The following is a 116513-nucleotide window of genomic DNA, read 5'->3' as shown; positions in this document are numbered from 1 at the left end:
CTGCTCTTAAAATTGCCAACCGCACGTCATCTCTCATTACTGTAACCCGTTCGAAATGGTTCCCCGTGTTATTTGCAGTCGCCACGTACAGCTGGATCCTTAGCTTTTTATACACATTTGTTTGACCACTATAACCCCATTCGACAGTCTACGCGGTCCTATATTCGTAACCACAAATCAAGAGCATCTTTTTTAAATGTCAGCAAGATTGTTCAAGGACGCCAATAATTCAGGAAAAGTACAGTGGTAATAAGATAGAATGAGGGCTTGACTGTAATTGCAAAAACTCGGGTTTTATCTCATGTTAATTAATTTCTGCGAGATAACTAATTTTAGAAAATGAAAACGTTTCGCGAAGTGTAACGCAGCTCTGTACTGATGAAGTAGTATCACCTCGATCTCACCGCCGTCAGCGTTTCCCGCCTCTTTGTACATTGACTGGACTTTCCTCAAAAATTCTGCCGTCTACGTGCCATAAAAAAGGGAACTAATCGTGTTCAACCAAAAGCAATAAGTATTATAAACAATAATTATAATAAGTATTATAAATAAAATATTACATAAAGTTTACACACACACACACACACACACACACACACACATTTTCAGAACCGCTTGTCCCTTACGGGGTCACGGGGAACCGGAGCCTACCCGGCAACACAGGGCGTAAGGCCGGAGGGGGAAGGGGACACACCCAGGACGGGACGCCAGTCCGCCGCAAGGCACCCCAAGCGGGACTTGAACCCCAGACCCACCGAAGAGCAGGACTGCGGTCCAACCCACTGCGCCACCGCACCATAAAGTTTACATTTATGTCAATATATTGCTTACATCTCTATGAAAATATATATGTGTTTTAAACAACTTCAATCATTTATAGTTTCTTTCTAAAATAATTTTGATTTCTTGGTGGAAATTTTATGTGGAATAATATATAAAATTATATGCTCTTTTAGACCTGTCAGTGAAGATTCTTTCTGACAGTTTCAACAGCCTTGTGTTTTTACTGTAGTATTAGTACGTCCTGTCTTCGATGCAACGACTAATCATTGCTGAAAGATTTAGAGAAAGTTATTTTTAACATTATAAAATTTTCTAAAGAAGAACCAAGCTGACATTTAGCCAGTTTTGTCAGCGATTACTGTGAGTTTATAGATCCAGGCAGCATTGTCTTTGTCATGGTGGCTTGTAGGCAGACGGCGTGGACACAAGTGCAGAGCTCAGGTTCTGGTTTTTAATGTTTCCGGGAGCAGGTGAAGGAGTAGTCAAGGAACAGGCAAAGGTCACGTGATGGGCGAACGTCGTACGAAGGAGAACACAATACCCGTTGTTGGGGAACAGGCACAGGTCAGGATAGCCAGGAACACACAGAGGCTAGGGAAAAACGCACTCAACGGAAGGCAGCTGTTGCTCTTTGCAGAGGTTCTGTGAGGGGAGAACTTCTGGGGCAGCCTTTTATCGGCAGTCTCCCCAAGTGGCACCAGGTGTCGCTGATAGGCCAGCCAATGGGGGCGCAACAGTATGGCAGCCTGGTGGCAGAGTGTGGCGTGGCATTGTGTGCGTATTCCACCCAGGGTAGGAACCTGGCCCACTGGTGTTGTCTCTGAGCACAGTACGTTTGCAGGTACTGGGCAATGTCCTGCTGGAGATGCTCCACCTGGCCGTTAGCTTGGTGATGGTATCTGGATGTCAGGCTCACCCGGACTCCCAACCGGTCCCAGAAGACCTTTCATAACCTCAAGGTAAACCAAAGGCCTCGATCCGAGATGATATCCTCCGGCAATCTGAACATCTTAAATACCTGGTGGAATACGACCTCAGCCGTCTCCAATGCAGATGGGAGCTTGGGAAGAGGGATTAGACGACAAGCTTTAGAGAATCTATGACGGTCAGAATCACGGTCTTACCCTCGGAGACGGGGAGGTCCACCAGGAAGTCTATCGCAAGGTGGTTCCATGGATGGGAAGGTGCGGGCAGGGGTTCCAGGAGCCCCGAGGGTTTCAGAGTAGGGGTCCAGGCTTGGGAACAGAGAGTACAGGCCTCCACGTAATCCCGGACATCATCTGCTAACGATGGCCACCAGAACTGCCCCTGCAGAAGTGATAGGGTTCTCTGGATGCCAGGATGTCTGGATTCAGGAGAGTCATGGGCCTGCTGCAACAGTGCGGACTGTAGGTTGGGAGGCACATACTCTTTTCCTTTGGGTTTGCCGGGAAGAGTTGGTTCCGCTGCTTGAGCTGCCTATGATTCTTGAAAAAACTGCCAGTGAACTGGAGCCACTACGCACCCATCAGGTAAAATACCCTCAGGGAGGTACTGGGAGGATCAGGGTCTTGAATCTGGGACAAGGCATCTGCCTTGATGTCCTTTGACCCCGGTCTGTAGGATACGGTAAAACGAAACTGGGTAAAAAACAGACCCCATCGAGCCTGACGGCAATTCATCCGATGAGCCTTCTCTATGTACTCCAAGTTGTGATCATCGGTAAGCACCAAAAACGGGTGCACTGCACCCTTGAGCTAATGCTGCCATTCTTCGAGTACAAGTTTGACGGCCAGAAGCTTGCGGTTCCCGATGTCGTAGTTACATTCAGCCGGGGACAATTTGCGTGAGAAGTAGGCGCAGGGGAATAGTTTAGGTGGGGTCCCATGTCTTTGGGATAGCACTGCTCCTACTCCTACCTGGAAAGCATCCACCTTGACCACAAATGGTAAAGTCGGGTCGGTGTGTTTGAGCACTGGGGCTGACATGAAGTGGTCCTACAGGTCCCTGAAGGCTTTCTCTGCGGCATCATTCCAGGGCAATCAGGGACCTTTGGAGGCAGTCGGAGCTGTGAATGGAGCGGCAATGGTGCTGAAACATCTAATGAAACGTCACTTAAAATTGGAAAAACCTAGGAAACATTGGAGTGCCTTCACCGTGATGGGTCTGGGCCAATTAGTAACTGCACTAACCTTCTGGGGGTCCATAATCACCCTGTCCGGGCTCAGAATATATCCCAAAAAGGATATGTGAGTTTTGTGGAATTGTCATTTCTCACCTTTCACATACAACCGGTGGCTGAGAAGGCGACGCAGTACAGCTCGTACTTGTCCGATGTGTTCCTCTCAGGTGCGGGAGAAGACCAAGATGTCATCCAGGTACACCAGAACAAAGCGGTTGATGAAGTCTCCTAGGATGTGGTTTACAAATGCCTGGAACACTGAGGGAGCATTCAGTAAGCCGAAAGGCATTACCAGGTATTCATAGTGTCCCAGGGAGGTGCTAAATGCCGTCTTCCACTTGTCCCCCTCGCGTATGCGGATGAGATTATAAGCACTCCAGAGATCTAACTTTGTATAGATCATGACTCCATGGACCCTTTCCAGGGTGGCTGTGATCAGGGGTAAGGGGTGAGGATAACGGACGGTTCTGGCGTTCAAACCCCTATAATCTATGCAGGGACAGAGACCTCCATCTTTCTTCTCAACAAGGAAAAACCTGGCAGAAGCAAGTGAGGTGGAAGGCCTAATGATGCCCGCATCCAGGGTCTCCTGGAGGTATGCCTGCATGACTTGTTGCTCAGGTAAGGACAGGGGATATACACGGCCTCTAGGAGAGGTTGTACCTGGCAATAAGTCAATAGCACAGTCCCATAGTCTATGAGGTGGAAGCTTGGCTGCTTGAGTCTTACTGAAGACCTCCTGGAGATCCTTGTATTCCCATGGGATCGCTACAGGAGGAAGCCCTGCGATCCCTTCTACCGATGTAGCCTGGCATGGAAGTTGCAGGCATGACCGTCGACAGCCGTCACTCCAGGACACCAGCTCTCCTGTACTCCATTGGAATGATGGGTCATGTCAGACCAGCCAGGAGAAACCTAGAATTATGGGGGTGTCTGGGCCTCAGATCAGATAAAAAACCAGGTCTTCATAGTGACACGCCCCAACTGTGGCCCGCAGCGGCATTGTGCAGGTATTGACCACACCGGACCCTAGTAGTTGACCATCCAGGGCATGGATCTGTAGCCTAAAATCACAGTCCCAACCTGGGATGTGGTTTGACTGCGCGAAGCCTATGTCCTTAAAGCAGCCAGCAGCTCCTGAATCCGCTAATGCACGAATGATACTTGGCCTCCCTCCCAGGTTATGTGAATCAGTAATGTCAGTTGACCAGGCCAGCCCAACTGGCTTACCTGTGGTCCTGGATGGGTTCCTCTTTGGGGGCATACTGGGCAGGCTGAGCGGACGTGACTGGATACGCCACAGTAGAGGCACAGGTTGTTCCAGAGCCGACGTGTCCTCTCTTCAGGGTCCAACCTGCCCTGTCCTAGCTGCATTGGCTTTGGTTCAGTGCCCTGGGGAGCCTGGGGTGGGAAAACGGTCCAGCAGCGTGGAGTTAGCTTCTGGCCGAGGTTATTGATCGCAATTGCTGTTTCAATGAAGCAGTCTAGGGTCCAATTCTCCCCGCAGTATGCCTGGATCCGGGGTTGGAGGTCATTTCTGTAGCAGGCCAGAAGAGCTGAGGGGTTCTAGTCACTCTGTTCGGCCAGGGTCCAAAAGTCTAAGCCATAGACATTGATTTCCGTTTTATATGGAGAAGTCGGTTGCTGGAGGCACAGTGGGCGAGCAGGGGATCGAGCACCGCCTCAAACTTCTTGCAAAAGGCGGCATAGGTGGTACTCTGCTGTGTGCATCACCCCACCGTAGCCCATGTATGTGCCGGGCTGGTGAGTGGTGACACCAGAAACCCTATCTTGGCTTTGTCAGACTGGTACAGGTGGGGCGAACTTTCAAACACCACTTCGCACTACATTAGGAAGCCTTGGCATTGTTCTGGTGTCCCATCATAACTTTCTGGCATGGCGATGTGGGGTCCCAGAGGCGGGGTACTCGGAGGTGTGGAAATGGTGTTTTCTTCTGGGGAGGCGATTGACTCGCTCACCTTTGTCATCTGGAGGACTCCCCCCGTTGCAGAGTGCGTGGATCAACCCATCAAGTGTGTCCTCTTGAGGGTTTGGTCATGTGCTCTGAGTCGAGCGTCCTGCGATGTGAATGCGCTGTGGATCTGGGTGCGCTCTGCTGTGTCCATCTATAAGGCGGAACCTTCTGTCATGGTGGCTTACAGGCAGATGGAGCGGACACAGTTGCAGAGCTCAGGTTCTGGTTTTTAATGTTTCCGGAAGCAGGCGAAGGAGTAGTCAGGGAACAGGTGAAGGTCAGGCGATGGCCAAACGTCGTACAAAGGAGAATACAATACTCATTGTTGGGAAACAGGCACAGGTCAGGAAATCCAGGAAAACACAGAGGCTAGGGAAAAATGCACTTGATGGAAGGCAGTGGTTGCTCTTTGCAGAGGTTCCTCAAGGGGAGAGCTTCCAGGGCAGCCTTTTATCGGCAGTCTCCCTAAGTGGCACCAGGTGTTGCTGATGGGCCAGCCAATGGGGGCACGACAGTCTTGTGTGCTTTTCATAGTAACAATTGTAAAATCAGAAAAGACTGGCAGTTGCTGTAACCACTACACAACCTGCTGTGCATTTTCGATTCTGCAGTTAGTTCTACAGCTAAGTAAAAATGTCTGCGGAAAAAAAAGCAGCACACATGGGGTGATGAGAGCTCGTGTAGTGTAATGTGGGTGAAAACTTTTTTTTTTTAAAAATTAAAAACAACACTTTCTAGTAGAGGTGCTATTCCAGTTATGACAATTTTTGGTCTTTGATTAAATGGCTTGTCAAGAAAAAAAATTAAACATGAAATGTATTTAATCATTTGAGAAACTTACTTTAGAAAATATCAGTTAAAATAAACAGCAATATGGTTAACTTTTGCAAGTCACTATTAATTTGGTCAAAATTAATTATGAGTCACATAAACGTTTAACCAAGAGGTCATGCAAGTGTGGCAAAAGCCCATTTACAAACCCACAAACAACAAAAAGACAAAGTTGAGTCAAATTCACCATAAGTATTTCTTTAGCAGAACGAAAATAATACGTAAAAAAGATATGTTAGAATGTTATGTTTACCTTAATTTTTGTTCAGAATTTAAAAGCTTTAGCTAGCTAGTAATAGAGGTCTGCGATAACAAAGGCAACGTGATATAGAAGAGGTATTGTCGTACCTATGAGCCAAAAAAAAAATATGATTTATTTGGTAAATTACAATTCATTTGTGTTAGTTGTATAAAGATATTGATTTTTGTAATAGCGTCGTTACCAAAATTAAAAATTGCTGTACAAAACAAGATTATAATAATCCAGAATACTTGGGTTTATTAGGTATTCACCATGGCATTCATAGTTTGAGTTCATATTTTGTTAATTTTCCTAAGTCAGACAAAATATGAACTTTCATAACTTTGTGCAATTTGCAAAGTGACTGATTGAAGGATACTATGTGTCTTCTTTAGTCAGTAATAAAACCAACGACAATAAGTTTTCTACGATATAAGTGCCTGAAAGACACTTTTTGGAGCAAATTTTATTTTTTAAACAATTTATTTTCTTATAATAATTTTAAATAACTAAATCATAGTAAACTGTTAATTAAACATTTTATATCAGATGTTTCACATATCCAGATTCTAACAATTTTCCCAGTTAAACTATCCAGACTCCACAGTTTACATCTCATAGTGTGGGATGGCAGTTGAAATAGTCATGATATTTAGTCATTTTTTTGGGGTTATATTTTTTTCCTGGAGTCCTGTTTGCATGTTCTCCCCATTACCTTAATCCAAAAAGAGTCTTAGGAGATAATGGTAGACCACATGAGTGGTTGCCATGAGACAAATTTGACTTGATGACACTCGCCGTACACCTATCCAACACACACACACACACACACACACACACACACACACACACACACACAAACACACACACTGTCTGAAGCTGCTTGTTCAAAGCAGTGTCACGGCAAATTGGAGCCTAGCCCAGCAACACGGGGTGCAGGGCTGGAAGGGTAGGGGACGCACCCAGGACAAAACACCAGTCTATCACAAGGCATTCCAAGCAGGACTCAAGCCCCAGACCCGCTAGAGAGCAGGCCCTGGCCAAACCTGCTGTGCCACCACACTCCCCCACCTACCCAACATAGTCCAGAAAATTTGCTATTTTCAAAATAAAAGTATATATACAGATTTATACATTTAGCCTTCACGTGACTTATAATTAATTTTGACCAAAGTCATACTGAGTTACAAAATAATTCAGATGTACAGATGACATCAGTATTGTTTTTATTCTATCCCTTGCTGAGGAAGGCACTGAAATGTGCATTGTTGTGAAAAAGTAATTGCCATAAATGTAAATTAACCTAATTAAAGAGATAATTACATTAAATACATTAAAGTAATTATCTCTTTAATTACATTAAATTACATTTAATTCTTCAAATGCATTAAATACAAATGCATCAATAGAACTGCTCCTAGCTATTTACAAGACTTGATCAAATGCTACACCCCAACCAGACCGCTTCACTCGTCTACTTCTGCTCTCTTGGTGGTCCTGCACATAAAAGGTAAAGAGTGGAAGTTCTCAGTTCTGGCTCCATTGTGGTGGAATGACCTCCCCCTCTCACTCAGAACTGCTGAAACTTTGTGTACATTCAAGAAGGGTCTGAAAACTCACCTTTTCTGAACTAGGAAAGTTTGGAGTAGTGGTGAATCCACCTAGCAGTGGCAGTCCTGCCAAAATCTCTGCACAAACAAGGTGTGAAATCATTACTGGGTTTAACAAGAAAACCAGAACCACATCCAAGCAACAGCAAGCTTCTTTTGCATCAGCTCAAGACAATTGTTAATGGCTGTGTCCATGACTCCACAATAAGAAAGGCACTGTGCAAAAATGAGGTACATGGGAGAATGGAAAAACAGAAACCACTGCTCACTAAAAAAACACATGGAAGCCTATCTCCAGTTTCCCGGAAAGCACCTGAATATCTCTTAAGACTTCTCGGAAGAATGTTTTGTGGATTGATGATTGAAAAATACAATTTTTTACAAGATATAGGCTGGTGAAAACCTAATGAGACATTTCCAAGTAAGAACCTTCTACCAACTGTAAAGCATGGTGGTGACAGTGTAATGCACTGGGGTGTTTTGGTGTCATAGAACCTTGGTGCCTTGCTATTAATGAAGAACCCTACTTCGTATTTGAAAATTATAAAAGAGAATGTCAGCCTATAAGTTTGAGCTGAAGCTGAAGTTCAGCTGAGTTATGCAAGATGGCAATGAGTTCAAACATAAAAGGAAGAAACATCAGACCGGCTGGAAAAAAACAAAATTAAAGTCATGGAATTGCTTAATCAACATTCTGATATGAATCTGAATGAAATGGTGTTGCAAGACCTGAAAAAAAGCTGTTAATGTTTGAAAACTTTCAAATTTTCTTGAGATAAAGCAGTCCCGCTTGGAAAATTCCTTTAGTGCAGCATAGAAAGAATTATTTTGTTGCAGACATTGCAGCTAAAGAAGTGGTGCAATAGATTGACTGTGAAAGGAGAATAATTTTCCCACACCTGTATCTGAACAATTCACTATTTTCCACATCATGGAAATTCCATGAAAATGGTACTTGTTACTTTTTTCTCTCCGGCTCCATTCATATACTGTTAAAACATGCAAAAAGATTTGATAAAATTTGTCAAAAATAGAGAAAATTGGAAATAGTCTTTCACAGCACTGCATGTGTGGCAAATTGCTGGTCCTCTGGAACAGGAGAAGACGCAGGTTGTAGGTAAGTCCATTCATATGCACTTAGTTATTAGCACTTTGGTAAGTTCTGCAAAGTTGGCCTCCTCCCAACACCACAAATGGGGGAAAAAAAACCATGATTTGTTAGTGCTGTATTTGCGCTGTTTGTGCTGTAAAAATTAGAATTTACGCCATACAGTAGTCCCCCCTTATCTGAGGGAGATATGTTCCAAGACCCCCAGCAGATGCCTGAAACCGCATATAGTACCAAACCCTATATATACTGTTTTTTCCGATACAGAAGAAGAAAGAAAGAGAACTAAGGACCAATGCTCAGGTCCTCATAAGTATTGATTTTTTTTTTTTAAAAAAAAAAGGGTTACTTGAACACAAGCACTGCAATACCATGACAGCCGATCTAATGACCAAGATGGCTACTAAGTGACTAACGAGCAGGTAGCGTATACAGCATGGATATGCTGGACAAAGGCATGAGTCATGTCCTGAGTGGGACGACACTAGATTTCATCATGCTATCCTGAACGGCGCAGTATTTAAAACTACTGTATTGAATTGCTTATTTCTAGAATTTTTCATTTAATATTTTCGGCCTGGAGTTAACTGCGGAAAGTGAACCCGTGACTAAGGGGGACCACTGTAGTTGTTTTTAAGATATTAGAAATTATTTTTTTCTAGACTGTGATGTCAGCCAACCCTCCTTGCAATGGTGTAAACACCCAAATTCGGGTTTATTCTTTAGAGCTATATTTGTGCTGTTCAAATCACGGTTCTGTTCTCTTTACTTTTAGAAATATTAATAATTGTTTACATGGTATATGATGTCACCCAACCCTCCCTACAACAGCATAGAAACCCAAATTTAGGCTTATTTTTGACTGCTATGTTTATGCCGTTCAAACCATGGTTCTCACTCTTTAATTTTTCAAGATTATATGATGTCCCTCTGGTCACCCTACACACACACACACACATTTACTGAACCACTTGTCCCATACGGGGTCACGGAGCCTAACCCGGCAACTCAGGGCGTAAGGCTGGAGGGGGAGGGGACACACCCAGGACGGGACACCAGTCCGTCGCAAGGCACCCCAAGCGGGACTCGAACCCCAGACCCACCGGAGAGCAGGACCCGGTCCAACTCACTGCGCCACCGCGCCCCCTACTCTACAAACAGCACGCACAAAAAAAATCCGCATTTCGTCAGTGCTTCAGTTGTGCCATTTAAATTGTTGTTCTGTCATTTTTATTTTTGAAGATATTAATAATTGTTTACATGGAATGTGATGTCACTCAGCCTCCCTTCAATGGCTAGACACCAGCATTCACGCTTATCTTTTAGTGTTACATTAGTGTCAGGTTATGCCATTTCAAGAACCAGTCAGTATCGTTTACTGTTTGAGGGCCTAATTTCTATAGTTATTTCCAAACTGTTCTCTTCTACCTGTGGACCTGTCAAGTGGTGGGTTAAAAAGTCTTGATGTTTTTGTGTTGAGATGAGCATCACAGACTAGGTGGGGACATCTGGGTAACCTCATTTAATGCCATTGATATTCTCATGTGTCTTGTAAATTTTAAGTGGTGACTAAGACACCAGTCCACTCTCATTGGCATGGTGTCATGTTTGAGGACAGTGTGTATCAGATTTTTGAATAGAGGCAGTCCCTGGATTATAAACATCTGATTTACGTACAAGCCGTAGTTACAAACCACCCCTCCGAAAAGATTCAAGAGTCAAGATTCAAGAGTTTATTGTCATATGTACAGTAAACAGTTCATTACACCATACAATGAAATTATTACTCTGTGAATCCTCTCAGCAGCCTATGACATAAATTATAAGGACATAAGGAAAGAAAACACAAGGCGTAAATCACAAATTTACAACATTACTATTAGTGCAAAATCCAAGAAACAAAGTTATGTGCATATATACAGTGTACAGCGCACAATGTAAACATGGAAGACGAACATGTGAAAAGCTCTGCAGAGGTAGATTAGGTCTATTTGCAGTTGAAGGGGGTGTGTGTTTGTGTGCGCAAGGTATGTAGAGGTAGTCTATAGTCTGATGTTATTTGCATTGTAGATGTGTATGTGTGTGTGTAGCAAGGATGGGGTAGTTGACACCTCTCAGGCTCAGAGGGTAATCTGTGTCTGCCATAATGGGGGGAGAGGCAGTGGATGGGTATCATTCACAAGCCTGATGGCCTGTGGGTAAAAACTGTTTTTCAACCTTGAAGTTCAGGCTTTAACACTCCTGTAGCGTCTGCCTGATGGTAAGGGTGTGAAAAGGCTGTGCTGGGGATGATTAATGTCCTTGATGATGTTAATGGCTCTCCTGATGGTTCTGGCCTGGTAGAGGCTCTCCAGTGTTGGTAAGGACGTTCCAAAGATGGTTTGAGCAGCTTTCACCACCCCTGTAGAACCTTACGATTCTGTACTGTGCAGCTTCCAAACCAGACTGTGATAGAGCTGGTGAGGACGCTCTCAATTGCACACCAATAGAAGCTTCTGAGGATTTGACTTGGCATGCCAAATTTCCTCAGCCTTCTCAAGAAGTGCAGACACTGATGTGATTTCTTGACCAGCTGTGTAGTGTTGTGAGACCAGGTGAGATCCTCAGAAATGTTAACACCCAGGAATCTGAAGCTGCTCAGTCTGTCCACTTCTTTCTCACCAATATACAGTGATGAGTGTTGCTCCCTCCTTCTTTTGTGGATCGACTAACAACTCCTTTATTTTGTTGACATTCAGGGAGAGATTGTTGTTATGGCACCACTTTGCTAGGTCAGCCACTTCCCTCCTGTATGCCGACTCATCACCTCCCGTTATCAGTCCAATGACTGTCATGTCATCAGCAAATTTGATGATGCTGGTGTTGTTCTGGGAACCGTAAATATTAAAAATTTGAGTTACACACAATGATTCGTAATAACGGATTGACGGTCGAATAACGGTCATCATTGCAGATGATTGCAGGCACCCCTCAAACAAAGTCTTCACCCTCCTGCTGTCTGGCAAAAGGTACCAAAGCATTCGGGCCGGCCAGACTGTGTAACAGTTTTTTCCCCCAAGCCATCAGACTCCTTAATACCCAGGGACTAGACTGACATCAACCAACACACACACGCACGCACACACACACCCACACCCCTATTCAACTGAACACCATTCCACTCCCTTGGCAATTTTTTTGCACTCTTCTTTCTTAAATTGCTACTAAAACACCTAACTACTATGTTTACATTTACAGCATTTATTGTATATTTATTATCATGTTTATATATAGAGAAGTTTGTATTTATTATTTATTGTATAGGTAGCTCTGAGTTGTTTCTGTGTAGAGCCATGGTCCTGGAGGAATGTTGCTTCGTTTCACTGTATACTGTACCAGCTGTATATGGTTGACATGACAATAAAGCCACTTTGACTTGACTTTGACTAACAAACAGGCCCTACTTCATGACGCGCACCAAAACATTGTGTGTCTACAGCAGTTCATCGGCTCGTGGGCACCTTAATGTCATGTTTGACACCAGCAGGCAACAGACAGGTAGGTAGTGGCCCCACTTGCGGGTTGGTTTTAATCTTTCAGTGAGGTTCGTAGGATTGGATGTAAACGAAGTCAGGGACAGGCGAAGGTCTTGCAAGGCACGAACAACACAATACAGGCAATCCGAAGGTTAGTAGTCAGGGAGAATGGGCGAGAGTCAGAAACCAGAAACACAGGAACAACCAAGGCAAAGATGCTGATACTGCAAAACCACAAAGGTGTTTGAGAGAATCCGCGTTATGGTGTGGACTCAGAGCTCCTTATATCCCAGTGGTTCAATTAAATGCAGGTGCTTCACTCCTTCCCGGGGGCATGACAGTACCTTCCACCCTATGGGCGGCTTCTGCCGCCCGCCGAAGCGGACGCCCTCGGGGCCGGGGCACCGGGCGATCCAGGCGGTCTCGATGAAATGACATGACCAGGTCTGGATCCAGAATGTCCTGTGCGGGCACCCAGCTGCGTTCCTCTGGACCATACCCCTCCCAGTCGACAAGATACTGTAACTGGCCATAACTTTGCAGAGAGTCCAGGAGTTCGTTGACTCGATACGCAGGAGCTCCATCCACTTGCACTGGCAGAGGCGGCTCGGGCGCTCGCGGGGCCTGGAGGTGTGACACCTTGTAGGGCTTAAGAAGGGAGACATGGAAAGTAGGATAGATCCAGAGAGACTGAGGCAGACGCAGACGGTAAGTCACTGGGGTTACCTGGCGGGCAACCTGATATGGGCCTATATATCAAGGGCTGAGCTTTCAGGACGGGAGGCGTACTTTTAGATTTCTGGTAGACAACCATACCCACTGGCCAGGACGAAAGGTGACTGGATGGTGGTGGCGGTCAGCCTGGTGTTTGTATTGGTGAACGCTGTAGCGTAACCTGGCCATCACTGCTCTCCAGGTCTCCTCGCTGTGCTGATACCACTCATCGACTGCGGGGATCTCCGTCCGCTCTGGATGTAGGGGGAATAGAGAAGGCTGATTCCCTAGAACACATTGGAAAGGTATAAGTGCATTTGAGGAATGGGTCTGGGAGTTGTGGGCATACTCCACTTGTAGGGTCCAGGGTGAAGGCGGATTCTTCTATCATGTTTGACACAAGCAGGCTAGAGACAGGTAGGTAGTGGACCCAACTGCGGGTTGTTTTCAATCTTTCAGCAAGGTTCGTAGGACTGGACGTAAATGAAGTCAGGGACATGCAAAGGTCTTGCAAGGCACAAACGTCACTATACAGGCAATCCGAAGGTCAGTAGTCAGGAAGAACGGGCGAGAATCAGAAACCAGGAACACGGGAACAAGCAAGGCAAAGACGCTGATACTGCAAAACCACAAAGGTGTTTGAGAGAATCCGTGTTATGGTGTGGACTCAGAGCTCCTTATATCCCAGTGGTTCAATTAACCGCAGGTGCTTTGCTCCTTCCCGGGGGTGTGATGCCTAAGCTCAAGGTAGGACAAAGACTTCCTTCTATTCAGTCAGACCACGTTGCTGTTAACAGTTTCTCGCGTGTGTTATTGTATTTGGCTTTTTTTTTTTGTATTTACCCTCCTAACCATGGCACTGAAGCATAAATGTAATGCAAGGGATGGTGATGCATCAAAGAAAAGGAAAACGATCACGATTGAAACTAAAGAGGAAAAAATAATACAGCAATCGGAAAAAGGTGAAATGGCAACAAGCATTGAAAACGAACATTAAAGTTTCTTTAATGTTTTTTACACACACGTACGCACACACGCACGCGCACTCTTTCTCTCTCTCTATTTCAAATAGTGTTTATGAATACACAAGGCTCCGGTTCCCCGCGACCCCGTATGGGACAAGCGGTTCTGAAGATGTGTGTGTGTGAATACACAACCACGCCTGCACGTTGAGCAGAAGCACCTGGCTCCGATTAAACACCTTGCTTCAATCGGAGCACTCCGTTATAAAAGACACTTCTCAACTTCTTCCCGGTTGCAGAATCTCACTTGAGGCAATTGGCCCCTCAGCATTCTCAAACCCTCCGTGCTTTGCTCTTTCAAGTCACGTTCCAAGTCTCTTTGATAACAACTGCCTGCCTTATCCCTCGACCACGATTTTGGATGCTTGCCTCTGTTTGTTTGTCATGGTTTCCAGAGATGACACACCAGACTCTTCGGGTAGTTTGTAAATTCAAGTGTAGCCCACCCACTCAATTCTGATGTTTTTTTTTAATATTACTAGCATGGGAGGTGAATCGGTGGTGTCTACAACACAACTTTGGGATGCGTGTACTGTTGCTCCACCAATTACGGGGTATGGCTCTCGCTAGGGTGAGGAGAGGCCCAGTTAGCGTCGTGCAGCTATACTGTTATACTACTGTGAGTACAAACCTCCATATGTCACACACAGCAACCTCAGCCCCTTTTCCTTTCCCCAAAAAAAACATTCACACCCGCACAGGGACTGTCACAACATTCAGGTGAAATAAACCCGACAAACATTTAATATAAAACGTCCACACAAATAAACATTGTTCACACCACCAAAGAAAACAAACACGTTTTTTCCTTTTATATGACTCAGTCTCTGGTATCGTCGTCTCGTTGGCGCGCTTTTTAGTCTGGAGCTCCTTGTCCACCACCGAGGGAAATTCCTGCCGTTACTCACGGTTTTCGTGCAGTGCAGGAAACCGACAGCGACCTGTCCTCACATCCACCCTCTCTCAGCGAGGATGGAGCGATGATGGCGAGTCCTGGCGACACTCTCTCTGGGTCCAGTTGCGCTGGCCAAACTCTAACCTTCCACTCCCCAACTCCGAAAAAAAACTCGGTGCAACGCGGTGTCTCCCACACGTGCTCCGTTCCCCCTCTTTCCCTTAAACTACTCCAAGCCTAACTGACTGCCCGCCGGCTGGTTGTCTTGCTCGCGCCATTTTTTTTCCCCAAAACACCCGATTGCTCCTCGCCTGGTCTCAAAAAAAAATCTCCCCACGCCGTGTTCCAACTCTCTTCCTCCTCCGTCTTCTTCCCCTCCTCTCCCGGAACATCCCGCCTCACAAGGTCGCAAGCACTTTCCCTACCAGCACTGATTGGGCAGTTCCTAAACGACATCTCTTCCACCAACAAACACCAAAGAAAACGCACAATACAGGAACAACAAAAAAACGTCACGTTACAAAACCATAACCCCCTGCATATTTATATAAGCATTTTTCACCCCAAACATCCAACCACACATGGGAACAAACTGTGTGGGGGCTACACAAGTAATTTTATTACAGAGTAACAAAGCCAAGTTCGTCTACAGAGTAACTGCCAGACAACTCACAAACAGTACCTTTATACAATTTTGGATTAACTGGACACTCCTTTTTTACGTGGTCCAGATGCCTCTTGGATCTGGCCACTATTTTCACAGCTGTTTTGGTTAATGGTCCTTCAGTCACAGTGGCACCTACTATAGTCTGCCTGATTCTTATCTTGATATGGATCGCAACTTTGGGGTTTTACTTCCTCATGTGCTGTTCTCACTACTCCACTATTGTGTTTTACAGGCACAACTGCCTTCAAGGGATCCTCTTGATTGAATTTAGGAAAAGTACCTTATTCAAAGTACTACAGCCAGAGATTGGGATTGAACCTGCAACCTTTGGATCTGTTGAAGACATAACGGACACACGGACAATCAGAGTTTCGTAGAAAATCCTCCTCTAATCACACATGTTGATGCGGGAGAGTCTCTGTGTAGAGAGTCTCTCCGAGCAAATGTAAACAGCAGTTAATTATACACAGCTGCGCTGGACAGTCACGCCCTCCAGTAATCTTCTTCTTGCTCAAGTCTTCTCTTCTTCAAGGCACAGACAGTTTTCTGCAGACACATCCTGCCTGCAGTTTGGTGTAGGTACTTTCGGTTCCTTTATTCCCACGAGACAGCCAGTGGAACAAGTTTCTCACACACAATGCTATTCTAGTTAGTCCCTGTTCTTACAACAACTTGTAGCATAATCACCAGTTATTTTCCGTTAGCCCCTTATCCAGAAATAACGTATAGCTGTACATAATTGTCACACCCACACCCATCGGCTCAGCGATAGCACCTGTTGCCGATTAACGTGGCACAGTAAAAAAGCAGTGTCAACATGGCAACAGGTGCAGAATCTACAACGCCCTTCCTGAAACTTGTGCATTCAGTGTCTTGCTTTCCCAAGTACCCTGTTCCCTGTTTACAGTTCCTGCTTTTCCTGGCTTTTTGACCTCGGATTGTTTACTGGTTTCTTGAGTTTTGCTTTCCCCGACCTCAGTCTTTGATTGCTCCCGTGTTTCGGCACAGCAGCACCCGCACTTGGGTCCAAACCCTACCTCCCGTCTCCTGTCTGCGCCTATTACAAAAATGCTTGATTATTAAAATTTTCTTTTTCTCTCAGACTCCCTCCTTTAACACAGTTCACACCACTGTGTCACCTTCAGAACCAGAGCATTCAGGTTCAACATCATGATCACCAAACAGTGACCTGATGTCATCCAATGTATCACTCACAGAAAGCAACTTGGTTAACTGACCAGTGAACATTTTCATGAGCATAGATCATAACATAGAGAAACAGCAACAAAGTAAACACAGAGCTATACAGAGCTATTAGAAACAGCACACTGTTAGTCCACACCAGTCAGGCCGTCAAAACGGATGCCAACGGTGAATGCTCGAATGCATTGTCAGGTTTTGTTCTGCACAAGTAGGTCAGGGCACCATCAGCAGTGGGAAAGATGAGTCCAGGAGTCAATACCCTCAACCTTCACAGTGTGTGGTGTAGTCAGCAGCACTTGATAGGGTTCGCACCACCGGGGTTGGTTCCAGTGTTTTACTTCCCAGGTCACGGAGCAGGACCCAGTCACCTGGACGGAGCTGTACCTTTTTATCTGGACCATTGGTCTGTCAACACGCTCACACTTGGTGATGAACTTCCATCAGCACTGCTTTCAGACCTGTAAGATAGGAGAGCAGACCACCATCCACAATTTCAAACGTTACCCTTCCACCTGGCACTGGGACTGGCATTGGTCTTCCGGTCAGAACTTCAAAAGGGGATACACCCAACTGTCTGTGTGTCTTTCCTTTCATCGCTGTTAGCACAATGGATAACGCATCCAGTCAACTAAGGCCAGTGTCTTCGCATACCTTAGCTAATTTGATTTTTACTGTTTGGTTAGCCCTTTCCACCAGACCTTCACTCTGAAGGTGATACGCACAATAGTGTCTGAGGTCAGTCTACATCCATTCAGAGAGCTAATGTATGACCGTGTTCACGAAATGGGTGCCATTGTCGCTTGTGAGGCGGGAAGGGACTCCCCACCTGGGTAGAGGCGCTTGACAGCTGTCTGAGTGGTAGCTTTTCGGGCGGGAAATGCCTCAACCCATCATGAGAAAACATCGACAATGACTAGAGAATACTTGTATCCATTCGAGGGAGTCGACTCAATGAAGTCCATCTGCAGATTTTTGAAAGGTCCCTCGGGCTGTGGTGTATGGGAGCCTGGCAAAGGCATCCCTTTCCCTATGTTTTGTTTGAAACAAAGAAAACATTTCTGACAAAAAGCCAATGCATAGGTGGAAAACCCGGGGGCCTCCCAGAACTGAGAGACCGTCGCAATCATTGTGTCCCACAAAATATGATTGAGCCCATGAGCCAGCTTTGTGATACCTGGAAAAGCACTGCGGGGAAGAAGAAGGCTTTTTAGTTGTTGTGGAGTGGAACACCCCTGTGTTATTTTGTTTTATTCCTTGGCAAACCCAGGATTGGCTTTCCTTCTCGGTCGCACGTGCTCGTAGGAGCAATAGGTCGTTAGTCAGACGACAAATGGTGTCTGGGGACCATAGTTAAGAACACTTAGGGTTGGCTGTCATCAGGGCGTATTCTACAGTCCAGGTCCGTCTTTCCATAAGGACTAAGTCTCTTCTTTGCGCCATGTTTTACAGGGGTGGGGGTCGCTGCACGGAATTTTGGATCCAGGGACGACAACAGCCAGTCATGCCCAGTAGTGCGTCAGTTGCCCTTTGATTACTGACTTTGGTGATTTGAATATGATTTCTAGTTGTTTAGCTCCTAGGGAGCAACCGAAGGGGAGAGGACGTCCTGATTATTGTATCTGCTACAGTTTTGGTTTTTTGGGCCCGTAGGCCTTAACGGCCCGAAATATTACTAGAGCTCTCAAGTCAGTCTTAATACCCTTCGTTTTCCATGAACAGGGTTACAGGCCTTTCTAGGTGTAACAAACATCTCGAGATTCTTTCTGACTTTTCAAGCGTCAGTGCTCGGGAATTCGGCAAGACTTGTCAGTGCCACTGCCCATGTTTACCTTTTACCCTCAAGCACTTAGATAAGTCAGTACTGCGTATCCAGGTGCACCGGAATAGAGAAAAATGTGTCAGCAAAATTCGACTACTGAAAAACCACTTAGCTTCTGGGGTCTGGACGTCAGGATGGTAGCAGGATTCGGCACGATCGGAGCATGGGGATGTTCTGTTATGTTCACCTCCCTTAGATAGTGTACAAAACGCCAGGACCCGTCTGTCTTTTTAACTGGTAAGATTGGTGAATTTACTAGTGAGTAATTTATTTGCACTACAGCGTCTCTTGCTACTAGATCCTCAGGTACTGCACTGATCCCTTCCCTCACCGTTGTGTTCTCTACCTCTACTTCCTGCCTTCTCACTCCCACTTGTCTTCTTCTTCCCATACTCAGTCAATTCTAGCCTCACACTCAAAAACCCATGGACCTAAGTCTTTCCGTGCTATACTGCTCACCTTACCCAGCGACAGATGTGGAACCGATTCTCCTTTGTACCATTCATCCCAGCTGTCAGAGAGAAGGACAGAGACAGCTGTCAACTGATTAGTGCAATACAGATATTGAAAGAACAGTCTTTCATCGGGGAATCCTGCCGCCACAGAATCTCTTTTCCATCCTTCGTCATTCTCTTGTTGTTCTGCAAAGTAACATGCTGTACAATGCAAACATTCTGGGTACTCTTGAGAGTAGGGAGCCATGTCCCTCAGTAAAGTGTTGTCCTCCAGTGCCCATGCACAGTAAGATGCCTTTTCAACAGTGACGGTAAACAGTCCCAGGGTTGGAGCAGGTAGCGTGGTTCCTGCTCCGGAGACCTTGATTGCTGCCCCCAGTTCGGACAGTAGATCTCTCCCCAATAGGTTGACAGGGCAATGACCACTTAGCAGGAACTTGTGATGTATCCTTTCAGTGTGACCCAGGATACTTGCAGTGAGTCGTTGAGTTTCAGCCAAGAGCTGGAACAAACCCGTTGCTCCAACGACCTTCATGAACTGTCCATTTGTGGGGGTCCCTGGTACCTCTTGTGTTCTCAAGGTGGAGCAAGTGGCACCCGTGTCTACCAGGAAAGACACTTGACGATGGTTTTCATAGAGTGTTACCATGGAGTTAGTTTCAGGACACCAGGTTAGGGCGATGTACTGACCCTTTTCCTTGCTGTTGTCCACCCCCTTGTTTCCCTAGGCTGAGTTGTGGGTGGTGACGTCCTCTGAGGGGCCTGCTGGCCAACCCCCTTTATGCCCCCACGGGGTGGGTCAGGGCAGTCCCACAGTTAAAACAGGCATTGTTCCCTGTGCCTCCCTCTTGGCGAGTCTATTGCGGCTCTCCGGCCCCTCTTCCATCTGGCATCTGGATGAGGCGAAACATACCTGCGACCGCTACCCTCTCTGCTGACCCGTTCAACTCTGGGGGTGACGCTGTGGGAAGTGTACTTTGGAGAGTTGTTTTTGTGGGAGGTGGGAGGCGGGATGCTCACATGTAGGTGGACCAGAGGCACTTCCTCTCTCTTCTTTCAGCGAGGTGCTTCTGCGGGGAGTACCTGAGCAGACACTGTCAGTACCACCACTTGGGCTTTATTTTGAGCTCTTGGCAGTGAGGTCAGTTACATGTTTCTGTGCTGTTTCTAATACTTTCTCCCCCTTTCAACAGCTTCCCATTTTCTAAGCGTACTTAAATGCATATCATTACCACAGCATCTGCTACCTTGTTTTTCCCGTAAAATGTCTTTTGTCTTCTGGATCACCATGGGGTCCAAAGAGCCCTGTACTGGCTAATAACCTTCTGTCTTTTTATACCACTTCCTGTACTTTCTTGAACAATGTTCCCGTCTCTCTCTCTCTCTCTCTCTCTCTCTCTCTCTCTCTCTCTCTCTCTCTCTCTCTCTCTCTCTCTCTCTCTCTCTCTCTCTCTACTTTCTCTACAACTTTTCTTTTGTCCACTTAAGCATAAAGGTCGGTCATGACCACGTTTCCGTGAGGATGGTGATAAACTTGATAAACAAATGAATCAGTTGTACCGAGCCTGGTTTGTGATGTTGCGAGATCCAAGACAGCCAAGCGCTTGAATACTCCACGTTCTGTAATTGAGTAGTCCAACAGGTGTAGTGGCAACCCAGACTTAGAACCGCAGCCAAGCCCAGCTCAACGGGGGGGCCATGGTGGGCCTGGACCACCCAATCAGAAGCTTGGCCCACCCTGGCCCCACACCCCACAACCAATCACAAAATTGGTGCGATATTCAGTTCAGCTCCAGATATTTTCTTTTGATTTTTTTTTTTTTTTTTTTTGGCTGTGGAGACAAATAGCGTTAGCCTCATTCACTTCGCTACCTTTGAAGTTAATGGACGTGCTGATATGAAGCAACGATAGAAACAGCCAGTGAACTGTATTAGAATTATTAGTGAACTTTATTACTACTACACACTTTAGTAGCCTAAGACAACACAACATGTATATATTTCTTGTTCCAAAAGGACAAAAGAAAACCACTTTAGTTCACCAGGACACAGCTACCACCTCATCCATGTGCGGCAATGAGGTCGGAGAAATAGACAAGTCAAGTTCATCAGCAGCTTCCGATGGTGTCAAAAACACAATTACACCCACTCAAAAATACAGCAATTCTGTCCCAAATAATTTAAACAGGGTATATCCTCAACCGCCAGTTCTGAAATCATATCCCTGAATTCTTTTTGGAGGGAGGGAGAGATGCTTTTCGGCCGCTTGGTATCAGTCATGACTCTAGCTTGAATATTCTATAGAGCGCGATGCATGCTTTTGTTTTCCGTGTGGAGTGTTTGATGCTGCTTTCTACGAAAAAGACACTTTCATTTTGACAGGTTTTATAGACTAGAAAGCAGCATTAGAACGTGACCGCGGTCTTCAAAAACGTGCTTGTAGCCAGGCTCATTTACAAGCCTTAACCGTATGGAGAGAGTTTTGCCACTGACAGGTGTCAGGGGGACCGTAGCATGTTTGCTTGGCCCCCAACAGATAGAAAAGAATCACTATTACATAAAAAGCGTGGCGGGGTTTGTGAAATTTTTAGCAGTCAATGACCTTCCGCTACGTGGGGATTGGGAAACATTTAACAATGAGGAGGATTGCATAGCTGTGGGGCTTTTTGCCAAGTTGTTTAAATACACGTTGGAAAAAGATAAATACCTTGCTGACATTACATCAGATATCCTACAAAATGCAAAGTACATTTCCAAAACCATCCAGAATGAAGTGATTGAAATTTTGGCATCCATGCTTCTGCTGCACTGCTGATTCAGCTGCATTCTGTTTAAAGAGTTTTGGCACAAGGGCTCAGTGCAACATTGAAAATTTGTCTGTTGTGATCCACTTTGTGTGCAATGGTATGCCAGAGGAACATCTCGTTGGCTTGTTAGAACTCCAGCAGCTTGGTGCAGATTACATCACCACTGAAATATTACAACACTTGTCTGAAACAGGATTCAGTGCTGACAATATACTGAGCCAGTGTTATGATGGAGCATCAGTGATGAGTGGGGTGTGAAGTGGTGCTCAGGCTTTATTGCAAAAAAGGTTAGGCAAGCATATCCCCTACATCCACTGCTATAACCACCAGCTTCACCTCTCAATCATACATGCAATTCAAAGTGAATCTTGTGCCAAAAGATTTTTTGACTTGTCAGGCTCTCTGTACTCTTTTTTCAGGCATCATTTTGTCTGTCAGAGATACAGTTGCCCGTATCTCAAGAGATTGTTAGAAATCCACTGGACAAGTCATCAAGTGTGTTGTGGAGAATGAGGAATTCATTCTTGACATTCTTTCCACGGTTTCCAGTGATGACAATGCCTCAGTTGACCTTGCAAAAGAAGCCTCTGGGCTTTTCTTTCAGCTGAAACAATATCTTTTTTTGAAATTGGCAAATTTCTGATAGATTTTCTGCCATTTTGACACCAGCAAATGCCATCCTACAGTCTCAGCATGTTGATTTGTGCAGTGCAGCTGAAGTACTGCAGGGATCTCTTGGTGCACTGAGAAATATCAGAGAAAATGACAGTGAATTGCAGCAGTGAGTGAGTTTGTGCTTGTTGTTCTCTCCCTGCTGAAAATGGCTGCAGGAATTTTAGATTACGAAGATGATGTGCAAGTGAAAGAAATCGATTTGATAGTAAAAAACAAATTCTGATGGAATAGGTTAGATCAAGTAGTAACAATCAAAACTGGAGATGATGACAGAAACATGGACTGCATGCTGGGCGAGTACATTGCAAGATTGATATGCCGAGGAAAGTTCTTTGTAACTTTTGGAAAGACACAATCAGTTACGCCTCTCATAGCATGAAATCTTTAGACAGTCATGTGGCCAGCAGTAAACACTGCAAGATCATCAAAAACAGAATGTCGAAGTACACTTTGCCTGGTGCAACAGCGAGTCAGTCTCCTATGGACTCTAGCAAAGTACTTACCCTTAAAACAGTGGGCACCTACTTAGAAAGTTAACTGAGACTGAATGTTGATTTGTTACTCAAAGGTTTCATCAAGTGTGACACAGAGTGAGCTGCGGCTTGTCATTCGTTCTGTAATTCTATTTTCTTCTATTTCTGTATGTAGCTATTGGTGTAACGTGTCCCAACAAAAGCAGTGGTATTGGACTAAGTTCATTCTGAGTTGTTTTGGAGAAAAGCATTTGCTAAATGAATAAATGCAGATGTAAATGTCTGCAACATGATAGTCTTGCATTACAGATGAGAACAGAGCAGCAGACCCTCTCTTTCTCCCACTGAGCAGCTCATAGATACCAGGTTAACCAACAGCATTTTATATGTGCCTGCACTCTTTGAGTCCCCTGGCTGGGTATGTGTGACCTGCAAATAAGGTTTTGAAAACCTTAAGGCAGTGATTACTATTCATGATTGCTATCTGTGAGCACATCAAGTGAAGCTTTGGCATACATACAGAATTGTGTGCTAATTTTATTTATAATACATAAAAAACACTTCTCAAAGCTTGTAACAACGAAAAGTTTGTCACTTGAAAGTTCATAGATAGGGGACCGAGTGTAGCTTCATTAAAGGTTAGTATAATGGTGCAGTAGGTAATGCTGGTGCCTTAGCACCTGTGAGGTTCGGTTATCAGTTTGTATGCATCTCTGCCTCTGTGGAGTGTGTAAATTCTATTTGTGTCTTCTTGGGTTTTCTCCAGGAGCCTTGGTTTCCTCTCACAGTTTGCTAACATGCCTTTGTGGTGAACTGGGGAATCTGAATTTCGCGTAGTGTGTGACTTTGCATGTGTGAGTCACTACCCTGCAATGGACTGGCCTTCTGGGGTGTACCGTAATTAGCCTTGTATTTTATCTTTCCAAGATGGGCTCTGGATTGCCACGACCGTGACTTGGACAAGTGGTTAATGAAAGAAAGTGAGCACCATTAAAAATTATCCAGCTAAATAAATGAAGGGTTTGTCACACCCTATGGAAGTGTAGTGGTGTAGTATGTTGATGACCTGCTGGGCTGACACACCACAAATAATGAACCTTTTCTTCCTCAAAGCACTTATCTGGAAATGGCTAAGGCAGCCCATGGCCATGGTAACAACAGCATGCTGTCACTGGGAAGCCCCAGGATTCACCACTTATGCATTGGTGGGCTGTCAGAATTGTGTAGTATTCATGGAATATAACATTGGCAAGTCAACCTCACTACCCGTGTCAACCACTCCTCTGCCTGATGGACCTTTCACACTAATTGAGCTCGATTTCATTGAATTAACTCCAAGCAGAGGATACAAGTATTGTTATGGTAGTAATTGCTTCCTCTCAGTAGGTTGAGGCGTTTCCTTGCAAATGGCAGAATGTGCGCACTATGGCCACACAGTTAATAAAAGACATCACTCAGAGGTGAGGTGCTCCGGTGCACCTTACTAGTAACAACAGGATTCATTGGTTTACTGTTTATCTGAGTTGCTAAAATGAGATCTGTGCCACTATTGTTCTTATCACCCCCAGTAATCAAATTGTCAAAATTTAGTTGGGCAAAGTGCATAGACACTGGGCTGCCCTAGCTCGATGCACTGCCTATAGTTTTAACAGCGCAACACAGGAGGACTCACTGACAATTAGAAGTATCACCTTTTCAGGTTCTGACAGGTCATCCAGTGCTGGCGCCCATGCCAGGTGGTCATGTAACGTTACAAACTGTGAGTCCGAATGCAGTCCACCGACAGGTTCGAGATTGCTGGAGAATGCATGTGCTGACTCGCTGACTGTGCTGACACCCGGTGACTGGGTCATGATTTGGGACATGCGGAGAACTCACTGGAACCAACCCTGCCGGAGAAGCCCCTACCAACTGTTGCTGACTATCCCACATACCGTTAAGGTTGAAGGCATCGACTCTTGAACTCATCCGTCACATTGTAGGAAAATGACCACTCCACCGTTGCCATGACTCTGGTGGTTCTCATTTGGGCCTGTCTGAGCCTGACCACAGTGGGAGTTGACGCTGACCACCATTTATATGAAGAAAGACTTCATGCCATTAACACCTTCCCAGCACTGAGCAATGGAAATGCAGCAGTGGTTAACAATACTGGCTGTCGGGGATGTGCCCACAGATCCCACATGCTGCAAGAACCAGTCTACATTTGTTCCCCCTACCTTTGGGCGTTATTGGAAGTGTGTTCCTTTTATTGTTATGTTGCATTAAATGGATGAAAGGTATGACTACAAGAATTGCCTCCTCCGCCATGCCTGTGAACACCATGGTAGTGTAGTACCAGAATAATCTCCTGTTACACGATGACAACGAGGGGGACTATATGTAAGCATTTCATGGGGAGGAGTGGTGTGAAAAATTGTTTGTTCAAGTGTGGTGTGAAAATATGTTCAAGTAGTTAATATTTTCAAGTAATTAATATGTTCTAATGTGATTTAAGAGTTAAGATGTTCAGAAAATGTATGCTGTCTGTTTAACAGAATGGAGAAATGTTGATAGGGAAAACGAAACACAAAGGAAATTTAACTCTTAGGATGTGTCCCGACACACTTCTGAAACGGGAACAAATTGTTTGGAGTAAAAATCACTTTTGCGTCGGATGCAAGGGAAGTTTCGAAAGTGTTGCCATGCCTTACGATGATGTATGTATAAGCTTGCAAATAAAAAGAGGTAATGCAAACTGATCGGGGAGAGACAGCCAGCTGTTTGGGGCTTTCCTATCGACCAATGTTGTCATGAAAAGTCTCTATGTGTCTGAGTGTTTTGTGCGGATCTCCTGTGGCTGATCGGTTCCAGAAAAGGAAATAGAATTTCTTTCACATAGCTTAATACTGTAAACAACTGTGGGAAAAAGTATCAGCTAAATAAATTATGCAAACAGTGAGGCAGTATGCAAACAGTGAGGCAGATTTTTGGGAAAACTTCAGTCAAGTCAGTTTCCTTCTGCTTGTCCTGGTTAGGGTTGCGGTGATGGTAGTTGCACAGGCAGGCCTGAGCCTTCATTTTCTCAGAAAGCCTCCGTCTTCTCCAGTGGGACCCGTAGGTGTTCCCATGCCAATTGAAAGATATAATTCTTCCCCTTTGTCTGAGGTCTGCCTCCTCCCAGTGGAACATGTTCGGTATTACTCTAGTGGGAGCTGATCAGGCAGCATATGTATAACATGCCTGAACCATCTTAACTGACTCTTCTGGATTCAGAGGAACACAAAGTCTACTCCTGGATTGCTGAACTCCTTGCCCTGTTACAGAGAGTGACCCAGCAATCCTTCAATGAAACCTCATTTGGGGTGCTTGCATTTGTAATTTTTTTTTGGTCATTATCCAAAGCAAATCATCAAAGGAGAAGATGATGATGTAGACTGAATGGTCAGCTAAGAGGCTTTGTTGAAGACTTGGCTCCTGCTACATCCTTACTGATTAATACAGTGTTTGCAGAACTGCAGACACTAATACCAGTCTGCCTTTCATTTTGCAGTTCCCTTTTTCCTTTGCTCTTGAACAAGACAAAATGTTCCATTTAGTCATAAATGAGATACTTGCTTTCTTCAACTAGGAGAAATTCCCTTCCCTCAAAGAGAAAGCGAAACACTCTATTAGCGAAGAGGAAGTGTGAGGTTAGATGAAATACCAGCCAAGTACAGGCATGAGTGGCATTGGCATCGACAGACTCTATCCTAACAGTGAAAATTGATTCTGGCAAACTGACACCAACTCAGGTTTGCTGGTAAATTCCTGAACAATCTTCTAAAATCACCTTTCAAATGGAGGACATATGTAGTCATAGACATGAAGAGTTAAAGGTCAAATTTAATAAAGCATACACCATGTGGAAAACAAAGAATCTGTTCATAAAGCAAAAGATAGTCCTTTTGTAAAAATATTCTTCATACATTGTACAGACGTTCTGTCCTCAGACAGCATGTACTGGGTGAAGAAATGAAGATTGTTTTTAGCAGAGTAGCCCTGTTTAGTTTGCTGTGTCGTGCACATGTCATGCTGTACACGTGGTCTAGGAAGTGACAGGTATAAGGCAGGTATGGGTGTGATAGCAATTTTTAACTGACTTCTTTCCCATTTTAAATAAAATTCATAAACACAACCACCAAAAAAGAACTATATAGAAAAAAATAGCTAAGCACTACACACACACACACACACACACACACACACACACACACACACACACACACACACACACACACACACACACAGGCTGAAGCTGCTTATCCCAAGCGGGGTCACAGCAAGCTGGAGCCTAGCCCGACAGCACAGGGTATGAGTCTGGGGGGAGGGAATACACCCCGGGTGGGACGTCAGTCGCAGAACAACCCTAGCAGGACATCAAACCCCAGACCCACCAGAGAGCAGGACCCAGCCAATCCTGCTGCACTGCACCCCTCTCGTGATTAAAATAACAGGTTCAAATAAAACTGAAAAGAGAAACACAATAACAAACATTCAAAAATTCAGAAACACTGCCTTTCTAAAAATGAACATTTCCAAATGAAAACTGAAAGTGAAGTCTTTGTTTTCCATTCATTTTCATTTTAATTGTCGTTTGTGCTAGATGTGCTTAGTGCTTTTGTCTTCTAAACTCACCTTCAACATGTGTGGGCTTCAGTGTAAGGGTGAATGGTCAGTTGATGGGCAAACTGGGTTGAAGTGAGGATCCGAAAATGTGGTCTTATCCAGGGAGATGTGGAGTAGGGCAAGGGGCGAGGAGGAGAGGGGTTTGGAATGGGAACAGAAATGCAGGACTAGAGAGCACAGAGGGGACGGTTGTTTCAAGTCAGATTTCTCAAGTGGAAGGTGGTGGTTTTGTGCTTTATGTTTGCTTGTCCTGTTAGTCTCAGGTGTCCTTGTTAGTGGTGAGCTGGAAAACATGACAGTACCCCCTCCCTCACGGGCAGCTCTTGCCTCCCTGCAGCCTCTGGAAGAAGGATGCCCCCTGGGCTGTTGTACTGGCCGATCCGGGTGATCCCTGTTGAAGTCAGAGATGTGAGGGGGTCTAGGATGTCACATGCCAGCACCCTACTATGTTCCTCTGGCTCATAACCCTCAAAGTCAACTAGGTAATAAAAACTCCCATGGCGGCGCTGGGAGTCTAAGAGAGAACGAACAGAGTACGCTGGTGCCCCATCCAGGGGGCAGGGGGCATTGGGTCTCCCCGGATTGCCTAGAACAGTGAGGTCCTGTACAGCTTGATCAGTGAGATGTGGAAAGTCAGACAGATACGTAAGTGTGGGGGAAACTGCAACCGATAGGTGATGGTGGTGATGTGTCTGATGATTTTGTAAGGTCCAAAGTAGCGGGAGCTGAATTTTTTGGAAGGGAGTTTGAGTTGCCACACTTGTCCTGGTTGGAAGGTCAGGGTGCAGCAACGTTTGTTGGCCTGTTGTTTGTAGCAGTGGGCGCTGTGATGCAGGTGCGCTTGAACTGAATGCCAGACCTCCTCGATGTTCTAGAAGCAAGAGTCAACAGCAGTGATGTCCAAGGGGCCAGGGTCCATGGAAGCAGAGGAGGCTGGTATCTGAGAAGGCACTGAAATGGGAAAAGACCTGTGGAGGAGTCCGAGAAAGTTATGGGCATACTCGGCCCACGGCAGGAACCATGTCCACTGGTCCTGATTCTGGCTACAGTAAGATTCAGCCGCTCAGCCTGCTGTCCTGGGGGTGATAACCGGACGTGAGGATGACCAATAGATCCAGTTTCTGCCAGAAGGCTTTCCATACCTTGGGCACAAAACTCTGGCCCTCTGTCGGAAACAATGTCTTCTGGCAACCCAAAGAAGGGAAACGTGCTGAAACAATTGTTTGGCCATACCTAGGGCGGTTGGGAGGTGAGGCAATGGGATCAGGTGACAGGCCTTGAACAGCTGGTCTATGACCACCAGGATCATGGTGTTGCCAGCGGAGGCAGGTAAGTTTGTTAGGAAGTCTACTGCTACGCGGGACCAGGGAAGGGACAGGAAGCAGTTCCTGCAACCCAGTGGGTTTTAGTTAGGGGTTTTTGCCTGGGAACATACCGTGCATGCCCCCACAAATTCTTGTATGTCCTCATGGATAGAGGTCCACTAGTATGTCTGTTGCATCAGGAAAGGGACCATTGGCTGTCTGGGTGGCCGGCTGCTGGGGTGTCATGCACCCGGCGGTGCAGGTAGAATCTCATCCTGGCTGTGACACACTCCTTTCCATCAGGGATGTCCACGGGTCCCGGGTCCTCCTCCTGCGCCCTCTGTAAATCCTGTGAGAACTGCCAACTCATGGGTACCACAAAGTACGACTTTGGCAGGACGGTCTCAGGTGAGGTCGTCACCTGGTCCTTCTCATAGAGTTGAGACAGGGCGTCGGCCTTGGTGTTCTTGGACAGCTCGTTTAATTGGTGGGCTGTCTGTATGTTTTCAAGGTTTGGATAGTCTGTAGAAACCAGAAACGGGTGAGCGGCCCCCTCCTGCCAATGTCTCCATTCTTCTAGTGCCAACTTGAAGACCAGTAGCTCCTTATTCCCAATGTCATATTTCCATTTGGTGGACAACAGCTTACGGGATTAAAATGCACAAGGGTGGAGCTTTTGCAAAGTCCCCTGTCGCTGGGAGTGAACTGCCCCTATTCCCACGACTGAAGCGTCCGCCTGAATCATAAACAGCAATGAGGGATCCGGATGCCAGAGCACTGGGGTGGTTGTAAACAACCTCTCTCCTGGAAGGCCTCCAGAAACACTAGATGCCAAGCGAGTCGGGACCCATTTCCCTTGAGCAAGGAAGTGGGGAGCGTGGCGATAGTGCTGAACCGGCAGTAAAAATTTGCAAACCCCAAGAACCTCTGTACTGCCTTTGCTGAGGTCAGACAGGGCCAGTCTAGTACTGCCTGTACTTTGATGGGATCCATTGCCACCCTGTTCGGGCAGAGGATGAAGCCCAGGAATGCCATGCACTCTTAGTGGAAGCGGCACTTTTTCCCCCTTAACAAGGAGGCTGTTATCCAGCAGGTGGCGCAAGACCTGGCACATGTGGACCACATGTTCTGCCATCAAGCGCAAAAATACCAATACATAATCCAGAAAAACCAGGACACATTTGTTCACCAAGTCTTCTAATATCTGGTTTACAAAAGCCTGGAACACAAAGGAGGTGTTTGCCAGCTCAAACGGCATCATCAGATATTCATAGTGACCAAAAGCGGTGCTAAAAACCACCTTCCACTCATCCCTCTCTCTAATGTGGATCAGGTTGTAAGTGCTGCACAGGTCTAACTTCGTGAACACCTGCGCTCCATGGACTTCTTCGAACACTGCAGTGATCAGAAGCAAGGGATGTGGGTATTTAACTGTTATTTCATTAAGACTTCGGTAGTCAATGCAAGGGCACAGCCCCCTATCCTTTTCTCACAAAAAAAAAATCCCACTGAAGCTGGCAAGGTAGATGGTCTAATTATGCCTGAAGCCAGTGGCAAGGTCACATACTCCTCCATGCTCCTTTGTTCAGATAGCAATAATGGATACACACATCCCCTTGGAGGAAGGGTCACCAGTAAGAGGTCTATGGCACAGTCTCACAGCTGATATGAGGGCTGGGAAGACACTCTCGCCCTGCTGAAGTCCTCCTTGAGGTCTTTATATTCTTCCGGCATGCCCAGAGGCTGTGAAGGCTCAGGGTTTTCTATAGAGGTAGCTCTACAGCGCAGTGCCAGACAGCTGGCAGCACACTATGTTCCCCAGGAGACAAGCTCCCCAGTGCTCCAGGAAAATACTGGGTTGTGTTGAGCCAGCCAGGTGTACCCCAGGATAACTGAGTGGTCACGGGACTTAATGAGAAAAAAGGTGAGATTTTCTTGGTGACACGCCCCTACCTGAAGTCTCAGGGAATTGGTGTGGGACTCCACTATGCCTGCTCCCAGCAGTTGCCCATTGATTATACTCACCTCTAACGTGACATCACATTCACGAGTGGGTGTACCACATGAGATGGCAAAAGCTGTTTCCATAAAAAAACTGGCCGTCTTGGAATCCACAAATGCTTGAGAGGTTACCTGGTTGACTCCCCCATGATAGTACAATCAGTACTGTGAGTTGCAAGGCTGGATGGAAGGGATCACTCACCCATTGTTGTGCTGGGGGGGCTCCTGTGTAGGGTTGCTCATGCTTCCCGGAAGTGGCCGGGACAGCCACAGTAGATGCAACGGCCCTCCTGCAGCTGCAGTTGTCTTCCGGTGGGGCTAAAACATCCTCAGCCAATCTGCATTAACTCTGGGGGGTCGAATTTAGGTCCAGTGTCTGTCGGGACACGCCAGGGGTGTCACAGGCATTCTTGGGCTAGGTTTTCCAGGGTAATGACATTCTCGATGAACTAGTTCAAGGTCCAACTGTCACCTTGGTAGGCCAGCTCAGCCTCAGTTAAGGCTTCAGAGCTTGTTTGAAACACGCCAGCTGTGCTGGCATGTGTTGTTTCCATACTGTCGTAGTCCAGTCTGGAGCAGGTCTAGTCAGCAGCGACATATGGTAGGTTACACGGCTAGAATCTGTGTTATAAACATGCGATAGACTGGTAAAGACCAGCTCACATTGTAACAGGAAGCCCTGGCACTAGATATGCTTGATGATGACGTGGATGTTAGTGTGGGAGCGGCAGTAGTCACCCCTCTGGTTTCCAAGTATTGCTCTTGACGGAGCAAACTCAGGACCTCCTGCACTGAGTCCGAGAAGCTGTATTGCAGGTTTTTGATCTCTGCTGGGTCCACGTTGATGGCGGAATCTTCTGTCAGGTCAGAAAAATGACACGGAGGACACTGGATCCAAGTGCAGGGTTTTTGATTAAACTCAGAAGGGCTAGGTAGGTTCTTGTGGTTGCGGATGGGTGAACTGGGTTGAAGCAAGGATCCAAAGACGTGGTCGAGGGGCAAAGCAAGTGATCTTATCCGGGAAGATGTGGAATATGGCAAGGGGTGGCGAGGTGACAGGTTTTCAATGGGAACAGGAAGGCAGGACTAAAGAGCACAGAGGGGATGATTGTTTCAAACAAAATTCTGCTACTGGAAGGTGGTGGTTCGGTGCCAACAAGAGAGAAGTCATGTTCTCTTGTTTTGTTTAGCCTCAGGTGTCCTCGTTAGGGGTACGGCAGAGGGCATGACATGTATGATTTGAAAGAATGTTTAAGGGACATGAGTACAGCTTGAAAAAGTTTCATGGTTGAGACTGAATGATAAATGAAATACTGTAATTATTTGTTCACTGTAATTTAACATGGTTTAACATGTTACACAACTTTTTTCTCAAGCATTATTTTTGGTGATTTTTGACTGAAGTTGAGGTAGGGTTGGGACAAGTTTATGTAAAGCTAGACTGAAGTAGTACAAGTATATGATAAAAGCAGTGCAATACAGTAAGTACATAAATAGATAAACATAGTATTACTATGTGTAACAGTGATAACACCAACACTCTATAATACACACACACACACACATTTTCAGAACCGCTTGTCCCATACGGGGTCGCGGGGAACCGGAGCCTACCTGGTAACACAGGGCGTAAGGCCGGAGGGGGAGGGGACACACCCAGGACGGGACGCCAGTCTGCCGCAAAGCACCCCAAGCGGGACTCGAACCCCAGACCCACCGGAGAGCAGGACTGTGGTCCAACCCACTGCGCCACCGCACCCCTAGCCTCTATAATACATTTATCAAAAATTGATAGCTTGTCTTTAAACATTTAAGTTTTCATTTTTTCATTCATTACTCAACCACTTGTCCAATACATTGTTTCTACTGCTGCTGTAGTACCCTTGATCAAGGTACTTGTCTTGAATAACTTGTAAAAACTAAAATTATCAAAAGGCATGCTCATCTCAGTGTCAGAATCTAATAATGAGATTGGGAGCTTGAATCCCAGCAATATTCAATATTTGCACTGTAGACCTATGTGTAATACTGATTCCAGGTTTGAAGTTCATGCCAGGGAACTCTTTATCACCTAGTGTTTGCATAAAGCCTGGATTGCCAACAGAGCCTGCTTTGACTAAACAATTCTCTCCTGTTCCCATCACTGCCGAACACATGCAGCCCCATGGTGACATTCAGGGCTGTGGAGTTGGCATACAAAACCTTTGACTCCGACTCCAGTAACCCAATAATTACTTCCAACTCCATGACGCCGACTTCACAGCACTGCACAAAAGTTGCACATTATTTTGGGGGTCGACTTATATGCCGGCATATACGGTACATTTAGTTCGAGTCTATATATTTTTACCGACTCCAGTAACCCAATAATTGCTTCTGACTCCAACTCCACAGCACTAGTGACATTTTCAGTTATTTTACACTACACTGTAATATTGCTTTAGGATGATAAAAAATAATAAACTGGTGTCCGGCCTGTGTTGATGAAAATATGTTTAATAAAGTCTTGGAGTGAATTTTTCATACATTTTTAACAGAATGTGAGAGAAAATGAGAAGGATTAAGCTGTATTAGTAAGATTTTATTAATTGTGACATAGTGAGTGGACTTACAAACCATTCCAAGGAATGCACTTTTGTATATTCCGAAGTGAATGTGTTTTTGGAGAAAAAGCATCTGCTGTGAGCAAAGAGCAAGATATAAAGTGAGCAAAAATCATACAGCTAAAAACACGGCTGACACTCAGTACTATCACTGTTGTCCCACAAGAGATGATGGAATGGAAGAGAAGCAGCTGCAATGAGGATTTGAGTGTTGGTATAACAACCAGCCTTAATAATTTTTCTTTAAATACATGTAAGATGTGCTACAGGTAAATTTGTGATTATTAATTGCCAGCAGGGGGTGCGGTGGCGCAGTGGGTTGCACTGGGTCCTGCTCTCCGATGGGTCTGGGGTTTGCGTCCCGCTTGGGGTGCCTTGCAATGGAGTGGCATCCTGTCCTGGGTGTGTCCCCTCCCCCTCCAGCCTTACACCCTGTGTTGCCGGGTTAGGCTCCGGCTCCCTTTAACCCCAAATGGGACAAGCAGTTCAGACAATGTGTGTGTGTGTGTGTGTGTGTGTGTGTGTAATTGCCAACAGTGTGTAAATATGTGTGTGTGCTCTGTGATGGATTGGTGCGCTGTGCAAGGTGAACCCCTTGCTTACATTTCCTGGGACAAGCTTTGGGCCCCTGCATTTCTAAATTGATCAGCAGTTGCTAGAAATGCATGACTTCAACTGAGCCTTTGAGCTGAAAGGGAAAGAAACAAATGGCAGGGCATATGCCCTCTTGTGGCAGTAGGTTTTATACGCACGATATTTATAATGTAATGCATTTTTTATTCGGAATATTTATTAACATTACAGTAGTTGTCATCACGGGATTAAATTGAGTAGATAGAATTTATATTTTTAGTGGAAATTTTTTGCATCCCTCTGTCTATTAAAAACAATGTTGTATGGACAGGTCTACTTGGCAGAGTAATGGAGGAAATACGCTGTTTTCCTAAAACTTAGCTTGACATGTTAGCCATGATATCTTGCTGCTTTTGGTAATGAGACCATATGAAATTTGGAATTAGTTTAAAATAGACAGCGTAATGAGAAGTTGAAATCAACAGGAAGATGGTTTGCAAGTAAAGGCCTTAGCGATACGTATGTCAGAGGAAAACTTACCTTTGGAGATCTAGCTGCCTGCAGTCAGTTGCAATTCATCATTTCCACAGGCTAAGACTAGCTGTCTAATGTTTGCGTAGCTTTGTGTTTTGCACATTATACATGAATACAGCTCCTGCTGCACAACAGTTGGGCAGCGGGTAGTGTAGTGGTTAGAGCTGATGCTTTTCAACCCTGATGTCACAGGTTTGAATTCCACTTCTAGCTGTAGAACTGCTGAGCAAGATACTTACTCTAAATTTCTCCACTAAAATTACCTAGCTGTGTAAATAATTGTAAGTAGCTTAACACTGTACATTCCTTTGGAGAGGAGTTGGCTAAATTAATAAATGTAATAATTGCTAAGTGTGAAATTTAGACTTTAAGCAGGTGGAAAAAAATCCTCAATCCTTCTGAAGGTGCTCTTCCTTCCTATCAAGACATTTACATTTATTCACTTAGCAGATGCTTTTCTCCAAAGCAGCTTACAATAGATACTATGTAGTGTTTCCAGCCCACACACCTTATTCACCCAGATGACTTACACTACTAGATACATGACTTACAATGGGTCACTCATCCATACATCAGTGAAACACACTCTCTCTGTGTCACTCACACACTATGGGGAAACCTGAACAGCATGTCTTTGGACTGTGGAAGGAAACCAGAGCACCCAGAGGAAACCCACAAAGACACGGGGAGAACATGCAAACTCCACGCAGACTGAGCAAAGATGAACCCATGTTCTCTCACACCACAGCAGCACTACTTGCTGTGCCACTGTACCACCCAGTAACAGTTCTCAGCGGGTAACGTAGTGGTTTTGTAATCTGAACTGGGATTGTAACTCGAAGAAGGTAATGCCAGGAGGGGCCTGCTGCCATATCCTTGAGCTAGAATGACCTGAAAGGCTCCAGCAAAATGCTGAACTGTACACACAAAAAAAAGGCAGCTTTACAGGAATTTTTTTCATAGAAATCTTTAAAATAATACATGTATAAAATAATGCAAATGTTTATATGGATATACATATTTACACATATTCAAAAAAAATTACTAGGAAGGAATCATCAGTATTCAGATAAAGTTTTATACAGCTACTCATGTGATGTACATTGATTCAAATGGTGGAAAGAAACAAACTACTTAAGAATCACACATCTTCATCTAAGTCTCTTTCTGCTAATGTAATGCACACATTGTATTTTCTATGAGCTGTACGTCACTTTGACGAAAAGCATCTGCTAAATGAATAAATATACATGTAAATGTATTTACAGTTTGCCCCTATCGTTTTTATTGTAAAAACAGGCTACATGTTTAATTTAATTTGAGAATTGTGATATGACTAGAAGGAAATTCTGTACATGGCGGAGCCTTCTACTGATTTAAACTTCAGTGCTTATATTGGTAAAATGAAGAAAAAAAAAATGCGTTGTTGAAATTACATGACAAAAACTAAATCGGTTGGACACAAAATATGCTGTTTAAGCAAACTAGCCATATTAGCCAACCAGCAAAATACATGTGGTTGATGCTTTGTGTACTTATGCTCATTTGAAAAAAACGTACACTTTTTGATGAATTTAGTTAACAAGCTAGCTGAGTCTCATACTTTATTCTATTCTGGTTGTGTAGAGAGCAGCAAAAAAGCCTAAACTGGCATTACAGCAACTCAGAAATTTCCAGTGTCTCAAATTTCCTTTGTAGCTTCAGAAGTCACCAGTCCTTTATTTAACTGGTGTGTTGTAAAAAGAGATCTGTCAGAAATTTGTATGCAGGAGCTCTGTGTACTGAACTAAAATAATTTCTTTGCAGGGTGGGGCCCCTGGTTTTCACCCAAATGAATATAAAGTCAGTCTGATGGTCCCTCAGAAACAATGATTGCAATGGTCCCTTTACTTGCTTTAAGAATCAATCTGGATGTTAACAAGCTGGCAGTAAACGTTTAAGTAACGTAACATACTGTGGTCTGACTTGCAATTAGCAAATCCCAGAATGACTTGGACTTTGAAAAAGTTTATGTCCATACCAGTGAAATTGGTTGGAACATACAGTATGTTTGGTTTGACAGATCGCTCTTAATACCTTCTGCCCTTTCGGCATGTTGCAGAAGCGTAGGTAAAAAGACTTGTTGGGTTTATAAATCTGCATTTGAATGCAGAACCTCCTGTCTGATATTATATAAAACCCCTAATTTTTCCACAATGGAAAAACGTGTTTCTTTTTTGATATGATGTCTGTTTGCCTTCCGTCATATTGCTTCACTTAAGTTCATGCAAAGAATTCTTATCTGCTGTTCAGTGCACTGTGATTAAGGACATTAATCAAGAAGCATACTTTGCAAAGTACACTCAAACATGTATACTACTTGTTTGAAAAGTGAGATTACATTTATACATGAATTGGTGTATTCCTTATCTGTGACCCAAGGATTCAGTTAAAAGCAATGTATTAGTATTGTAATGCATTTCACCCCTTATTGCTGGGACAGTTTTATCTAAGAAATTTGACATGTTATGCTGGGAATTTTTGTTAGCATTCAGTAACTGTGATTTTAATTATGGAAATTTTAAATATGTATTTTATTTTCTCTCAAAAGGTACAATTGCCCTTCAATTTCATACTAATGTTCATCAAGTAAGTTAGTAGTAAATTATGCTACCCCATTCCCCTCTCCCAAAAAGCCAAAGAATGAACTCAGTGACACTGAATAAAGCAATGGACACGGCAGGTTTTCCTCTTGTTTTTCTAGTTCATCACAATGACGATATCTGCTACAGTTAATTCACACACACACTCACATGTACTTGGACACACCCGCACCCTGACTGCATTCATGCCTGCACACACGCACACGGTCCCACCAACAGTTTTCTTGCCTTTCTGCTCTCACTTCTTCCATTCACTCATGCCGCTGCCGCATGCTTCACCTCCTCCCCCACTTTCTGGTCCATGGGCTGTTGTGGCTCAGTCTGACTGTGTTTTTTCTGACTGTAAAACATCTTCCTCCCGCCCATTTCCTTGTTCTGGTCGTTGTGGCCCTTTGTGCTGCGGCTGTAGGCAGCTCCCTCCCCCCACTGTCCCCTCCCCCTTCCTAAGCTGGGGGGGAGTGGGAGGAGCCAGCGAAGGAGTGAGACCGTTGTGTGCTCCCTGTCTCGTGTTCCCCTGCCTCGAGCACACGTGAATAACTGCAGAATGCAGCCTGGCCTAACAACCATTAACCCCCTTCACTCTCTTGCTAGCTGTTGTCCTGCTTTGCAGCATTTTGTGGGGGAGGGAGGGGGCAAAAGGGCTAAACAGTGAATAGGTACTGGGTGAAGAAAACCTCATTTCGGTATTTTAGATAATGAATGAAGATTGTCTGTTTGAATAAGATATAAAGGTTGGTCTGCATATACCTGAAATTTGTTACAATATAAAGTCGTATTCATATAGTCATTTTTTTTCTTATTTACTGACTTATGTGTGAGTATTTTGTGTGCTTTCAAATGGGATTATAATGTTTCGTTAATGAGAATTATCAGAATAATCACACGTGCCTTGATGACTTCATGTCCAGCTACATGCGAATGTGGTTAACCGACATTTCATAAACCAGACAGAGCAGCGAAAAGGAGCAACGAGAAGATAACGTTTCTTTTTGTCTACTTTGAAAGACCTCTGCTGGCTGACACTGGAATGTCAGTGGAAGTAGCAGACATGTTAGATGCTCTGAGAGTGAATTTGCAGGGAGAGTCGGTTACAAAATGGCTGACTGGGGAGTATTCACATGTGGAGAGGAGGGGCTATTGCTAGGCCTTTTTCTGTTTTTCCCTCCATTTTTTGTTTGTGATTTAAATACTTCTTTATATTCTGATAAACATTTTTTGAAGCGTGTCTCTTTAAACAAGCTCTTGCTATAATTTAAATTTACCTATATTTTACATTTATATAGTTCCATGTTTACTGTTTTACTGAGTTTTTTTGTATATGTGCTCCTTTGCAGACGCTGACCATTTGTTTATAGCAAGAGGAGAGGAGAGAAGTTATCGAAGGTCAGGTTGGAAATTTAAATCACGATTCTGAGAGAATTGCTATTATGCTCACTTGTTCATACAGTGTGGGAAATAGGAACCATTTACAGTGGAAGAGAGGACACTTCCCATCATAATGATAAAGTAAGAAGATATGCTAAATAGGAAATAAAATACTTTGGGAGGAGTCTAATTTGGAATCTTACAATTTTTTTGAGAGACTGGATGTTGAAATAAATTGGTTTTCGGCAGAACAATAGCACAATTTCAATTGTTTCAGGGTGGTTAAAAAGTAGTGTATATGGGTTTTTATCTGTATTTTCTTCTTAACTAACTGGGGTACAGTTTTGTCCTACACTGTAGTTATCTATTACACAGTGGCGGAATGGGTAATGCTGAGGCCTCACAGTTGGTGGGAGTGCTGCTTGGTATCAGTGGGGTTTGAATCCAGCTCGGGGTGTGTGAGTTTGCATGGTTGCACCCTGGAAATATGCATGGGAGAAAGCAATGGCAAGTGACTTCCATGTGGTTACTTGTCATGGAAACCACACAAGTGGTTGTTATGAGTCAGCTTCAACTCGATTGCACATCCCTCATCATAGCTGACTGTTACTATCCAAACTTTAAAAAAAAAAATTGACCCATTTATGTGCTGGGTGTTTTATTAAAGAAATTTAGGGCAAATGCCATTCTCAAGCTCACTTTATTGGTTACAGCGGATGGGATTTGATCCAGCAACCTTAAGGTTACAAATACACATAACCCATCATTACATGGTTTTAATTTAATTGTAATTTACGTTGGCCCAAAATACATATAAAACAGAATTGGTTTGTCAAAGTATTTTATTTAGTTTCTCATGCGTTAGGTTTTTGAACATTGTTCTCGTGATACTCTTCATGACTCCTCCCATTTTTCCACAGGCTCTGGCGCCCCCATCCCCCTTTCGTCTTGCAGCTCTGTGCACTCCTCCCCCTCTCTTGCTAGCAGTCCTCCATGCAGCACCCTCCCATCGCTCGCATTTCCTCTGTATGTGTGTGCTCTGTTCCATGTTAATTTGTCAAATTGATTCTCTCGCTGCTGTCTGGCCTACAGCTTTGGTGGGACAGTAATTTTTGAGCCAGATGGAAATAATTCTGCGCTCCTCTTAATTGTGTTCCGTATTCTTTTTCCTGAGGAGCCACAGTGTACAGAGTTTTAGTTTTGTTTTGATTTGTGAAGGCACTTTATTTGCCTTACATTTCAATGTGTTTCTGCATCTGCACATTTTACGTCGGAATTGAGATCACTTAAAGGATGAGCTATCGTATGATAAACTGGACTGTCGAGTGTTACTGTTAGTATATACACGTGACAAGAACTGTCCATATCACCTGACTGTATGGATCAGTGCCTTTTTATGTGTCACAGTTCTATAGAAATCATGATGTGCATGCACCGAAGGGAACTTTTGTGTAATACTAAGTAACTAAAGTGCTTTCTTTTATTTAGCCTCCATGCAAAAGAAGGAGTGGGATAACAGGGGAACAAAGTAAGGTAGATGGGTTTGAGTTTCAGTACATTTTTGCTGGAAATAAAATTGGTTACACTTAAAAACGTAGGACTGGATTGTGGATTGTGTACAGCACCTGGTAAAATAAATAATCAGATTCAACCCATTTAAATCTGTTTTCATTAATTTTTCATTTGAAATGTGTGGTTTTTAATTTTAGCTATTGTTATTTGTTAAAATTAGTATTTTTCAGCAGTTTTTGTAATTTTTTTTACCTTCGGGTCCCCAGTAACAGTTTTCCCTGGAGGGAAGGGGGGGGGGGTTGCAAAAACATAAGAAAGGGGTTTAATGCTTTTTCTTTAAAATCCTTTATCAAAATGTAATGTCCTTGCTCTTACAGTAATACTTTAACTATATCAAAGTAACAAAATCTCAACAGATTTCTAAAAAAATCATTCAGGCTTATGGAAAACTGCTTGTTTTTAAAAGCACCAGTAGTGTAACTCAAAACTGCAGTGCAAGGCTACATTGTTTTGTGTGCACATTCTCTGTGAAGCCATTTTTGCAACAAGAACACTCAGTTAATTTTCGTATGTACGACTGTAGCGGGTTTGTAATACCAAGCATCTGGTGGGAGGTGCTTATTGCTTTTTTTTCTTGCCTTCATACTCTCTCTCTCCCGCTCTCTCTCTCGAAGCCCTGCCCCCATTTGCCTTCCTGCTTTGTGCGCGAGAGGGAAGAAGAGGAGGAGAGTTAGTCTGACTGTTGGTTGCCCACAGCAGTGGTGTGTTGACGGAAAGAGGCCTTGTTTTGTTGTAGTCCTCTGCAGCGTGTGACTGTTCCTCCGCATCTGACTTTGACAGTCTTGCGTCGATGGTAACTACAGTCAGACGCTCACCGACTCAGTGATTTCAGCTACACAAAAGGCTGCAGTAGGCTTATTAAATAACTGAAAACAGATAGATCACACTTGTTTAGGCGGTAAGGTAAGTTGCACATTTTTATCGCTTTTCTGTTTTTCAGAAGGAGACTTTTTCATAAATTTTTTTGCTATGGAAACTTGTAATTTTGCTCTGTTTGACTGATTTTTCATTTATGAACTGAATTAGTGTTTTCTAAACTGGATTGATTATTCATTTAATAGATTTATGCTGATCTGAACTTTGAAATGTTGTTCTGCCAGAAGGGTGAAGTATGTGTTTGTATGTAGGTGTTGGGTTAGGTGTGTTTGCTTTATGAAGGGTTTCAGTGGTAGTGTTTTACGCATGTATTTCAACCTTTTGAGGTCAAGTGAATGTTTTATACTGTTTTCTGCTGATTAATTATTGATTTGTCATTTTATGCATTACCTTTATGTCTAATGTAAATTTGAGTTTTTATCAAGGATTTCCAAAAGATGTTTTATTTTTTATTGTTTTGTTGAACTTCTGGTAGACGTGGGAATTCGAAAGGTAAAACATTTGTTATACGGAATATTTGAGTGTAGCAGTTTCTTTGCACTTATGGACTATTTGAAAAGATAGAAACTGTTTTAGTTACCTGTTCAGTTACCAAGTCTACGTATGTTTTGTCTAACTTTAGGAAGGTATTATTATACCAACTATGCAAATGATGTCATAGATGTTCTGCTGGATTTTCCTATTGGCATGTACCAACACTTTTAGAAAGGGGTAGGCTAGTTCGAGCAAGCTAAATCTCCTCACTATTATACATGTCTTTTTTACATTTAAAAAGAAGACCATTTGTAAATGCAATGAAGATGTTGCCTCAAAACACACACATTTGCTGAAACTGCTTGTCCCAAGCGGGGGTCGCAGCAAGCCGGAGCCTAACCCAGCAACACAGGGTGAAGGGCTGGAAGGGAGGGGAACACACCCAGGATGGGATGCCAGTCTGTCACAAGGCACCCCAAGCAGGACTCAAACCCCAGACCCAACAGAGAGCAGGACCACGCCAAACCTGTTGCGCCACCACCCCCCCATAACACACACACACACACACACACTGTCTGAAACCACTTATCCCAAGTGGAGTTGCGACGAACCAGAGCCTAACCCGGCAACACAAGGCACAAGGCTGGAGGGGGAGGGGACACACCCAGGACAGGACGCCAGTCCATTGCAAGGCACCCCAAGCAGGATTCGAACCCCAGACCTGCCAGAGAGCAGGAGCCGGCCAAACCCACCACTCCACTGCACCCCCCGGGCTCAAAACAGTGTGGAACTATAGTGTGGTGCCCTCATCATGTGTTCAATCCCCATGCGAGCACATTTTGGAAGTGTTGCTCTTGACACCCTTCTGCAGTTGTCTCACATACACACACACACACACATACACACACACACACATTGACTGAAACCGCTTGTCCCGAGCAGAGTCGCGGTGAGCCAGAGCCTAATCTGGAAACACAGGGCACAAGGCTGGAGGGGGAGGGGACACACCCAGGATGGGACGCCAGTCCGTTGCAAGGCATCCCAAGCAGGACTCAAACCCCAGACCCACCAGAGAGTAGGACCCGGTCAAACCCGCAGCGCCACCTCATCCCCCACATCGAAAACACACACACACACACACATTTTCAGAACCGCTTGTCCCTTACGGGGTCACGGGGAACCGGAGCCAACCCGGCAACACAGGGCGTAAGGCCGGAGGGGGAAGGGAACACACCCAGGACGGGACGCCAGTCCGCCGCAAGGCACCCCAAGCGGGACCTGAACCCCAGACCCACCGGAGAGCAGGACTGCGGTCCAACCCACTGCGCCACCGCACCCCCCGACATCGAAAACATATTTTATCAATTTGTTTCTTGTTTAAATTCCAGCTTTTGACGTCATTACTATGGCTTTAGACTTCAACGGTGACATATAACAACTGTTTTCATGTGTGCAAATATCATTTTCCTAAATTCATTCATTAATAATAATCTGGTAACAGGGGAGTTCAGCAGAAACGATTCTATTCACAATTTTTGCTCATGCTTCTTGACTTTCCGGCATGCTTTTGAATTTATCGTTCACCTTTTGGATATCGTCTTTCAAGCGACTGCTCTTTTAGCAATTGCAGCTAGTATTTAGATTTTATCTGCAGTTCCAATAAGAATACATTTAACTGATTTTTAGATCTTACTGGAATCACAGAATTACAACTGTATGTGGATATGAACAAAGAGCCATTCCATTATCCATTCTTTTTTTTTGTCAGTTGAAAGGTCATTTCTCTTCCACCATCCAAGCAGGGTTTTGTTTCTCGGAATTCCACCACATCATCTTGGATTTCCCATAACAACATGTATCAACAGCGATTTATCCTATTTTCCAAGTTTCTGTGACACCCTTATATCTTTTTAAATGTCATAAGTTAAGGTAAGGGTGAGTGCTACCGAGTCAAAACTGACTTCTGGCAACCACTTATGTAGGAGTTTTCACGGTAGGTGAGGCTACGGAAGTAGTTTACCACTGCCTTCTTTTGCATGCACCTTTGGACTATGGATGGAAACCCACATAAACTTTGTGAGATCAAACTCCATACAGCGTTGGTTTCAAACCCATGTCCAAACCTTCACCTCAGAAGCTGTGTAGCACCACTTCTACCCTCTGGGCAACTGTGCCACCATTAAGGCAATTGTAGTCAATAGACAGCCTCTTTGGATTTGTTATTTTTACTTCATGTTTCGGGTGAGCATAAAATTGGAATAAAATACCAGATGCCCTGCATTTATGTGTTCAGTGTTGAGTTTTTGGAAGAAAGTCTTTACCACAGGTATGCAGACCATACATAGACTCTCTCAGATGTATTCCCTTTGCTAGCTACCAGTTTCCACAACATGGGAAGAGAGGCAATGTTCTTGATTAAAACAGCTTCTTAAACCAGGCTGTGGAATCCATTGAACATTGCAAGCAAACTACAGATCCAGTGCTGTTTTTTGGGGTAGCATTTTTCCTCATTCCACTCATTATAAGAGTTGTGGTCATCACCTGCAGTCTCACTATGAGGTCTTTTCTAGTCCAGTGCTTTGAAATATCTGGGGCTAATACATTTATTTGGAATACAACTGAAATACAGTACTACAGCACAATTCAGCTTGAAGAGTTTAGTGATGCAGGACTATTCATTCTGTCTCCCTTAGGGTATCACACTATTTTTTCTTGTGAGAAACCTGTGAGACAGTGCAGTGCAAGATTATTTTTATTTGCTAAGCAGGCAACCTGGTCACAAGACATAGTCCTTAACTATACTTAACCATTGTTAAATATTTTAATGCTCAGATGAATTTTGATGCAGGCACTAAATGTTGTGGCTCTCTCAATGATTCATTTATGTAACTTGTTTTTAAAATGTCTCCATTTTAAGTGAATTTGATAACTGAATTTCTAATACTGAATCACTTAGCTATTTAAATTAAAGACATTTTAAAACACACACACACATTTTCAGAACTGCTCGTCCCATACGGGGTCACGGGGAACCGGAGCCTACCCGGTAACACAGGGCATAAGGCCGGAGGGGGAGGGGACACACCCAGGACGGGACGCCAGTCCGTCGCAAGGCACCCCAAGCGGGACTCAAACCCCAGACCCACCGGAGAGCAGGACTGTGGTCCAACCCACTGCACCACCGCACCCCTGCATTTTAAAACACTGCTTTGTAATCCTAAAATGACTTGTAAGTTTAGCAGCTGGCAGATTAGTGCCATACATGTTCTTCTATTGGGATAAAGTTATTTTTTCATTGCAAGTTAGAACTAAAGAACGGTATTTTAATTTGCCTGAGGTCATTTATTAATTTTTTAGCACAATTGCTAAAATATACATATAGGATACTGATTTAAGCTATGCCTGAGAAAATTATTTTACTGTTTGGTTTTGGGCATTTCCAAACTAAATCTTGAGCATGAAATATGTAGTTTTCAGTTTTTGTGATTTTATATGCTAAACACATGAAATGTTTTTCTATTTTTTTCATAAAACATTAATTTTCTTTTTGAAAAATGACATATGCCTTAGATTGAGAAGCTTTTTGAGGTTCTATTACAGAGGAAAATATCTATTTTGTTCCTGTAACAAAATGGGGAAATGTTTTGGATTAACGTTAAAATGGCTAATACTGCTGCAGACTATTGCGAAATAGCCGAAAGGAAGGTTGACTTGGCTACTTGGAGAAAATTATGCATTAATGGATAGTGGTTTTTCATTCTGGTTAGAGGGGAATGAGAGGTTACAGGTTAATGAGTGAAGTTGGTGAGAAGCTCCATTGTTCCAGATATAGATCCCTGGTCTTCAGTCTGCTTGTGTGAACTGATCACACAGGGTTAGTAGGTAACAGTGTTCAAACCCATTGCCTTGCAAACAAAACCCAGGTTCAGATCCCTTCCTGCTTTACTAACCTTGAGCTTACCCTGAATTGCTCCCATTAAAATTTTCTGGCTGTGTAAATTCATTGCTTTACGGAAAAGTGTCAGCTAAAAATATAATAACGTCAAAGTGGCTTTATTGTCATTTCAGCCAAAAAACAGCTGGTACAGTATACAGTGAAACGAAACAACGTTCCTCCAGGACGTTGTGTAGTAATATAGTACAACTCTGCCAGACAAAGGTGTCAGAAAAATAAGAGATAATAATATTAATTGAAAACCTGTTGTATTGAAAGTTAATTGACAGATTAGTTTCTTTCTTGTGAACAGAGCACATGGCTAAATAAGTAAGGTACTTGATTTGAATAATCATAGTTTTGGAAGTTGTACTGAAAAGGATTGTAGGGAATGACCCTAGAGGTATAAAAAAATAGTGATGTGTATATAAACACACACATACACACACACACACACACACACATACACACACACAAATATATATAAATGGAATAATAGAGGACAGCAGGTTGCATAAGTAGAGCTGCCACCCCCCATTCCAAGGACCCAGGTTGCAATCTCACCTCTTACTGTATTACCCTTGAGAAAAGTACTTAACCTGAACCACGTTAGTTATCTAGCTGTGTAAATGGGTAAATCATTGTAAGGAGCTTAACATTACAAGTCACTTTAGAGAAAAGTATCAGCTAAATAAATAAATTAATGTCATCATTTAGCCCATAACGTACTCGATAAAACAAGTAGACTCACAAATAGTGCCTTAATGTTTTGGAGAAACATCCATGAATCTACGAACAAGACATTGATTACGAGACCTCTGGACCAATTAATATCACATGATATCCATAGATACCTTAATATAAGAAAAATTGCGCACCTGAGATATCTTTGAGTATGCTACAATAAATAATATGGAAAGCAAACAAACTCGATAGTTAGGAGAGAGGAGAAAACAGAATAAAATCAGAGCTCTGGTATAGCAGTAAAGGGAGAGGTGCACTTGATAATGGCCCTGCTTCAGTTAGGGTGCACGCAGTGCGCAGCTGCCAGGGATCAAGGCTGCCTGCCTTCAGCAGCGCTGGCGGCCATTTTGAGTCGCTGCAGGGATAGAGTCCAGGCACTTTCTGCAAGCAAGCCGGGGTGGGGGATGGGCGCCTAACCATGCACGAGTGCTAGAATGTTGTTGCAAAAGGTCTTTTTCTTAAGCTATGTTAATATTTTTAACATGTCATCTGGTTATACAAGACAGTAGATAGAGGAAAGGTTCTGAATCATTTAGCCTTAAACAGCCAACTAGCGACATACAGTATCCTGCCCCGTGCTCGAGCATTACGACATCATAGCTAAAAAAAATTTCCTCTGGTCCTTTAGCACTTCCAACCTTTTTTAAAACTTTGCTGTTATCCAGGTCTGTTCTAAAGGTAATTAATATTTTTAATTAACTGTGGAACAGACCTGGGTAACAGCAAAGTACAGAAACAGTACATTACAACACAAGGGTTAAAGGTTACAGTACTTAACGGGGAGGGCACATAATACGATCAAAGAAGTTGCAAAAGGGTGCCCAAATTTTCCAGTGTTCTTTCGAATTATTATGCAGTTGAAATGTTACCTTTTCTAGAGAAAGAAAATTACACACTTTAGTTTAACCGTTATTCAACCGTCACAGTCCAGCGTTGAACAAGGAGCTGATGAAAATGGAAAAAAGGAATGTTGTTTTTACTAGTATTAGTTGATTTTTGCTGTACCTGTGAATGGAGGGAATTAAAATGATCTGTTCTCTGAAGCTCTCTCATCACATTTTTTTATTTGCTCTCTAGTGTCTCATTACAGTACGACAAATAGTTAGGAATGCAACTGTGCATGCTTTACGCTGCTATCAATGTGTGGGTTTATTATCAGCCAAGGGCTGAATAAAAGTTTATTAGTATAAAGGCAAATCAAAGTTTGTTCCTCATGTAAATCTAAATATTATTAATGTTATTTGTTGCATTATATTGTAATGTAACGAGTGTTGGCAAGGCTGACAGGAAGTGGGGGAGGGGAGGGAAGGCTGACAAGTCTAATTATATCAATGGAAAGTGCAGCAGCTGCAGTTTGTCCTGGCAGTAGTGCAGTAGGGTGCAGCTGCGGGAGCAATCTCTAAACCTGTGCAAAACACACAACCTGCGCTTTTTATTTCCAATAGAAAGCAGACAGAACACCACATACATCACTGTTATTGAAGGCTAAGCATGACATTTAAGCCACTTATATATATGGTTTTGTTTGCTGAATGCCAGGATGTACCCTGACTTTATATTAAACCATGAATGCATTTTGCTGTAGTGTGCTGATCCATGGGGGTCTATTTTCATTTCTGCTTATAGTTTATTTAGAAATAGAAATCTGAACTTTTTAAGTTAAATCACTTAACACTATACTAGGAATGTAGTCAGTGTAATATGAATGTAGCTATTGAGGAATAGAACCATGAAGTATGCCAGCAATTTGGTTTTAGCTAGTCATTGCAATAAAAGCATGTTCTCACAAATCGCTGCTGGTTTTCCTTATTATGATATTCAGCTAGATGCCACAGAAATGTTTTTCTTCTTGTTTTCATATGTCAAAGGGATTATAAACATGTTAGAATTTTGCCTGGATTTGATTGAAGTATTGTATCTCAACACCTGTGTGTTTCAGTGTGTGAATATATCAATACAATAACATATTTTATATCTGTACATTTCCTTTATTTTTTCTTGTGCATTACTATCTAGGCTTCAAAGAAATTTTCTTGTATTGTATTTTACCACAAAATATGTACTTCTTTCAAAAATAAGTACAGAACCTACTAATGTATTGGATTGCGATTGTTATTCTTAGGCCTACACTGATTTTGTTTATGGTATTTCTATGTCTGCATGTGTATATACCTGCCAAAGCTTTTAAGTTTTGCATAGCTACCGAACATTCCAGCTGTTACTAAGGTTTGTTTCTGTATTAAGTGATCAGACCTTTCTTGCATAGTACAGTGTTGTCATAGACAAGGCTCAGACATAATGATATGTCTTTCAGTTATGCAGTTGCAATATTTATAATCTTACCATTATGCACTGTACCTTTTTAGGGAAATGTGGGTTGCTATGTATTTGTATTTGTTTATTTAGATGACTCTTTTTGCCAAAGCAACTTCAAATATTTTACCTATCTGTACAGCTGGGTAACTTTTACTAGAGCAATTCAGGATAAGTACTTTGCTCAAAGCAGGAGTAGGGATTCGAACCTTGCTCTTTTGCAATGTAATTTTGAGTACATTTTACTAGCTGTTGTAATAGATGAAGACAGAATTAAACAAGATTGTTTTTGTCCCCATTTGCCAACATAAAATGTCACACCCCAGCAGGTTTAGACAGGAATGAGCAGGATTAAACTGGTTTATGATGGCCTGGTTCCTGATTGGCCAGCAGCTCAAACAATCTGGTTGGTTGTTGTTAGTGTTGAGAGGAGGTGTTGGCACAATACTATCAGGAATATTCCTCTGTGTGTGTGTGACTGAGAGAGTGAGAGAGTGAAAGAGACCAAGGAAGAGTGCATGCTGTAGCCACATTCTAAGATCGCTTAACCTTTGCTCTCTCTGTAAATGAAGAAAAGATCAAAAAGGCTCCTTCACAGGGAGGGAGATATAGCTAGAGATTTCAGAACACCGTGATATTAATCAAGCATATTAATTCCACTTGCTACAGTTTCGTTTTGGGTCTTGCAGTTAGCTGGTAAACTCTCAAGTAATTCCAGAAGAATGTAATTGGCACCAAACCCTTAAGAATACCCTTTGCTCTGATAAAGATTCTGTATAGAATTATGGTGAGAAGTACAATTTATCTGTATATGTGTGTAATGTCTACGTGTTTGTAAGAAATTCATATCAATGCATTTTAATGAATACATACTAAAAGTCTGGAAAACAGTAACTGGTCTAATTTGTCATTAAATAACCTACAGCAGCAGTCAGATGATGTATGCATCCTTCCTAAAGATTATGTAATATCACAACATTTTTGTGATGTCTAAGATATAGTTCCTGTTTACATCTGCTTCTCCTAATAAGGGTCATTGTGAAATAATGGACATAAATACTAAAAACTGATTATGCTTTACATGTGTTATGGATGACTTTGTTTAAACAGATGAGTTTTTAAAGGTTGTATTTTGTTTGCACTAACACCACTTTTAATGTCACTCAGGCCTGACATTATAATAGTTTAGTACACACACACACACACATTTCCAGAACCGCTTGTCCCATACGGGGTCACGGGGAACCGGAGCCTAACCCGGCAACTCAGAGCGTAAGGCTGGAGGGGGAGGGGACACACCCAGGACGGGACGCCAGTCCGTCGCAAGGCACCCCAAGCGGGACTTGAACCCCAGACCCACCGAAGAGCAGGACTGTGGTCCAACCCACTGCGCCACCGCACCCCCTAGTTTAGTACAATTAATACAAATTGATAACAGTTTAGTACCTTTTCTATCTCCCCTGCAATGGCTATAGTATTTGACCTATTTTTACAATAAAAATTAATGGAACAGTTGAGGTAGAATAACTTCCTTGATGGCACTTCAGTTTCAGCAGGGACTGGGCTTAAACAGGCAGCCTTCAGAATACAAGGCTTTGCCCTTAGCCACTGTGCTTCCTGCTGCCCCTCAGGTTGTTGTAGAAGAACAGCTCAACAAAACTCTGGCAGATCAAAAGTTTAATCAATTGATTTAATTCAACCGAGCGGTATTATTACATACAATAAGGGTGTTCGGAAAACTTGAATATGGGTAAGCTTATATGCCATAGCGGAAGTCATAGATAATGTATGACTGACCAACAACTTCTGCTGATCCCAGAGAGAGAAAACTGAAAAGAAGAGTGAAAATGAGAGAAAGCCCCATCTCATTCCAGTTCTCTTTTGTCCCAAAACAATCTATCATTGTGTGTTAGAGGATTACTTTCTGGTTTATGGTATATAAATTTATCATGTAGTGACAGTGGGTTTATCTGTTTCTACATTCATTGGTTTTTTCATGTAGTGTCAGTTTCAGCAGGTTCTAGCATGTTCAGTCAACATTTTACAGTAAGCGGTTGAGTCTCATGCAGTAAATCTAATTGAATTTAAATGATTTAACGATTTACAATTATATCCAAGTCCATACTAATGGACAGATTTCCACTTGTATATAAGATCTCTTGGGAATACACAACATTGCTCATCCCTGTTTTGGTCCTTGCTACTTTGGGTAGAAACTCTTGACATTATCCATTTTAATCAGTCAGCTTTACCAGTTAAATTTGTTACCATTTTTTCTGTATCTGCGTGTGTGCGTTTGCCTTGTAATGACCTGGCATCCCATCCAGGGTGTATCCTACTTCACACTATATTCTTCCTGGATAGGCTCTGGACCACTGTAACTCCGTATTGGAGAATAATAATTTCATTGAACGGATAATGTTCTGTAGAAGTACATCTGTTCTTGAATTTATTACTAATATTTCATATAGCTTTTGTGTTTCATTTTAGTACTGCAGCAAAGGAACACGTACGTTATGCATTGAGTATGTTTTATCTGTACCCTTAAACTTAATGACAGTTTACGTGTGTGTTCTAAAGACTTGATTTACATTGTTTATACACAAGGAAATATAGTCCATTAATCCTGAGTTAAATCATTAATCAGACTTTCCTGTTCAATGAAAAGTTAATTTAGTCCTAGGATTAGGTATTCAAGTCGTTATATCATTTTTTATTTGCTCTCCTGCATTTTCTGTAGAATGATATGTGCTTATTTGCTGCTTGTCACCTAGGTCTTACTCATATTTTCCCCTAAAGAGCAATCTAGCATTGTCAAGCAAAAAAGGGGAGTGAGATTGTTAGATTTTGGCTCTTATGGCAGACTTAATCATTTGGCCTCTTGTGGAGCTTGGTTTCTGCAGGTTCTCTTCTGTTATTTCTATAAGCAGCTAAGAAAAGTGAAATCTTTGAAAGACTTTCAAAATGGAAGCAATGCCCTTTGGAACCTCTTGTGCCTTCTTCAGACTGAAGGCCCCTGCTTCAAAGAGGGGTGAACAGTCTATTCAAAGAAAGCAAAGTGTAGTCTTTTATTTTATTGGTTGCATTGACAGTGAAACACTGGGTTGACAAAAAAACACAGGTAAAAAAATTCTTCCATTGGTGGAAAATATGAAAACATCATGTGCTGCTGAATAAAAAAATGTCAGAGAAACCATACTGAACTAATAATTTTATAAACTTATTTATAGATGACAATACTACAAAACAGTTTTGTACTTAATTCAGACTAGCTCTTATGGCTTCTTACGTTTGGTCTCTTCATGACCATTGAAATTTATTTCTTGGAGGAAGAAGCTAACATTAGCTTATTTGTTTCCCAAACATATAACTATGGCATTAAATGGATAGTTTTTTGCCCTTTATAGATTATAACCTGTGATGTCAATGATTTGGAGGGAAAAAGTGTATTGATATATCTAGCGTCATATTATGAAACACTTGTGCATATAATGTTATTAGTGAAACGTTTCCCTGTCTAAATAGCCAAACTGAAAATAAGCACAGTTGTCAGGCCACAGGAAGAAAAAACTGATTTTTTGAAAAATAAATATTCATGAATTTACTCCATCTAAGGATTAATGCAGAAGTTGTGCCCTGTTGCCTTGGAGCCATTTTGTTATCTGCTCAAAGTAACCGATAATATACCAAAGGTTGTCATGCTTCCTGGCATTTTCTTAAGTATATTTTGAGTAACACAGAAACAGCCCCTTCTGATATATGCGACACACAAGTACTTATTTTTGCTGAACTCCATTGCTTTGCTAATAACGTAATGGGCTGGGATGTCAGTGTAGCTACAGTTGATGTAGGATGGTAGAATCCCCTTCAGCTGCCCTTATCTACAAATGGTACAGTCCGTTCTGAGCTGTAATTTTCCACTTGCTCTTTGTCGGCTACTGTCTGACTGTTCCAGTGAGGGGGAGGGGTGTGCACAAGCACATTTCGTGTGACTGGAGAAAAAAATCAATGACGAGTTCAGAAGCTTTTTGTTCATGTGGAATCGGCTCTGATAAAGTTGCAGTGGGCTTGTGTTTATCAAATAAAAGTTGCAGTGGGCTTGTGTTTATAAAATACCTTTGAGCGAGTGCATGTATGTGTTCACATTGCATTGGATTTGTTGATGGTGGGTGAAATTGTTCTTGCCTACGTACATGTGTAGAAATATACAACATTATCATTCAGTCACATGTGGGGTATGCAGTCTGTATCTAGTGTGTTTATTTCAAATGCATTTTGAACAATCTTGTCAAGAGCCTCAAAAACACTCTCACCCACTACACTGGTACAGTCTGGTCTAGCTTTTCTTGTCCATCAACCCCACCCCCACTCACTCCAGCCGTTTCACGTTTCTCCATGGTTCTTCATTTGCTGCAGCACTACACACCCTGACAACGAAAAGAAATGAAGAAGGTGGTGCATTTAGACTGGTCAAAGGTCCACATAGCCCTTTTGGTTTTAAGAAGATTACTGAATTTTGACTAAATACATGATTTAGCTTTTAACTTATATTTCATTGTGAAATTTTGCATGTAATCCCACTTACTGTTTTATTTTTAAAAGGCTATATCATTGGTTCTAGACAATTATAGTCATTATTTAATTTTAAAATATAAATTTTCAGTACTACATTGAAAATATTGTTTTAATTTGACATATAACCCCAGTTGTTGTTTTCTTGATATTTTTGGTTTATTATTATTTTAGGCTTAAGGTTATGTGTTCCAGTTCTGAATCTGAAAAGAATGATCCGATACGAACATTCTGTTTTACTTAAAGTAAGTCAGTCGGTTTCTGTCCACTTATCCTGGTGAAGGTCATAGTTATTCTACTGCAGCTATAAAGCGTAAATAAATCAAAATGATTTACATAAGACTCTTTATGTACACACAGCTGAGCACATTTAATTTTGGATTGTCAAGCAATGCTCATTGCAAGTGCTACTCTAGGAGAATGTGAGAGCAATACAGACAGTACAGAAATTGCTGGAGCTGTTTATTTGGATGCTGTGGAAGCTGTTTTTGTCTTTTATGACTGCTAGCTTATTGAATCCCTGACCTGTTCTGGATGGACAATGCATTGCCTCAAATATATCCTGTCCTGTAATTCACAAAAATACCGTTATATTGGCAGCTGTACAAAGAATTTGTGATCCATTTTTTGGACTTCTTTTGGAAACAAGGTAACAAATGGCAGATTTGCACCCAGCTGATCTACTGAAACTTTTGGCCATGCCACGCCCACACCATCCACACGACACAGAACACCTGGGGGGCGCAGCAAAGGGAGAGGCATAAAAGGCTACAGAAGAGCAGTAGCAACTGTGGAACCTCGTTCAGCTAATCTACTCACTACTGTGCTCTATTGCTTACCTTCCCTGTTCTCCTGTCCTCGTCCCTGTTCCTTCGCCTCACTCCTGACCTCCCCCTCTTTGCTTAGTGTGTTTTGACCATTGCCTGTACTTTGACGATGACTTTGGATTATCCTGATAACCACATTCGCACATCGACGACCTTGCCTGTCTTGAGACCACGATTCTTGGATTCCCCTCAATAAAATCCGGTGCTCTGCAATTGTGTCCGACCCTCTACTTCTGGCTGGGAACATGGCAGGCCAAATGCTTATGCCATTGATTATCAACAATGGCTCAAAAAGGTAAAAAGGAATGGGGAATAAAAAGTACGCTGGCTTCCTGGAATAAGCTACTTTACAACATTCACTTTAATTAGAAAAGTCCACTTTAATATTTTATGGATTTTAATGAGATCAGTGAGTATCATAGCAGTTAGAGCCATTGCCTTGAGTTCAAAACCCTGCTCCTGGCTCGGTACTGCTGTGCCAGGTTCTTACCTTTAATTTTTTTAAATATTAACCAGCTATATAAAGGATCAGCATCCAAGTAACATTGGCACATAACAGTTTCTTACACTCCAGCAAAATTGCTGTGTTCCTCTACCTCTGTAGGCCCTTGGTTCATGCTCCACTGTGATGGAATGAGCGCCATCTCTCCCTCAGAACTGCTGAATCCCTCCTAGCGATCAAGAAGATTCTCAAGTTTATCTTTTTTAGTCTCTTGTCTCTCTTGATCAATCACTTGAGTAATGTGTGCAAGCAAAAAACTGTGGAATCACAGATACTGGGCTTTGATAGTCACGTTTTTTTCTAAAGCTCTTTGTTGTGGAATACACGGTGAGCTGTATGTCACTTTAAAAGAAAGCATTTGCTAAACTAATAATAATAATTTTCAGGATCTCTGAGTACACATCCAACATTAGGCCACCTTGGACAAAGGCATCAGTGAAATAATAGATTAAAATACATTTGAAGAAAGCCATCTGCTAAAAGAATAGATGTAATAAAGTAAATATGATTCTGTTTAGCATGCTAATTTGGAGCATAGCGTTGAATACAATGTAATGCGTAGCACGAAATTATTTGGGCAACAGCTAAATAGTGGTTAATAAATGAAGACTACTATTGTTTCTCATTTAATTAAAATGCATTCTCATACATGTTAAGGTGGAAGACTAGATTTAGTTTAAGAGACTGAACTTAATTTTTTCTGTATTTGTCAGAAAGTCCAATTCTGCTTGAATCCTATATGATTTTGCTCTGGAAAATCTATAATAGTTATTTCAACAAAAATTTGGTAGCATAATTATGTTTTTCCATTTTCTAACTGGTCGCTTAATGTCAGTATTGACTCAATGACACAACAACTATAACAATTTTCTAATACTAAACAGTCATGACATTATCTTTTCTGTTTTTCTTTGTGTTGTTTAATTGCATGATTGAGGTCATGAACTTTAGGTGAAAGTGTGAGAGGTACAAAATAACGTTATGTTACTAACTTGTCCACAGTGGTTGTGCCACTTCCTAAAGGCTGCTTGCAGACTGCATGCCTGCTTGAGGAAGGAGAGCAGTATTGTTTAGTTTGTTTAAAAAATACTAAAAATTATTTTAAAGCACAATTGTATGTCCATAATTCTTCTTCATCTTTGGTTATTAGAGGCAGGAGAGTTTTAATTATTGCCTTGGCAATGAAAAATGGACCAATAGCAATGAAAAGAGAATAAGAAACAAGACAATAAACCAGATTTTGAATTCAAGAATTCAGTAGATCACTTGTGCAACTGTCTGTCTGTTGGTTTATGATTTCTGGCAAGTTGATGACCTTCAATGGATTCTTTTAAAAAACACAGTTATACATTTTATTGGATGGGTCCATGCCTGAGGCTTGAAGCTTGACCATTTTTTCCCTCTGTGTTGGCCAAACTGTTTTTGTAGTTCACCCACCTTATAATTACATTTGTCTGTCATTTTCTGCCCTTTGGAACTTAGATATCTTTAATATTTTTGCAAAAAAATTGAGAACGATAAACATATCCTTTTTCAGCATTCCAGCCTGTTTAATACAAGTTCATGTAAGTCATAATATAGCCTTTCCCTTCTGTTCCTTGTCAGTGACTAATAAAACAGAACCAAATGCTACTTGGAACCATTGTTTCAATTTGTAATGCCTCTTGAAATTCTTTACTAACCTGCATTGTTATGTGCTTTTGATTTTAGCTCTCTTGCATATTGATTTTTGTTGTGTTTGACCAAGGTCATTCTAGACTGTGTTCTATATGAGTCTCATGTTTTCACTATGGTTGCCTACTGACTTAGACTTTATATTAAAGTAGTTTTTAACAAACTGTGTGATTTTTCTTACTAACTCGATGAAACCTTCAGGTTGGACATAGTCATTGTGGATTTAAAGTATTTCACTAAGTCCTTCATGAACAACTATGTTCTACCATTTCATAGTGCTCATTTCATGTGCCGGTGCATTTTACTATTAGAGAGCATGCAATCAAACAAGCGACACATGATTAGTCAGTGTATGTAACAGTGTTCGCGGCTCCTCATTTCCAATCCTGAAGGGACTGCAGTCCAAGGAGTTCTTCAGCTGTCACTTGAGTCACATGAAATCACTTGAGTCATCTTGCGCAAAGCAAGATGAGGAGTTAATGTAGTTACGAAGGTAACAAAACGATTAGTTTGAAACCAGTAGATTCATAGCACAGGAACACCAGACACTGAGGCCCTCCAGGGCCGCAGCTCAGGAGTCCTGATCTCTGGTAGAAAGTGAAAAACACGTGAACCATTACATAATACCGACCCTTTGTTGCTGGGTGGCTTTAGTAGCTAGACCTCTGATTTGCTGCAGGGAACTGACCAATGGAAGTGATGAGGAAGTGTACAAGGGAGGAGCCGTACGTCGTTGGTGTATCTGGTCTCGTAACCATGTGTTCATTCTTTTTTTCCATTAGTTTTGTACTCGTCCATAAACGAAGAACATACATTTGACTTTATGATTCTGACCATAGGGTTATGGCGTAAACTATACACCGGGGTATATTTGCCATGATTCTTTTTAAATTTTTTGAAATAGTTGTGTTGAATATTTGTATTTACTACAAGTTTGCACTCTACTCAGATTACTAACTGGATTATGAAGGGCTAATGGATTTTTTTTTCTGCTAGAATGTATTGAAATATCTGCCACTACGAAAAAAAGAAGGTTCTGGAAAGAGCATAGAGAACATTAAAAGTATTATACCACCCCCTGGTGTTGGATTATAACTACTGCATGCTGCAGTAATCTTTTTGCCCATTTTAAAATTTATTTTGCCTCTCCATCTTTGATGGGTGAGGCAAAAACCAATGTAATTTATCTGTCGTCTACTCAAGATTCCAGTTTTCTGGTAAGAAGCACTGTCAGATGGCTTGAATAACCTACTTTTGTTTTTTATCCAGGTAAAAAAAATGGATGTGGCAGTTGCAGAGGAGCCTCAAAAGAAAGTATTTCGAGCTAGGAAAACCATGAAAATGAGTGACCGTCAGCAACTGGAATTCCTCCATAATTCCCTCCCCTCTTCCTTTTCTACCACCAACACCTCTTCCGTACTCCTACCTCCTTTGGTGAATGGGAACCATTCAGAGGAAGACCTCACGGACACTGAGAAAGAGGGGCAAAGTCGCTCCAGTAATGACAAAAAGGACGGACATCACACCTCCCCTGTGTCTCCCTCGCCATCACCCCTTGCACTCTCCCTGTCTTTGTCCCCATCACCACCTTCTCAAAACTCTGAGATAAGGACCTGCACTCCACCCACTTCGTCTCAACACATCTCCCCCACGTCAGCTGTTGGGGAGAATGAGGATGTGGGCCGGGGGTCCCCTGTGACTAATGAAAAGGGGGAAGAAACTGAAGTGAAGATGGAAAAAGGAGAGATGAAAAAGAACGGAGAACAGACCGGTTTGCTTGTTGGAGATAAAGAGGTTTGTGCAATTTGTAAGAGAAAGTAGTTTAAAAGTAGGGTTGGATGGTTATAATAGAGAAAGACACCTAGAAATTATAAGGAACAAATATTGGTTTTTTCTCATTTCTTATGTGTTATGTTCCATTTCTTACCTCTTCAATACTACTTATTGCAGGATGGCCACCTCAAGTCTGACTGGCCTTCATCACTTCAGGGACTTCCTCTAGGCTTCACAACTTCTCTGAATTCGCAGGATAAAGAGACAACAAAGGACAGTAAGATGATATCTGAAGAGGCCATGGATACAGCCCCTGCTGCCATGGTGGCAGATTACCTGACAGATGACAAAAGGACTGGTCCAGCTTTGAATACAACCATCCCCTCCTCTCCTTCCCTCTCCCCATCCCATGCACCAGAGTCTGACCAGGAGGTAAAAGAAGGCTTTCTGGTACTCAGTGAAGAGGATGAGAATCAGGCTGATGGGGATGAGGAGAAAGAGAAAGATGCATCAGTAGAAGAGCAAAATGGGGAGACAATGGAGCGAGAGGCAGAGACAAGATATGAGGAGCCAGTGGAGGCTTCAGCTGCATTTTCTTCTTCATCTCCTCCATCTACGTCCCCTTTTCCATTGCTCACATCCTCAGGTGAGCAAATATATGATTGAGCACCAAGTGGTGGAAAGCTCAGTCCAGTAGTGGGATGTTTTGTGTTGAGTGGCAAACAGAGTGAATGGTGATGGATTAGTCTCTGGGCAGTTATTAAGGTAATATATATATAAAATTATTATTAATACAGACTTTGATAAATCAACAGTGAGTGTGTATTTTTTTCACCTCCTTCTAACGAGCAGGAGAGGAGTCTACTAATGTCCCACAAGGAGTGAAACGTTCTCTGTCAAAAGACACGGCAACAAATGGACAGCAGGTAGCTGAAGAAAGAGGGGGAAAGAGGCAGAAGGTACAAGGCGAGGAGCTGGAGGCCCAGCTGGAGCTGAAAATCAGTGCAAACACAGCCCATCGACACAAACTTGAAAAGGTAGACACTCTGAAGCCTTATTTAATTTTTACTTGCCTTGTAAAAACATTTAATTCTTCTGAGCAGTTGTATCTGCATGTTAGAAGTAAAAAGTCAATAAATTATCATCCAGGAGCTGACCACTTTCTGTTTCTCTCTGTTTCTCTCTCTACAGGTGGTACAACGGCTGGTGGAGGAGCAGTTACGGGTCCTGCAACTAAGCGTCTTCGACAGGACTCTGCAGGAATTACGGGAGAGGGTGGAGAAGTTGGATTGTGCCACCAAGCACCAGCATATGCTCAACACACTGCAGGTGGGTATGAACATAACAAGCCTCATGTGAGAGAAGAAGCGATTGATGAAACACAAAAGCTTGTGGCCCTAATACATTCCTGATGTTAGGTACCTGTTTATCAAAACTGCTACGTCCCATCTCAGGAGCAATGAGATGATTGGATAAATCATCAGATTCATGTTGTATTGTTAACATAGCCCTTCATAGTCTACAGCCGTGACATATTCATCATCTTTTATGCAGTTTGCGGGTATCTTTTATTCAGGCAAAGATCACGCGATTGGCCAAGAAATTTGGAGCTGCCAACCAGGCCAAGGAGAACGTTAGGAGACCATTAGAGGTAAGCTTCAAGATAAAACTGAGCAGTTTTGGTCTCATCTCTGTGAAACCTGCTGTAGATCTCTGTCGAAATCAACATTTTACCAGGCAAGACTGTTCCATTTTGTTAATTTATTTTCAGTTCATTTTATTTTATGTAGCACTCTTCCCAACAGTTTTCTTCCAGTGCTTTGTGTATGATGTAACAATAGTTTAATCAACTGACCAAAGTAAACAAAATCAGTGGTGGCTACACAAACAATATTATGGAGGTAAACAAATGAAAGAGTAAATGTAGGCAAAGCCAGGTCAGCAGAGGAAAGAAAACAAAAAACTTTAGAGATCAAATATCTGTAGAGGTTCATGATTAACCAGCTGCCTAAAATCCAGGTAGGCAACCTTTCACATCATAATAAAAATGTGTGAATGATCTTGTCCATTGAATGTCCAGCTTCATCAGTTTAGCAGGTGATCTTTACCAAGTCAGGCAGTGCCAGTGGTATAATAGCCGTATCGGCTCAGGCTAATCCTGAAAATTTACACATAGTAGTGTGACAGGAAAATGTGAAAAAAAACTATTACAGACATGTGTCGCTTAACAACGGAGATATGTTCTGAGAAATGTGTTGATAGGCGATTTTGTCATTGTGTGAACATCATGGAGTGTACTTATACAAACCTAGATGGTATGGCCTCGGTGCAGTCAAGAGGAGCGGAAAACACAAGATGATGCTGCTGCTGGCGTAACACAGCATTCTGTTTTACAGTAAACTTTTTATAAGTAGAAAGAGTACACTCTAAAATGACAATAAAAAGTACAGTACAGTAAATACATAAACCAGTAACATAAGTGTTTATTATCATTATCAAGTATTATGTACTGTACATAATTGTATGTGCTATACTTTTATATGACTGGCAGCGCAGAAGGTTTGTTTACACCAGCACCACCACAAACACATAACATGTTGCACTACAACGTTATGATCACCACGAAGTACCTAGTTCATAAGAATTTTTCAGCTGCATTATAATCTTATGGGACCACCATCGTATATGCAGTCAGTAAACTCTGTAATAGTTCAGGAGCCATGTTATTGAATGTATTGCTGACAAATGACCTTATCTGTAGGTATTAACAAATAAGAAAGTTAGCGGTACAGAGTAGAGACCCACAGACTAAGGTGCCAGAGAACTGTCGATCAGAGGCTTCATGGATGATTGGATGGACTTCGTGGATGCATTGACACTGAAAACATCATCTGTCCCTGGATGTAGGCGTTTTTGAAACCTGGGAAGGCTCATAGCATGGGCGGAGTTTCAAGCCATCAAAGTACAGATCTCTGGTACTGAGCAAGAGAAAGCCTAATGATGAGTTTTACTTTATCATAGGAAGTCCACTGGTTTCGTTGATCTTTTAGAGGTCAGAGAGAAGCTTAGGTAACTTGTTTAACAGCGGCTTGAGGAATACAGTTGCTGTCCAGGGAACTTATCAGGAGTTTGAGGGGTGACTAACAGCAGAGGATAAGTCAAGACATCCAGGTAAGTTTATAGCATGGGTATATCAGTTCAGCATCCTGCCATGAATTTTCTGGCCCCTTCTGGTTTATCATGGGTTGTGGTATCTGAGAGAAAGACTCATCCTTACCTTAACATGTACAATATGTACCTTAATGCTTGAGCAGCATTTCCTTCTATGGGCAGAGTAATTATTTGAAACTGCACAGCTGCATCTTGAAGTGCTGGTCGGGACAGTTTTTTATCATGGTGTTGTGACAAGGTCCAACAGAAGGAGAAGTTCATACTCATACTCAGAAGGAGAGGGGGACAACAACATACAAGGAACGACTGACTAGTATGGTATGGATACCAAACCAAGGCTTGTGGGTGAAGCTGGAGCAACCAATGAGCTGTAAGGCCTTTATGATGGAGCTTCTGAAAAAAGAGCTTCAGCATATCAAGTTCTTTATTGGGGCAGGTCTACCAATTCCATTAAGTCCATTCTAAGAGAGGGAAATTAGGACACATTCTCAGCAGGTGTGCAAGAGGGCTAGACAAAGGTTGCTGTGTCAGCACAACTAGGTGCTCATGGCTGTGATAGTCTATCATTATGGAAATGGAACACAGCAAGAGCCACATGCCGGTAAAACAGGCCATAGTATTTGTCACAGCATCCAAATCTAGCTCATTGCTCCTGGAACAGTATGAGACTGCCAGTTAACGGTTGACATAGCAAGGCAATGTAGGTTTCCATTCATCATAATAGAGTCAGCACTGTCCTGCTGCCAGAAACTTCTGAGCAAGTAACCTTCTTGGCGCTAACAGTTCCTCAGAGCAATGGATGGAACAGGTCAATTAGAGAAAAATGGTAACATGAGTAACAGGTGAAGCAGCTCTGCTCAGAAGGCTGGAAAACAGGGTTTGTCTCCAATGATTTGGCTGCGAGGATTTGCAGGAATGCCACCCTCAAAAAGACAGTGAAAAAGGCATCTAAATGGCTACAGAGGAGAGCAGTGAGTCGTTGGTAAAGAGTGAGATTAGGGGAAAACAGCCCCGCTCATTAAAGCTAATAGCAAGACCACAAGCGCAAAAATACCAGCTCTGTACAATAGTGTTATGGAGAAACACATCTCTGAATGCATAACACTGAAGTGGATGGACTACAGCAGCACAAGACCATGCTGGGTTATCTCCTGTGAGCTCAGAATAACAAGATATGGTTCCAGTGGATATGGACAAACTGGATGATTGAAGATTAGAAAAGTCTTGCAACATACTGTAGTTTCAACATATTGATGGAAAGGTCAGAAATTGGTGTAAAAAGAATGAGTCCATGGTCCCATCATGCATGTTGTCAATGGTACAGACTGGTGGTGATGGTGTAATGGTGTGGGGAATGTTATCTTGCTTCTCATTAGGCTTTTTAGTATCAACTGAGCATTGATATTCTGGAAGAAATTCAACAAAGCTCAAAGAAAGGATCCAAGGTAGGAGAGAGTATCTTACTTTATTTCACCCCAGCTGGAGGGAAAGTGCCCTGTCCTATGTCAGAGTCTAGGGAGTCTCCAAGCATCCAATACACACATATTATACACACATCACACACATTTTCAGAACCGCTTGTCCCATACGGGGTCACGGAGCCTACCCAGTAACACAGGGTGTAAGGCCAGAGGGGGAGGGGACACACCCAGGACAGGACGCCAGTCCATCGCAAGGCACCCCAAGCGGGACTCGAACCCCAGACCCACCGGAGAGCAGGACTGTGGTCCAACCCACTGTGCCACCGCACCCCTTAATCACATATTATATAGTTCTTAAAATGCATGCTACATACATAGTAACATTTCTCATTGGCTTTCGTTCTGCATAATCAACGCGTGCTCAGCTCGTATTTACTTCTAATTTGTTACTCGGTTATCTACGACGTTTCCTATAGGCTAAGTAAGGTATACGCAGCTTATCTCTGAACCTGTCAGCATAATTTATTTTCTTCTTTTTTCAGTACCAGCGTCTGGTTGTCTGGTCAGTGTCTATTTTCCCCATAGAGTTGAGGGTGCAATTTTGGTACATTCCTGCTTCTCACAAAATGGGCTTTCTGCAGCAGTTAAAAAACACATCAGTTGTATATTTAATACATACCATCATTTCTGCTCAATTTTCTTATTTTCCTCTCACAATATTTCATTTAATTAATTGATATTTTAAGATAGATAATATATTATGTCTCAAAGCATATATTTTGTCAGGTTGGTTCTACAAATATGACAGTTTCTTTACTTTAATCCAGTGGCCTGCACAGCCTCAATCTCTCAAGCCAAAAGAGGATCTTCGGGATAAAGTGCAATGTGATATTAGTAGAATGAATTTCTTGCCAAAAAATCTTCAGAAGCTGTGTGAGACTGTTAAGCCATTGTGGACTAAGGACCCATTTGAATGCAGACTAAGAACCCATGGAATGTGTTCAACACCTTGACAAATTCTTTTCTGGAGGAATACCCCAAGGGGATAAAGGGTCGCACGCAGTACTAGTTATCCTAGTTATCCTACTAGTACCTAACCTAGTATCCTAGTTATCCTACTAGTACCTAATAATGTGGCCATTGAGTACATATACAAGGGGTCTCACAGGCACACAGTATTGGTGCTTGACACCGTATTGTTATTTTTTGGTAGATTTGAGATATTTCTGCATTGTTGTAAACTTGTTCAAATTACATTTGTCTTTGTTGTGGCATTTGCTTGCCATGGGCTTCATTATTATGTTGAGCATATCCTGCAGCCTAGTGCATGATGACAAACTTTGTTCCCCCTGGCCTTTTAAAAACCACTGCTTGTCTAATGGTTAAAAGTTCGGTGAGATATTGCAGGAGTCCATATTCACTGCCACACTGCTTCCTGGGACAAGAAGGACATTCTTGCAGGTGGTATATAGGAGACTACATGAAACAGAGAAATCAGAAAATGATATATAAAAGTAATGGTGAAGATTCCAAAATTAATTGTCATTAAGGTTTTTTTGACTATGGTTTAGGTGCTTATGTTCATGAACTATTCTTAAAAGGTACTTTATTGATCATTTATATTAGGTAAAGTATTCAAGAATTGAATGAATTCTGTTTTGTAAAGGCATTTAATGTAACAACTATCAGTTTTATTTTTGAAAGTGAATGTGTGATACTGAGTGAAATTTTTGAATTTTTGCAAAAGAAGGAAGATTGAGCCAACTGCTTTCTTTAAGGAGGGAAGATCTGTTATTTTGGGGCATGAACTGAAATAGAGGCTTAGCCTGCTATCTGCTGTCCCAGTGTCCATGCTCCTGCTATAATGCCTCTTGAAAATTATTACCTCTCTTCTGCTATCCCCTCAATCCCTCTTGCTGTAACACATTTTGTCAAAGTGTCTCTGAAAAAACATAAAAATAAGTCTGTAAGAACATGTATTTTTTTATATATTCTTACTCAAAATGACAAAAAATGCTATGTGCAGTGGAAATGGGAGCGGTAGCATTTGTATAATGCAGCACTGCTGCTGTGGATGTAAATAGTTGTTGGGCAGCCATTGTGGGGAGTTGTGGGGGGATTAATGAGTCTTGTGTTCTGTTCGAGTGTTTCTGGACAAGCATGTGTGCACTGTGAGTGCTGCTGTCTAACGATGTGGAGGTGCAATAAAGCATGTGTTCCGATGCTTCTGTCTCCTAAGCTATTGGTCCAGGCAGGTTGTTCCAGTATTATACTTAAATGTTTGTGTTTTATATTGTTTTCTAAAGATCTCAGGGAGTACCACCAAGTATAATTTTGTTGTATTGCACAGCAGTAAAAGGACAAAGTCTTCAATTCAATTCAATAGTATACTGTTGTACTTTATTATTATGATTATTTTTATTTGTTGTTATTTCAAGTTTTTGTATCATTTTCAGAGTTAGGTGTTTTACAGCATTTTAGAAGCATCTGTCAAAGTTAGTTGAGATTTCTGGGATGAGGTGGGAATCGATTATTGTTTTACCCATAAGGAATAATGGGAAATGAGCTTTATTTTCCAAGCTGTTTTTAGAAATGGGGTAAGGGTTTATAGCAGGGCAAATCTTTACTGAAAAGAGTTTAATGCAGTGTTTCTCTTGAACTCTGTTTCATTAAAAACAGGCAACATGTACCAGGAGACAGAAACTGTTTAACATCTTGTCGGGGGCATGACTGAGGTTTTCATCAAGTTATCATTTATCGAAAGTCTTGTCTGTCATTAGTATCTAGGTCACATAAGTTGGTTCAGGTTATCTGTCATTGTTTAGTCAGCCTGATCAGAAATAATCGTGGCTGCCAGTCGTGCAGGACATGCTGACCAAGTGGTAAATAATTATATATTAGTCATCGTTATTTTCAATAAAACAATAATATAAATTCATAAAAATAAATGACTACTGTCTTAATATGTTGATGAAGAAAAAAATGCTCTAATGGTGTTCTTCAGCAACATTTGAAATGTATGTATCCCCCGAGATACATTTTGCTATATTAGGGGTAGAAAGTTGGTCAATGTGTCGTATTCAAAATTTAGTTTCAAACAGGAAGACATCTTAATATTCACTGCAAAACAGATTATCATGCACAGATATGTACATTGTGACAGTATAACCATAAATTTTCCTGCAGGGCATCACAGTTAGCTCATTTTATGGCAAAAGAAAGACCAGTAGCGGAATGAGAGAGGATGAGCGTGATAGAGGAGATCCCTGCAAGCTCTTCAGACTCAGACTCCAGTGATGAAGATGAGGAAATCATTTTCAGGCAACACGGAAAGAGGGAGTTGGCAAGTGAGGATAGTTCTACTGAGGAAGGAGAGGAGGAGGAGGAGGAGGAGATGTCCAAAAGTCCCAAAAGTGAAGGGATTTAGGTGACAGTGCTTTTATTGAGGGACACTTACATGTGCAATTTTGAAGAAACCTCTTAAAGGTGCAATTCATATTAATTTTAGTGTAGAACATCTAACCATTGACTAGTAATATCAATAGAATATAAAGGCCTAACATATTGATGTAATGTGACAAACGCAAACCTACTGTATAGTCGTGATATTTACTGAAGGTAGCAAGCTAACCAGCTAACTTCAGTCCGTACTTGCTTGTAATACTGCTTTTCACTATAGTGTTCAGTCTGCCCACAAAACAAAAGACCTTGCATTTCCTTTTTTCTTGCAATGGTGGTGTATAAACCAATATGTTTCCCCCTATTGGTGTGGAGTATGACAGCTACCTAAAACTATGGATTGCTCCTTTAAAGATTAATCATATATACACACAGCATAGCACGTACAGGTATACAGGTATTTTGGATTGATAAAACTAATTATAATTGTGTGTAGTTCAACATAAGGGACAGATTAGTATCTGGGGTACAAATATTGACAAAGTACGAATTTAACCCATTTCATAACTTTGTGTGTGTACTACCTGAAAAAACCTGTGTTTTTTACAGCTGGCGAAAGAAAAGGTTTGAGCACCATTCAAAAGCAGCTGTCAGTGAATTCAGAGCACCCAATGAGCTGTGTTCTCCTTGTAGCTACTTTGTCCGATTTCTTGATGATGATCTGTTCCACCTTATTGCTGAACAGTCAAATCTCTACAGCTGTCAACTAATTGGAGCCAGCATTAACACCACTGTGGATGAGCTCAAGTCATTTGTTGGTATTACGCTAATCATGGGGGTGGTGAGAATGCCATCTATGGATTATTATTAGGCAGAAGGCACACGTTATCCAAAATAGCCGATGTGATGCTGATAAAAATTTTAAATGCCTCTCAAGATTCATCCACTTTCAAGATAATGAGACATCAGACCTTACTCAGGATCGGCTCTGCAAAGTCACACCAGTGCTGGAGCACAAAGGGATGAGTGTCTGGAAATTGATAGCAAGAACCAGTTTTCAATAGACGAGATGATGGTCCTTTATAAGGGAACAAAGGCAGGGTCTCTCCGACAATAACTTCCAAGCAAACCTCACCATTGGGTTATCAAGATCTTTGGTCAAGCAGTTGTTTCTGGGATAGTGTATAATTTCCTGACATACACTGGAAAGAGCACATTTGGCACAGCAAATGGTCCTGTCAAAGAACTTAGGCTTGGAGCCAATGTTGTTTTTCAACTCTGCAAGACCATCAGGAACCCATCAGAGTATTTTGTCTACTTTGACAGCATTTTCACATCTCTACCACTCTAGCTAGCTCCTGTGCTGCTGTAAGCCTTCTTAAAGAAGTCAGGCATTTCTCCAGAGAGGAGAGAAGAAAAGTTGGTGTTTCTTGTCCAAACATTGTGTCACAATACAATGTCCACATGTGAGGAGATGACCTTGTTGACGTGATGGTGGCCTTGTACTGCAAAATCCCACTGCTGGTACATGTGCATCTTTTGACAAATGGTCGATATAGTCATCAACAATAGATGGCTGCTGTATTACCGAGATACCGAAAGCCTTGGTGTGCAAAAGCAGAAAAACCTCAAGACATCAGGATGGAGGTTGCAGATGCGCTTATCCATGATGGAAAGAAGCAGGGAAGGCCCTACAAGGGAAGGGAGGAAGATGTGCCAACTAGATGCATAAAAGAGACCAACAACCCCAAGAAGCCCAAGATGTCTGCTACGATCAAATGGATCACTTCCCAGTTTTTACTGACAAGGGAAGGTGCAAGTTCTGCCCAGTTGGACAGACAACCATCTCCTGTCAGAAATGTGGTGCTCGTTTGTGTATCGTCACTAGGAAAATTCCATGCAACTGCTTCCAGAAATTCCACAAAAAATGAATAGAGAGAGGGAGTGAAAGACATTGTGATTATTCATTTGTACGTGCCTTGTCCTTTTTGAATCAGCTGAAAAACAAAGTTGCAATGTACTTTTGTTATTTTTATGTGGTTGCTATTCACTTGGTAGAACTGTATTGGAAGAACTGAAGGTTGTGGTAGGCCTATACTTTAATAGAAATAATAAAGTCAGTTTAAAAACTAGCATGTGTGATGTAAGTTACCAGGGAAAACAAGAATGTATCACTTCTCTTCATCAAATAAAACATTAAAATGTTTACCATTTTAACTCTGTTTACCTCTTAATAGTAATGCAATGTATCCTGGGAGATACAACTCATAAAATCCAAAATATAAAAATTATTTAAAAAAAATATATATGGAAATGTTTTACTTAGGTACAAATGAGAAGTAGTAAAATTTAATTATTTTTTACAACTCATTTTCCACTCCTGCCTGTTTAAGGGTTAAACATATATTTGCTTAATTTTTAGGTATCATCTGCTGCTGTCACTACTTCAGTTTCCTCTGTAAGCAGCACTCCAACATCACGGTAAGGGATTGATTCAATCCTTGTCTTTTTCTTAACCCATGAACTTATTTTTCTTTCTCTTTACTGATTAAGTGCTGAATCTGAATTGTATTCAGACAAAGCTTGTTGTGTTGCATTATACTCCTGCAGGCTGCAGAATGTTATTAGAACGCATTCTGACACAAGCTGTTTTTAGTTTAAAATGAAGGCTACACTGACTTACTGGATGAGACTGTATTTCGCCATGTTCTCAGCATCACACACCATTTTGGTTTTAGTTATGTATCCATACATCCATTTTCTCTTTTCAATCTTGAGAGGCAACAGTTCCTCCAAATGCTGAACTTTACACCCTGTCAAGAAATGTGACCCCCTACCACCCTGTCGAGGAATATGATTTCTGCTTCTTGTGGCCATGATCTTGTTCTTTCTCAATATTTTGTGGAAGCCTCTGGAAAATTCCTCTGAAGTGAAGTCTTGGCCTGCTTAATTAGTTTTGAAGCATCCTTATTTATATTGAAATTAGTGTCAGGATGCACCTGCATTAACTCCCTGCCTGGCACTAAACGACTTCTGGCCTTTTACTGTGTATCTCTTTGTTTCTGTGCTAGAATATCACCTTATCTTTAGTATTTTTGTGTTTCTTTAATGATCTAGCGAATTTAATACTGACCTCAGCCAAGACAGGCAATGCTCTTGTTTTTACATCTTACTGCTTATTTGTGCCTGGCCTAAACTTGATTAGTGAATGAGCTCCGATCATGCAGTGGACATGTCATCCTTTATGGCATGAATACCTGTCTTCTTTTGGGGGGGACACCCAAAGCACCTTTTGACTTCCTTTCACTGGTGGTAGTCTGTGTAGCGCTTTGACTGAGCCTTGACTGAACCAATGAAATGTTTTACTTATCTGGCAAGATTTCTTGATTTCTTCCACAACGGAAAGCTCATGACTATAGGTGAGGATAGCGATGTATACCATATGTCTTTTCCAGCTGGAGAATTGAACTCAGTTTATTTCACTGAATAGCTAATATTGATTGAATTGTTTCTTTTTAATTAATGCTTCATTGCACGCATCAAAAGATGTTGAACTAGACATGTTTTTTTGTTGAACATAATTTGTTGGTTAAGGCATGTCTGTAATGATGGAATGTAAATTAACACTAATGCTAATGAATAAATGCAGTCCAGTTTCTAATAATCCTCTTGACAAAAACATCTTGACAGTTGGATTCAAGCAAGCAAATAACATCTTAGTGCAAAATGATCCATAAATCGACCATACCTTATTGTGAATGGTACATGCTTCTGGTAGTGCAGTGGTATGGAGAATCGCATATAATGCTTAGTAAAAAATTATGTTTACTTGAACACTTCATAATATTCATACACTCTTGCTGACCATGAACATGACACAAGAGGTTCCATGAACATGACAATGCATTTACCGTGATTGCCGGACTATAAGCCGCTACTTTTATCACACGCTTTGAACCCTGCGGCTTAAACAACGATGCGGTTAATCTATATATTTTTACGGGCTAACGGCCTATAGCGGGCGCTCTAGCAGGAAGCGCAAGAGCGTGACAGACAGGCAGGAGAAATAATGCGCCGAGGAAGTCGCTAGTTTGATTGACACACGTTAATTGTGTTTTGAACAGTCATTTTGCGCGTCATGCGCACACCCTTATCATGGAAAACACACGAAGAAATGCATATGATGCATCTTTTAAGTTAAAGGCAATCAATCTGGCTGTAGAAGAAGGAAACAGAGCCGCTGCACGTAAGCTTGGCATCAATGAATCGATGGTGAGATGTTGGAGACGGCAGCGTGAAGAACTGACTCAATGCAAAAAAACGACAAAAGCTTTCAGAGGTAATAAAAGCAGATGGCCTGAACTTGAAAACGTTCTTGAAGACTGGGTGAACACACAGAGAGCAGCCGGCCGAGGTGTTTCCACCGTGCAGATCCGACTGAAGGCCAAAACAATCGCCACCGAAAAGAAGATTGAAGATTTTACAGGTGGACCATCGTGGTGCCTCAGATTTATGAGACGAAAAGGCCTGTCAATCAGAGCACGGACAACTCTATGTCAGCAACTCCCTCCCGACTATGAGGAAAAAGTTACAAACTTCCGCAAATTCACTCAAACAAAGATAGCGGAGAATTCCATCGGACCAGACGAGATCATAAACATGGATGAAGTACCTTTGACATTTGACTTACCTCTCACTAGGACTGTTGACAAGAAAGCTAAATCGTCCATCATGCTGAAAACAACTGGCCATGAGAGGACGCATTTCACTTGTGTTCTGAGCTGCACAGCATCCGGACAAAAGCTTCCACCAATGGTGATTTTTAAGCGGATGACTATGCCAAATGAAGAACTCCCGAAAAACATTGTCGTGAAAGTCAACACAAAAGGGTGGATGATGGAAAGTCTAATGAAGGAATGGCTGACGGAGTCCTACGTCAAGCGACCGGGAGGATTTTTTCACGGAAAAAAAGCATTGCTCGTTTTGGACAGCATGAGGGCCCATATAACAGATTCTGTGAAAGCAGCCATCAAGAGGACAAACTCAATTCCAGCTGTGATTCCTGGGGGCACAACGAAGCATTTGCAGCCGCTCGACATCAGTGTGAATCGTGCATTTAAAGTGGCACTCAGGGTTGAGTGGGAGGCTTGGATGACCAGCGGCGAGAAATCATTCACCAAAACTGGCCGCATGCGAAAAGCAACTTTTGCTCAAGTCTGCCAGTGGATCCTGACAGCGTGGAGCAGTGTGGAAAAAATCCACAATCACCAACGGGTTTCGAAAGGCTGGACTACTGCATGATGAAGAGGACAGCACAAGCACAAATTCGCCACGGAACGAAAGTGACGTTGAGAGCGACAACGAAAGAGAGACTGAGAAAGTGTGTGACGAAGTCATTCTGAGGCTGTTCAATTCCGACACTGAAGATGACGAATTCAGTGGTTTTAGTGAGGAAGATGAAGAGAGCGATCAATGACTTTTTTAAAAGGCTAACGATCAACAGCTGGTAGGCTTGTTATTTTTTTAACCGGCATGTTACTATAATGTAATTTCACTGCTGCGTTACTGCCGTGTTAAGGCACTGTTCGGAAAAAAGCCGGTATGGTTATCTCATTTTACTGCTGTGTTTAGTAATTAAACATTTAAAAAAATCTTTCTATGTACCATCTTTCTGTGTACCATAAAGATATCGTGGTTCAGTGTGAACCTGCGGCTGATAGGCAGGCGCGGCTTATAGTCAGGTGCGGCTTATGTGTGTAATTTTTCTTAAATTTTATGAAATTTGGGTGGTGAGGCTTATAGTCAGGTGCGCTCTATAGCGCGGAAAGTACGGTACTTTTCTCCAATGAGCTGCAAATCCACAGATCTCAACCTAATAAAGAACTTTTTCAATGAGGTGAAATGAAATGTTTACAGCATGAATGTATTGTCAATATATTTGCAAGAACTGTGTGATGCGATTTGTAGTGATAATGATTGTGAATATGCATGGGCAAAGATTGTGTGGAACCTTTCAAGCACCTATTTGAAAACATGTCCTGAAGAATTCAGAGGAAAAGGGGGGTAGCACACAATACATTGACTTCAACTCATTTGGTAGATGCTTTTCTCCACAGCGATGTACAACTCAGAGTAAAAAAGTGCATAGCACCAAAATATATCATTCACAAAGTACAGTCAATAAATTAAATTCCACCATTTTTGTCAGCATGCATTACACAAATACTAGCTGTATATAGAACTGATAGGAGGACTTTGCTTTTTTAACAGATAAGGTAGCGAAAGTTTATGGAATAGATAGGTCAGGAGAGAAGTGGAATCTGAAAGAGAGATGTATTTTGAGATGTGTTGAATGTTGACAGGGATTCAGCTGTTCTCAGTGAGAAATGTAGCTAATTCCACCACATTGGAAACTGATCGAAGAACCTGGGCTTTTGATTTTGGACTTCTTGTGTAGGCAACCGCAAAGTGGTCAGAGGTGAAGGAGCACAGCAGTCTGGTTGAGACGTAGCGAGTTAGGTACTCGTTTGATGTGTTAGTCAGCATACATCAGGATCCCTATGGAACATTTCAAGCACCTATTTGAAATCATTCTTTGAAGAATTGTGGCAAAAGGGGTCCTACCCAATATTAGCAAGGTGTACCTAACACAGGTAGTATATGCACAGACACTAAGACTTGTCATGGAGGACACAGAGGAGGTTGGACCCAAATGCAGGATCGTTTATTCAGTATTAAGGGAGGCATCCATGTGACGGTGCCAAAAGACCAACATCATCTGCAAAAAGCAGAGACTTCACCTTCCGGCCTCACATAAAATGCCTTCATGACCTCTGCTGCACTTTGATATCTTGTCCATGAAAATTACAAACAGGAGTGGGGACAAGGCACAACCTTGATGGGGTCCAACACCCACATCAAATGTGCTTGACTTAATGCCAAGTATGTGGACACAGCTCTCGCTCCGTGTGTACAAAGACCAAATGACCCACAGTAGTGGCCCCAGCATCCTATATCCCTGAAGCAACTTCCACAGAATTTCTCGGAGAACATAGTCGTAGGCCTTCTCCAAGTCCACAAAACACATGTAGACTGGGTTAGCGAACTCCCATGCCCTCTCAGTTATCTGTGAGAGGGTAAAAAGCTGGTCCACTGTTCCATGGCCAGGACAGAATCTGCATTATTCCTCTTCAGTCTGAGGTTTAACTATTAGCCGCAGCCTCCTTTCCAGCAACCTGGCATAGACTTTCGCTGGGAGGCCGAGAAGTGTGATACCCCGATAGTTGGAACACAGTCTCCGGTCCCCTTTCTTAAAGATAGCGACCACCACCCCAGTTTGCCAATTCAAAGGCACTCTTCCCAAGGTCCATGCAACATTGTGTGTCAGGCGTGTCAGTCATGACAGCCCCACAACATCCAGGGTCTTAAGCGGTTCCAAACATATCTCATCCACCCCCAGTGCTTTACCACTGTGGAGCTTTCCAACTACCTCAGTGACTTCCACCAGGGAAATGATCTCTGACACCTAGAAGCCTCTGGCCTCTGATTCCTGTGAGGGAGGCATATTTCTCGGGTTTAGGAATTCCTCAAAGTGCTTCTACCTCCCAACAATATCTTTATTTTAGGTCATAGTTTCTCCACCTTTGCTGAGCACAGCTTGAGTGAAACTCCTCCGACCCCTCCTGAGTCGCCGGATGCTTCTTCAGAACCTCTTTGAGGCCAACCGAAAGTCATTTTCCATGGTTTCTCCAAATTCTTCCCATGCTCTGGATTTTGCTTCTGCAACTGTAGCTGCTGCCACCTTTTTTGCCTGCCGGTATCTATCTGCTGAGTCAGGAGTCCCCAGAGCCAACCAGGTCCTTAAGGCCTCCTTCTTTAGCTTGATGGCTTCCCTCACCACCAGTGTCTACCAGTGGGTTCTCTGGGGTTGCTGCCGTGACTGGCACCAACAAGGTTTTGGCTACAGCTGCACCTGGCTGCTTCCACAATGGAGGTTTTGAACAGGGTCCATTCCGGGACACGGGAGAAGTTCTCATGGAGGTGGGAGTTAAAATCATCCCGGACAGGGTCCTTCGACAGTCGTTCCCAGCACACCCTCGTTAAATGTCTGAGCCTACCGGGTCTGTCCATCAGTTTTCCCCGCCATCTGATCCAACTCACCACCAGATGGTGATCGTTGACAGCTCAGCACCTCTCTTCACCCAAGTGTCCAGAACATGTGGCCTCAAGTCAGATGAAATGACTACAAAGTCAGTCATTGACCTTTAGCCCAAGGAACTTTGGTATCAAGTACACTAATGAGTATCCTTGTGTTTGAACATGGTGTTTGTTATGGACAAACCATGTCTAGCACAGAAGTCCAATAACATTTCACCATTCAAATTTAGATTGGGCAAGCTGTTCTTCCCAATCACCCCACTCCAGATTTCCCAGTCATTGCCAACGGGAGCTTTGAAGTCCCCCAGCAGGACTATGGACTCTGTAGGTGGGGCCCTGTCTAGAACCCCACCCACTCTCTCTCAAGAAAGTTGAATACTTTGAACCGCTGTTTGGTGCATAAGTACAGACAATAATCAGAGTTTTCCTTTCTGCGAACGTGTTGCATTGAGGCGACCGTCTTGTCCACCGGGACGAACTCCAACTGTATGGCAGCCAGCCAGGGGCTTGTGAGTATCCCCACACCTGCCCAGCACCTCTCACCCTGTGCAACTCCTGAGTAGGAGAGAGACCACCCCCTAACGGAGAGTTTGATTCCAGAGCCAACACTGTGAGTGGAGGTGAGCCCAACTATAGCTAGTTGGTATTTTGCAACCTCATGCAGTAGTTCCGGCTCCCCCCCCCCACAGTGAGGTTACATTCCATGTCCCAAGAGCCAGTTTCTGCTGTGAGGATCCATGACACCATGCGCCACCCTGCCCCCTCCTGCTACCTGAAAGGCATTGCACCCGACCCCCATGTTGGACCTCGTGGGTGGTGGGCCCACATGGCCCCCCCACATTGCCTTTTCAGGCTGAGCCCAGCCTGGTTACGTGGGCTGCCCGGCCACCAGGCACTCGCCTAGGAACACTACCCCCAGGCCTGGCTCCAGGGGTAGGTCCTGGCAACCGTATTCCGGGCGGGGTAAGCATTGACTTGTTCACATTTATCATAGGGGTTTTTTGGATCGTGTTAGTCTGGATCTTCACTCCAGATCTGGTCGCCATGGGAGATCCTACTAGGAGCATACTGCTCCCGACAATATAGCTCTGGAGATCCCTAGATATGCAAGCCTTTTGTCACGACAAGGCCCTGATCCAGGCTGATATAACAGAGCCCAAATTTTCTGTAGGGAAGCTTGAGGTTGGTAGATGCAGGTAGACAGCCACACCCTTTGTCCTGGTTGAAAGGTCAGGGTGGTGCGATGTTTGTCGGCCTGCTGTTTATATTGGTGGACGCTTTTGCACAAGTGGTCCCGAACCATATGCAAGGCCTCTTCGCTATTCTGGAACCAGGAATCAACAGCAGTGACCTCAGAGGAACCAGGGTGCCATGGGAACGGGGAGGTTGATACCTGAGGAGACACTAGAAAGGGGAGAGACCTGTGGAGGAGTGTGAAAAAGAGTTGTGGGCATACTCAACCCATGGTAGGAACCTTGCCTGCTGGTCCTGATTGCAGTAGCTCCGAAGGAAGCAATCAAGGTCCTGCTTCAACCATTTCACTTGTTCGTTGGCCTGGGGGTGGTAAGCAGATGTGAGACTGATGAAGACACTGATCTTCTGCCAGAAGGCCATCCACACTATGGACACGAATTGTGGCCCTTGGTCGGACACGATGTCTTCTGCCAACCCAAAGATGCGGCACACGTGCTGGAACAGCTGCTCGGCCGTGACATGAGCACTGGGGACTCGGGGCAATGGGATAAAACGGCAGGCCTTTGAGAATCAATCTATGACCACCAGGATCACGGTGTTATTAGCGGAGGGTGGCAAGTCCGTGAGGAAATCCAGTGCTATGTGGGACCAGGGCCGAGACAGAACTGGGAGTGGTTCCAGAAACCCTGTGGGCTTTTGGTCCAGGGTCCTAGCCTGGGCACAGACCTCACATGCTTCTACAAATTCCTGTACATCCTCATGAGGGGAGGGCCACCAGTACCTCTTCTCTTGCAGGGAAAGAGTCCATTTGCTCCTTGGGTGGCCGGTTGCTGGGGTATTGTGTATCCAGTGTAGTAGCTGTGATTGCATTCTCACTTGGACATACTCCTTGCCCTCAGGGGTATCCGCTGGTCCTGGATTCTCCTCTTGGGCTCTCTGGAGATCCTTTGTAAACTGCCACTGCACAGGGGCCACGAAGCAAGACTTTGGCAGGATGGTGGAGTGGTAGGGGCTGGGTCCTTGTCGTAGCACCTGAAAACGACATCGGCCTTGGTGTTCTTCAAACCCGAGCGATATGATATGTGGAATTGGAACCTAGTGAAAAAGAGAGCCCATCGGGCTTGTCAGGGGATTAGTAAGGACCAAGAATGGGTAAGCGGCCTCCTCCAACCAGAGCCTCCACTCCTCTAGCACAAGCTTAATTGCCAGTAACTCCCTATTACCGATGTCATAATTTCACTAGGTGGGCGACAGTTTATGGGAGAAGTATGCATAAGGATGGAGCTTTGCAGGGATCCCCTGTCTCTGCGAAAGGATCGCTCCTACACCCACAGTTGAAGCATCTACTTCGACAACGAAGGGCAACGAGGGATCGGTGTGTCAGAGCACGGGGACAGTTGTAAACCATTATTTGAGCTCCTGGAATTCAAGCAGGGCCTCTGGCTGCCACACAAGCCAGGGCCCCTTCCCCTTGAGCAGGGAAGTGAGGGGAGCAGCAATACTGCTGAAACTCGAAATGAACTGGCGGTAGAAATTTGCGAACCCCAGGTACCTTTGTAGGGCCTTTAGAGAAGTCGGGCGGGTCCAATCTAGCAATGCCTAACTTCTGTAAAGGCCCTACATGGGTCTGGGTCTATGGCCACCCCGTCTGGGCCAAGAATGAAACCCAGGAAAGCCATGCGCTCCTGATGAAAAAGGCATTTTTCACTCTTGACAAAAAGATGATTATTAAGCAGACGGAGCAGAACCTGACGTACATGCTCCACATGCTCGGCCATGGAACGTGACAACACCGGTATGTCATCCCATGTACACCAGGACACACTTATTGACCAAATCCCCCAGCATGAGGCTCATGAAGAGTTGGAAAACAGAGGGAGCATTAACTAGCCCAAACGGCATCACCAAATACTCATAGTGACCCAGGTGCTAAAAGTCATCTTCTACTCATCCCCCCCCAATACGAATCAGGTTATATGTGCTATGGAGGTCCAACTTGGTGAAAACCTGCACCCCATGGACCTGTTCCCGTGCTGCTGTGATCAATGGCAAAGGACGGAGGTATTTTACTGTTATCTCGTTAATTTTGCGATTTTCAATACAAGGGTGGAGCCTGCCGTCCATTTTTCCCCACAAAAAAGAAGCCTGCAGAGGCAGGCGAGGTAGATGGCCTGATAATACCCAAGGCTAAGGCCTTGGTCATATAGACATGGCCTCTCAGAGGGGAGATCCCAGGAAGGAAGTCAACGGCCTAGTCCCACGGCCGATACGGGGACAGGGCAGATGCTCGGACCTTACTGAAGACCTCTGCGAGGTCTCTGTACTCTTTCGGCACAGCCAGAGGCTCTGTGGACCCAATGCTCTCGATAGAGGTGGCTCTGCAGGGTAGAGACAAAGAAGAGCAGGTGCACTGCTCCCCTCAGGAAACCAGCTCTCCTGTACTCCAGGAGAACACAGGGTCTTCTAGGGCCCACCAGGTGTATCTCAGGATAATCGGGTTGTCGGGGGACTTAATGAGAAAAAGGGGAGAGCTTCCTTGTGGCAAGCACCTACCTAAAGCCCTAGTGTTTTGGTATGGGATTCCACTATACCCTTCCCCAGCTGTTGCTGATCAAGCACACTGATTCATAACGTTACGTCACAATCCCGTGTGGGAATTCCATGTGAGTTCACAAAGGCGATGTCCATAAAGAGCCTCTCTAGAGTCTACAAGCATGCATGTGACTATCTGGTGGATTCCCTCTTCCCAAGACAAGACAAGACAATAGGAACGTTTAACTGTCAGGCTGAATGGAGGGGGTCACTTACTGAAGGCCACATTTGGGAACTCCCGTGGAGGGCCGCTCAGAACAGGTTGCTTAGAAGTGTCTAGAACTGCCGCAGTAGAGTCAAAGACCCTCTTGGAGGTGTCTCTGTCTCTCAGTAGGGTTCAGGTGTCCTTGACTAACTTGCAAGGGTATTGGAGTATCAAAGAGAGAGCCAGGGTCACTTGCAGTTGGCCGGGGATGTTGCAGGCGCTCACAGGCTAGGTTGTCCAAGGCAATAGCATTCTTTATGTACTTGCCCAGGGTCCAGCTTTCGCCCCAGTGGCCTAGCTTGGCTTGGATATAGGAATTCAGACTCTGCTGGTAGCATGGTAACAGTTCTGCCAGGTTCCATTGCGTGACTGCAGTGAAGATGCAGAACTGCAGGGCGTAGTCCGAGACGGTCCGGTCGCCCTGCAGCAGGGTGGTTGAAGACGGCCTCCAACTGCATCCTGAAATGTTCATATGAGTCGGTGTGCACTGCCTCCAAACTGTTGTAGCCCAGTCTAGGGTGGGGCCCATCAGTAGCGTCACCGAGTAGGGTATCCAGCTGGAGTTGGTACGGTAGACATGCAGCCAGCTTGAGAACACCAGTTCGCATTGAAGCAAAAAACCTTTACAGTTCTCTGAGTCACCATCATAGAGTTTGGGCGTGGCTAGCTGGGACAGGGACAGCACCTCATGATGATGCAGGATCTGGCACAGGAGCAGGCATCATCTCAGTCCTTGGATGCTTTCTCTATTGGAACAGATGCAAGAGCTCCTACTGGGAGCTGGACAGTTGTTTCAGCGTCTGCTCATGGGATCCGATCTCTGCTGGGTCTATGTCGTAGGCAGAATCTTCACGTCACGGAGAACAAAGGACACGGGGGAGGCTGAACCCAAGTGCAAGATAGTTTATTCAGCATTAAGGAATCAGACTTGTTCTCATGGTCGGGGTACAAGGCGAATGGTCGTTCACCAAAGGGATGTGGGAGTGGGACTGGGGAACAATGAGGAACAGGACGTGGGATAGAGAAGGCAAGGTAAATTTGAGAGTACAGAGGGGACGGTTCTCTCAAGAGATTCTGCGACTAGGAAGTGGTTGAGTGGTGGTTTTTATAGCCAGGTTCTCCAATTGTAGCCAGGTGCTTTAATTAGCCAGGTGTTGCTGGTTAAGGTGTGGGCGTGGTTGTGACAAGACTCTAGTATCCAGACATGATCACGATTCATTATTGAAAATGTACCATTAAGTTAGGTGTCCTGATAAGGTATGTGCTATTCCCATTTATGACTGATAAGGACAAGTAGCTACCAACCCAAGTATACTTAAAAGTAGCCTTATAGAAATATTTTGAACCTTGTTTTGAACTATGTAAAGAGTATAATTCTCATCAAACAAAACATGAGTAAAATACTGTTGCATATTGATGTGTGTGTCCTGCTATAAAGTATGCACTATTGACCTTGATAAACCCATAGCAGTACAAATATTTATTTGCTTTAATCTGCAATGCAAATTTTTCAATTTCAATTGCAAGCCATGTGTTTTACTGTTACACTTTTTAAAAGTACAGTAAAATAAATAAAACACATATGCATTGATTTCCTGGAGTTACTGTATAATGGAAATTCAACACCGGGGTATAGGGAAATATGTGTCATTTTGGTCAGGTCACATAATGGGTGTTTGTCTCAGTTTTGTCAGAGTATTAATATTAGTATTTCAGGACTCACATGCAGAAAGAAGAATCCCCTGATTTACTTCATGCCACTTGATCTATTGCTGAATAGTTCCTGTTGTAAGGGTCTTCAGTTAATGACAAGATTTTCCATATGGGAAAGAGCATGGTGTGGAGCGACCAATGTACTTACTGTAGTAATCCCAATGTCACGAGCCATCTCTTTTTGTAACATGTGGGGACATTTGTGGTGATGGCCACTAAGAACTCTGCAATATTGGCAGTGACCGTGTTACATCTGCTGCTCCCTCTCAGTTGGGTGAGGGAAACAACTTCCAAGTTGAATGGGTTCCTCTTGGTTCTGGAATGCTGAAAGAAGAGTAAGAAATGGAGAAACCAATAACCACAGTAATCTGTGGTTTATGATTAGCATGTTCCTATATTTTCTCCCCAGTTAGATTATCCATCTGTATTGCTACCTGGATAAGGCATTCCAAGTTGTGCTTGGGATCCTAGGGCACAGTTCATCCTTTACCTCCCCTATCAGGCCTTTCCAAGAAGTGGTCATCAGCGTGGGCTGATACCACCAACTTTCCAGGCTAATATGTGATATTCAATTGCATTAGTTAGCCATTGACTAGGACCTCAGCATAAGATAGAGCTTTCCTTAGTGTGTGTTTAAACTAACAACAAATTGCTCTAGGTGGAGTATTGAACTTGTATTGAACTTGATTCCATAGCATGGTTGCTCAGGTCACAGCCTTTCTGAAGAATAAAAAAGTTATGTGTGCCACCCTGGTGTAGTAGGAGGCAAAGAAAGACCAATGAAGTTCAAAAGCCAAAAACACAGCATCAGGAAACCCTTAAAGGTAACAGAATTACCATCATAGCCCCAAGAAGGAGGAGTGTTGGGCTCCTAACTTAGTCCCTCAGTTCATGGAGGTTTGGATAGAATTTTGGTGTATGAAAAGGTTGACAATTATAGTGTCTGTATGATCTGTTGGATTGATTCAAAAATTCAGTTGGTTGTTGTTGAGCTCCTAGAAAAACTCATTGACCCAAGATCACATGTTCTAATTCATTACATTCTACTTAGTCCATTGCTGGCTAGTTCCTGTTTTAATGGTCTTCAATTAAAGACAGGATCCTCCAGGACCCATGCACAATATGAGCTGTGAGTTCTAGCAGAAGGTGAAGTGAACTTTAATGCCAAGAGAGGAGTCTTAGACAAATTGGTGAAAATAAGTCAAAGCTAACAATGGAATTTCAAACTTGATTCAGAAGGTGTTATCAACAAGGCACGATTCCTGTCAAGTACTAATAAGGTGTGGCAGAAACTGTAAAACTAACTCTGTATAGCTGCTTGCAAAAAAGTATGGAGTCCATAAGAAACCATCAAAAAATGTTATTTTTTGAAAGGACTAGTAATGTACATGACAGACAATAATGCTTCTGTGAGAGGTAAACAAGCACATGAAATATCAAAACCTATGCACTAAATCATGCTCAGAAGATAGTTAAAAAGCTTTACACTGATTTCTGTTCAGCTCCAGTGGTTTCATTCTAAACAGGTGCAGATTGTGGAAGGTACACTCATCCTCATAAAAAATCATATCCTTTAAAAAGGTGCATGCAGGTATGAAGGAAATGAGACATAATTAAGCTACATCATTTTGTCTGAAAAAGATTTAATGCTGTAGACTAGTTATTTGAAAGTCTTTCTCTGCTGAAGGAGAGCCTAGCATAAGTAAACTAGTTAGTAGTCAAATAGCATTTGCTTTTTAGCTTTGTTAGTTTACAAGAGGCTTTAACTTTTTAATTTTCTTCATAACCTTGTACCAACTTGTGGTTTTGATGTCTTTAAGTCTAAAGAAACATCGAAGCGTCCCTAAGGGATTTTTTGCAAGGATGGGATATTGATGAAGAATGCATCAGAAAGCTTGAAAATGACAAGGTAGGCTAAATCCAGTAATTCCGTTTTAATATCTTCCTGGGAAAATGATAGATCCAGCGAGTAGAAGTTTAATTTTCAGTGGCTTATTCATGGTGGTATCATTCAAAAAAGCTTATCTAGACTGCAGGTCACATAGACAGTGATTGATTTTTTCCCCTCGAGAATCAAGGGGGGAGATATTCTACAGCTGATTTTTCCAAAACCTAATAATTAGTAAACTATTGGTTACATATATAACTGTGGTTCTGGAAATAATTTGATGATTGTCAGGCTGTCACTTTGGTACCATTTTTGGACAGGAAAAGGTTGAGTTATTAAACACAAAATAAGAGATTTGTCTGAAATTAAACAAATTTAGCACAGCTGAAGAACTTTATGAATCCAATAAAGTTATAATACATAGGTTGTATCCGTGCACAGTCATCAAAAACTACTGAAATGTGAATTAACAAAGCCTGCTAATATAAATCTTTACTTCAGCACGACTGCCACCATCCCTACAGGGACTTGTAACTCAAAAGCTTCTGATGCCAGTTAACATGGTGAAATGGCTGATGCTACTGACAACAGCATCAACATTATTTTAGCATCATACCTACTACAGAAAATAAACATTATGGACACACTGATGAAAGGAATTTCAAAGGAAATTTCACTTGATCTGACATTAAACCAGAGTTTATGTAAAGCAAACAAGACACATTTTTAAGTCTGAGGTAGAATTTACAAATACTTCACACCATCAGTTAAATTTTCATTAATCATTCATCAATTGTACATGACAGCAGTGACCCTCAGTATGACACTTTACCATAGAATTCACCAAGTGAAGAGACATAGGCACAGCCATTAGAACCATCTGTTGTAACTATTTGCACGGGGTGGGTGTACTATCTCAATCTCAACGACCTCATCATTGCATTGTATTTATCAATATGAGGATTCTCAGTGGAGACTCAGAAAAATTGGAAGAATTTTCTGTGTTTCAGGATTGTTGTAGAAAATTTTGAATGACTTAGAAATATTAAGTGTGCTCTTGGTTCTGATGGTAAAATTCCTTTTATCAGACTTCACTACTATATGATACATGAAGATATTGGATCATGGTGAAATTCTGGCATTCAGCTGAATATTTTTTAGTTAAGCTTGCAGTTCCATTTCTGGAAGGACTATATAGCAATTGCACAAGCAGCCTTAGACTTAATTCTTAAGGTATGTCACACAACAAGAGAAAAAAATCTTTCACCAGACCATGAGCACTTTAAGCTGATATTGTTTTGGGTTATCTTTTTGATGCACTAGATGTATATGAGTGCCACAGTATTCCTGTGATAGAATATTTGGTACTGTTGTCTTAGCTTGGAAGTAAAGTTTTGTAACCACTGCCCATGTATTTCATCAAATGCTGAAGGCCTACTGTGAAGTGTCTCATAACCACCTTTACCTCAAAGAACTTGCAGATCACAAATGCCAAATTAAAAAAATTTAAAGCACTGTTATACTTTCCATAATGAACAACATCAGGTCAAAACAGCATTTTCCAATAGACAGAGGTTTTTCAGAGAGATTGAACTCTAATCCCTACAGTTCTTTCAGTTTTTGCATGGAATTAGATAACCTAGGGCCATGCATTACAGTTGGTTTCAGTGAAATGTATTACTTTGAGCAAAGGTTACAAGTGCATACTCCATTTTGAAGTTTTCTACCATGTACAAAATTTTACCTAACGTACAAAGCAATTTCAGTGCAGTGTTGATAAGCTTTGTATGGGTCACTGACATTGTCTAATAAAAGAAATCCTGTCATTATAATATTTCAAATATTTTGTAAAGAACTGTGGTTAAAAGTGACAACAATGAAAAAGCTATGCTAACAATGTAACAGATCATGTGCTATCTAACAATATGACTGATCAACTACCATTAAATTTTCAAAAACTGCTTGTCTGCAGGTTCACTGCAGTACAGAACATTTCCCAGATGCTCTAGGTAGGATACACCCTTGACAGGACAGTCACAGCACAATCACAGACATTGATTTGTGCATTGTGAGCTCTGCACAGACTGAGTCGGGACTGAAGTCGAGTGGTTGACTGCATAGCCTAGGGACTGTGAGACACCAGTGCTAACCACCATGCCCTTGTGCTGTCTATTTGATGATTTAGATGTTGTTGGAGGAACAGCTCTTTGTGTAATGAGCTGTTATGGCACAGTAATGCTGTATGAGTTTTGATTTCAAAACAAAAACAGTTACTGTGGTCAATGGTTGTAGTTACTTTGATAATAAATGTTTGGGTTTATGTGTCATTGCTTTGTTTTTCCCATGATTTTTCAGGAATAATACTTTTTCACTATATAAAAATCATTCAACATTTTATAATACCTCTCTTACATTTACTGCATCACCTTGTTCCTTGGAAAGGTACTTAGCAGCCTATGTTGGTAACACATGCTGGATTGTGTATAAGTCTAATGCTTGTCTCACACCCAGCTCATGCATGATGATTACACCCAGGCCAAACACATCTTCATTACATGGCACTACCGTTAAGAACTTGAAACCCTTCATTGCCCCATAACTCAGGAATCATGTACATTACACTTAGAATCCCACTGGGTAAATTTACTTGAACTGGCCTAAATGAGATAAATACCTGCAAATGATTTGATGTGTTCATGAGTTTGATGGGTGTGATACTACAAGTTAATGCAAGGCATTTGTTTCATTTTTTCCTCAGCTATGACTTGAAATTTATTTATTTGAAATTTGATGATTTGAAATTTATTTAAAAATGCAGACAGTACATAAAGGTAATGATGCTGGAGCATGATTTATTTTAAAACTATTTAGATAGCCAAAATTTGTTTTTTTATGGAATATTACAGAATAAATGGAAGAAGATTAATTTGAAAACAGAAAAAGATTAATTTGACGAGATTAGAGAAGTGAAATGTACACAAAATGAATTGTAGCATAATTAAAACCATAGTCAGAATTTCATTTTCAGTTTTCATTCTTCTTTTCAACAACCTTTTCTAATAGTTTTTTATATAGCAATAGAATAACATCAGTTTCATACAGACAACTGTACCAGACAAAGAACATATTGTACTTCTAAACTGGTAGGTTTTACAACTCTCTTCTGTCTGTTAATGGCCTTATTTTGTTGTCAGCAGCGCAGTCAGGATGACTATGGAATCCAAGCAAGCAACTCAGAACCACACTCCAAGTCCTGTCAGTGCCACAGGTGAGAAACCCTGTCTCTGCACACATTCTCCCTGCTCCCTGCTCCTGCGGCTATTCAGATGCCTTATTGGATGTGTTTATCTTTAAGTGACCATCAACTAGCCTGCAGGAACATTTATTGTGTGTGCAGGTAAAATTATAGTATTGGTCTGCAATAGAGGTGCTGTATCATGATCCACATTACCACTAGATGGAGTAGCAGGCTGAAAAAGAAATATGTTACTAAACTGCAAAGTCATAGCCTTATGCACTACAGATTTTAGCTGGGTTTTATGTTTCTGATTGACAACCTTACAGTTTATTTTATCATTTAAACAGAAATGCTTTTTACAAGCTGTGAATTTTTCGTTCATTCAGTGTCAGTAGCTGTGTGTCCGTTGCAGCATTGTAGTGGTCTGTTGTCAATCGTAGAAACACCTGGATGGGACACCAGTTCAGACACACCCTTAAACATTCAACCTGAAACGCCTGTTTGGGCTGTGGAAGGAACATGCAAATGCCACTGAATCTGAGCTGGACTCAAACTGACAGCTCAAGAGGTGTGCGACTACTTGCTGTGCCACCGTGCCACCCTCAGTGAAAGGTGTCCTTATTGCATTATGATACTGCATTATAGTTTTTATACAAACAGATTTAAGGCCAACGTGCTCCTATTTCTTCAAAGTGAAATATCTTAAATGTATAATGTGCAGAAATATCAGTAAGGGTTTAAAAACAAAGATACTCAGGGCCTTGTAAATCAGCCATCTACAGTAAATATTTTAAAGGTTAAATTAAGAGAACAGAATTTGGAAACATTCATGAATACCAACCTTATGAGTCAGTATGGAAGGTATTGTGACTAATTAGGAGTTTAAAAACTTGCTGGAAGCAAGCAGGTTATTCTTTTACATTTAGGTAGGTCCACTTCAGACTGTTTACCGCAGTTTGAGGCTTCAAAAATTTCTGTCTGTGTTCTGCTGCTTGGTAAAGTCAAGAAAAATCGTAAATCATCAATGAATCAACAAACTGGCAGATCATAAACTTGTATCCAAGTTTCATAAAGTCGCACATTTTGAAACGCTGATTGTCGCATTGAGTTATATGGGGAAATATCCAGCTGTCTTTAATCAGTAAATCAGTCGCTCTTCTAAATTTGTTGCAGGGTCATTAATCGAAATGGAAACAGTTATTGCTCAGTTATCACCATGTGTTGATTCACTTAGGTTTTTCTGTTGACTTCCCATCTATGATGGTTAAAATCATTTCTCAAGCAGCAGGCAGAATTAATCTGTTCTGCAGTTGTGTGATGAATTGTGAAACATCTCAAGTATTTTATGCCTTCAAACTCCCCCACACACATAAACATCACACACACACACACACACACACACACACACACACACACACACACACACACACACATATATATACTGTATATAGCTAAAAACCTCTGATAATTTGTGGCATATATATATATATATATATATATATATATATATATATAGCGGGGGTGCGGTGGCGCAGTGGGTTGGACCACAGTCCTCCTCTCCGGTGGGTCTGGGGTTCGAATCCCGCTTGGGGTGCCTTGCGACGGACTGGCGTCCCGTCCTGGGTGTGTCCCCTCCCCCTCTGGCCTTACGCCCTGTGTTACCGGGTTGGCTCCGGTTCCCCGTGACCCCGAATGGGACAAGCGGTTCTGAAAATGTGTGTGTGTGTATATATATATATATATATATATATATATATATATGTATGTATGTTTGTCTGTATATGTGTGCGTAATATATCTTTATATACATTCATATGCTGCACATGATCATTGTATATCTTCTTTTCATGTTTTGTTCTTTGCATGGTGTTCATTAGCTGAGCTGTTTGCCTCTTTATACAAAGCCTTGGATTTATTAAGTGCTAATGACATATTGCAATAGCAAGGGGTTAGCGCTAACACTGTAACCTGGCAAAAATGGTGCTTAGGCTTCCTGACAGTAAGGCATAACAGTCATCTTCAGTATGCACTGAAAAGAAAAAAAACACATCCTGGTTATAATTTCTGTCTGATTCTGCAAAGGTAAAGTTTAAACCCTTGCAGCTGGTTAAAACAAACTCCTGTTTACCTTATTTACTTAGAGCCGTAGAACACCCACTCTTCAACTTAAGAGAATCTTATAATTCTTCCATTTTTTTATGACATAAAGGAGTTTGCTATGGCAGACAGTGTTGTTCAGTTGTATCAATAAATAAATGCATCAATATACAAGTGAAATTTTACAGTATTGCTCTGCTTTGCAATGCTGGGACAAATTTTATACAAGTGTGAATTTTGTTATAATCAAGAAATTTCTGAGATTTTTAGCAAATGTGGTATATTTTATAATTCATTTAATTAAAATAAATGAATATAATCTTACCTGCACTGTTTTTGGGACAAAAAAGTTCAGTTACAGATGGTGTGAAGAATGCATTTTAGGTAGTGTTTAATTACCATGTTTACTTACCGTGTTTAAATTACTGTCATTGAGAGGGAAAAGTGTGCACTGTTATTTTAATGTATGAGCAATGGAACACATTTTATACTGGCATCTGTAACATTGCATTTACCTGATGCTTTTCTTCAGAGCGGCTTAAAATGCTAAATTACTTACAATTATATACCCGAGTCATTTTTACTGGAGCAATTTAGGGTAAACACCTTGCTCAAGATTGTTACAACAGTAGGTGAGATATGAACCAGCAATCGTTAGGCCCAAAGGCAGCAGCTCTAATTGATACACTATCAGCTGCCTCCTGTTGCTGTGTACCATTACTGTTATTTTAAAATATACAGATCATCACTTTAACATGGTATTTTTGCTGTGCTGTTTGCAATATGGATTGTTTACTGATATTTGTTCCATACAGGGTTGGTGATGTTTTTAATTTTTTTTTTTTTTAAATCTAAAATATCGGATTTTTCTTGAATGTTTAAATCTTGAACCATTCTCTGTAACTATAACTATATTTTAGCAGCAATGCTATCAAAATATTTTTTTCCTTCCTGAAAATTTTACAAATTGTTGATTGGTTAATGTAATGATTAGTGTAGATTATTTTAATCCTTTTATGAATGACTGGCATACATCTGATCAAATGAAAATAACTTTCTCTGGGACCCAACTATATAACACCAAGTACAACCTGGATGTTAGATGCATTCAAGATGTCAGGCAGGAAAACCAACCTTGTTTGGAGTTATTGCCTCTGGATGGAAAGCTAGGTATAAACACTGTAATGTTGAACTACAGGAACTAATAGCTAGATTGAAAAAGCACAGAGAAAATGCAATGGCCTTCAACCTGGTGATTGTGAGATTCTAGATGATGAAGGAGCTGGTAAGAACACTTTTTGCTTCTCTAACTTCTGTTATTTTTCCAACAGTAAAAAATTAAAGGTATTGGGACATTTCTGATTTTTTTTTTATTATGACTGTCAATCTAAGTAATAAAATATGAGAATTAGGCTTTCACTGCAAATAAAAGGCAAATTTTCATTTTTTTTGTAAATTTCAAACCTTATATGAAAAAAGCTTATGATGGTTACTCTATATATTAGATACTCCAGTAATTGTAGTTAAACATGTATGTATGATCTGTCATATCTGAATGATTAGATCACAAGTTGTCACCTAATTTGCTTTGAATTCCAGAAGGTGCCTCTCAGCCAAGCCCATCTACATCAACAAGTGCTGTCAAGAGGCCAGCTTCACAACCTTGGATGACAAGTTCCTGAAAGCCTTCTGAAAGTTCCTTGAAAAGCTTCTTTGTCTTTACAAATGCCACACAAAGATCATAGCTGGATGAACAAGTACCCAGGGTGGTATTTGCCATGAGCTCCGTATGGTTGAATACCCACATTTTGTTCAGATGATGCTGAGACCTGGGAAATCTCCTCCTTCAAGAAAACGCATTGCAGAAAACTACCTTCCACTTGTGTGTAAATAGGAGTACAAGAAATGTGCAAAAGCCCTGTCTGGAAACACTGTGTGCCTTGGACTAGATAGTTGGTCTAATGTCCACAAGGAACCCAATGTATGTGTGACGACCCCAGCATCAGAGAGGGCGGTATATTTGGTAGACTGTGGACACCTCTGGAGAAGCTCACACTGCAGATTATTTTACTAGCCTGTCCAAATCCTCCATTGAGAAGGTAAAAACTGATTTTGGATGTCGTGTTAGGAGCATAGTCACCTATAATGCTGCAAACATTTCCAAAATGAGAAAGATCCTGGAGGGAGGAAGCAGTCTTATCACTTTCGGCTGTTCTGCACATCTTTTGAATCTTCTGACACACGACATAGAAATCCCTAATATGAGTGAACAAGTGATTCATGTTAAGTATTTCAAAAAACAACCACTTTGCCAGTACCTAATACAGACCAGAAGGAACCACATCACTGATCATACCATAGGATATGAGGTGGAACAGAATGCTGGACTGTCTCAACTCCTACCTTGACAACTGGCACACACTTGTGAAGATATGTGAAGATCAAGTGAACAAGGGGAAAATGGATGGACAGGTGAAGAATAAAGTGACCAATTTTGGAATGAAATGCTCAGCTGAAGATGTATATGATTGTCTAATGCCCCTTAACAACAGCTTTGAACACGGTGCAGAGTGAGAGGTGCATAATCGCCAATACTTTGGACGTGTGGAAAGTACTCAGAGAGAAGCTTCAGAAGAGTATCCAACAAGTCAGGAAGTTGTGCCAAGTGAGATTTGACCAGGCCAATACCCCAGCACATTTCCTAGCCAACCTTCTTCATCCCAATGTGCAAGGGAAAAAATTGAACAAAGAAAAAAAATGCAGCTATAGAGTTTGCCCATTGGAAGTGGCCATTCTTGAGTTTTCTTATACAGACAGTCCCCAGATTACGAATGAGTTCCGTTCCTGAGTTTGTCTTTAAGTTGGATTTTGATGTGAATTGGAACAGTTAAGTACGGTTGGTATCCAAGGTTAGTTAAATGTTTCTCTTAGTATGTAGTGTATATTTTTATACCATTCTATGCATAAAAAACATTAAAGAAACACTTCCGGATACACTAAACATCTTTAATATAACAATACAGTAATAATAATAATACAATATAATGATAATAATAATAAATGTAGCTACAGTATTTATAATAGAGAGAAAAGAGGAGGAGAGAGAGAGAGAGACTGTGTATGTGTGTGTAGGTATTAAAAAGCATTGAAGAAACTTTGTTTGCTCTTCCATGTTCCATGTTCGTTTGCGTTTCACCTTTTTCCAATCTCTTTTTTATTTCCACTTTAGTATCAATCATAATCGTTTTTGTGTGTGTTACTGTATTTGGCTTTAATTTTTTTGAAAAAAAACAAAATTAAAGCCCAATACACTAACACACGAGACACTGTTAACAGCAATGTGGTCTGTGTTATATTGAACGGGCAAAAGATTGAGGTGTATGTGTGTGTGTGTGTGTGTGTGTGTGTGTGTGTGTATGGACTCAATCGTGGGATCTTTATTGTCAGTTCACAAGGGAGCAGGCAAGATTCATGGTCGGGGACAGGCATGGGTAGGTTGATGCGCAAACGTAGGGCTTGGGGAGAATCCGATGTCGTATTTGAGGAAGTGATGCAAGTGTCGGGAGCCGTGGACGTCAGGAGCAGGAATGAAGGAGTGAGGAGAACAAGGGACTTGGAAGGATGGCTAGGTTGTCGTGGATTTGTTAGAGAGCGCTGAAGAGGCGGGTTTTTCAAATGAGGTTCTGCAACAGGTTTGCAGGTGCGGCTTCTTTATATCCCGTTGCTCTGATTCTGGGCAGGTGCGGATGTTCGGGGCAAGGTTGTGGATGTGACAGTCCGACTGAAAAGAAACAAGTCTTTGTCCTACCTCGGACTCATGAGCTGACGAACTGCTGTAGATATGCAATGTTTTGATGCACGTTGCAAAGTAGCGCCGTTTGTTATTACGAGTCATTGTAGGTAACTCAAATATTTAATATAATAGATTTAATTATGAAGTTTTCATCTGATTGTTACCTAAGGGTGACAAAAAAAATTAACTTCGATCATTAAGGGGGTGGTTTGTAAGTACGGGTTGTACGTAAGTCGGACGTTCGTAACCCGAGGACTGCCTGTAGTTAAATTTCAGGCCAGATCAAAGCCTTTTCAGTGCAAGAGGTTGTTGAAAGCGTAACTCCATGTGAATGGTGTCTCTCCCACAATGATGTCAATGATGTGGAAGCCATGGCTGCTATCAACCTGCTTCTTTCTGCCCCTGCAGGTGTGCATAGAGTGTCTTTGGTACATATAGAGTTGTCCAGTGTAAGCTTAGGAACAAGCTTAGCACAGAAAATGCAGCAAAACTTGTGTTTCTCTTCAAGATCCTAAACAAGAACATTGAGCGGGGTGAGCCATAGATAACCCATAATTCTAGTAAAACTGTGGGTGTCTGTGAATGAAGAGCTATAATATCATCAAACAAAACATTTTTTCTAAACATTATACAAAAGCTGTAGTGTAATTTAATTTTTGAAAAGTTTTATGTGTTATAGGCTGTTTAAAGTTTAATTGTGTATTAAACACTGTGGTTTCATTATCCTGGAGTCCTTGTCGTTATTCATTTAATTCATTTGTTTTATTCATTTTAAGTACTTTGTGCTGATAGCTTCCTGTTATTCACAGCTGTTTTCAAGTGCTTCTAAATATGTAACCAGTTAAACCTTCGAAGATTTGATGAAAACATATATTAAAAAAAAATCAGCAAACTTGATTTAAAGCAATGATTTTTAAAAAAATCATTGATTTAAATTGATGACCAAAACCATTATTTTAATCAACGTGACTTAAATTAGCCAACCCTGGTGTCATAGGTAATGCCTTGTCTTACTACAGCCTTAACAACGCAACACTACAAACTGTACCAGTTTCAAAATTGACAGTGTATGCCATACTTCCTGCTTTCCACATTAGAGTGACTGAAGACACAACTGCTGCAGTATTAAGAATCACCTACACAGTAACTGTTGTATAGCTTGTGGATTTTTTTAAAAACATTCCTTCCAGACATGTAATATATTCCCTAATGAACTCCTCACCCTCCTTTTTCAGCCTCTCCAGGTTTGTCCAAGTCCCCTTCAACTGCAAGTCCTGTGGTCTCTGCTGCTGTGGCACCAGTTCCAGTCCTCTCACTCGGCTCCACACTGTCAGCATCCAACTCCACTCCGTCCAGTTCAAATGTGGCCCCTGTTGCCTCCCAAAACCAGTCTGGAGCCTTGATGTTGAAACCTCTACCCAGTAATACCACTTCCCAGGCTGCCTCTGGGTCTACCCCACAGACCCTTCCACTGCTTATACAGCTACCTCTGACCGTCACCAACACCCAAGGAGGGAGCATAGTAACAAACCACAGCACTGGGGTTGAACTCTTCCCTGTGACATCTCTGGCGGCAGTGACCACTGCTAGCAAAGCCAAGACCACTGCGCCTGCCACCACATTTGTTCTTCAAAAGAATACCCCAGCGTCCTCCACTCTCCCCCTGACACCGACCCCAACGCTTACGGTGGCCCGGGCTATATGTCCAGGGAGCAGCGGGATTGTCAGCACTCCCAGCTCTGGTGTGTCCATGTCCTCTGCACGCACTCCAACACAATCTATCTCCGTAGTGGGGGTGACCTCATCCTCCTCGTTACCAGTGACCTCTAAACCTGCTGCCACTGGAGGTCAGTCTACTGGGACTACCACGTGTGGGCCAGTGATGGTCACTGCAATGGCTTCAAAAACAGGTAAATCCGTTTTATTGGAAACATGGAAACTGTATCATGCTGTACTGATCAGTACACATAATGTGTACCAGTCATCATTTGATGGTGTAAAGTGGTACTTAAAGTCCCAGTTTAGGATACATACTGTGGTATTTTGTATGCAGTTTCATTTTAGGTTTAGCACTGGAGTTCCCCTGGAATGCTGTTTTAATCTCCTTGCATTTCTTCCTGTCAGACAATCAGGCGACAAGCTCCAGTGTAGCAAAGACTCCTGTGCAGGTAAGGATTTGTGTATTTGGCTGGATTTTCTTGCCATTATTTAGTTTTTTTTTTCTTTTATCAGTTGTTTTTGACTATGTGCTTTTTTTCAACCACATATCTATGTAATTAATCGGAGTGAAATGAGCTAATTATCCCTCTGGGAGTTTTTCTTAAATACGAAAGCTTATTACACAGGACATTTGTTGCTCTTTTAAATAGCTACAAATAGTGTGCAAGAAAAAGTATTTAGCATACTTTTCATAACTTATCCCATTTCTTTATGTTTTCAAATGAACTTCTTTAATTCAGCTTGATCTTCAAAGATTTTGGCAACAATATTGTCTGATGCTGGGATAGTGGGATAGACATATGCTGGTTGAGTTGAGGTGACAGGGAGGAATTTTGCTATAGTTCAGGAGTAACTCAGTTGCAGAAAATTAGTGTGGGAGGCTGGATTGCATGGCTGTGATGCAACCAGTTCTGGAGCCAAACAATTTTTCTAGAAATAATACGAAGAAAATACCTAGGAGGCATAGGACCAACCCTTGATAAAAGCTGGAACCGGAACTAAATTAACCCAGGTATAAGGGATATAGTGGAAAGCAATGAACTAAGAAAGACTTGTCACTGGTAATGGCATGTCTTTACTTTTAACCTTTAATTCCTGGTTAGGATAATTAGGAAGGTTAGGGAAATAGTTTTTTTTACTACTTCGGAACATGGTTTGCCAACATTGTTCCTGTGGACCTACCTTGTGCGTGGTTTTTCCATCATAATTGCCTTATGAAATTAGAAGGTGCTGTATGCTGTTTTTTTTTTAGCAAAATTGCTGTATGAAATTTGAAGTACATTTAAAGGAGTACGCTAAATGAACATTTTGTGCTTGTAGATTAGTTTATTTTTTTAATACTATAATGTGGTAAACTCAAGTCAGTGTTTTAAAAGTTATTGTGCTACATTTATATAACTGCCTTTCATCACCAGATGCAGAATTTAGAACAAGAATTTGAAAGCAATGGAAAAAGGCAGTTTAAATTTGAATTAAACAATGCACAAAAGCATTTATTATTGCAATTATTTCAAAGACACTTTATTTTGTTTGATAATTTTAAAGTAAAATGCCACCACCACTCTAAAAACTGATTGGAGTGCTGCATATTTGCATATGGTATTTTATTATTCGTATACACTGATTTTAAAAAGCATCAGTCCAGATAAAAGCTAGGTATAGAATTGTGGTCCAGCATATTTGATAGAAAACTATGCTGTCTTGCTCTTGTTCAAGTTTTATTCTGAGGTGGTAAGATCCAGAATGAATGCTTATACTACTAAAATTCACACAGGTTTCTTTTGCTATGAATTTAAACAATGAAATCTATAAATCTGTATAACTGCCAGTTTCTTAAATACATATGCAGAATGAACAGAGCACAGCTGATTAACTGCTTGGTAAGAAGTTATCGTTGTTTTGCAGGTGACTCGCACCAGTGGCTCTGGGGCAGTGATAGACTTGACTGAGGATGATGATGATGTACAAGGTGAGAATTGCCTCTAGTGCTGTATGTGATGTATAGCAGTGCAACATGTCCAGATCTTCAGGACTGCGATTGAATTGTCAGCTTACATTTTATTCTTTCTTCCTTTGTAGTAACAGGGGTGAAGAAGGGTCCTGTCCCATCCAGCCTTGCCATAGCAGCAACTGCTTCTTCCTCCTCCTCTTCACCTTCTCAACGGCCTGCTGGGGCTCCGCCTCCGCTTATTAGTGCCACCTCCACCCCCACTGGTAGGAGTGCCCTTCATCCTCCCCAGTGTACTATATTCATCTCCCATACCTCCATATACTAAAGCCAGCAGTTCCCCAAACTTGCACTGACGGCAAATGTTAACCCAACGGAAAAAAGGACAGAACAGTGCTCAGGGCTCATGTGAAAGCTAGGCTTAATAAAGTAACCAAGCTGTATTCTGCCTGTGTATAGGATAACAGTGCAACAGAGGAAAAAGCCTAATGCATGTCATGCTCTGGTTCTTTCTCCCAGGGTGTCAGTTTAACATTTGTATGTTTTTGATTGCCTACCTCAGGCGTCACACTGAGGTCCTCTCCTCACACTAATCAAGTTGGCGGGTCGCAACTAGCTGCTCTCCATCGCTCTTCCCAGGTGAGATTGCTGCACTGTAAGGCACTAACCTAAAAAAACACTGATAAACCTAGATATGGGGTTGATGCGAACAAGGGGATTGTAATTTGTTATATAATGTATTTCCAGACTCCACAGGCTTGATTGCTGTTTGCAGGAGATTTCTTACCTGAATGTTCTAAAGCAGTCTGCCATCATTAGAATTTTGGAGTGCGTTTTGTTTTTGGTTGTCAGTAAGGAAGGCCATTCACATATTTACAAAAAGCAATGGAACCATCTTATGTGGAATAGTAAAGAAATGTTGTATAACTGCCCCTTTTGTTCTGTGGGGCAGACTTAGTACGTAAAAAATGAATTTACTGAAACACTATTTCACTTTTGGTAGATGCTATAAAGTTCAACATTAGTTATTATCTCTCTTTCATGCATCCCTCACTACTTTTTACTTTTTCCTTCATTCCAATATTTCAATGTTCTTTGTCCTCTATTGTGTTTCCTTTAGGATTCCCCATCAAAGGCTCGTACTGCCAGTGCTACCTCTGCAACAACACCATCCCCTGTTACCATTCCCAACCCCCAGACCTCTGGCCTTCCCCCTTTGCCATCGCCACCCCCAACGACGGGTCGCCTACCTCCTGAGGCAGCACACACTTCCCCTCCACAGCAGCCCCAGCTCAAACTGGCACGAGTGCAGAGCCAGAACGGCATTGTGCTGTCCTGGTGTGTGTCGGAGACAGATCGTAGCTGCGCTGCAGTAGACAGCTATCACCTCTATGCTTATCACCAAGACCATTCAGGCCAGACTGGTTTGGCACCGCTGCAGTCGCAGTGGAAGAAGATAGGTGAGGTGAAGGCACTCCCATTGCCCATGGCTTGCACCCTCACCCAGTTTGTCTCGGGATCTACATACTACTTTGCTGTCCGTGCCCGTGATGTCTATGGCCGCTTTGGGCCCTTCTGTGAGCCCCAGTGCACAGATGTGATCAGCACCACCTCTTCCAACTGAGACTTCTGCTGAGTAAAAGGGTTGGAGACAGCATGAAAGTGGAGGATGTACTGTAAGCATATCTTGAACTTAAGCAAGGATTGATTTACTTACTATGTCCCATCTACAGGAAAGATGTGTGAAACAAAATGGACTGCTGATTGTCTTCATATACCTCTCAAAGGTTTGGGAGCATGACAGTGTACAGAATTACAGTCCTATAATGAAAGAAACTGTTCTACTTTGGAATAAATTGTCAAAAGGGAAGGTTGGTTATAAATACATTATAAATAATCTGTTTCCATCTGTATGTTCTCTATCATTTTATAAAGTATTAACATGAAATGAAATTTGTAAAAATCATTAAAGAAATTGCACAAAAAGTTCAAGTACAGTATGTTCCACTTAGAAACTAAATGTATAAAGGTGTTTTTTATTTTTTGTCTGGTAACCAGACTTTATAGAACTGATGAATTTAAATAAAGATATTTAAAAATATTGTTTCTATTTGTTTTACACACACACATCTTTTGAACTGCTTGTCCCATACGGGGTCGCGGGGAATCAGAGCCTGCCCGGCAGCGCAGGGCATAGGGCCGGAGGGGGAGGGGACACACCCAGGATGGGAAGCCAGTCTGTCGCAAGGCACCCCAAGCAGGGCTTGAATCCCAGACCCACCGGAGAGCAGGACCCAGTCCAACCCACTGTGCCACCGCCCCCCCCCCGCTATTTGTTTTACTCCTTTGGCAACAATCTTTTATTAAGGTTCATATTAAATTCAGCGATGGGTAGGGTAACCAAAGACAATACTCAAGTGAAAGTACTGTTACCTTTATAAAGTAAATACTCAGTGAAACTATTTATCCAGAGATCTACAGTAAAAGTAAAAAGTTGATACTCAAAAGAAAATACTCAGTCTCTCAAATTACTTGACTCAGATTAGGGTTTTTAAATGTTCTGAACCAGTAGTGTACCAGGACCACAATATACTCTCATCTTAAATAGAGAGTAATCCAATTTGAATTAAGTTAATTCAAATTTATAATGAGTTTCATTTAATACCCCTACTTTTATTTACAAAGCATTCCTTTGTATTTACGATCACCGAGGTTGAATATTGTGTTTCCCAACTGCTGTGAGAGCACAAGAAATTCATATTTATTCATTTAGCAGACGCTCAACTCCAAACCCACACAAAATGATTTACTCATATTTTACAGTTTTATCCAAGTTCACATGAAATATTAAACTACAGTAAACAATCTACAGTCATTCTCTCGTTTACACAGCAGAGCAATGTAACACTCACTTGCACACACTATTGACAGTTTAGAGTCACCAATCCACCGAAACGTGCATTAGAAGTTGGATTAATACAATCAGCACTGAGCATTATATGTTTGCATATTTTGTTTGAGTGTACAGTACGTAATACCTTGAAAAGTGCTGAACTAGGGCAGATATGCAAACATACAGTAATAAATAGTTGTGATAACTCCTGTTAAGTACAGTGTCCACTTTAATGACATTGTAGCATAACTCAATTACACATTTGGGGCTCAGGAGCACATGAAAACTTGTTCCCTTAAAACTAATGGTAATTACGGTTTCGAATTACAGGAGTTCGTGTTACAAAGGGTTTTCTCAGGAAAGTATTACCATATGAAGAACACAGTTTTAACACTTTTCAATACATTAAATGTGCTGTGTAAATAAAATGTGATATTGCCAGTTAGACTGACCAAATGAATATGAAACAAAAGACCACAGTCAGCTATGTATTATTATTATCCACTGCTTAGCTGATACCTTTTTCCAAAGTGACTTAAAAAGTTAGGTTTTTACAATAAGCTTGTTATAATTATTTACATAGTAATAAATCTAGGTACTACAGTCCCAGGGGGTGAAATGTTCTGACATGTTCTAAAGTTCACCACAGGCACCACCTGTGATCCATATAACTAAACCAACGCACGTTTTTTCAGTTAACCTCATCACCAGTCCATAGTTCTATAAAATAGGGTAAAGGCACATCACTAGTTGGTGGATTCTTGATTAGCACTTTACTGCTTTCTCTATGATTATCTAATGATTCCTATTCACTGACCTGTTGCTTTTCCAGTGTGTTTCTGTTCCAGTCCTGAGCTCTTGTCCTCTTTGTGCCAGTCCTTTGTGATCCTATCCAAGTCCAGTGAACCAGTGTTCCTGTCTTGTCTCTTTGTTTTAGCTTTGTGTACGCAACAGTCTTTCTTATTCCGTGTTCTCCATTTCAATCATGCACTTTATCTCTGAATTTGCACTGTGCATTTGTACATACACTCTGCTGTTAAGATCATTGCACTTTACATCCGTGTCTGGAGGTTACAGCAAAACACATCCATGTTCGTTTCATGTCTGGACGTTATACTAGGTAATATTTTCTGGAGCAGTTCAGTGTAAGTACCTTGATTTAGAACACTACAGCAAAAGCAAGGATTGAAACTCATTTTCCTTGACTTTAAAGGCACAGCTATACCTGCTACTCTAAATGGAGTTATATCATTTGCTATTGAGCAGGCGTTAGGGTTAGGGTTCAAACTGATTTACAACTTTAAACAGCAAGGCTTTTTTACTAGAGCAATTCAGTTTCACATCTGTGAAGTGTGGCTGGAGTGAGATTCAAACATTTACGCTTTGGATTAGAAATCATTAGCTCAAGCCACTACACTATAGACTGCCCCATAGTAAGAAAACCCAGAGAGAGAGTATACTATCCAATTACCTACCAAACAAAATCCAAAGAACGCTAAAATCCTACTGGATTAGTCATTCTATGAACTTGTTTTATTCTGGCAGTCTATCTGATTTGTCATCTAGCTGGGCAATTTGAAGGCCAAAATCAATATCTTAAATACAATTTATGAATGTAGTTGATTGCAGATAACTAAATTAGCTAGCTGAAACTGATGTTCTGGTAAAAAAAAAACTGCAGACTTTACTTAATTAGTGAATATAGGGCTAGCATCACCTCTATTACTGATCTGTCCATGACTGATCACAATCAGTCAACAACTGGTATTAAACAAGAAATTGTACAGTTTATTGTTTCAGTCATTTTAAATGTGTGTAATTTTAATGTAGAGTCACTTCTGGCCTCAGTTGTTCCTTTTACTTAAGTACATTTGTGAAGAAAAAAAATGACTCCATCACAGTTGTCATCCTTCTTTCATCACTTTAAATGGTGTTTGTTGGCATTTGTAATTAATTCTTTATGCCTCCAAAGAGTAATAATGTAAAGAAAGCTCCTGATGTCACAGAAAAAGCAAAACTGAAAACAAATCTTTCCTGTGATTGTGGATCTGGGAGTTTTAAAGTGCTTACAGCAAGGTGAGAAAAGACACATTTATTGGGTGATTGATGAAATTCTACAGCTCACACTTTTTGAAGGCACCATTTAACACAAGCCAAAGCAAACCAAATGGAGGAAGTGTTCACCTCCTTCACCATCACACACATCTTCTATTCTCCCACCTTTCTCCATCTCAATAAATATGTTAATTTGTTCTTCCAAGAGTAAATCATTTATTAGAAATTGACCATTTATAACATTTCAATTCAAAAAAGAGGTATTAAATATGAGCATTGTCATTATCTATATTGTCCAAAATATGTATGTGCTTCTATGAAAAATTGTTACTATTAGCATTATGTTGTGGGTTTACTTATTTTATGGGGGCGCGGTGGCATAGCGGACTTGGCCGGGTCCCACTCTCTGGTAGGTCTGGGGTTTGAGTCCCGCTTGGGGCCCCTTGCGACAGACTGGCATCCCGTTCTGGGTATGTCCCCTCCCCCTCCAGCCTTACACCCTGTGTTGCTGGGTTAGGCTCTGGCTCCCCGTGACCCCCGCTTGGGGCAAGCAGTTTTAGCAAATGTGTGTGCTTGTGTGTTCCCTACACCCTGTTCCTCATTCCTGTCCCTGACCAGCAATTTTGTCTGCTCCTGTGTTCTGGCTGTGGAATAAACGTACCTGCACTTGGGTCCCAAGTCCTACCTCCTGTCTCTGGGTCTTAGCACTGACACCTGGTACTCGGTGCACTCTCCTGGAGGACACGCGGACCACCCAAGAGAAGAGCCCATGTCCTACGGCTAGCCAATGGACAAAGAATATGTCCCTGCATCATTGCCTATCCAGCTACTGCACTTGTCCCATGACTATCCCAGCACAGGCTATCTCAAGATTGGTAGAACATTAAAACTAGTTTCAGAGAGATTTTGGTGGCTCACCATTAAAGAAGATGTGTCAGACTTTGTCATGACCTGTACAGCCTGTGTCTAAGCCAAGGTTCCATGACCACTCCCTGCTGGAGTCCTAGAACCCCTGCCCATTGCTAATTGGCCAAGGTCTCAAATCACAGTCAAAGTTACTGACCTGCCGAAATCAGAGGGGAACATCATTACTGTAGCAGTGGCAGATTGTTTCTCAAACACCTGCAGGTTAATTCCCCTCAAAAGACTTCCAACAGCAATGAAAACAGTAGAGTTGTTGTTTCAGCAGTTGTTCAGATTGTTTTGCCTCAGAAAAGATGTCATTTCAGATCAGTCCTGACAGTTCACATCCAAAGCATGGAAGGCTTTCTTCTCTAGGCTGGGTTTCTGTCAATCTAACATCTGGATATTATCCCCAGTTTAATGGCCAGGCGGAGTGGTGAATCTGGAGCTTAGACACTTTCTGCATAGTTAGTGTGTGCACAACCAAGCAGAATTGAGTCTGCTCCTCCCATGGGCTGAATACCCAGAACTCCCTCATTCATTTTCCACAAACCCAACACCTTTACAGTGTGTTTTAGAGTATGAACCCCTCTTATTTCCATGGATAGTTGAATCCAGGATTGTCCAAGTGTACTCCAATGTATATATATATATATATATATACATAAATACTAGGAAGGTGATTAGGAATCGTTGATATTTGGAGAAAGTTTTATGCAGTTACTCGTGCAATGTACATTGGTTCATATGGTGGAAAGAAACTAACTGTACAAGAATCAAGTGTTTGCATCTAAATCTCTCTTTCTGCTAATGTAATGCACGCATTCTATTTTCTATGAGATGTACGTCGCTTTGTAGAAGTGCGTCTGAGAAATGAACAAAGGTAACTGTAATTGTAAATGTAAGTGGTTGATGATTAGCATAAGAAGAGTAAGATTGTGTGGGAATTGGTGCAGGTTCGGCATCATGACTCAGTGACATCCCAGAAAAGGGAAGCAGACAGAGAATATCAAATACTGCTTCAGCTCGATTCCACAAAAATAAGTAAACACACACACACACACACACACACACACACACACACACACACACACACACACACAGAGTCCAAAACCACTTGTCCCAAGCGGGGTTGCAGGGACCTGGAGCCTAACTCTGCAACACAGGGCGCAAGGCTGGAGGGGGAGGGGACACAGCCAGGATGGGACCCCAACGTGTAGGGCACAGAGTGCTGAATTTAAAAGCCAAGCAGCTAGGCGTTGCAAGATTCCTCAACCCTTTGCAGGAACGACACTGCCTTTATCCCTAGCCTTGTTGATTAATGTCAGGTGCACTGCTTGGCTTGCGGGGGTGGGCGTGACAGTACCCCCCCCACAGGCGGCCCCAGCTCCTGGGCTGGGGTGCTGGGCAATCTGGATGATCTCTCTGAAAAGAGGAGAAGAAAAGAGTCGGGTCGAGGATCTCCATCGCAGGAACCCAACAACGTTACTCTGGGCTGTACCCCTCCCAATCTACCAGGTGCTGCATGTGGCCATGATGGCAACCGAAGTCTAGGAGCTCCCGAACCAAATACGTTGGGGCCCCGTCCACCTGGACCTGCAGTGGAGGTCCCGATTCCTGAGGTGCCTAGAGAGAGGACACTTTGTATGGTTTAAGGAGGGAGATATGGAACGAAGGACAGATCCAAAGAGACGGTAGCAGTTGCAGCTGATCCATGACCAGGTTGACCTGAGGGACGATCCTGTAGGAGCTGATGTATCGTGGGCCTAGCTTTCTGGGGAGGAGTCGCAATTTCAGGTTCCTGGTGGACAACCAGACCCACTGGCCAGGGTGAAAGGAGATGGGTTAACGGTGATGGTCGGCCTGTTGCTTGTACCTGCGGGCGCTTTGTTGTAGACGGACTGTCACCGTCCGCCACGTCTCCTCAGCCCATTGGTGTTGTTTACAGCAGCAGTAGTTGCGCAAGAACCTGCCCAGGTCCTGATGTAATCTTTCCTCCTGTCCACTTTCCTATGAGTGGTACCCTGATGTCACACTTACTAATACCCCCAGCTTGCGCCAGAATGCCTTCTACAATCAGGATGTAAACTGCGGGCCTCCGTCTGACAAGATGTTGTCGGGGAGGCCATAGATGTGGAAGACGTTATGAAACAGGGCTTCAGCCATGTCTAGTGCCGATGGGAGTCGTGGTAAGGACACCAAGCAACAGGCCTTCGAGAACCGATCAAGGATGGTTAAGATCACGGTGTTACCTTAGGACCCTGGAAGTCCCACTACGAAGTCGATCGAGATGTGAGACCACAGCCGCGCTGGGACCGGCAGGGGTTCTTGCAGGCCTGCAGGTTTCTGATTAGAAGACTGGGCCTGTGAGCACGTTTCACAGGCCTCTACAGATTCCTGTATGTCCTCCCAGAGGGACAGCCACCAATACCGTCTGTTGCCCAGGTGTCTCACCGCAAGAGAATCATGTGTCCACTGTAGGAGAGAAGGTTGGAGGCTAAGAGGAACGTATTCCTTACTTGCCGGATTGTCGGCTAGCCCTGGATCCCATTCTTGGGCTGTCTGGAGCTCCTGTTGAAATTACCACATGATTGGGGCCACCACCAACCGTTCAGGTAAAATTGATTGGGGCGGCCTCGGGCCCGGATCTTTTTCATACAAGCGGGACAAGGCATCGGCCTTGGTGTTCTTTGTTCCTGGACTGTAAGACACCGTGAATCGAAACTGGGTCAAAAACAGTGCCCAGCAGTCCTGGCGCGAGTTCAGATACCGTGTCTGTTGCAGGTATTCGAGGTTCCGGTGGACCGTAAGCATGAGGAACGGATGCACAGCACCCTCCAGCCAGTGTCTCCACTCCTCAAGGGCCAGCTTTATGGCCAACAGTTCCTGGTTCCCAATGTCGTAATTATGCTCAGCCTGTGACAACTTGCGTGAAAAGTACGTGCACAGGTGCAGTTTTGGTGGGGTACTCTGCTGTTCACAAAGGGCCACACCGACTCCTACCTGTGAGGCATCCGCTTTCACCACAAACGGGAGCGAGGGGTCCGGATGTTGCAGGATTGGTACCGTAGTGAACCTGTCTTTGAGGGACTGGAAGGCTTGTTGTGCGTCTTCAGTCCACATCAGCCGTACTCCCTTTCCCTGTAGCAGGGCCGTCAGTGGGGTGACCACCGAACTGAATCCTCTGATGAACCGGCGGTAGAAATTCGCAAACCCTAAGAAGTGCTGAATGGATTTAACCAACATGGGTCGGGGCCAGTCCAGCACTGCTTGGACTTTTTTTGGGTCCATAGCTACCCCTTCGGCCTTCAAAATGAATTCAAGGAAGGCCACCTGATGCTGATGGAATAGGCATTTCTCCTCCTTTACATAAAGACAGTGCTCAAGCAGTCTCTGCAATATCTGACACATAAGAAATACGTGCTGGGTTAAGTTCTGTGAGTAAATTAAGATGTTGTCGAAGTATACCGAGATTCTATGGTTGACTAGGTCCCCCAGCACAGGGTTGACAAATGCCTGAAACGCTGAAGGTGCATTGGATATACAAAAATGCATAACAGTATACTCGTAATGACCAAGGGAGGTGCTAACGGCGGTCTTCCATTCATCACCTTCCCGGATTCAGATCAGGTGGTATGCATTGCGCAGGTCAAGCTTCGTAAACACCTGAGCTCCTTGGACCTGTTGCAGAGCCGCAGTAATGAGGGGTAAGGATGCGGGTACTTTATGGCGATAGCATTTAAACCGCGCTAATCGATACAGGGACGCAGCCCGCCGTCTTTTTTTTCTACAAAAAAAAAACTCAACAGCAGCTAGAGAAGTGGAGGGCCGAATGATCTCAGAGGCCAAGGCTTCAGGCACATACTTCCGCAATGCATTTTGTTCCGGTAATGACAGTGGGTTGATTCTACCCCGACGGGGACTGGTGCCCGGCAATAGATCGCTCACACAATCCCAAGGTCAGTGCGAGAGAAGCATAGCGGCTTTGCTCTTACTAAAAACTTTGGCGAGGCTCTGATACTCTGCAGGAATAGTTACCACTGCAGCAGTGTCTGGGGTCTCCACCAAGGTGGCCCAGCATGGAAGGGCTAAGCAGGTGCTGGTGCATTGCAGTCCCCATGCCACTAACTCACAGGTGCTCCATGAAAAAATCTGGGTCATGTTTTGCTAGTCAGGTGAACCCCAGTATTAATGGCATGTTGCGGAACTGAATCAGAAAAAACGAGAGTTCCTTCGTGTGACAAGCCCCCACTCGCACGCGTAAAGACTCAGTCTGGTGTCCCACCACACCGGTACCCAACAGCTGTCCGTCCAGTGCACTAATCCGCAGTGTGACATTGCACTCTTGCACCAGGATGCCCTACCATTGGGCAAAGACCAAATCCATAAAGCAGCTGGCTGCCCTGGGATCTATTAATGCCTGTGCCTTTACCCGGGCGGCTCCCCCAGTATACCTCTATTGGCACCATCAACTGGGTATCAGAGCGGTGAGGGGTACTCATCTCTGTTCCCTGGTGGGGTTTCCTGGTGGGCCGTCGGCAAGACAGTCTGCTCTGAAGTGCCCGGACCCTCCACAGTAGAGACATAATTGGCCCCAAGAGCCATCGCTATCGCTCTTCGGGTGTCAGGCATCCTTGGCCCAGGTGCATGGGCTCCAGAGCATCCACTGTTGTGGGGGGTTCCATGGGGTGTAACCAAGGGCATGGCTGTCAGTCCTGCGTGAGATTGTTCAGAATCAGAATCAGCTTTATTGACCAAGTATACCTGAGCATACAAGGCATTTGTTTCCGCTTTAGAGCGAACCTACAGTGCACATTCACGCATACAGGCTACATACGTACATAGTGAACTAGACATAGACTAATACAAACATGATTACCGATAATGCAGCAGACAAGAACATAGTATAATGCAGACAGAACACAACAAAATGACAGAACACAAAACCATGCAAACATAACACAACTAAATGACCAAGCATAGAAAAAAGTACGAGTTGACCTGTAACATAAAGTGACATTATAGTGCAGTGATTGTCAGTTATTTAGAGAACATATTGCAAATGGGTATGATGTTACTCAAAAGATATAAAGAAACATATTGCACATGATGTTGCACAAAAGATGTAAAGAACATACTGCACATGGGTGTAATGTTGAACAAGTAGGGTACAGCAGTAGCAAAAAGTCCAGTGTAGATTGCGGTTATAGGAGGGTTTTTAGAATCTTTATGGCTGCCGGGAAAAAGCTGTTTTGGTGTCTGGTAGTTCTTGTTTTGATTGGTCTGTATCGCCTGCCAGAGAGAAGTAGGGTAAACAGTGTGAGGGGTCCCCTATGATTTTCTTAGCCCTTTCCTAACGTGGGACATGTACAGGTCCTGGAGAGAGGACAGATTGGTCCCGGTGATGCACTCTGCTGACTTAACCAGTGTGTGAAGGCAGCGCTTGTCTGATTGGATGGCAGCACCAAACCAGACAGTGATCGATGAACATAGTATGGATTCAGTGGTGGCCCTGTAGAATTGGCACAGCAGTTCCTTCGGTAGGTTGAGCTTCTTTAGTTGGCAGAGAAAGTACATCCTCTGCTGGGCTTTCTTTGTTATGGTAGTAGTGTTCTTCTCCCACTTCAAGTCTTTGCAGATGGTAGTGCCAAGGAACTTGAAGGAATCAGTGCTGAACACATTTGATGACGATACCCGTTTCTATGAATCAATCCAAGGTCCAGTCTTCCCCCCTGTAGGCCAGTTCCGCTTGGATCCGCGGGTGTAACCTGTGCCTGAAAGGTTCCAGGAGGGCAACTTGGTTCCAGCTGCTTTGTTCCCCCAGGGTCCTAAACTCTAGGGAATACTACCCCACGGTCCAACTGCCCTGTTTTCCCAGCAGCCCTCCCATCCACTTCCTGGATGACATTGACATCTTGTTGAGCTCTCTCCCAAGGGACAACACTCCATTGATTCTCCTGGGTGACTTCAACCTTAATCTCAAGGGCATTCATGCAAGCAGTCTTTGGTCTCTCCTGTTCTTCAACCTCTCTCTGTCCCAGTCCTCTGCTACTTACAAAGCCAGCAATAACCATGACCTTGTTTTCTCTCGTAACTGTGGCTATCCTGTCATCTGTGGTACTTTGCTGTATGTCTCTGATAATTTCTTCATCTCCTTCCAGCCCTGCATCACTACTGACCAGTCTTCTACTTCTGCACCCATTGTCACCTTTTGTCGCAACCTAAAATCTCTCGCCATTCTGCCTCTCCTCTGCAACACTACCCTCTCTCCCTTCTGCTGCACATTTCTCAGAGTTGTCCACAGAGAATGCTACTGATGTTTTCCTCTCTGCCCTATCCTTCTCTCTTGACTGTCTCTGTCCCCTAACTTCCAGACCAGCACGCCCAAGGTTCCACGCCATAGCTAAGCAATGTACATCTATGTACCAAACAGGACCAAACTCCAGGCTGCAGAGTGACGATGTTGAAAATCAAAGACTCATTGATCTGCATGCTTACAAGGTTTTTTAGCAACCTTCCACTCTGCTAAAACCACCTTCTTCCACAAAACAGTGCAGTCTGCAATTAACAAACCACACACTTCGCCACCTTCTCATCCTTAGTCTGTCCTCCTCCTCCTCCCTGTGTTCTCACTACTGATGATTTTGCTTTCTTTTTCAAAGACAAAGTCAATGCAATCACGAACAAATTTAGTGCTGCGAAGTCACACTCCATGAATTCAGGCCCCTGTCAGAAATGGAAATCTCTGACCTCCTGCTGTCACACAGAGCCAAGACCTACTCCCTCTCTCTGATCCCATCGACATTCCTTTTAACCATCTTCCCTCAACTCGCCACCATCATCTCCATGATCATCGACTCCTTTTTCTCCTCTGGCTGCTTCCCATATGCCTTCATTTCACCTCTGTTGAAGAAACCCTCTCTAGATCCTGACTCAGTCCAGAACCAGAGGCCAGTCTCCCTCCTCCCTTTTCTGTCAAAAACTCTGGAAAGGGCAACCTGTGATCAACTAGCTGCATTCTTCACCCAGAATGATCTCTTTGACAGATATCAGTGTGGTTTCAAAGCTTGACATTCCACCGAGACAGCTCTCCTTGTAGAGTCAAATGGTCTCCAGTCAACTAAAGTGGTCTCCCTCTCCTTAGCCCTTATCCTCCTCGGCCTGTCTGCAACATTTGACACTGTCAACCATAGGACTCTACTCTCTTCTCTTGGGCAGCTTGGCCTCTCTCAACTAGTGTCCCACAGATCTCAGTACTGGGCTCCCTATTCTTTTCAATGTACACCACTTCCCTGTCATTGCGTCTCATGGATTCACTTATCACTACTATACTGGGGGGGGGGGGGGGCGCGGTGGTGCAGTGGGTTGGACCGGGTACTGCTCTCTGGTGGGTCTGGGGTTCAAATCCTGCTTGGGGTGCCTTGTGACGGACTGGCATCCCATCCTGGGTGTGTCCCCTCCCCCTCCAGCCTTATGCTCTGTGTTGCCAGGTTTGGCTCCGGCTCCCCGCGACCGCGAATGGGACAAGTGGTTCAGACCTATATTGATGATACCTAGCTCTTTGTCTCCTTTCCACCAGAAGCTATAGATATTTCCTCATGCATTGCTGCCTGCTTATTGGACATCTCTCCCTGGGTGTCTTCTCACCATTTACAACTTAACCTCTCCAAAACAGAGATCCTTCACCTCCCAGCTGGTCTGTCTTCCTGTCATGAACTCTCTATGAAATTGGACAACTTACTCATTTTGCCTGCCTCTTTGGCTGAGAGCCTGGGTGTAATGATTGACATAAGTCTGTCTTTATCACAGCACATCAAAACCACAATCCGGACCTGCAGATACATCCTACATAACATCTACAGGATTTGCCCCATCTAACAACAGACTCTACGTCACTACTTGTTCAGTGCATGGTGATATCCCGCCTGGACTACTGTAACTCTCTCCTGTCTGGCCTTCCAGTTTCTGCCATCAAACCTCTACAGCTGATATAGAATGCTGGTACACTAGTTGTGTTTGACCTGCCAACACGTTCCCATGTATCTCCGCTTCTTGTCTCTCTACATTGGCTTCCTATAGCTGCCCAGATAAAATTAAAGACTCTGGTCATGGCTTACAAAAGCATCAAAGGAAGTGCTCCCTGATACCTACAAGACCTGATCATTCGCTACACCCCAACCAGACTGCTATGTTCCTCCACCTGTCCACTTGGTGATCCCATGCACAAAAGGTACAGAATTCAAAGCACAAAGCTGTTCAGTTCTGGCTGAGGTTTGAGCCCTGCTTGGGGTACCTTGCGGCGGACTGGCGTTCCGCCCAGTGTGTGTCCCCTCTCCCCTCGGCCTTGCGCCCTGTGTTACCGGGTCGGGCTCTGGCTCGCCAGGACAAGCAGTTGTAGAAGTTGGTTTAAAATATTTTGTCATATTTAGATGCCCTGGAAAATGGTTACCTGTCAAAAATACTATATAATATACTATCTAAAATGCAAATAATTATTCACAGAAGTCGTAATAATCACTTGGTAAAATCAACATCCACCTCTCTCCTCTCACTTCATAAAGAGAACAGTTCTGTAGGGATTTTTGAATATTTTGGCTTTTTTCTTCGAAAAATCAAATTCCACATTTCCAACTGGATGTGTACTAAAGCAGTTTTAGGTCAGCTACCTTAAGGTCATAAATACAGCTCTGCTCAGAAATTCAGCTTGAAACCTTAAGTGCTACATCACCTGCTGTCACAGGGACGCTGATGCCAATTATTTTGGAATGATTTTCAAGATCTCATGGTTATAGCAGTTCATAAGGGAAAAAAATCCCCACCCTAATCTTGTGTTCATCATTATATGTGCATGAGAAAGACTTAATTCAAAAGAGAAGTGTACACCTTTCTTTTGACACCAGCTTGCTGCCCCAGAACATCTCCCTAATGCTTTGTGCAACATGTATGATGACTACACACACACACTGGCTGAAGCCGTTTATCCCAAGCAGGGTTGCGGGAAACCAGAGCCTAACCCAGCAACACAGGGCCCAAGGCTGAAGGGGGGAGGGGACACAGCCAGGACTGGACACCAGTCCGTCACAGGGCACCCCAAGTGGGACTCAAACCCCAGACCCACCAGAGAACAGGACCCAGCCAAACCTGCTGCACCACCACAACTCCCACCATATGATGACTAAATAAGGTTAAAATCCTAAACATTTGTCTTCAACATGCCAGTAATTGGGCTGAAGTAGGTCAGACATAATAATAATAATAATAATAATAATAATAATAATAATAATAATAATAAGAGTATTTTTAAAAATCTCTTTGTAAAAGGCACAGTACACATAACACTACAATATTTGAGCTTGGAATGCTCCTCCTCGGCATCTACTATCAATAACTGCTTGTCCAATGCAGTATTTCACTGCTCCAGTTCCTACCCTACAGCTACAGAGTGTGAAGGAAGGTACGCCCTGAATGGGACACCAGTCTCTCTCTCTCTCTCGCTCGCTCACACACACACACACACACACACACACACACACACACACACACAGGATGTCTTAAAGGCTCATTCCTCTGTATGGAGAGAAATAGTCTGTTCTTCACAAGCACTCTGAGCTCTGATGTAGCATATCACTAAAGAACATTCGTTTGCAGCAGAATCCACATGCAGGCAACCAATCCAGTTTGGTATAACTTGTAGCCACGCATCTGATTTTATTACAGCCTTCCGGTTTGTCCGTCATTTTTACCAGCAGTTCTACTTCTTTGCATTCTTTCGTTGCTATGCTATACTGTTCCTATACAACTGCTGGTTGTAGTAATAGTGGCCACATGGGGACAGAATAACACAACAGAAGGTACACACTGAAAAACACAGAAAAGCTGGTTCTGGTTGAATTCCAGTGCTGCTAAGAGTATCCCCACCAGGTGTCCTTTCTCTCCTTTCAGCAACATTAGACAGTACAATGTACCACACTACTGCATATCAATACTGAAACCATACCACAACAGATATGCTATTGCTAGATTAATACAGCTATGTAATACTACATTAATATAGAGAGTGTGCATGTATATAGTGTCTCTCGAAAAAACTTGTTAAGGTGGTTGAGGTATATGATTTTCCCTTGTCAGATCCTGAAGGAGACTGCTGAAGGAGACTGGTTTTAGTCTTTCTTTTCTCCAGCATTTCTGAGCAAACCCTGAACAGAACACAGTAAAATACCCTGCTGCATTGTGAAATTGCTTTTTGCTGTACAAACCTAACATTTTAAGCTGCCTTCAGTAAATAAAGGCTACCAGTGCATATGTTTGCATGAAAGCATCTTTCTAGAAACATTATGGCAGAAGACTTGGCGGTGCCTAGTAAGGAGGATGGAGACAGTTACAAGCACCCGGAGACTAAGAAAAAGGGGAAGGAGTTGGAAAGGAGTGGAGAACATGCTGGCAGGAGGTGTACTGGGGAGGTTCGGGGTGCCAAGATGAGGCTCTGACAGGGATGCTGCAGCAGACCAGGTAGCCGGTGTTTGTAGAGGGAGTCAAAGCAAAGAGCAAAAGTGAATATTAGTATGTGAAGCTCCGGAACTGAAGACAGAACAGATATGTTGGAAGAATTTGTGCCCTAGCTGTGATGAAAGGAAATAAAACAGTGGAAGGAATTCAGCTGAGTGGAAAGGGGAGGTTTGTCCTTCATAAGCGCAGCAGCTGCCGTTGTGGACGAGGAGTGTCAGTGAATGGTTACCAGTTCACATCCCAACGGGAAAGAGTTATAGCTGTACTGTGCTGAAATGTGTTTAATGTGAGCTGCTTCTTTAAATACATAACCAAAATGTGCATTTAAAATGTCTGCTATCGATGACAAACTATAAATGAAGACAAGGTACTCAGATGGTGAAAAGAGGTGGAATACGTATATCAGTCTCTTGCTTTCAGTCCCACCCCTCCAGTAAGTAAATCTCTTTTTTTCCCCCCAGTTTTTTTACATCTCTGTTCATATGGGTAACTATTACTGCTTCTCCCTGGCTCTTTATTTGTCTTCAGAGTTTCCATTTCTTCTCACGTTCACTATCATTCATTGCCGATAACTGCTTGTCCTCTTTGCGCTGATACATAGAGGGACCTTTCTGTATCAGCACATCTTTCAATGCAGAAAAGATGTGAAATTTGTGAGAACGTGTACATCACTACAAACTTGCACAATGGAGAAAGAGAAACAAAGAGAAACTTGATGCCTGTGTCTGTTGATCCTTTAAAGTTATTCTTAAATTTAAAAATGACGTGTGTTTGTATGGCTTAGTTTTAGGGTGAGTAATGTAGATGTCTGCAGCTGGGACACAAACAGTAGGGGGCGCCATTCTCTTTCAGTTTTGAAAAAAATGTTAAACTCTTTCCTTGACATTTGTTGCAAGGATCCCCCCCCCCCCAACCCCCACCCCGTCTAAAGCGCATACTAATAGAGAGGAAGGGCCCACCTCTTGGCCAGCCTCTATCTCGAGCTCTTCTGGGCAGGGAGGGGGAGAGAGGAGTGAGACGGAGCGATTTCAGTACAGCATCCTTCCTCGCAAGGCAGACAGCAGTGCTGGTGTGACAGCCTGATGCTCCACGTACAGGCTGCCCCGATGCTGCGTACACGCGCCGCGCTCATGTGCTCCATGTACATAAGGTCTCACAACTGCAGCAGCCAAAAGCTATTTGTTATTTTTCCGGACAATACCTTTTTGTGAGGTACCCGAAGAAAGAAGACAGAGGGAGAGAGGCAGGGAGAGGGGGAATAATTGATGATCCCCCCTCCCTTAAAAATAAGAAGGCAACACGGAAGGCTCTGGAGTATTCGTTTTATTCTTTCGCTTTTTGTTCTTCTTCTTCCTCATCGTGGTGCTGGGAGGTGCTTCATCTTTCCACTTATTTGCGCTCTCCATCCTTTGCCTCTTCATTTATTTCTCTATCTACCTGGTCAACAATTTCTACTATGTATGAATGAGAGAGGGGGAGGAAGACACAGGAGGGGGGAGAGTTTTTTATTTGCCTTTCCTTTCCCCCTTTCCTCCTTTTTCCTTTGTCTTTACTCCCCTTGAGCTTCTTCTCCATCTCTCCATCCCTCCACTGTATCCATCATTCCTCCATCCTCTCATCCATTTCTCTCCCTGTTCTGCAGAACATGTTCACACCCCTCCAAAGTCTAACTTGCCTTTAAACTAAATTTTGGAAAGAATTTTTTTTTTTTTAACATTAAAAGAAACACCTCATCAATTACTTCCCTTTTTCCTTTTCTTTTTTATGTCTTTTCTCCTTCCATTTTATGCATCACTGTTTTGGGGGATTCTTTAATGTATTTATAGGTAGGTTTACTATTGTTTAGTGTCTGTCTATCTGTGTGTGTGTGTGTATTTGTGTGTGCATTACATATACATAAAACACACATTGACACACACATACAGACACACTAAACTCTGCAAGGAGGAAGTAAGCTTACCAGTTCTGTCAGTTTGTATTGTATTTGTTTCGCGCCACCCCGAACCCTCATCCTTTTGTCCTTCCACACTTCATTCATTTTTGTTTGTTACATGACAAAAAGTTATATTTCGTATGAGGAAAGTAAGTGTAATTTTCATAATACAAAAAAGAAAGGCATAACTCTTTCTGTGACGTCTTTCTATCCCTCTGTTCTTTCTGTTTCTGGAATATTTTACAGAGGTTGATTGTCCCAAGTGATTTTCCATATTTGGTACTTAATAAGTTGTTTAAGGATGATTTTGATAGCACCTAATTGAATTTGGTTTATGAAGGGTAGATATATATATAAATATAATTATATTCATGTAATTATATGCATATTATTATTTCTAATGTATCATATGTTCTTAAAGGGTTCTCATTAATCAAGGTTCTGTCCAAATGGTCTCTCACCTGTGTTTGTATGTGGCCTGCTTTATTTGTGTTCTTGACCCCCAGCCCCTCACCTCACTCTCCCCGTTTCTCTGTTGGGCACGCACGCACACGTATCATCAAAAAATCCTTGAAAACGCTCTACCTTTTAAAGTTCTTTTTTAAAATTTAATTATCTTTCTCCAGTTGTGTTCTCCTGCACTCTTACTTCATTTGTTATATCTATTTCCTTGTTTCAGTTTTTATTTATTTATTTATTAATTTTTTAAAATCAAAACATCACAATGATTATTTTATTTCTTGCTCTGGTTTTCTGTTGTTGCCAGAAAATTTTTTATTCCTCTTCTTAAGCCCACACACCAGTTTTGCATTTTTATGTTTGTTGAATAATTCTGAGAAGAACATGCAGCACATGGCAGAGGTGGGGGATGGGGATAGACACTGAATGTTGAAGAAAATGCTGTCCAGCCAGGACCTTGTACCCATGGCTCTCAGTGTGTGCATCCCGCTGACTGTAATAGTGACCAAGAGATAAGTAGATAGAGAAGATGACAATTACTTCATTTCACCTCTCCCATCTCTCTCTGTCATGTTTTCCCTTCTTTCTCGACTGAGGTCTTTAGTGGTTCTCTTTAACTGCAGTTGAAATGTTTTGAAAAAAAAATCCTTTTTGAATGAAGTCTTCTATGCTAAATTCGGATGTAGTTCATCAAGGTATTTTGGTGTGTCTCTTGGATTGGATTCTCCAAGAAACATGATATTTATCATTAGTGATTGCAATCCATAATGTAATTAAGGATTTTTTGGTCTTTTTTCTTGTGGACTAAAACAAATTCCAATACTTTTTCATAAATTGATTTTGAACGGAATTTTGTCATCCAGGATTAAGGACTACGTGTTTTTGTTTTAATACTGACACACTGTTCTTACTATTGATATACTTATCTTGTAATTATAACTGAATTAATAATCAGTTAAAAGAAAGGGTTAATTAGGTGAGTACAGCACTACTCCGACAAAGCTTCTCCCTTTTCCTCTATATCCAATTAATGCTACTATTGTGTGTGTGTGTGTGTGTGTGTGTGTGTGTGTGTGTGTGTGTGTGTGTGTGTGCATGTGTGGGTTTGTGCGTGCCTGCATGGTATTCATTACAGTGGTCAATTATATATTTATATCTGTGGGAAATCTGAATGCTTCTCTTGCTTAAGTAACCATTTTTTTCAATGTGCATAAATTAGCACAGCAGAAGATCACAGTGTACGTGTGCATGTGAGTGCACCACTGCAGGTGTGAGTGTGTCCGTCAGAGTGCCACTGTGTGCTCGCGTGGCTCCACTCGAATGTGCAGTCTTTTTTATATCTCGGCTGTCTATCTGCATTTCCCCCCTCCTGATATAAAATCTCCATTTGTCTTTATGTCCTGTGAACCTGTTCCACTGCACCTGGATCACATTTCAGTTTATCAGGCTGTCTCACCTTTATCTAGGATCTCTCCTACCCATCTGTCTTCCTCACACACTCTTATGTAACTGGCATCTCTGTGTTTACAAGAAGCGCCTCCCTCTCCTTTCTGAGCAACATAATTGATTTCCAATCAGTATTCTTGACATTGTAGTGCGTGTGTGTACATTTATGTCTGCATATACTTGTGTGTGTTATTATGTCACTTCCATGTCGATGACATCACTTTCCCAGTGTCTGCCTTGCCTCCATTCCATCCGCTTGTCATCCTGAGCAGATAATATCTTTCTCAGCATCACTGTCGACACACACTTGCTTATCTGTGCATTATAGACTCAACAGTAAATTACACAGATCTGGGCGTCACACAGTTCACATGGTCCTGTTCTTGGTCGGACAGAAATGCTCCACTTACTCTTGCTTGAAGCACCTGCTGAATCAGTGCCAGGATACCTTGCTTCCAAGTGAACCACATCAGGGATTTCGACTAGCATTGAATTCCACAACCTCTGCTGTTTCCCTGTAGCGCTTCATTTTGCTTCATTTTGGAATAAGCCACGGGCTGACATACTACTGAATAATACTTTCATTACACCCAAAAACAATTGTGTAATAATTGCGTCTACAGCTTTACTCTGGTCTAGATTGTTCAAAGTACATGTGAAGTATTTTATAGTATTTTGATGACTTCTTTTCAGGTGCCCACTGCTGTTCGTTTTTACCAGATTTCAATTTACTGAATTTTTTTTAAAAAATAAATGTAGTGCTCATACCCATTTAGCTTAATATAGGATAGCAATAAATAAAATGGTGAAAGAAAAGACTTCTATACTTAATATGAAGGTTGCAAATTCAAGTCCCAACCTGCTGTATTAACTAAATTTCTTCTGTGGTTTGTTCAGAACATTAAACCTTCTAAGCTGGCTGTGATCTAAGCTGTATTGTCCAAAAATATTGCCTGATTTCAGGTTTAAATATCTAATGCAAGTCAGATTTTTTATAAGTCAGACTGAGTGGAAGACAGCAGTTTGTAGGAGACTTGCTTATCTCTGATTATTATAGCGTGATTTTCCCAATAGTCAAAAAACTGGAGTGTCAGTGCAGTCTTTAATTGTGCAGAGCTACTGGGCATAAATAAAATTTCATATTGTTCTCAGACTTGGTAAGGTAAATGAAAACACAAAAATACAGTAAAATGTGAAATAAAGCCTTGATGCCATCTCCAAATTAAATATCCCTAAAATCTTTTCTGACCTTTAGCTCCACGCAGCTCATTCTTTGCTCTTGATTATTTGGCACATTAATCTTGCTTATGGGAGAAAGTAAAGATATTGTGGAAAAGGTGATGCACAGTTGGTATTATTGTGTAATTCTTTAAGTCAGCCTGTGTTTAAGTTTTTATTTGTCCTTGCAGCATTTTTATGTTTTCGTACTGAATGTACCAGAACATGTTTGTTTGTTTGTGCGTTATGATGAATTTGAAATACTCATTATGTCACAGAATGTCAGTCTCGGAACTAATGTGGAATTTTTAAATTTATTGCTATAAATCCACAACATTTCGACTGGCTGCGGTGTCAGTGAAATTTTTATTTCATCAAATAAATTTAAAAATTGCTGTTTATTTGCTTATGTTAACGTTTGTCCCAGGAGTCTTAGTATATTACAGGTATGTGATATACACAATATATTAAGTAATGGTGTATAATTATCTATTACGTTTTTAACAGCAAATGAAAGTTACGAGCACAGTTATGAAATTGCATAAATATTTCATATATATATTTAAATGTAAATATATTTGTACTTCACTTTAGCCCGATGCATAATTCATTAGTTTGCCTGGTGGATTTAAAAACCTCTGATGTATCGTCTCTTGCTTCTGTTTTCTGGACAAAACAGGA

At 42.5% G+C, this 116513-nt stretch overlaps 3 protein-coding genes across 8 annotated transcripts; 2 read left to right on the top strand and 1 right to left on the bottom strand.

Annotated features, from left to right (window-relative positions):
• Positions 1-11980: 11980 nt before the first annotated feature.
• Positions 11981-13747, bottom strand: LOC114909229 (chromobox protein homolog 2-like). 2 transcript variants are annotated; one of them, XM_029247012.1, is made up of 2 exons: positions 13014-13747; positions 11981-12872 (listed from the first exon to the last, which is right to left on the bottom strand). In XM_029247012.1, exons 1-2 carry the CDS (start codon positions 13125-13127, stop codon positions 12522-12524), a joined length of 465 nt encoding a protein of 154 aa, XP_029102845.1. In that variant the 5' UTR covers positions 13128-13747; the 3' UTR covers positions 11981-12521. The 2 variants fall into 2 exon arrangements, with proteins under 2 accessions (XP_029102845.1, XP_029102846.1); XM_029247013.1 differs by having other exon boundaries at positions 13041-13747.
• Positions 13748-37954: 24207 nt separating this feature from the next.
• Positions 37955-96394, top strand: atf7ip (activating transcription factor 7 interacting protein). Of its 5 annotated transcripts, XM_018761855.1 has the most exons (15): positions 37955-37989; positions 38593-38641; positions 57381-57905; positions 58062-58530; positions 58737-58921; positions 59076-59213; positions 59461-59535; positions 68298-68356; positions 84819-84892; positions 91988-92662; positions 92877-92920; positions 94377-94440; positions 94551-94685; positions 94982-95058; positions 95540-96394. In XM_018761855.1, exons 3-15 carry the CDS (start codon positions 57390-57392, stop codon positions 96041-96043), a joined length of 3015 nt encoding a protein of 1004 aa, XP_018617371.1. In that variant the 5' UTR covers positions 37955-37989; positions 38593-38641; positions 57381-57389; the 3' UTR covers positions 96044-96394. The 5 variants fall into 5 exon arrangements, with proteins under 5 accessions (XP_018617371.1, XP_018617370.1, XP_018617372.1 ...); XM_018761854.1 differs by lacking the exons at positions 37955-37989; positions 38593-38641 and adding an exon at positions 40855-41098; XM_018761856.1 differs by lacking the exons at positions 37955-37989; positions 38593-38641 and adding an exon at positions 56893-56976 and having other exon boundaries at positions 58140-58530.
• Positions 96395-103840: 7446 nt separating this feature from the next.
• Positions 103841-108429, top strand: LOC114909225 (uncharacterized; the record flags this gene model as incomplete). The annotated part of the gene is given in 9 exon segments (XM_074559681.1): positions 103841-103977; positions 104625-104757; positions 105900-106033; positions 106149-106397; positions 107038-107474; positions 107477-107560; positions 107563-107594; positions 107807-108134; positions 108137-108429. Coding segments are annotated over 9 exon segments (1827 nt in total), but the record flags the coding sequence as incomplete, so codon positions are not given.
• Between the last annotated feature and the right edge of the window lie 8084 nt (positions 108430-116513).

Source organism: Scleropages formosus, chromosome 20 (assembly GCF_900964775.1).
Source record: "Scleropages formosus chromosome 20, fSclFor1.1, whole genome shotgun sequence".
NCBI lineage: Eukaryota > Metazoa > Chordata > Actinopteri > Osteoglossiformes > Osteoglossidae > Scleropages > Scleropages formosus.
Note: the sequence above shows the minus strand (reverse complement) of the source record. Positions and strands in the feature narration are given on the sequence as shown.

Coding starts and splice junctions, on each gene's coding strand:
- LOC114909229 (XM_029247012.1), bottom strand. CDS start 13,127: ATGGCCAGGTTACGCTACAGCGTTCACCAATACAAACACCAGGCTGAC. Junction 12,873..13,013: donor TGTCTACCAGAAATCTAAAA/GTACGCCTCCCG, acceptor TCCCTTCTTAAG/CCCTACAAGGTGTCACACCT.
- atf7ip (XM_018761852.1), top strand. CDS start 56,935: ATGATTCTGACCATAGGGTTATGGCGTAAACTATACACCGGG. Junction 58,922..59,075: donor ATCGACACAAACTTGAAAAG/GTAGACACTCTG, acceptor CTCTCTCTACAG/GTGGTACAACGGCTGGTGGA. Junction 94,686..94,981: donor TGCCACCTCCACCCCCACTG/GTAGGAGTGCCC, acceptor TGCCTACCTCAG/GCGTCACACTGAGGTCCTCT.